This window comes from Mustela nigripes, chromosome 13 (genome assembly GCF_022355385.1).
Source record: "Mustela nigripes isolate SB6536 chromosome 13, MUSNIG.SB6536, whole genome shotgun sequence".
Classification (NCBI taxonomy): domain Eukaryota; kingdom Metazoa; phylum Chordata; class Mammalia; order Carnivora; family Mustelidae; genus Mustela; species Mustela nigripes.
Window position 1 is genome coordinate 43,207,626 of NC_081569.1, and position 144,179 is coordinate 43,351,804.

Genomic DNA, 144,179 nt, shown 5'->3' on the forward strand with positions numbered 1-144,179 from the left:
TCTCTCTAAAAATATTTAAATACACACACATATGTACAATAATAATCTCTGGAAAGATAGAGAAGAGTGCTAATAGTTGCTTTTGTCTTCAGGAAGGGAAACTAAATAAACCTTATATATTTGTATTGTGGCAAAATACACATAAAACTTAGTTTTTACCTACTTTAAAGTACAATTTTGTGGCACACAATTCTGTTGCACAACACTGGGAATGTATTCATTTTAAAAATTCACAGTGTTGTGCAACTATCAACATTATCTAGTTCCAAGTCAATCAGAGAAAGAATTATCATATGATCTCCCTGATATGAGGAAGTTGAGAGGCGACAATGGGGGGAGGGTTGTGGGGTAGGAAAGGAATAAATGAAACAAGATGGGATCGGGAGGGAGACAAACCATAAGAAACTCTTAATCTCACAAACAAACTGAGGGTTGCTGGGGATTGGAGGGGTAAGGATAGGGTGGTTGGGTTATGGACATTGGGGAGGGTATGTGCTATGCTGAGTTCCGTGAAGTGTGTAAACCTGGTGATTCACAGTCCTGTACCCCTGGGGCTAATAAGACATTATATATTAATAATTTTTTTAAAGATTTTATTTATTTATTCGACAGAGAGAGATCACAAGTAGGCAGAGAGGCAGGCAGAGAGAGAGAGGAGGAAGCGGGCTCCCTGCTGAGCAGAGAGCCCGATGTGGGACTCGATCCCAGGACCCTGAGATCATGACCTGAGCCAAAGGCAGCAGCTTAACCCACTGAGCCACACAGGCGCCCCTATATTAATAAATTTTTTAAAAATTATCTAGTTCCAGAACATTTTCATTGCCCAAAAAGAGATCCCATACTCATTAGCAGTCACTTGCATTCCACCTTCCCCAGACCCTGGCAACCACTAACTTACAGATAAGAAATCTCTATGGATTTGTCTATTCCCAATAGTTCATATAAATGGAATGGTATAATATGTGGCCCATGTATCTGGCTTCTTTCAGTTACCATAATGTTTTTAAGGTCATCCAAGTAGTAGCATGGATCTGTACTTCATTTCCTTTTATGGCTGAGTAATATTCCATTGTATGGATAAACCACATTTTGTTTATCTTTCATCAGTTGATGACATTTGGGTTGTTTATAGGGCCTGGCTATGGTAAATAGTGCTGCTTTAAACATTTGCATAAAAGTTTTTCTTTGAACACCTGTTTTCACTTTAGGGGAATACATACTGAGGAGTGGAATTGCTGGGTCATATGGTAATCACTGATAACTCTATAGTAACTTTCCAAAGTTATCCCATGTGCATATATTACCCAAACAAATACGGACCATTGTAATAAAAATAAGTGGAGACAAATATTTGGTTTGCTAGTCAGAGCTCAGCAACCCTGCAAAATCAGTACTGGATCAATAAATGGCCTCACATAGCCTGAAAGAAACTGAAGGGAAGGAAGTAAAATAGAATCCAATTTTAAACCATGACTCATAGAACCAGTAGATCTTCAGGCTACAAATGCTCCCCATCATTAACTATTCCAGTAGCACTGCCCTGGTGAGCGTGGGAAGGGATGTGAGCATGTTTTCTAAATCCATTTAAAAAAAAAAAAAATGGTTGAAGCGGTAATTAAGTTTGACTCGGACCGTGTGATTACGTTGGTTGGTCTGTTAGCAGCGTGTCCTCTCCGCGGGAGTCCTGGCTCTCTCCGCACCACCGACGTCCTCTAGGGGGCGATCATGGGAGAAGCCCGAGTCCCCTGCGTGGCTCAGAACGAGGCTCAGCGAGAATTCCTCCCGCAGAGCTTCTACGAAGGCACAAAGAGGTAACACTGTAACAAAGAATCCAGTGTGGGGAGGACACTCGGAAAACATAATTCTCAAGCCTTGTATCTTTATAAACAGGGAGACTGAGACCCAGAGCGGTTGCTGATGGTCACAGAGACTTTAAACACCAAGCCTGGAAAGCTCTGCTGTGCTCAGTGTCAAGCGTGGGGAGAGTGGCTTTTCAGGTCCCATAGAACTGAGTTCAGATCCCTCCTGCCAAACCCCTTTAGTCCCCCTCTAGTCCTCCTCTGCCCAGTTGTGGCCAGTTACTTAACCTTTCTGAGACTTTTTTCCCCCCATTATCTGTGTAATGGGAATAATAACACTTAGGTAATGATGAAAGGAAGAAATGGTATCATGTACCTTTAGGATCTTCCTTATGTTGGTGCATTGTCGGTTCTCAGCAACTGTCCTGTGAATGAGTATGTCCCTCCTCTAGCCCTCTAAAAAGCAATGGTTGCACTGCTGGAATAAATCTTTACTGCTGATATTTTAGGCAAGATCTTATGGGATTTCTCTCCCCCCTTTTTTTTCTTTTAAGATTTTATTCATTTATTTGAGAGAGAGAGAGCATGGATGGGGTGGGGAGGGTCAAAGGGAGAAGCAGGCTCTCTGCTGAGCGGGGATCCCGATGTGGGATTCATCCTGGAATTCCAGGATCATGACCTGATCCCAAGGTAGTCGCTCAACCAACTAAGCCACCTAGGTGCTCTCTGATGGGTTTCTTATATATAGAAAGCAGACCCTGGGCAGGGAATGAAAAGAGAGTTTGGGTGGGTAACACTACTCCAGTTGGGGGAAAGGCTACTTTATGGAGCCTCTTAGGCCAAAACCTCGGGGGCCTGCATTTCTGTCAGTCAGAGGTCCTTAGAGCTCCCAGGTCCACATTCTCTGCCAGAAAAGTGGGGATCCTAGTGAGGCAGACAGAGTCACATCCCTCTGGGCCCAGTGCCTGCCTCCCTTCCCCCAGCGCTCTGACAAAAGAACTGGTCTGGCTGTTTCAAGTACTACTAATCAAAGCATTTTATGAGAAGTGCTGTTTAATGCCCAGCTATCCAGTGATCATCAAACACACCAGAGTAATGTGATAAATTTTATTTTGATTGCATTATGGAATTGAGGTCATGTTTTCTCAGTCTTCATAATTTTTATAGCAGAAATTTTTTTACATGTTAGGTAGGAAGTTATAATTCTCACAATGGTTTTTTGGAGGAGAGAGGAAGCAGGACAGGGAAGGGATTAAAATATGCTTTTTTCCCCATTAAAAATATTCCTTCAGTATACAAAATACAGAAAATAGAGGAAAGAAAATCTCCCATATTTATAACATTCCATTGCTCTTAATACTTTTCATTGGGTTTTTAAAACATTTTTAAATGTCCTTTTTACAAAGTTATAATCATTGTAGCATTTCTGAATTTTAAAACTTGGCCTCCTCCATGCTTAGCAATGACATTCATTCATTCATTCATTCATTCATCAAGCATTCCCCAAATGCCTATTGGGGTATGAAAATGAATTAAGGGGGCCCCCTGGGTGGCTCAGTGGGTTAAAGCCTCTGCCTTCGGCTGAGGTCATGATCCCAGGGTCCTGGGATAGAGCCCCGCATCGGGCTCTCTGCTCAGCAGGGAACCTGCTTCCTTTTCTCTCTGCCTGCTTCTCTGTGATCGCCATCTGTCAAATAAATAAATAAATAAATAAATAAATAAATAAATCTTAAAAAAAAAAGAAAGAAAGAAAATGAATTAAGGTCCTTGCTAAGATATTGTTCCTTCTCCTGTCCGAATATTTTCAGCTTGTTTATGTATCTGCTAAGAGGTTCTATTCAGGCAGGTGGGGAAAGGACAGTGATGGATTAAAGGCAGAATGGGAGAATGTATGTGGTCACAGCAAGGTACAGCAAAGAGCCTGGTATGGCCAGAGACAGAGGCGCTCCAGGCAGTACTTGGTAAGTGAATGTCACCCCGCATGCAGTCCACACACTTTCCTTTAGTCCTTGTCATTCAAAGGGGCTCTGAAATTGCATCTCCTTCTGGCTCCTTTATTCCAGGTTAAAAAAAAAAAAAAAAAAACATGTTATCTGTGCAGATGTTATCCTCTTCAAATCGAAACCAGTTTTTAAAGATCTCCTTCCTCCCACTGTCCTCTATCCTCACCTTTCACTTAACTGAGAACTTGTCCATGACTTGGGGGTTTTCCTCCCAAGGAAAAGTATAGGTAAGTGTAGGCCACTTACATGGATCCCTTCTTAGTCTGGTTTCTCCAGTCTGGTTTCTTAAGTGTTCAGTTATAAATCTCTTGAATGAGTGAATGAATTTTCACTTGTCATCATACCCATGCCAGTTTCATTTATTTGTGGTGTGGTTTTTTTTTTTTTCTGAACCCACATGAGTTGCTGTCAGTTTTTCATTCACTCTGTTCCTTTCCCTGGGAGAAGTGCCAGGTACTACCTCCCAGGGGTGTCTCATTACTCACCAGCCTTCTTTGGACTTTAAGAGGCTGGAGATTTTTTTTTTTGTAACAGAAGTTGTATTTTTTTTTAATTAAAGATGTTATGTATTTATTTGACAGAGAGAGACACACCAAGAGGGGGAATACAGAGGGAGTGGGAGAGGGAGAAGCAGATTTCCCACCGAACGGGGAACCAGGGGCTTGATTCCAGGACCCTGGGATCATGACCTGAGCCAAAGGCAGATGGTTAATGACTGAGCCACCCTAGGCTGGAGATCTTTTAAGCAAGGAGGGAGAGAATGCCTGCTTGCCTGCCTCCTACCCAGCACTCAAAAGAGCAGGCTGAGCAAACTGACACTCTCATGCCTTGGACCTTCTTCAACTTCACCCCAAGATTCCATCTGAGTATGACTCTAGATTCCATCACCACATCACCCTATAGGAATGAGAAGCTACAAGTCAAGCAAGAAGTAAATCAGGGTTCCAATTTGAGATTAGAACAAGATTCACACTTTCTAGTCAAATCCAGATTTTCATACCACACCAAAAAGCCTTTATGGGACTATTATAGAGAAACAGGATAAGGATCCCGGGACTAGGGGTGAGGAGACCTGGGTTCTCCCTCTGGTGCTTTGCTATCGTACACAACATGGTCAGCAAGCTTAGACTCTGAAGGTATCGGTTTCTTATCTATAAAAGGGTGGGTTGGACTAGATGATCTCCAAAAGTCATTAGAGTGCCAAAAATCCCAGTCCAAGATCCTAACTCCAAAGGAAAGGCTACCACGTGGTATTCAAACCCTCCTACACTGAGTATTCTGTAAACTAGTGTCACTACCATGCCGGGTCCTGCAACACTGCCCCATTACAGGGACCTAGATTTCAGACAGGCTGGGAGAGATAGTGCACGGAAGGAAATAGATCAGCTTATTTGAGGGAGCTCGGCACTGAGAAGAGCTGATGGCCCTGCCCAAATTCTCAGGAGACTGACATGCTTCCGAACGCCCACTTCATGTGTCCTGAGAATGCTGCCAAACAGAGGCTACTACTCTCTTCCCACCCCACCCTTTCCAGCCTACACTATACCCTGCCCCCCATCACCCCTTCCAGGGTGCTTCTCCTGGAAACCAAGGTCAGATCGGAAGGTTGTTGGGTAAGTGTGTGTGTCTCCATGACAGGAGGGTCTCCCTGGTTCCTCAGAGTCTTGTCCTCCAGGGCCTCTGTTCCCCACACCCCAGTGCCAGAGACACACTGGTCAAATTCCTTTGAAAATGTTCTTTCTCCAGGCTCCAAGCTGTCACTCCTATTCTCCAGTTACCCAGGCTCACACGAGGGTGTGGAGATGGCTTTGGGAAGGGTCTCTTAGAGGGGCTCATGTACCATAAATGAGACTGGAGGGGCTGATTTCCTGGGCACTGTCTGACCTCTTTAGTTAGCAAGGGTGTAGCCCATCTCCTATGGGGCCTGGGCTCCCAGTTTGGGGCCACCCCCCTTTCCTCTGAATCCTTCAGTCCTTGCCATCCCCTGTGTAAAAACCCAGGTTGCATTGCAAGGAAGTGATCTTTGTCTCCCAGTGCAAATATGCTAGTAGCCTTCTCTCCAGATATCCACTCCATGGCAGAAGTAGGGCTTCAGATGTATGCAGAGGATGAAGTTAGTGATTTGTGTTTATGAGGAACCTACTTTACGAATGGCAAGAATTACATGTTCCTCATACATTAATCATTCCTCGCCTGTGGTGTCATCACTATTATAACCCCTGTTTTATAACTTTGGTCCTACAAGGTGCAAAAAGAGTAGGTCCAAAGTCACGTGGTTGTGAAGAGGTAGAGGGACATTCAAACTCAGTTCTGTCTGTTCCCAAAGCTAAAACTCTATGGTCAAGTTGCTGTACTCGTGGGTCAAACGTTTATTGAGATCCTACTATACGCAAAACCCTGGGGGCATGATGAATATGCAGATTAATGAGGAAGGGGTAGCTCTTGCCTTCCAGGGATGCAATTTCTTTTTCTTTTTTTTTTTGGTTTTCTTTATTTATTTGACAGAGATCACAAGTAGGCGGTAGAAGCAGGCAGGTGTGGTGGGAAGCAGGATCCCCACTGAGCAGAGAGCCCATGCGGGGCTAGATCCCAGAACCCTGGGATCATGACCTGAGCTGAAGGCAGAGTCTTTAACCCAGGAGCCCCTAGGGATGCAATTTCTAACTGTGAAGTGGTGTGATCATGAAAAATTCTATTCCAAAGCAGACTGACATAAGTGCTATCTCTAAGGTACAAGCAGTGTCCATGGGAACTGGATGAAAAGGAGAGATCCATTCACACTGTGTATGTGAGAGAAGGGGGGGATGGGAGAGGGGAAATGGGAAGAGGGGAGGGGGGAAGGGAAGAGGGAAGGAGAAGAAAAGGGAAGGAAAGGGAAAGAGAGAGAAAAAAATATAAGGTGGGTACTGGGAAGAATGTTTCTAGAAGACAGGCCTTCTGTTGTGCTCTAGTGGACCTTGTACAGGCTGGGGAGAAACGGGCACTTTCCACTTGCACTCGGGATTGCATTAGCAATCAGGGCCGCCCATGCAGAAGTGTGGAGAGAAGCAAGGCTGACAGGTGGGTCAGCACCAAGCTTAGGGGAGCCCTGATGCCAGGGAAGGGTCTGGCTTGCTTCTGGGAGCAGTGGGGAGCTGCTGAAAGCTTCTGATAGAGCATAGGCAAGAAGAGATGACCGAAGTTTGCAGTGAGAACTAGTTGTGGGGAGGCAGAGATGAGGTCTTTGTGGCTCCTCCCTTTGGCCACCGCCTGCTGCTAGACTGGGCACTCAGCGGGAGACATAAAGGGGTCAATTGCTTCCAGCAGTGGGAGCTCCCTATCTTAGCGGAAGCTGAGCATAAGACCCTACGGTCCTGTGGGAGAGACTGAGAGGAGGGAGTGGCCTGATTTGGGTTTGGGGGGTGACCACAGGAAACTCAGAGAGTTCTGAGGTAGGAGGAGATGGTGGATGGGCAGAGGGAATGGGAAAAGAAACATTCTGGAACATGGTGAAGAAGTCTTTTCAACTCAGCCAAAGCAAAATAACGGCCTACATCCTTTACAAATTCAAGCTCATTTCTGACTTCAAAAATCTTTTTTTAAGGAAGTGCAGATGAATTTTTCTCCTAAGTGCAATAAAAACTCCATGAAATTAAGAACCCAATTGCCCGGGTGTTGAATCCACTGGATTCTTTGATTGAATTATAAGAAAACAAGGTAAATGACCACAGACAAGTTACTATCAGGATGTCAGTCACGAAAACACCTACTATGGATACCACAAGCAGAATCAGCAATGCGAGCAGATGACTCAGCCTGGGACCCATTTGAAGGGTGTGGGGGAAGCAACCCCACCTAGAAGTTTGCTCCACCCTATTCATGTTTTCAGAGGCCTTCAGTTCTGAAGAACTTCTGGTGTCCTCCTCCATAAAGTAGAAAAGGGAAAATCACACATATGTTACAATTTAACTACATCCTCTGATTGCGAAATTCTTAACTTCATTAGAACTGATTGCGTGTGTGCATGTGCCTTTTTTTTTTTTTTTTTTTTTTTTTTTACCTACTTTAAGGAGTCCTTATCCAGCAGCCTACCATTGTAAAGACATTTGGTGGGGCGCCGGGGTCTTGAAAATGTTTATATTTTGAAGAGTTCCCTATTGACATGGAGAGGATGTAACATTTGAAGGCAGCAGAGTGAAAGTGGGAAGAGTCACGCTGAGGAGGCCACCTGCGTGGTTGTGAGACTCGGAGCAATTTTCTTAAGTCTCTCTGGGCCTGTTTCCTCACCTGTAAGATGTGGAGGAAGAGAAGAGTAGTACCCTTTAGGGTTGCCTTGAGGGTGAAATGAATCAATACACAGACGGATAGCATTCAGAAGGGGACTGGTGAGGCTCTGAAAGTGTCGATATATTATCACATTCAACTTCACAACGGTCTGGTGGACCCTGGGTCCTGGGATTGAGCCCCACAACAGGCTCCCTGCTCAGTGGGAAGCTTGCTTCTCCCTCCCCCACTCCCTCTACTTGTGCTCTCACGCTTGCGCGCGCTGTCTCTCTCTCTCTCTCTCTCTCTCTCTCTCTCTCGCTGTGTCTCTCTCTGTCAAATAAATAAATAAAATACAAAAGGAATAAATACAACTTTTTGATAACCAGTAGTACAAAACTCCAAAGAAATAAAACGGTGTACAGTGAAAAATGAATCGCTCTCCTTCCCTCCACTGCTCCCACCCGGCTCCCCTCCCCAGAGCCAACAGCTGTTACCAATTTCTTCTCTGTCCTCCCAGAGTAAGCATTAGACTGAGCTCACTGCTTAACACACACTGATTTACCAGAGTCACCTAATTCCCTGAGCGCCTCGCAGACACCAGGGACTGGATGCTGGGCTACTGCTGCCTTCAGAGGGCTCACTGGCTTGAGTCTAGAAGTTATTTGTGGAGGAGCCTGCTATACTGACTGCTTACTGACCGCTGTCTCCAGCGTTTTCCCCATCTCCTTTCCCAGTAGAACCAACATCTTGAGCACAGGAAAGGACACATGAAGGGAACACTTTTCTCCAACTTGGTTTACACAGATTTCAGCGAGCGAGCGAGGAGGCCTGCGGTGTTAGGAGCCAACCAGAGGACGCTCCAGGGTGCTGGGCAAACATGACACCTCTCTGGGAGCAGTTTCCTCCTCTGCGGAACTCCTGACCTTTCTAGCTCTCTAATCATTTTTCCCCAAAGGGCTCTTAAGAAGGGTCATTTTCTGTGAAGCCTCACTGCTGCTGGTCTCTGTTTCCAGCCTCAAAGTAGGAGCCACTCCACAGGTGACTAAGAATGGCCAAGAGGGCTCTAAGGCCTTTTCCCTACTTTCCCATCATTGTTCTTCAGATAATGATTTTAAATAGCCTTTCCCCCCAACCCCTGCTTCTGCCAATTTATAACCAGGTCGGCCACAGCAGAGCTTTCTAGACAATGTAATTATAAAATATGTTCATGACCTTTGATATGTAATTACATAAATGCAGAAGTTATGGGTGTTGGCAACTTCAGAAAAATGGTTCTGATCATAATACATGAAACCCTTTCTCCCTTTCCAAACATGAAGTATCTGGCCAAGGGAGATGGAGAATTAAATAGGGAAGTCACCATTTTTGAAGCAACTCTTATTATTCCCATTTTATAGAGGATCCAGAGAGGTTGAGCCACTGGCCTAAAGTGACACAGCAGGCCAGTGGCAGAAGTAGGACCCCAGTCTGGCCCCAAAGCCAGGTTCTTTCCAGTGTGTCAGGTACCCTACAGAAAGGCTGGGGACTATGTTCTGGATTTCGAGAATCTCATTTTCTGGTTAGCTGAATATTCTAGATAACTGGATTGTCAGGTCCAGTTAAGGTTAGGAAAGAAAAGGGGAAAGCAGAGAGGGAGGTTCTCCAAACCTAGGATTCTTTTCCGCATCAAAGTTCTACTTCTTAAAGTACATGAGCCTCTCCTTTTCAGTGGGTTGTAAGCTCCTCCTGGACACAGTCTCCCTTCATGACTAGGGTAAGGGGAGTCACATGTTTATTCTAATCCTTGCTTCTTTTTTCTAGGTATGTGCTGTGGTTTTAAGTTTGCATTTTCCATGTGACTAATGCAGTTCAACATCTTACGGGTGTTTAATAACTGTTAGTGCCTTTCTTTACTCTCTTATCTTTCTGCATCTTTGCACTCTTATCCTCTTTCCTAGGACCTAGCAAAGTGCAATCCCGAAAGCTGCCAGAGTCCTGGGGTCCCAGACATCTCTCTGTTGGCAGTTCTCTGTTTGGGGGAGTCAGCAGCCCTACACTGTCTTCTGCCTACTTCCCAGCCTCATGTTTCATCTTTCTTTCTCTTTCCACATGACTCTCCAGACAGACTGGCAGGGTCAGATCCTCTCCAAGTATCTGAGCATTTGCTCCCCCCACCACACCTTACCTGCTATCAGTCAAGGCTCAGGTCATATGTCCCTTCCTCCAGGAAGCCCTGCCTGATGATGCTTCCTCCCTCCCTCCACCAACAAGTTTGGGTTCTAGCCCCTTCTTTGTGGCTAAGCAACATCCTGTACTTCCCCTCCTAGTGCTTTTCATATTGTGTTGCAATTGCTTACTTGCTGGTCTGTTTCTCTTGCCCTGCCTCATCTCTTGCCCTTCCTCATACACTTTGTGTATCCCATGTGCCCTGAGCATCAGTATTTAGAGTGATATCTGTTGAATGGCCTGGCATGGATCCCTTTAAAAGAACAAAAATCTAACCTTCTGTGCCAACTATACTAGAGTCAATGATTTCAAGCCATCACCTTTCATCTTCCACTTCCACCTATTTAACAAGCCATCAAGAAAATGAACACTTATTGAAGATATACTGTATGCCAAGCACCAGGCCCTTTACATGTAAAACCATTTTCACAATTAGAAGGCTTAAAGCTCCTTGTCTAGACAGCACTTTGAAACTCAAAGCCTCTGATGCCCAGTCAGGCAGTGAACAAGCAAGAGGAAAGGAGTGATACCACAACTCTTTCCATCTTGATAGTGGCAAGAAGATGTTAGTAGAGGAGGACCCCATGTAGCACCAGGCTCTGAGTCCCTGTATCTTCAGAGCCTGGCATGGAGCAGGGGAACAGACAAGATTTGTTGAGCAAATGAATGAATAGTTAAAGAGAGAACATAGAAAGAAATGGACTGGACGCTGAAGAGACCCACATTTTTTTCCCGATCTGATCTAATACATTTCCCCCACTTCCTTCAGTGTTGATAAGCAAAACTGGACACTGAAGTATTTTTGTCTTGGGCAGCTGTCCACACTGCCGGTCAAGACTGATCCTCACAATTTCTGCTCAGAAGCCATTGACTAAAAATGGCTACACCTAGTCACAAGGGAAGCTGAGAAATTTCTAGTTGTGAACCCAGGAGGAAAAAAACAAAACAAAACAAAAGTCTGGGGTGAACAGCCAGCAGTCTCTGCCTCAAGATACAAGGATCATCCTGCCTCTGCCAGTGTCCCTGTGTGGCCATGAGCTATCACAGGATCACTGGAGGCTCATTTGGGAAAGGCCCTTAGGGAGCATCTAATTCAGCTCCCTGATTTTACAGATGGGAGACTAAGGCCTAGAAACAGAAGGAATCCCTTCACTGTCACAGTTGTTTGGTGTTAGGACCACACTGTTTTTGCTTAATCGTTCAGTGCTTTAGCCACAAAGTGGGTCTTTAAATGTTTAAAGAGAACCTTCTCATCACCTTCCTGAAAGTGCTGTGAAGTTCATATTTCCGTGACAAAAAAGAAAGCATTAAAAGCAATACAAATAAGGATGTTGGTGATGTAATGATTATTACAATGGTGCAAAATGATTCTTTCTTCAGTTACTCAGAAGGTTATTCTGTGTCCTGTGGTGCCTAAGAGACTTCTTTATTAGGAACTTCAGCTACTCCCCACATAATACTGCAAAATCCTTTAACAGAACAAGTGTATGAGGGGTGAAATTCTATCACCTTTGACAAAAGACTGAGTACTAATTGTATAAAATTGTGCACTTAATTCACCTTCTTTGAACTTTAGTTCTTTCATCATCAAACTGAAAATGACAATACCTACCTCTCAGGTTTGTTATGGGGATTAAAGAAGAAATGTAAACCACTTGCTATGGTATTTGGCACCTAGTTGGGACACAATAGATGTTAAGTTTCTGTTGTCACATAATTGCAATTCTTTCATGTAATGATATAATCACTCTCAAAAGGAACATTTTCAACATTTAATCAACAAATACAATCTTTTCTTAATAGTTGCAATTGCTGAACGAGGTGCCTAGTATCCACAGAGAAAAAAAAAAGCATCTGTTCCCAAGGGAGACTGAGCGGAAAGCATGAAGCTAACGGGACAGAATGGGTGGTGGAATTGGAGGCGGGGGCTTAAAAGTCTGCTTAGGTGAGTGATGGAGGACTTCCTTGAGGTTATGTGCTTCATGGGGAAGGAGTAGGAGTTGGTCAGGTAGAAGGCAAACAGGTAGGGAAGGACACAGAAGTGTAAGGAAGCACGTTTTCTATAATGAAGGAGCCATTTTCGATACTGCCGGAACAGTAAGTATTTATGTATGTATAAATAAATAAGCTTTAGCAAAGGAGGAGGGACAGGTGACTGTGACAGCAGGTGGGTTTTCGAGATTGATTTATCTTGCTAGAGATGGGGAGCCACTGAAGAATTTTGGGCAGGACGATAGAGCAAAAGGGGTAAATGGAAAGAAATGGGGGAATGAGGCTGCTGGGATCCCCCCATCCCACTCCCATCATTCAGTCATTCAAATAGTTACTGAGGACCTGCACGGTACCAGGCAGAATTCCAGGAGCTGGAAGTCACTCAGTGAGCAGGACTGGAAAGGTCTCTGTTCTAACTGCAGAAACTGATAGTAGATACACAAGTGAGCAAGCAAGGAAGTATCAGATTAGTGCTTCTTGGAAAATTAAACCAGGTGATAAAAGAGTCCCTGAGGCACTGTTCCTCCTCCCGCCTCGAATATTCACGGAGCCTTCTCTAGATCTAACTTTGGTTTCCCAAAGAGGCTTTGCTCCTGGGGTGGGGGTGGGGGGGAATCTCTAGGGTAAATAATTAACTCAGCTCTCTGGGTGCTTCCAGTTAGCCTGGCCTGCGTGGGGATAGTCAGACCTGTCTTCTCCAGGGCCTGGTCAGTTTGTAATCCTTGCTTCCGGACCCCCGATTCTGCTACAAGTATCATGTACAAGGCTAGGGGAAGGTCACACCAACCTTGAGACCTTTCCTGATCCTTGTTCCCATGGTAACGTATGACGTCCCCTCCCGGCAACACCCCCCCCCCCCCATACATATATATCTTTTAGAAGGAAACATTTGATAGCGTGGTCGAAATCATCTACTCCTCTCCTCTGAAAGGTGCAAACTTTGAAAACACAACCGCCGCTTCTGCCAGGAGCGCCCCGCATTCCCCGCCCAAGCCTTGGGGCGGGGGTGGGAGGGAGCTGGTGGGGAATCCTCTGGGCGGAGGTCCCTAGGGCGGGAGCTGGACCACTAGGGCTCTAAGCGTATCAGAGCTCCTCAGCGCGAAAGGGATGCGAGCCAAGAGCAAAAAACCAAACGTTGTAATATGTAGCGAAGAGATTAGGGACAGAGAAAGAGGATTTCCCAGTGTGCCCCCGTGGTCTTTCCCAAGTTTGACACATTTACTCACCAGGAAGGTTCCCCCCCCCCCAAAGTTTTTTTTGTTTTTGTTTTTTGTTTTTGTTTTGTTTTGTTTGAATTACGAAGAGTTTCAGAGACACAGGAAGGTTCTCTCTCTAGTTTTAGGGAAATCTAGAGAAAGCCCCAGGAGGGCCTTTCTGATTTTTGCCCAGCTTCTCTGGACTGTTTGATAGTCATAGTTCACCCTCTGGGGACTTTAGCAGTCAGTGATGACTAAATTAGGGCCCCTGCTCTGAGGAGTTTTTAATTCTGGTTGGGAGAAGAAGACGCTAAGGTAAATCATCTTCTCCTTCTTGTTCTTCTTCTTATCCTCCTCCTCCTCCTTCTCCTCCTCCTCCATCTTCTTTTAGCAGTTTACACCTCAGGTGCTTTTACATTCTTAACGCCCACGCCCGTTAAAATGATAAACTCAAAGCCCAAAGGAAATTTAGAGGTTACCTGAGGGTTGAAGGGGAGAGGCAAAGACCTGACATATACCCGCCACTTTCTATGTTCCTGCCCATGGTAGACATTGGTAATCGATCACTCATTCATTATTATCACTTATTTATTGGCCATCCTCCAAGTTCCACACGTTATGTCAGGAATACAGCAAGAAACCATATAGACTTGCTAGCCTTATGGACCTCCAAGGTGGGGAGAGACATTAAACAAATAATTACATGCATGGAAAGTGTTTTAAAAAGGCAGAGTGTGAGGGCAGACAAGGGCATCACATATCTGGAGGTAACCTGGGGGTGCAGTGGGGTCAGGAAAGGCCTCCCTGAGGAAGTGATGTATAAGCTGAGGTCTAGAGGGTAAGGAAACTGAGTCTCTCCAAGGGTGGAAAAAGAAGCATTACATGCTGTTTATGGAAGGCGACATGGGTCACCGCATGCTCCATGGCTAAATGAGAGGGTATGGATACTAAATGGGGGGATAGTTGTCTGGAGAGAACCAGAGGTTGGTTTAGCCAGGCCTTGGAAGAAGAACCAGAGAGGGCTGGAAGATCAGATTGAGCAAAGGTCTGATTTATTGTTTATCCACTCCCTTCCTAGTGTAGTATGCCCTCAGGGGCTAGTAAAAAAAAAAAAAAAAGACTTTATAAATTATTGGCTATCTACTAAGAAGTGGCAATTCTCCTGACTTCTCCCATGTTCCTTGTAAGCTAAGTATAATTTTTCCGGTTTTACAGATTAAAAAAAAAAAAAAAAAAAAAAAAGCCTGGGAAGGCTACAGACACTTGATGAAGTTGGCCATCAAGTAGGCAACAGAGCTAAGATTTGAGCGGCTGCACTTTCCACAACTCCTCACTGTCCTAAAATTTCCAGACGGGGGGTTGCTCTAAAAGCAATCAAATAAAAGCGACAGAGAGCTTTAATTTCAAAATATTACCGGGGGAAAGGGTGGGCAGAGATGCCTCAGGTGACTGAACATCAAGCCGCAGGGGAGAGTGTGGAAGAAAGCGAGGGGTGGCAGAGGGAGAGTGGGGAGGAGAGGGGGAGTCGGAAGGCTTGAGAAGTGCGTCCCTGGGCTCCTCCGTGACTGCGCTGCGGGGAGTTGCCCTGCTCTAACCACTACCCGGCCCGGTTAATCATTTCCTGACCTTCCTTCCCCCTTTCGCCCTGCCCGCAGGATTGCCACATCAGCCTCCCCCTTCCCTCTGCTCGCCTCCTGGCCCTGCAGCTCCCTCGCCAGGTTTTACAAGAAGCCCCAACTTCGAGGCAATATTGGTAATAGCCCCTGACGTCCTCAAGGCGGTTCCCCAGAGATCAAGGCTAGCTGGGGCGGGGTGGGGGGCGGTTATGCCTCCCCAAGCGGCCCCTTAAGGGTTGCACTGTCCCCTTTTCCATAAAGAGGCCAAAGAGCCGGGGATCCAGTCCCCGCACGGATTAACCAATTACAAACTCAGTTTCCCTCAGGCCAAAAAGAGTACGGCAACAGCAGCTGGCAGTGTGGTGCAAGGTTTAAATGAGATATTGTGTGTAAAGTGCTTGGTTAGAAGATAATAGTGGGTGTTTAACACAGGTTGAATCCCTTCCCTTTTTATCACCTGGTAATTCGGACTTCGCGTTCAGCAAACCTCGGCTCATAAATATCTCAGTTGAACCTCCACTGGTGAGTGAGGTCTGAAAAGTCCAACCACGTGCTCCACGTAACGCAGATGGTGAGTCACAGTGAAAAGATTTGATCCCAGATTCGTGGGCGCCCCCGAGGGCGTAGTACCCAGGTGGCTGGCTGAAGGCCACCTGTTTAGGACCTATAAGTGGGTGAGTATCGCACCTGGCGCAGGGAGCCTAACACTAAATCGGGACTGCTCTCGAACCGAGGCAACCCGCTGGGCCACCGGGAGTCGGTAACTTAACCTCTCTGAGCTTATGTTTCGTGTGTAAAATGGGACCTTTAGTGCCTGTTTGCCTGAGTGATTTTATTTTCTTTTTCACACTTTCATGAGTGGCTAGATTTTCTACCACAGTGTCGTCAGACCATCACAACACACGCAGGATCAGTCTTCTCTGAGAGCACTCCTTCCGCCACGGTAAATGCAGCGGACCTGCCCCGCGTGCCGGGGCTTGGCGCCCCACCCTTACCGGTGGGGTGGGGGGGTGGAGGGAGAAGCCGCGGTCGCCCAGTGCGGCGGAGTTGGGGTGTCATTCAGGAAAGCATCCTGAATCTCTCCGCCACCCGCCCGCACGCTCCGGGACCCCACCCGGCGGGAGTGGGCAGGGGCGGGGTCGGTCTGTGGGCGGGGCCTGTCTGTGGGCGGGGCGGGGCCGGCCTGGGAAGACGGAAGCCCTCCGCCTGGGGGTGGCGGTAGAACCCGGATCCCAGAATTCCACGTTCTTCGGAGCGGGGCTTCTGGAGACTGCGGGTGGGAAAACCCGGCGCCCGGAAGCCTTTGCTTTCTTTGACGCAAGGGCTCGGGACGCAGCCGCCGTCGGCCGAGCGCCCGGCGAGGAGCGACCCCAGACGGAGCCTTCCGAGCCCCTCCGCCCACACGTCTCCAGGTCCCCGAGCCTCGGTCTTCCTCGCCGCCCTACTCGTGACCATGGAGTGTCCGCACCTCAGCTCCAGCGTCTGCATCGCTCCGGACTCAGCCAAGTTCCCCAACGGCTCCCCGTCGTCCTGGTGTTGCAGCGGTGAGTGCGGCCCCGCGGCGGCCCTGCCGCGCACCCGAGGCCCCGGCCTCGCCGGGCCTGCCGTCTAGGGGCCGCGGGCGGGCGGCGCGCGGACCCGGGAAGGGGTGAGGGCGAGCCGGGCCCGGAGGCTGGGGAGGGTACGCGGTGAGGAGGGCTCCGGCGGGCGCGGCGGGTGGAGCGGCGGCGGCTCCTTTGTTTCCCGCGGCCCGACGGCCCGGCCGGCTGAGGAGAGGCCCGAGAGGGGCGGGAGCCAGCGGGGGCCACGAGCGCGTGGGGACAGCGGCGGGCGGGGATCCTGGCAGGCAGCTGGCCCCCCCGCCCCGCCCTTCTGGGGGGCTGTGCTCGGCCTGGGTGCGGGGCTATGGGGGCGGGTGTCCGGCCCCCACGGTGCGGCCGCACGTGTGGCGGGGCCCGGCTTGCGTCCCTCCTCGGACTGAGGAGAAAAGCGCCGCTCACCCGGCGCAGCTTTGTCTGGGCTGCGGGGCGCGCTGGGCCCCTTCGCCGCTTCCTCGGCCCCGCTTCCTTTCGTTTCCCTTCGCTTCCCGGCAGGCTCGGGCAACTCGATCCACGCCAGGTGGGAGCCCTCAGCCCCGAGAGGCGCTCGGAATTCGGAACTCGGGCGACGGAGGTCGGAATCTTTCATCAGCCTGGGAGGGTGAAGTTTGAAAACAGGCTGCAGGCTAAGAAGCTCTGGAGGCTGAGCCAGCAGCTGATTTGGAGGGACGGCTCGAGTTCCCGTTCAGATGTTTTGGGTTGTCTGAAATTGGGTTAGGATTCCCAGGTTCATGTGCTGAACAACAGCTCTTAGGTTTATGTAAAGCTTTTGCATTACTTCGGCATCTTAACTCCTTTGGCTGGGCTCTTTGGAAGCCCCAGTGCCCTCTTATTGTCTGCTCTAGCGACTTAGGATCGCACCAGCCACACTGCTTTGATTACTTCCTGGTAGGGCCCTGGTGCCGCCGCTGGAGTCTTTGTTTATTAGCTTTGAGATGATCAATGGTAGCTTGAGGTGTAGTGTAAAATTTGAATTGTGCATTTCAAAAACCTTAAGTTCATTTGAAGAAATAAAGGAAAAGAGCAATGGTACGATTTAGGTGTGTGACATTTTTCGTTGCGGTTTGGAGCTGGGGAGGTATTTTGGAGAATGCCTTAACACTTTTGACAGGTTACTTCTTAAATGGTGATTATGTCCTTGGAGAGAAACATCTGCAGCGCCACAGAGAAACAAGTATTCGTATTCTACGGTTAGGAATAGAAATAACTGCAGTTTTTTGGAGCTCTCAAAGGTTTGATGCTTTGCTTGGCTTTGTAAAGTCAGATTATCTTTTTCTGCGTGAAGCCTTTAAAGATTAACTGGTTAATTGGTTTTACAGTGCAGTATTGCAATTTTTTTTTATGAGGGTGCAGAAACCAGTATAAATTAGCTCTCACCTAAGAATTTATCTTCCACAGTGAATGCTGAGTATGGAAAAACAAATAAGGTGTATCAAATTGCTTTTCAAATTGATTGGGGGTGTCTTAGCTATAATTGTAGCTATCGCTATGGTGCTAAAACTGTAACTTTTAATTTTTTTTGCCCCAAGAGATTTAAAAAAAACAAATGACGGAAGTAAACACTAGGAAGAGCATATCTTGTGAAGAATGATGCTCTTGATCATCTGTATACTTCAGGGATACTAATGGGACAGCGCACTATTGGCTTTAGGTAAACTCACATCAGATTTAAAGATGGCCTCACTGGGCATAAGCATCTAAAAAAGGAAGAGAGTTTATGCAAGTGGCAGATATCCTGTTGTGAGTCAATCTTGCCTTTGTCAGTCAGGGAGTCCACTTGACTTGTGGAAAAGAGTGCAGAAAACTGAGTATCTCTTGAGGAACTTAAAGTAAAATGGAACATAACTAAGAGACTTTTGCTGATAGCAACAGCAAACTAGTATTTCTAGCGGTAAGGATTGGGTCGTTTCTCTCCCAGGAGAAGGATGGCGTCTTTGCATCTTACAACAAAGTTTTTTTCTGACATTGGTATACAAGGGGGGTTAGTCATGTGGTTGGATTTGTAGAACCAATAAAGCTCGTTTAACAACTTTATGTGGCTTTTTTTCTTCTGTCCATATTTTGTGAATTGAAACCATTTCATGTGGGCTCCCATTTTAACCTCTTGGCATCCATTCTTGATATAATCTCATATTGTATTGAGCTTGATCTTGTTCTTGCCTGCCTGTTTCAGTGATTAAATGATTAGTAAATTCGTGAGCTCTTAACTAATTCATCATCTTGGAGTAATATGTATTCTGGCATTTATTCCCTAACACTCTTGAATTTCTTTTCTTTTTTCCTTTCCTTTCTTTTCTTTCTTTCTTTCTTTCTTTTTTTTTTTCTTTCTTTTTTTTTTTTTTTTTTTTTTTGAGTAGTGGACCAAAAGGGTAGCCAGTGTGTTGAATAATGCTGTGACCGGGTATTGAGTCTGATTACGTTCTTATTAAGAAGGGAAGAAAAAAAATCCCTGTTTTGGCAATAGGACAATAAAAGTAATGCCCTTGCCTTGTTTTCTTTGGGAGCCTGCAATTATACCACGGTGAAACAGCCTTAAGGCAAACAAGCAAATTGCAAAAGGCCAACATCCTGGGCTCTCCTAGCTAGCAATACATCCTCGGACAAGTAGTTCTTTTTCTTTTGGGCATCAGTTTCTTATGTCATCTGTAAAAAAAAAAAAAAAAGAGTAATACTTCACATTTACTTCACAGGTTGCTGCTAAGATGAACAAAGTAATTTTTTTGTGAAGATGTTGGGAAACTCTTGTAACACTATGGAAGTAATAGGTGGCATTATAGGCCAGAACATTTTTATAAATAGGACTCCTCATACTTAAATATCTAAAGGCCCTTAAATAGGGCCTACGACAGACTGGCTTTATGCCGAATTATGCTTGCAAGGAGATATATTACTCAACAAGATTAGGGGGTGTAAGAAGTAATTATACTTCAGGATTGACTTGAGCTTCTTATCTATGGAAGGCACTGTGTGTTAGGTTATGTAATTGTGTATTGCAATGCTTCTCAAGATTTTTGTTCTCAGGACCCCTTTATACCTAAAACTTATTGAGAACTCAACCTTTGTATGGCTTATATCTACTGATATTTGCTGTACTAGAATTAAAACAAAATTTTTAAATGTATTTTATTAAATCATTTACAAATAACAGTAATTAATCTGTTACCTGTTAATGGAGATAGTGGTTTATAGAAAATCACTATACTTTTCAAAATAAAAATTTAATGAGGAGAGTGGCATTATTTTACATTTCTGTAACTGTTGTTTAGCTTTATAGGAAACAGCTGCATTTTCATATCTTCTTCTGCATTCAGTCTCTTGAGGTATCATACATCATGTAGACTCTGGAAAACTCCACTGCACCCTTGTGAGAGAATGAAGGTAAACAGTATAAGTAACATCTTAATATTATTCATGAAAATGTTTGACTACACATACCGCCCCCCACAGGGTTTTGGAAACTCTTAGGGGTCCTGGCCCACACTTTGAGAATCTACTAATATACATCTGTAATAGCAGTGAAGGATAACTGCAGTAATTAAAATAGCTTAAAAAAATTAGAGAAATCCTAAAGGCTAGCAACATGTATGTCTTTGCAGAGACAGAGTTTTAAAAATACATTAGCTGGGAACAGATCTAGCTCTGTTGGGGTCATCATCCCATCCTCTCAAAAAAGTTACAGTCTAGGGGCACCTGGGTGGCTCAGTGGGTTAAAGCCTCTGCCTTTGGCTCAGGTCATGATCCCAGGGTCCTGGGCTGTCTGCTTAGCAGGGAGCCTGCTTCCTCCCTCTCTCTGCCTGCCTCTCTGCCTACTTGTGATCTCTGTCTGTCAAATAAATAAATAAAATCTTAAAAAAAGATTTAAAAAAAAGTTACAGTCTAATCTCGTTGATGAGAGACAGGAAGCTAACAGGTTAGTAGATAAATCCATGTTGTGGTTTAAGGTAAATGTTGAAAATAGCAATTTCCTAATAAGGTAAAAACTGATTTATGTCTAATCTTTGCTAAAGGTATTCTCATTTTAAGTGAAAATTTTTAACTAAAAACTGGGATATTCTTTCAAGAGTTTTGTTATGTGCACATACCAGATGTTATTTTCAGAAGCTGGAGATTTGGGCATTTCTTATTTTTGTGGGTAGAAGGACTGAACCAGTGGTAAAATACAGGGGAAAGAACACAAATTGTTTAAAATGATGCCCTAAACACAACTGTTTTAAGAACTAAAGAAAGCCAAAGAATAAGCATTTGGACCTCGGGGGTTTGTGTGAAATAAAATAGCCGATTAAATTGGAGATATTTTAATAGCATAGGCATGAGAATTTTCCCTGATTAATTCTTCGAAGAGCTGAGAATGCCTCTTTAATTTTCCAGTAAACAGTTGCCCTCACATTGTTCTACCCAGGAAAAGTAAATATAAAAGAAGTAAGTTGGGGTGGATATTAGAGATAATCCTGCCTTTTTTTAAAATTTTGGACGCTCCATTTGGTAAGCTGAGGGGCTATTGATCCTTGCCAGTGGTAATAAATATGTAATTTGTAGTAAAGCTTGTGATAAAGGTGAGAAATTACCTTGATCCAGTAGTAGGTTATTTTGTATCATACTTCTCTCACAACGCTCCATCTAAAAAAGACTCTTGACCAGTAGATTACATTTTCTAAATAGGATCACTCATTTGTTCATCCTTAGGTCACATGCATTTACTGCTTTTTGGTAGCACTGTTTGAGATATTTATTAGGTGCTTAGCATGTAACAAGACACTCAGTAAATATTTGCTTACTGAATGAAGGAACTTTTCTTCCATTTAGATCATGGCTGGAATGGCCTTAAACTTCCATGCTGAAAATAAACACAAAGTGAACTTTCCCGTAGAATGCTTTCACCAGTCCTTTCTCCCAGTGTTTTCCTCGGTAACATAAACTTTGACTGGATTATGAGCAAGTGGCCTTCTGCAATGTTACCATAATGAAATTGAATTCTTTTGACATTCTTTGTTTATAGATGGGCTGGTGAACATTTTAGTGTACATGTGGGTGGGACAGTTAAAAATCAATGGACAGGTGATACTTTATCATATTAATTCTGGAGGTTAACATTTGAATTTTATATATGCTTTTCTGAAGAACTTAAACTTCATTGGTAAGAATTGTAAGCTTAAGTCAAATGTAATTGTTTTTCTAGTTTTACTGGCAGTGCTGCCCCTTCCCCCCAGAACCTTAAACCAGCCTCAGCAAAGTCTCTAAATAATTGGTGGTAGATGTGAAAGATCTAGAGTCTAGAATGTGCTCCATGTGTTTGTTTGAAGAGGCTGTAGTCTAGGCATTGAGCCTAACATTTTGCTGTTGTGAAGTTTTGACACACTGATCAGAAGTCATTTTCTAAATGGCATTCTTAAAAAATGGCATACAAAGAATATCCTTCATGTCCAAAGCAGAAGTAAGGATGGAATTGAGGGGAGTATGTGAACTCTTTGTTTAAGTTTCCCATTATTCATTTATTTTCAAAATAATTCCTTCTCATCATTATTTGCTTTTATAGGATTAGCCTTAGGCTTTTATAACATCCTACTTTTCCCCCAATTTATGCAGTTTCCTTCTTTACTGGAATTTAATAGATTCATTTTTGGATTGTTGAAACTAGATTTAGAAATATGTTTTATAGTATTTGTAGCTCAGTAAGCAGAATAGTGAGTAATTTAGCTTGTAGCTCAGTGAGTAATTTAAATTCCTGTTTTAAAATTTACTTGAGTACCTCTTCCATCAGGGAGTAATTTACATGTACATTTTCCCCTAACTTTGTTTTTTCTTTCTTTTGGAGCTTTTCTGTGTTTCTTGAGCTATTTTATATATTTTTCCTTCTTTGAAAAAAAGTGTTATTTCCCTTTGATTAGGCTACAGTTTCCCACCAACCTACGATGGATTTTGTGTTCAACCTAGGCCTTGGAATAGAGTTGGGTAGGTAGTTTATCAGTGCTTGAAGTGGAAAATGTATACAGCTTAATATATTTTAGTGTTTCATGTTTATTCATAGCTCCTTTAGACATTAGAGCAACTGCATTCTGGGTGTTTTAATAGAGCTTTCCTGGACAGATGGCTTAGAAGGCCGTACTTAGATTCTCAGCAGGGGCTAGTACTTTTTGGAGGGTATATTTGTCATGAAGCTTACCTTGATTGACAGTTTAGAATGGTGAGAATAGCATTAATATCAATAACAGCTTCTTCATCTTACCTAGAATTTTATTTGTGCCAGGACCTCTCAAGGTGCTCTGTGATTCATAAGTCTGATTTGAGAATGTAGATAAGGGTAGATATCTTTTAGATTGAAAGGAAATTTACCTAAAACTTGTTCATTGCCATTGTATCCTGAAATCTTTTGGGGTTTCAAATGATCTTTGACTTGAAAACTTGTATGTAGAGATCATCTTTTAACTGCTGTGAGTCTGCAGATTTTAGTATCTATAGTAATTCCAGATGTTTCCTCATCTATTAGTTTTACTGAGTAGGAGGAGAATGGAGAACAACATAAAGTAACTTCAAAGAAGTTTGCTAGCGTTTAATCCTGACTAATTTAATTAACTGCCCATCCTTGTAGTTTTTCCTGTTTTATGGATTGTGAAACTGAGACAAAGATTAAGAGAGTTGCTTAAGATGCTTGGGGGTATTAGAGATAGCCCAAAGCTTAGACTCAAATACCATTCAAACCATACTTTTAGCCTGCCTTTTAAAAAGCAGGGTCTTTATTTTGTCATCCGGTAACTTAGTGCTTAATAATCTAAAGGATTTAAAGTGTTTGGAAACATGTTTAAAATAATTCCTTTGAAGATTTTGACATGAAATACGTTTTAAATTCCACAATTTGAAAATAATTTTAAAATTCTGTATTTGATTAGTAGTTCCTCTCCCTGTTTATTGATTAAAGTAAAGGCAAGTTGGAACAAGATTGGTAATACGGTTGGAAGAAAACTGCTGTTTTTGAATTTCTTAACTTCATTACAGTTCACAGATCTAATTTTTTTTGTTGGCTGAAATTCATATTACTTTAGTTCAGATACAATAAACGAGCTTTCTCAATGTAGCTGTGTATAAAATGTGGTTAGCTTTTGGTTATTTTTTAAATGTGCTGCTGTTCTTGCCCCTTCTCATTTTTTTATTTTGTTTCTAGGAGAGGAGATTCTTCTTGGAGGTATTTTCTTGTGGGATGGGGAAGGGAGGGAATTCTTGAGATAGGGAATTTTTCTTTTGCTTCTGGTAGCTCAGAGGTTATTTGAATCTTTCTTTTTAGGCCAATGTGCTTTGCTGATTCCATTTAGTTATATTCTAAGATTTTCCAGTTGTATTTCTTGTAAAAGTTAATTATAGTCTTTAGAGTACAAAGTTTAAAACAGATTTCCCTTTCTTAAATACTGACAAGTATGTATGTGTGCAGATGAGCTTAGAGAGGCAATTTCACATTTTGAAAACTATTCTTGAAATTAAACTTGGACATTAAAAAATGAAGTTTGTAGTTATCCTAATGTTTGTGTGAGCTGAGTGCTTCATGATTAATAAATGCTAGGTGAGAATTGAGGGGTTATTTTTAAAGATTTATTTATTTATTTTGGAAGAGTGCAAGCAATCAAGCTTGGAGGGGGAGGGACAGAGGAAGAGGGTCTTAATCAGACTTTATGTTGCACTGAGCGGGGAGCCCCACTCAGGGATCCATCATATGACCCTGAGATCAGGACCTGAGTGGAAACCAAGAGTGGGCACTCAACTGACTGAGCCACCCAGGCGCTCTTGAGAGTTTATTTTTATGGTGAATAGCTCATGTGTTTGAAAAAATATAATCTACTGGATTTTACCTGAAGACTTTGTATTCTGCTTTAGGATTAAATAGCTCTATCAGTGGTCTGTTTTCTGTTTTGAGTAGACATTCAGTGCTCATATTTTTTCTTTGTTGTAGTTAACTTTAAGGTTAACTATAGAAATCTGCTTGCCTGCTCTATAGAAATCTGCTTGCCTGCTTATCCTTGACCCACCTTGAAGACTCTTAATGTTGTAATCGACTGTTCTTATACTCTCATCACCAGGAAGAGCCGGCTGGTGATTAACTATCATATTCCTGCAGGTTTAATTTAACTGACTGTAAGATGCTGCACTTACTGTTTTAGCTTCTTTAAATTTTTGTCCTTACTGACCATTTTAAAATAGTAGATTATTATCCATTCCTTTGTTTTGAGCATTTGTTGCACAATATTAAGATGGTAATATTTTAAGCAAAGTTTTTGAAGATCATACTGCTATTTCAAGGAAGCAATTTTTGCCGTAGAAGTTTCCCTGGGAATATTGATAGATAACATGTTAGAGAAATGCTCTCATATAATACTTTTTTTTGAAAAAAACTATTTAAAACTTAGAGTCTCTGGGACACTAGTACTTAGGTTATTGATTGAAGATTTTTAATTTTAGTTCCACACAGTAAAATGTCCTTTGATTTAATCAAGATTAACTTTAGATTACACCTGAATTATTTTGAATGTTAATTGTGAGATGCATTAACATTGGCCACATTGCTCTGTACCAGCTAAGGACTCAAGCTTCACCTTGTATGTGTGCAGTAGCTCCCAGATCTCAACATTCATGACATGAGAATTTAATTCTGAGAGCTTTATGTACTATATCAGTTTCATTTCAGTTATTTTAAATGCTTTGTAGTCTTTTCTGAAGCTCATTTAAAAACATTTTTAGGGGGCGCCTGGGAGGCTCAGTGGGGTAAAGCCTCTGCCTTGGGCTCAGGTCATAATCCCAGGGTCCTGGGATCCAGCCCCCTAATGGGGCTCTCTGCTCACAGGGGAGCCTGCTTCTCCCCCCGCCCCCACCTGCCTCTCTGCCTACTTGTGATCTCTGACAAATAAATAAATAAAATCTTTGAAAAAAAAAACAAACACTTTTAGGCTTTTGTGGTTTTTTTCTTCTTTGAACAATTAATAGATATTTGGGGGGAAATGTGGGTCAGATTTTAAATTTGTGTCTACTGATTGTAAAAAAAAATTAAAAATTACAACAACCTGGATGCCTGGGTGGCTCAATCAGTTAAGCCACTGTCTTTGGCTCGGGCCATGATCCCAGGGTCCTGGGATTGAGTCCCTCAGGGAGCCTGCTTCTCTCTCTGCCTCTGCCTGCCACTCTGCCTGCTTGTGTGTGCACACTCGCTCTCTCTCTCTCTCTCTCTCTCTGACAAATAAATAAATAAGAAAATCTTAAAAAAAAAAATCACAACAGCCATAAGAGTTTTCAGGTTCCTCTTTTCTTTTTTCTTTTTTTTTAAAGATTTTATTTATTTATTTGACAGAGAGAAATTACAAGTACACTGAGAGGCAGGCAGAGAGAGAGAGAAGGAAGCAGGCTCCCTGCTGAGCAGAGAGCCCGATGCGGGACTCGATCCCAGGACCCTGAGATCATGACCTGAGCCGAAGGCAGCGGCTTAACCCACTGAGCCACCCAGGTGCCCCTCCTCTTTTCTGTAATATTCGTTATCTAGCCTGTTAAGCAGAGATAAGTATGTGCCCGATTTATATTTTTTCTTTCCATTTCTTCATAAATAGTCACATTGACTTCAGGTCAATAAAGAGTTTCCTAGCACACCAGTAAATACAAGTGTGGTATTCTCGACCCCCATGGCTTTGTGCTTTCCTTTATTATATTATCACACAAAAAAGGGAGGAGAGTCATACAATGCAGACATTAAACCGATTGTTCTCTGAGTAAAGTCTTCGATAATGAGATGTTCCTAAACCTTTTATTTATTTATTTATGGGTGGGAATGCTTCATTCATATATATATACATATATATACATATATATATACATATATGTATATATATATGAATCTTACATTGCATATACTTACTATTGTTTTGCAATAATAGTTGTGTGGTATTTACATTTATGACCTATTATTTCTTTTGAAGGTGCTGCTACTGTTTAACCATATATTTGTTTATTCAGGCTGTTGGCAAAAGTACAGAATAGTGTCAGATCTTGCTATATTAAATAAATGGAAATACTGGATGTTAGAATTATTCTTAAGTGATCCATGGCTTTTGTTTTCATTTTGCATAATCTGCTTTATAGGGGAAGTTATTTTCAAAGCAATATAAAGTCTTGGTGATTTTTCTAGTTATTTGTGTTTGGTCTTCCAGGAGCAGAGTGGCCCATTTGACTCTGATTTGGTAATCTGCCTTGGCTTTAGTAGTTTTAAGCCTCCTCCTCACTACCCTTTCCCCTCATTTGGAGTTAGAGGCACAGTTCCAGTATTTAGTTGAAGGCTGGTAGAGTAGATATAGCATAGTAACTTCATTAGGTTTTTCACCAAAGTAGGTCTGAAGAAGTCAGATTCGTGATTACTGTTTTGGGGATTATGTAGTTTCACATACATTGCTTCCATATGTTGTTTTCATTTCATGTTGAAAAGTGATTTCAGAAATTTTAAAATGGAATAAAATGCTTGAGCCAATGAGGAGACCAGCCTTATGGATCAGAATTTGCCTCTATGTGGGAAGTCAGCAGGACCAGATGCTCTCTCTTTTCTAGCTCTGTAGGTAACTGGATCTGTTAATATATAGATGACACATTTTGGCCAGTTTTGAAATTACTGTAGTAAAGGACACATACCATTAGCCCTGCGAATTCTGCTTGTAGTACACAGGGAATTCAGTTGATGCCTAGCATACCTCAAAATGATAAAGTGCTATTGTAATTTTTATGCCAAGTGAGAGATTTAAAAAACACCTTTTTAAAGATTTTATTTATTTGTCAGAGAGAAAGATAGTGTGGGGGGGTGCTGGGGGTGGCAGGCAGAGGGAGAAGCAGGCTCCCTGCTGAGTGAGGACCCTGATGCGGGAATCAGTTTCAGGGCCCTGGAATCATGACCTAAGCCAAGGTGGATGCTTAATCTACTGAGCCACCCAGGTGTCCCTGAAAAATTTTAATTCCAATATGGTTAACATACAGTTTTATACTAGCGTCAGATAAACAATACAGTGATTCAGCACTTCGTCTATCACCCAGTGCCATGTAATAGATTTTAGGCATATTTTTTTTTTAAGATGAAAAAAATGGTGTGAGCAATTGCATGAATTGATAGGATTTTATCATTTTAAAGATTAATTCATGGGGTTCCTGGGTGACTCAGTGGGGTTAAGTGTCTGACTTCAGTTCAAGTCAAAATCCGGATCCTGGAGTGAGCCCTGCATCAGGCTCCCTGCTCAGCCAGAAGCCTGCTTCTTCTCCCTCTTCCTACCTCCTCACCCCTGCTTGTGCTCGCTCTCTCTCTCTCAAATAAATAAAAATCTTAAAAAAAAAAGATTAATTGATGTTTTCAAAAAGTAATACATAGACACAGTTAAGTGATCATATCAGAAAGTTTATTTTCTTTTTTTTAAAGATCATGACCTAAGCTGAAGGCAAATACTTAACTGACTAAGCCACCCTGGTGCGCCAGTATCAAAACGTTTAAAACACAGCAGCGATTTCCCACCCCTTCACCTTCAGTCGTACTGTCCACAACCACCCACGCTAAAGTCTATTTAGTTTTTCTCTCTTATGCAGGTAAATACCTGTATACTTTTTTTAAGGCTTAATTTAATGTATTTATTTGAGAGTGAGTGAGAGCAAGCAAGAGAGAGAGGATTTTTTTTTTTTAAGATTTTATTTATTTGTCAGAGAGAAACAGAGAGAGGGAGAGAGAGAGCAAGCGAGCATAGGCAGACAGAGTGGCAGGCAGAGGCAGAGGGAGAAGTAGGCTCCCTTCCCAGCAAGGAGCCCGATGTGGGACTCCATCCCAGGCGACTGGGATCATGACCTGAGCCGAAGGTAGCCGCTTAACCAACTGAGCCACCCAGCCGTCCCAAGAGAGAGAGCGTTAGTGGGAGGGTAGGGGCAGAGGGAGAGGGAGAAGCAGACTGCCTGCAGAGCAGGGAGCCCAGTTCAGGGTTCCCTCCTAGGATCCTGAGATCATGACCTGAGCCAAAGGTAGATGCTTAACTGACTGAGCCACCCAAGTGCCTCAATGTCTGTAAACTTCTAAGTAATACACTCTTATTTCTTTAAAATTTATCACTTTTAGGCTTTATCCCTTCACATCTTGCTGTGGTAAATGAGGACATTAATGTGTTTGTACCATCCTCCCTTCTCCCTTTTCCATTTCTTACTATAACTCTAATACAGGTTTTGGTTAACATAGAGATTACGTTTTCTTGAATTTTATTTTTTCTTGAGTTAATAATTACCTTTTTATTTTTAAATTTTTTTAAGATCTTATTTTTGAGTAATCTCTGCATTCAGTGTGGAGCTCAAACTCACAACCCTAGATATCCAGAATCGCATGCTTTACTAACTGAGCCAGTCAGGTGCCCCAATAATTGCCTTTTTAAAAAAGTTTACCTTCTACATATTTGCTCCTAAATATACTTATAAATCTGTTGTATGTCTATGAATATTATTTTCCAAGCACTTAAGTGTATAGACAATCTCTTAGTGCTGTTTTCCCCCCAACACCTCCTTTGCAGACTCCTCTTCCTCCAGTTTGAACTAATCGTTCTCTAGGCCTATTGGACAGTTTTTATCCTCTGATTCCCTTGCTGTTCTCTTGTATTCGATCTCTCATTTCTTGTATCTCATGTCTTTTTCTTTGTTGATTTATTAGCCTGTTTTGCTGTAGTACATCATCCCACTCCCTTCTAATAGGAGGCACATTTTTGACCCCATGCAAGTCTGACACTTCTATTCTAATTTTGCACTTGATTGCTTGACAACTATAGAATATTAGACAAGATTTTTCTCTTAGAGACATGAAAGTGTTGTTCCTTTGTTTTTAGGCTTCCAGTATTGCTGTTGAGAAACCTGATGCCATTCTAATTACTGTGCCTTCATATATATCATTTTATTATTTCTCTTGGAAGCTTTTAGGATATTCTTCTTATCCTTAGCTTTCTGAAATCTCAAAGTGATGTGTGTTGGCATGTGTAGTTTTTCTTCTATTGTGATGGGTACTCAAGGGGCTTTCAGTCTCTATGTTTGATACCACACTTATCTTTCCATACTATATCTCTTAATTTGTTCTTTTTTCTTTTTGGAACTCCTATTAATTGAATGTTAGGTGTCCTAGATAGAACTTGCAATTTTCTTATCTTTTTATTTCTTTGCCTTTTGGTTCTAGTTCTGAGATATTTCCTTGATTTTTTTTCCTCCTCACGCCTTCCATTGAATTTGGATATTTAATCATATTTTTAATTTTCAAGAACTTTTGCTTATTTTTCTGATCATTCTTCTTCCTATATCCCATTGCTATTGTTTTTGTAGTATTTTTTCCTATCACTCCAGGGTTTTACAGTTTGTTTGTTTTAAAGTTTTTCTGTGCTTCCTGCATTGTTTCTACTTCCTCTGGATTCCTCTTTTTCTTTTGTTTCATTTTGTTTTCAGTGTCTACACCCGATGTGGGGCTCAAACTCAATGACCCCGAGATCAAGAGTCCCATATTCTGCCAACTGAGCCAGCCAGGTGCCCCTTCCTCTTCTTTTTAAAATGATTCTCTCCAGGCTCCTGGGTGGCTTACTTGGTTAAGTGTCTGCCTTTGCCTCAGGTCATGATTCTGGAGTTCTGGGATTGAGTAGTCCTGTGTCATCAATTCTCTGCTCAGTGGGGAACAGCCTTCTCCCTCTGCCCTCATCCTGCTTGTGCCCACTCTCTCTCTCTTTCATATAAATAAATGAAATCTTAAAATAAAATTATTCTCTCATACTAGAGTTTTTTTCAAGGATTTGTTTTATCTTTTTCTGTCTTCATATGAGTGAGGCACCAAAAAGCTCTGTCCATGGGCTTCACTGTGAGATGGGAGAAAAGGCTGTCTTCTTCACTGGAGGTAACACTGAAGATGTCTGTATGATGTATGAGAACTTCTTTTTTTTTTTTTTTAAGATTTTATTTATTTGAGAGAGAGAGAGACAGTGAGAGAGAGCATGAGCAAGGAGAAGGTCAGAGGGAGAAGCAGACTCCCCATGGAGCTGGGAGCCTGATGCGGGACTCGATCCCGGGACTCCAGGATCATGACCTGAGCTGAAAGCAGTTGTCCAACCAACTGAGCCACCCAGGCGCCCTGTATGAGAACTTCTTTAGCTCTGTTGAGTTATTCAGTCTTCCCTCTAGGAGCTGTACTCCTGCCCACTGATGTTCTGACATCAGGGTATAGGAAATTCCATGATTCAGTTGTTCCTTACAGCCCTTAAATCCATTGTTTTCAGTCCTGTCCTTCCCCTTGCTGTCTGCTCTGCCCAGTGTCCCTAAGCCCAGAGTCACCTCCCACCTGCATTCTTCTCTGCTGGCAGTTAGGTTGTAACCTCCTTTGCACTACCAAGATTATTACTGCTCCTTTAACTTCTTCCTGGCTTCCAAAAACATGTTGAAATCTCGTGTGCTTTGATTGCCTCACATGTTCTCTTTATCCTTGTATCTGTTTAATTCCTTTATTGTCATTTTCATGGATGTTAGAAAGGAGAGGAGATAAGAGAGAAGTTGGTTTGCCATGTTTTATTTGAAGTCTCTTTTTTTTTTTTTTTTTTTTTTTTGAGAGAGAGAATTTGGGAGGGGGGATTGAGTTGGGTGAGGGGCAGAAGGAAATGGGGAGACAGAATCAATCTCAAGCAGGCTCCACACCCAGCCCCAAGCCTGACCTGGGGCTCAATTCCACTGCTTTGAGATCACTACCTAAGCCATTAATCAAGAGTCAGTGCTGAACTGACTGAGCCACCCAGGCACCCCTTAGTCTTTTTTTTTTTTTTTTTAAAGATCTATTTATTTATTTATTTATTTGACAGAGATTACAAGTAGACAGAGAGGCAGGCAGAGAGAGAGAGGAGGAAGCAGGTTCCCCGCTGAGCAGAGAGCCTGATGTGGGGCTCAATCCCAGGACCCTGGGATTATGACCTGAGCTGAAGGCAGAGGCTTTAACCCACTGAGCCACCCAGGCACCCCCTTAGTGTCTATTTTTAAATGAAATATTTTAAATCAGTTTTAGGGCAAGACATGTTGTCCTATAAAAAATGGTTCTAATTAGTTACATTCAGATAGTCAAATCCTTAAAACTGAAATTTTGCATTACTCTATTTGAGTAAAAGAGCAAACTCAGATTTACCTTCTCTTATGGACAGAGCAAAATAGTGTTGCTTTTATCAGAGTCAGCAGAAAGAGTAGGTAAACCAGAGGGTTTGAATCTGTTTAGGAAGCCAAATCACACGCCAGACTTTGGATATGTAAAAGAAATGCAGTTGTAAGGCCATTTGGACTACTGTAATTAATATGTTGTAATATTTTTACTGTATTAGTTCATTATCCATCAATTTAGTGGAGTTAATGCTGGGTTCATAAAACTGTTTGCCTCCACACATTGATAATTTAAACTTTCCTTTGTGTTTTGTTTTTTTAAAAAAAGTTTTTAATTAGAAATAAAGAATAAAACTTTTTTAATCTCAACTTTTTATTTTGATACAATTCCGTACTTAAAGAACCATTGCTAAGAACAGTACAAAGAACTCCCATCTACTCTTCTTTTCCGCAAGTTTTTATTTAAATTCCAGTTAGTTAACATTCAGTGTAATACTCGCTTCAGGTGTAGAATTTAGTGATTCATCATTTTTGTACTACAACCGGTGTTCATCACAAGTGCATTCCTTAATCCCCATCACTTATTTAACCCATCCCCCCACCAACCTCCCCTCTTGTCACCATCAGTTTATTCTCTATAGCTAAGAGTCTTTACCTAGATTGACCAGTTGTTAATATTTTGCCCCATTTTTGTTATCATTTATGTACACATCCTCACTTTATGTATTTTCTTCCTGAGTAATTTGCAGGTAAAGTACTCCTTTTCCATAAATACTTGTTTTTTTCCCCCAAGAACAAGGGGTTTCTTTTCAGTAAACATAGGATATTGATCAACGTCAGACATTTAATACTGATAGAGTAGTATTAGTTAATGCATGTTCCATATTCAGATTTTTCCAGTTGTCCCAATAGTGACCTTTATGTATTTCCTTTATAGCAGTTTCCCCTTTGTGTTACAGCTGCCGACCTCCACCAGATCTAATCCAGGATCATGCATTTCATTTTGTTGTCATAATGGTTTAGACTTCTTTAATCTGGAAGAGTTCCTTGGTTTTTCTCTTTCACATCATGGTATTCTTAAATTCATTTTTAAAATTTTTTTTAGAATTTATTTGAGAGAGAGACCAGGCACACACATGATCTGGAGGAGGGGCAGAGGGAGGGGGAGGGAAGCAGACTCCCTGCTGAGCCCTTCCTCGGGCTCCATCCTAGGACCCTGAGATCGTGACCTCAGCTGAAATCAGGAGTCCCACTTTAAACCAACTGAGCCACCCAGATGCCCCCGAGATTGTGGTATTTTTTAAAGAACACAGGCCAGTTATTTTTATAAAGCATACTTCATTTTGAGTTCTTCTGATGTTTCCTCATGATTTGATTCAGGTCATGCATTTTTTTTTTTTTTTTTTTTTTTTGGTAGGAATACTACAAAAGTAATGTTGTGTCTTCTCAGGGCATCATATTAAGAGGTTTATGAGGTTGGTTTGTCTCGTTTTTGGCGATGTTAACTTCAAATATTAAGGTAATATTTGCAAGGTTATTCCACTGTAAAGTTACTATTTTTCCCTTTGCTATTAGTAAGTATCTTGTGAGAGGTACTTTGAGATTTTGTGTATACATCCTGTTCCTCACCAGGCTTTCACCCAAAAACTTAACAACCATTGATGATTCTTTTTTTTTTTTTTTTTTGACAGAGAGAAATCACAAGTAAGCAGAGAGGCAGGCAGAGAGAGGAGGAAGCAGGCTCCCCGCGGAGCAGAGAGCCCGATGCGGGACTCGATCCCAGAACCCTGGGATCATGACCCGAGCCGAAGGCAGAGGTTTTAACCCACTGAGCCACCCAGGCGCCCACCATTGATGATTCTTTTTTTTTTTTTTTTTTTTTTTAAAGATTTTATTTATTTGACAGACAGAGATCACAAGTAGGCAGAGAGGCAGGCAGAGAGAGAGAGAGAGGAGGAAGCAGGCTTCCTGCTGAGCAGAGAGCCTGATGTGGGACTCGATCCCAGGACCCTGAGATCATGACCTGAGCCGAAGGCAGCGGCTTAACCCACTGAGCCACCCAGGTGCCCCCATTGATGATTCTTGACTGAATCACTTATTACTAGGATAGTTGCAAGCAGTTGAAATTTTTTTTAAGATGTTGAATTTTTAACTTGCATTTTTTCTAAATATATTAGTATTCTGTAAAGAAGAGCTTTCCTTTCCCTCCCACTTATTTGTTTATTCATTTATGGTATTAGTATGGACTCACAGATATTTATTTTATTCTTTGATATCATTATTATTTTGAGGCCCGAATTATCATAGCTTTGGCTGGTGCTCCGGAGTGACCTAAGCTGGAATTTGGACATGCCCCTATTGTCCTTTGAGCTCTTTCTTTTGGACACAAGATACTCCAGGCTCATCTTGTACTCAGCATACCCCAGCCTTGGAATCAGCCATTTTTCCAAGTATCCCTTATTCTGTTTAGTGGGGAATAATGTTTGCAAATTAAGATCTCTTAGCAGATAAGAGCTAAGAAATATAAATAAATACACATGTCTGTGTGTGTGTGTGTGTGAGAGAGAGAGAGAGATTATATTAATACTTATAATTCCAATTCAGCATCACAGGTCTGGTCTTGCCCCTTTTATTATTTGTAATGCTCTTCTCCTACATTGAAAATCTGGGTCCCATTATCCTCAGCATATGTACTCATTTGCTCTGTGCCATAATCAGAGAAAGTAATTCCAGAAATGCTAACCCATACCATTGTAAAGGAAACCTCCTTGAACTAGAGTTCAGTATTTGTTTAGGGTTCTTTTTGTCTATGTACTGACAATATGTAAAGTATTATGTTCAAAAGTCATTTGAATTACTTTCCCTCCATCTTTTAATACACTTATTTATTTGGCATATAGTTGGGTTCATTTGTGTTTGATTTCCATTTTGGATTTTTTTCCACCTCTTCCTTAATGATTCTTGTTTTCCTTTTTGAGTGCTTAAAACATTAGCATAGTTCCAGAAGCTAAAACTATACTGAGAAGTTTACTACCCATTCCTTTCACTCACTGCCACCCACTCTTGTAGACAATTATTCTGATTTATTCTTCCTATGTTCTTATCTTTCTCTCTAAAAAGGTAGCAGACTAATTATATATTTTTGGACTTTGCCTCTTTCATTTATCAGTGTATCCTGTATATCACTCTATGTTTGTATAAATTTTCCTTATTTTTTAATATCTTCATAGCACTCTATTTGTGAATGTGTCACAGTGAATTCAACCATTCTCCTATGTTTTGGATCCTTTATTTTAGGTTGTTTCCAGTATTTTACATTTACAAATAATGCTGCAACTAATAGCCTTGTACAAATGTATTTTTGTATTAGGAGTATCTACAGGAAAGATTGAAAGTTTTAACTTCTTAGTTGTATGAGCAATAATGTTTAAGTGTTTTTATAATAATACTTCAACCTATTTGCCTGCCTGCTCCTGTCTTCCCATCTGCTGTGGTCTTACAAATGTACTTAAGACTGTTGAAGGGAAATATTTTAATGTAATTATTTTTCTGTCTGGGAAACCTTGAAATCAGAGAGCTAGAAGTGGCCTTGAAAGCATTTTTAGTCAGTACATAGTAGCTAATAAGATATGTTCTGGGTCTATTTTCATTTTAACAACTGATTGCTCCTTATATATACTAATCAGTGCTGTTTTACCATCTGAGTACTCAGACTGAACTATTTTCTGGGACATCTTTCTTAATTTAATTCATGTTAGGTTCCTTCATGTTGTGCTGCTGACTGGCTGCTCCCTGCAGTCACAGAACTGCAGTAGGACAAGACAGTTATACACAGGGTAGAAATGGGGATATGGGCCATCTGTTTTCTCTGACAGATCTTAGAGCATTAGTCAATATTATAAGCTTAAGATCTTCAGAGGAATGGTAAATTGGATTCCCAGGAAATGCTGCTGGCTCTCTCAGGTGGTTGAGAACTTCCAGTTTGTTCTAATAAGTGGGCATCACGGCAGAAGGGAGACCTCCTCCTACATTGGTAGATAACCATGTAAAAGATCGGCTAGCACAACTTCTCGTCAGAGGGACCAGGAATGAATTATACATGCATTAAGATAAGGATTCCCTCAGCCCAAGGGTGGCTGTAGCCTCCAAGGGGATCCTACTTATGGTCCTGGGAAGCCTTTTGAATTTGTGTGCGTGTGCCATACAGATGTTATCATTTTCTGTGCATGTCTTGACATGGAAAAGGTTGGAAAAGTAGGCTAAGAGCCAAGGACATTGCTTCTTAAAGAGAATCTGGTAGTAAGGTGGATAAAGAGGAATTGAATTTTGAGCTACTGGTTAATAGAAATAAGCTGATTACCTTATATTTAATCTGATATGAGTTGAAATCATTCCTTTTTTCTTCTTTGCTAAAACAAGAATTAGAAATTTTTAAATGTTTGTTTACCTAAAGAAAATGAAAACTCCAATTCAGAAAAGATATATGCATCCTTATGTTTATTGTAGTGTTATTTATAATAGCCAAGATAAGGAAGGAACTCAAGTGTTGATCGACAGATGAATGGATAAAGAAGATGTGGGAGAGGGGTGCCAGGTTGGCGCAATCAGTTAAGCACCTGCCTTCGGCTCAGGTCATAATCTCAGCAGAGATTGAGCCCCACACCAGGCTTCCTGCTCAGCAGGGAGTCTGCTTCTCTCTCTCTCTCTCTCTCTCTCTCTCTCAAAAAAAAAAAAAAAAAAGAACTGGGAGACACACACACACACACACACATATACACACTGGAATATCACTCAACCATAAAAAAGAATGAGATCTTAGCATTTGCAACAACATAATGGACCTAGAGGGTATAATGCTAAGTGAAATAAATCAGAGAAAGACAAATACCATATGATTTCACTCATATGGAATCTAAAAAACAAAGCAGAAACAGACCTATAAACAGAGAACAGACAGGTGGTTGCCAGAAGGGAGGGGTGGAGAGACTGGCAAATTGGGTGAGCAGGAGTGGGAGGTACAGGTTCTAGTTATGGAATGTTTAAGTCATGGGAGTGAAAGGTACAGCATAGGGAATACACAGTGGTGTTGTAACAGTGTTGTACGATGGCAGATGGTAGCTACACTTGTGAGCATAGCATAAGGTATAGAGTTGTCCAATCACTGTTGTATACCTTAAAACTAATGTAACAAGACACGAAACTAATTGTGTGTCAACTGTACTTCAAAGTTAAAAAATATTTTAAATGACTTTGGTCTAGCACATTGTATTGGGTGTTGGTTTACTCAAGGTATGTTTTGCGTGGTTAGATTGGTAAATCAGGATTTATTTTTATTTTTATTAAATCAAGCCCGATGCGGGGCTTGATCCCAGGACCCTGGGACCATGACCCGAGCGAAGGCAGAGGCTTTAACCCACTGAGCCACCCAGGTGCCCTGGTAAATCAGGGTTTAATCTCTGTTATGAATACCTCTGAGTTCAGTATTTTTCAGTATGATTTTGATACTTAAGTTGTCTCTGTACTTAAATATTTTATCTGAGTAACATCTTCCTAAGTTGTCTAAACCTTTTTGCACATCTCTCAGAATGTACACCCGAACTGTATTTGCTTTCTAAATATATTTATTTTACATTAGGTGTATAAAGTTTAATGATTCTGACATGAAGGTGGTTTAGTAGTTCAGTCAAATTTTGAAATAAGCATATCAGGATTGAGTATTTTATCTGAGTCATTTGATGTTTTGAATGTAATTTAATTTTAGGTCAGATATAGGAGGAGTTTCTGAGTTTTAACTTTAATGTGACTTATGTATATGAAATTCTTCTAGGCAAAGGAATTGTTAGCTGAAGTTCCTTTTAGTGGGTGTAAACTAAGAGAAAAAATTTTTTGAGAATTAGTAGTCATGGTATATGTGGCCATACGTTAACTGTTAGATATAATTGCAGCAACCAGAATTGACCCCTGCCAACCATTTTATTCTTTCTAATGTGTTTTTAATGGAAAGGAACTGACCATCACTGGTGCTTTCTGTTTGTTAGGCCCTTTGCTGTGCACTGTATATCTTTTGTCTCATGAAATCATTAACACAGCCATGTGAGGTAGAGGTGGTATTTGCCCTGTATTACAGATGAGGAAGCTGGCTCTGGAACCAGCTCCTGTAGGTCATAGAATAAAACTGGTAGAGCGAGAAGGTAAATTTAAAATCGCTGGTCCTGAAGCCCATGCTTGCTTCATTATATCACATGACCTCTAACATGTTTATTTTGAGTCTGTATAGTAACAGTTACATCCTTATGAGGGTAACCTAGTCATTTGGTACATTTTTATGTTAAAGAAGGAAGATTTCTTGGGGTGCCTGGGTCACTCAGTCATTAAGCATCTGCCTTTGGCTCAGGTCATGATCCTGGGGTCCTATGATAGAGCCCTGCATTGGGCTCTCTGCTCAGCAGGAGGTCTGGTTTTCCTTCTCCCACTTCCCCTGCTTGTGTTCCCTCTTTCTCACAGTCTGTCAAATAAGTAAGTAAAATCTTTAAAAAAAAAAAAAAAGAGAGAGAGAGAGAGAGAGAAGGAAGATTTCTTTCGGCAAGAGTCAAGGGCAGGTGATGAAGGCCTCTGCCTAGTTCACCAGATGATCTGGAGTAGAATTCTGGTCATTGTGTCCTTCCCTCTCTTCCTCTTTCTGGGCTGTCTGTGCAACAGTTTTATGAGAACTTTAAGAGAAAAATGTGAGCACTTCCTTGGAAATCTTGGGATTCTGGTTATTAGCATGTGGGCTCTTGATTCCAACTACAGAGGCCTGGGATCAGACATTGCTGTGTGAGACAGGGATCAAGTCAGGCTGGCTCAGGAGTATGTCAGAACTCAGAGCAAAGACAGAATTGGAAACAGAAATGAAGTAGGATGTTCTCAATTCATAACTGTTCAGTTTTTCAAATCGAACCTTTAGTAAAATCTGAGGTTTCCCAGAATGCTTATTAGAGAACATAATCCAGAGAGGGAAAAGGTATGAAGGCTAGGCTTGGTAGCTTTAAAGGAGAGAAAAGGAATTCTTGCGGGTGCCAATGACACTTTCTTAAGGATCTTTATTCAGAATTTGGGGTTGCTATGGAAATAGTGGTTTTTTTGAGATTTTGAAGGTTGTTTTTATAATACAGGGCAACATTAGGAGTGCTAAAGAAATAATTAGGTTGCCTTATAGTAGTGACAGTACATCTGGATTTGAGTTATTAAAATATTAGAAGGAAAAAAAATATTGGAAGGATACAGAAAGATCCAGTCCCAAAGATGATGGCAACTTAGTTATGATAGGCCACTTTTTACTTTTACTTTTACTTTCTTACTTTCTTTTACTTTCTTACTACTTCTGTTGCAGAGGGATAGTCTAGCCCTTGCATAGTTTTGATTCTTATGGGTGGAACCTCTTGGAGGCTCCCATCCTCACTTCTGTTAAACAAGAGTGTTAATCATTTCAGTGAGTTTGGCAGGTGTGAATGATGGTTGCTCTATCACTGATACCCTTCTTTCTATAAGTGGTCTTCTGATTATCTACTGCTGTATAACAAACTATCCCACATCTTAGTAGCTTATAACAACCATTTTACTTTGCTTCTGATTTTGTGGATCATACCTCAGGAAGAACTTGGCTGGTGTTGCATCTGCTGGAGTACCTGGGGCTGGAGCGTCTTCTATCAAGATGGCTTAGTAACCTGCATGTCTGCTGCTTCTGTGCTCTCCCTTTCCCAGTCCTCCCATGCCATGGTGTCATATTCTCCAAGGTCTACCCATGTGGTTTGGGTTTCTCACAGTATGTTGGGTGATCAGACTCCTTAGATGGTGGCTAGCTTTTCCAAGAGTAAGCATTCCAAGTAATAGCGAAAGGAAGCTGCCAAATTCTTAAGGCCTAGTCCTGCAAATGAATACGGAGTCACTTCTGTCTTACTCAGTTGGTCAGGGCAACTACAGAGCCTGCCAAATTCAAAGAATGAGGACACAGATCTACTTCTTGATGGGAGTAGTGTCAAAAACTTTGTGGCTATCTTTAATCTGTTACAGGGCTGCTAAACAGAAAGGAGAGAATGATTTGAGAAATATTGAATTGTGACTTTACCAGAAAACAATTTACTTATTTAATGATTCAGAAAGACATTTATGGATTGCTAAGTCTTTTTTTTTTTTTAAGATTTTATTTATTTGAAAGAGATCACAAGTAGGCAGAGAGACAAGCAAAGGGAGAGGGGAAAGCAGGCTTCCTGCTGAGCAGAGAGCCCAGTGGAGGGGGGGGCTCAATCCCAGAACCTTGAGACCATGACCTGAGCCGAAGGCAGAGGCTTAACCCACTGAGCAACTCAGGTGCCCCTAAATCTTGAGTAAGAATGGAAGTGAGGCAGGAAAGAGCTGCCAGAAGGTGGAAAAGGTTTTAATGGGCAAAGTGGAAAGATGACCAAGAAAAGCTTTGCTTCATCATTGCCTTTCCTGCCTTGTCCCTAAACTCTTGGTTCTGTGATCCTGGCCTTGAGTCCCAACCTGCCATTTCTGTCCTCTTTGCATTTGGTGCTCATGCTTGGTCTCCTCCTCCTCCAGTATTTGGACCTCTGCTTAGTCTCCCAAAGTCTGCATTGGCTCACTCCTTTGGCCCTGAGCACCTCCTGTTGCTTTTTAAGAGAACTGTCCTATTTCTCTGTTCCTTGGGAACCCAATGCCCATTCCCAGAATGATCAGCACTGGAGGATGGGGGGGGGGGCGACAGATAATGAGTTTGGTTCCATTCAGACTGCTCTGGCACCTTTGGCAGTTGCTTAAGATAACTGGATTTCTTCTTTTCTGGACTATATTATGGCCCAGTTCCTGCTCTCTCTTTATCTGACTTTACCTACTTCTTTCCCCAGTAATTTCAGAAGATTCAAGTTGAAGATAGGAGAGACTTCAGGACTTTTAGCATGGAATAGGCTTGTGAGCATATGGTTCAGATAATATTTATGGTATAAAGAAGATTATGTGCCTTGCTCTTAAATTTCTAAAAATATCTCAGTTGGAGGGTTAGTTGGGTTAGTTCTAGAATATAATTCTACTTATGTTTACTGAAATATTCATAGAATTTTTATGATAATACTGCCCTATTCTCTAGTTTTAAGAGGAATAACACTTTTGCTATTGATGCTTTTGTGTAGTGTGTGTATACGTGTGCGTGTGTGTGTGTTTTGAAAAAGAGCTGCAAAAATTTTCTTTTCACTGATTATATTTTTACAAACCCATAGAGTTATAAAAATCTTGGACTTTGGTTTAACTTACCACTCGTGGTTAGTAGTTTAGAATAAGTCTATTTCATTAAGACAACTTTATAATACCAGTATCTTTAAATATAAGCCATTTAAATTTTTATTATAAAAGAAGGAATGTTTTCTGAAAAAAATCACTGTAGTGGAAAGTAGGTCCATGTGTCTCCAATCCCTCAACCCATTCCTTTTACATAACCATTAACAGTTACCATATATCCTTCCAGACTTTTAAAAAATTTTATATAGAGGCATATAATATACACACAGAAACACATAGTATAAAATCTTTTTAAAACAAAAATGACAACCTTCTGGACTTACTGCTTTACAGCAGTCCATGCCTTCAAACAGAGTTTGGTTTCTAGTTCTGTCACTTACTAACTTAGCAAGTTACATAACTTGTCTCTGCTTCAGTTTCTTTATCTGTAAAACAGGCCAAAGTATAGTGTATTCCTTACTGGATTTTAGAGGATTAAATGAAGTAATATTCTTGAAGTGGTTGCCATAGTGCCTGGCCCATAATATGTCTTGGATGAATATTAACTAGATAAAAGTGAACTTGCCTTTTTTTTTTTTTTAAAGATTTTACTTATTTATTTGACAGAGAGGAACACAGCAAGATGGGGAGCACAACCAGAGGGAGTGGGATAGGGAGAAGCAGGCTTCCCACTGAGCAGGCAGCCCGATGTGGGGCTCCATCACAGGACCCTTGGATCATGACCTAAGCTGAAGGCAGATGCTTAACCAACTGAACCACCCAGATGCCCCATGAACTTGCTTTAAAAAAACAAAACAAAACTATATTATTAATGTTTTCTTATGGCTTGGTAATAGTTTTAGAGTGTTGAGCTTTAAAAATTTTGTATGTGTTGAGGGAGTGGTGTTCTGAGTTTTACTGTCATAGCAGCATGTTTGTTCAGTGATTCCACACACTTTCCATCCCCACAGCTGTGATGAGTTGCTGCTACTGATGGGCAATGTGGTGGGAATGTGTTTGTCTCAAGTGGTTCAAGGCAGGAAAAAAAAAAGCTGAAAATCACTGGTTTAGAAAATTACACTACATTAGCAATTAATCCTTCTGTTAAGTGGAGAGTGGAGAGTGGAGTTGGAAGACGTTTGTCTGTAGGGGAGGATGACATTATTGTTTCATTTATTTTATCCCTTATGTTCTTTGACGAATTATATGATTAGAGGGGATATGCTTATTGCCTAGTCTTCATATTACAATGAAGAAATAGACCCAGAAGAGAAGTGATGTTCTCAGTTCTATAGCTAGTAGTGGTAGAGCCAGGACTAGAATCTTGGTCATCAGATCCTCACCTTTCTGAATTCTTAAGAAGATAAAGAGCCTCTCACTACCAGTTGAAGCAACAATTGCATAATGGATGCACTGTAAGTGGCTTGTGTGTCAGTGCTGTATGCTTGAACTATTTTGTGTGTAGAGGCACTGACTAAGTTGTGTCATAAGCATTGGTGCTTGATGTTTGGTAAGAAACAAAACTTTATAATTTCAAGAGAGAGGTGCCTGGGTGGCTCAGTCAGTTGAGAGTCCAACTCTTGGTTTTTGAGATCATGATCTCAGGGTCATGAGATCAAGCCTCTCATGGGACTCTGGAGTCTGCTTGAGATTCTCTCTCTCCCTCTGCTCCTCTTCCTGCTTGTGCATGTTTTCTCCCTCTCTTCCTCTCAAAAATAAATTAATTTATTAAAAAAAGAATTCCAGGAGAGATGTTGATAGGCTTTACATATCATATGTACTCTATATTGTTAGATTCTTAATGAATAATAAGGGGATTGAAGACTAGTGGTTAGGTGGAAAGTGTAGATGCTGTTTTCTCCTATGAACTCTTTGTCTTTTGAACGCAACGTGAAAACATCTGTGTGTAAATAGGCCCTGGTACACACAGATTCCCTAGTTTGCAGTCTTTCTTATCTCTTGATAAAAGGAGTATACTGCCATTCCTTTTAGAAAAATAGTAAGGAATAAAACCACTTTGGTCTGTAGATCATTTGGATACCTTCCCTCTACCTCTGTGCCCTGTCAATTCTCACTTCCTGGTTTCTAGGCGAGTTAAAGCTTTAGGGACTTTAGGAGGAATTCATGGCATTAGCATGATTTAGAGGCTGGTGCTCTTCCATCTCTCTCCCCTGCCCACCATATGTGTTACTGTCTCTACCTTCTCAAAGGTGGGCTCTAGTTCAGGAGAGGATCAAGACTCTCCTCTTCCTCCAAAAAGGCCCTGTTGCCAAATTGCAGACCTGGTGGCTGAGGTGAGAACAGGGCCAGAGGATGGTTCTAAGGCCATAGCAGAAGGAGGAGAGTAGAAGGAGCCTAGTTAGTACCAACTTCTGGGCTGAGATGCCTGAGCTTAGAAAAGGGACACTGAGTTTGTGGTTGGAAGAATCAAAGCAAATGGGAGAGATTGCTGGAAAAAAGAGTAACTTTGGCAACATATTCTAAGTAAAAGGCAAAACTCTGTTTATGAGATCCAGTGATCCTGTTGTGGCCAAGTGTAACAGTATGAGAAATACACTGCCCAGCTTTCTTGCTGTGACCATCACCTTGAAGTGTGATTAAGTCTAATAAAAAGAGCCCTAATAAGTTCTTAGACTTACCTTTTTTTTCTTTAAAGATTTTATTTATTTATTTGACAGAGAGAGAGAAGGAACACAACCAGGGGGAGTGGGAGAAGGAGAAGCAGGCTTCCCACTGAGCAGAAAGCCCAATGCAGGGCTCGATCTAGGACCCTGGGATTATGACCTGAGCTGAAGGCAGACGGTTAATGACTGAGCCACCCGGGTGCCCCTAGACTTATCTTTTTGAACTTCTCTAAGTTCCCATCCTTATAATTCTTTCTGTCAAGTTCTAACATTTAACATTAAAAAAAAAAAACACAAAAAAACCTTCAGCTTAATATTTTTATATTTTACCGGAAAGCTTAAAAACATTTTTATTGACCATGTGTGGTTTTAAAAAAAATACATATACACAGTTGACCCTTAATACAGGTTTGAACTATATGGGTCTACTTATATGTGGATTTTTTTCAATTAATATAGTGCAATACTGTAAATGTATTTTCTTTTCCTTAGGATTTTCCTAATATCTTCTTTTCTCTAGCTTACTATATTCTAAGAATGTGATATCTAATACATATAACATACAAAATATGTATCAGTGGACTATTTATGTTATCAGTAAATCTTCTGGTCAACAACAGGCTATTAGTAGTTGAGTTTTGGGGGAGTCAGAAGTTATATGTGGATTTTTAACTCTGCGGGGGTTGGGACTCCTAAACCCTCCATTGTTCCAGGGTCAGCTATACATTTTAGTTAGTTACGTTACAGTTCACATAGAGTTTTATAGAAGAGCCTGGAAACCTCTAATGCTGTTTCCATGGGAAATATGTTCATCCTACAGATAAACCTTTGAAACTCATCTTCGTATAAATTGAGACTACCTTTTATAAGAGAGTGCCCCTTAGGTGATAAAATGAATAATTTTAAGATTATTTATGATAGTCTTTTATTCATGTTATGTCCTGTTCTGTTCTTTTTTTTTTCTTTAAGATTTTATTTATTTATTTGACAGAGAGAGATCACAAGTAGGGAGAGAGGCAGGCAGAGAGAAGGAAACCGGCTCCCCACTGAGCAGAGAGCCGAGGTGGGGCTCGATCCCAGGACCCTGAGATCATGACCTGAGCCAAAGGCAGAGGCTTAACCCACTGAGCCACCCAGGCACCCTGCCCTGTTCTGTTCTTAACAATAATTGAATATTAACAATAACTGAATAAAGCCAATATTTTTCATCCTATTTTATATTGTTTTGAGTACATCAAAGGTTCTTAATTTGAATAAGGTGAATATTCCCCAATGCAGTACAATTAAGTGGCTTCAGAATGCCTCATTATACCCTATTCTATGTATCATATCCTATTCTATGTAGCTTTTTAGCTTTCACATGTCTTTCTGGTATTAAAAGTATTAAGCTCTCAGAAAGTACTGTCATTTAAATAGCCAAGACCAACTGTCCTATCACATATTTTTAACTTTCTTATTATAAATATTCATGATAGAAGAAGTCCGGTTTCTTAACTCAGAAAGGGAACTTTTGAGATTTACTAAAAGGCGCAGTCACTTGTTTGCATGTTTTTAAAAGTCAATACTTTTTCCCTTTTACTCTCTTTTTTCATGCCTGTCTAAAGTACCTGTTCATTTAACTACTTATTTTATTGAAGTAAAATTCATAAAACATAAAATTAACCATTTTCAAGTGGACAGTTCAGTGGCATTTAGTACATCTACAACCACCTCTGTCTAGTTGTAAGACACTTTCATCATCCCCAAATAAACCCTATACCTATCAAGCCATTATTCCCCAATTTTTTCTCCCCTCAACCTCACGGTGCCATTTTAAAATTTGAAATTGAGAAATTAAAAATTAATCAAACTTTTTGAGGCAACTGAGATATTATAAGACTAAATATAGAGTACACTGTTCTAAATTCAATAACATGCAGAAATGCATTTAATATACTGACAGTGGAGGGACTCCTAGGTGGCTCAGTTGATTGAACATCTGCCTTCAGCTCAGGTCATGATCTTGGGGTCGTGGGACTGAGCTTAGCATCTAGCTGCATTGGGCTCTCTGCTCAGTAGAGATTCTCTTCCCTCTTTCTCTGCCCCCCACTAGTGCTTGCTCTCTCTTTTTCCTCTATTTCAAATAAGTAAGTAAATAAAATCTTTTAAAAAATAATATATTGGTAGTGGAGAAATTAGATAATGAAATTGTATGTGGTATGTGTTGTATTTTTCTAACTATAAGGGGGAACAAAAGAACACTTGGTAGAAAACACACCAAAGTAGTAGTGATTTTGCTCTAGATTTTCTTTTTCTCATTTAAAGGAGGAAAAAAAATCTTCCTTAATTAAAATGAAAACAAACTCTAGATAGTTAAAAACTTGAACCTAAACTTACTATTGTAATGTAATTTTTTATTTCAGGTTAATATTAAACTTCAACAGCTTTTTTTTCCAGATTGAATTATGGCGTTCCTTAGAGAAAAAAAGATTTGTTGGAGAAACAAAACAATAATATTCTTTTCAGTCCTCCAAATTATCTCAAACTGTGAATACCTATTTCAAATAAAATGTGTTCTTATTTATTTACTTATTTATTTATTTTTAAAAAGATTTTATTTATTTATTTGACAGAGATCACAGTAGGCAGAGAGGCAGGAAGAGAGAGAGAGAGAGAGGAGGAAGCGGGCTCCCTGCTGAGCAGAGAGCCCGATGCGGGACTTGAGCCCAGGACCCGGAGATCATGACCTGAGCCGAAGGCAGCGGCCCAACCCACTGAGCCACCCAGGCGCCCTCTAATTTATTTTTTTAAATATACTTTATAGAACTTTCTTTTTAAACTATAAAACATTATATTTCTTTAAAACTTTTAATTCAATTCATTAATTTAGTTAATTAACATATAATGTATTACTGGTCTCAGAGGTAGAGGTCAGTGATTCATAATCTTTTATAATACCCAGTTCTCATTACATCACATGCCCTCCTTAATGTCCACCACCTGCAACCTTTAGTTTGTTTCCTATGATTAAGAGTCTCCTATGTTTTGTCTCCCTCTGTGATTTTGTCTTGTTTTATTTTTCCTTCCCTTCCTCTGTGCTCCTCTGTAAAAAAAATCACATTCTTGTTAGTATAAGTCAAATACCACAGGGGTGTACAAATAAAAAGCCAACAGTCTCCTCTCACATATGGTCTTTTCTTGTACCTGCTTATAATAATTGTTTTTAGCAGTTTGGAAGGTGTTCTTAGCCTTTCAGTCATGTAGCTTACATGCAAATATAATAAAACTGGACCCAATTGAGTAAAAAACTCAAATGCCTTCAGGATGACTCCGGCAGTTAATGTAAATGTGTGAATATACTAAGGACAGGTAGGACCCTGGCTTGCCAGAAGGGAATTTTACCATGCAATTTTCATATTCAAAAATAGTTAGAGGGGCGCCTGGGTGGCTCAGTGGGTTAAAGCCTCTGCCTTCGGCTCAGGTCATGATCCCAGGGTTCTGGGATGGAGCCCCATATTGGGCTCTCTGCTCGGCAGGGAGCCTGCTTCCCTCTCTCTCTCTCTCTCTGCCTGCCTCTCTGCCTACTTGTGACCTCTCTGTCAAAAAAAATTAAAAAAATAAAAAAAAATAGGGCCCTTCGCTGGCCAGACAGGCAGCATCTCTTGGGCTGTGTATCATTGTGCTTTCCTAGTTTTCCTTGCCCACCTCTTCCCTCCCAGACAAATACAGAATGAATGTATGTCAGAGATTTATTTAACTCATTAATGAGGAAACCAGCAGGATGTTAAAGCTGATTCTAAAAGCATATGAGGAATTGAGTGAATGCAGGTATTGAAGAAAGAACATTGAAATGAATAAACTCAATATAAAATTGGTTAATGACCTACTGGGTGGTAAAACCATTACCTTTGGAGGGTGCTGGAGAGATATTATCTCTACCAAATAAAAATCTGTAAAAAAAACCCAAAAACCTATTAACTTCATAGAATTTGGGTCCTAATCAAAGGTAAACAGATAAAACTATAATTAAATATATTTGGGAGGACCTATTAAACAATGTTTCATTATACATTAAAAGGGCTTACAGTTCTTGATGAACCTTATTTCCAATTTTGGTTAATTTTTCTTACAGGGAGAAAGGCCTGTAAGGCAAGAGCAGTATAGTAGGGACCAGAACTTGGAAGAGCTTGGTGTCTTAAACTAGGAAACTAGGAAATTTGAAATTTCAACAAGTGTTTATTGAGCACATACTACATGCCAGGTAGTGAATTTATTATACTCCTGAATTTATGGTTGTGTTGTGGTGCCTCTCCCATACCCCTCATATGTGGACTTGTGGTTCTTAGGGCGTTGTATTAGGTAGTCACTGGGGAAGCTACTTTTCCCAAAATACACATGTTCTTTGTCCTCTGTCCCGATCCCAATGTAGATATCTTGCCTGAGTAGAACATACATGTTTTGAAATAGCTTTTCAGGTGATTTTTATGTCCCTTCCCTTTTGAAAATCATTCCTATATTTATTGGGCTTTTTTTTTTTTAGGTTGAATGAGTAAACTGCAAGCAGAATTATAATCAATATTTTTTAAATTTTCATTCCTTTCTTATCTGCCTCATCCCTGTAATACTAAAACTAAAATAATTAATGTCTTGGTTATATCCTCAGCAAGAATTAAATGCAGTTGTCAAATTTAGAATTGTATTTCATGCAAGCAAGACGTAAATTTGGGAAGAACTGGATTTAGTTTTCCTAATTGTATCTTTAGGTTATGCCTCTCATTAAGTAAACTGAAAAAGTTGTCATTTATAATAGTATATAATCTGCCTGGCAAAGACGTGTGATTAAAAAATTCGACTTAAAAAAATGTTTTTAAGAGAAAATAGACTGTCATTAGCTTGTTGGAGACCATGGCAAAAAGAAATAAGTAATAAAAGAAAAAAGTGTGTATGTGTTTAACTTGTGGTTGAAGTATTTGAGTTGAGCCAACAATTAAAATGAGCAGCCGTTGTGGACATGCATTTCAGTTCTTTTAATATAACTTTAATTAGGCAGCCTTTCTGTGTAAATGCACTCACAAAACAGAGATTTGTGATTTCAGTACACCTAAGCAGCCATGGAATTTATAACTTAATCACAGGATATGATATTACAGATTAGGGGAGAAACTGGGAAGTAACATGATACAATTGGTATATTGTGTATTTTTCTTTTTATTAGTGTGCCGCTCCAACAAAAGCCCCTGGGTCTGTTTGACTTGTTCAAGTGTCCATTGTGGAAGGTAGGTGACATTACTTCACTACCCTACTTGCTTTTTTCAATTTGCCTTTAAGCTTTATGTCAAAGTTTTAGTGACTTGGATTTACTAGCACCATTGCTTAATTATTGTATGTAATTCTCTGAAAGTCTTCCCTTTCCCAATAGTTTGTTTGCTCAGTGTTACAACAGAGAAAAATCTAGGGGGAAAAACCTTTATATTGGTACTCAGAAGAATTAATTTTGATGATCAGATAATCTAGTAATATTTGATTGAAAAGATGAAATGAGGAAACTTTGAATTCTTTAAATAAAAGTTTACATTATGGTTGTTTGTTAAACTTTTTAATAGGGTAAATTTAAGCATATACAAAAGTATAGAGATAATATAATTGAACCCCATGATTTTCATCACCCAGCTTCAACAGTGATTAATACCTTGCCAAACTTGTTTCACCTATTACCTATACTGTACTGATTTCTGAATCAAATTCCAGATATCACATCATTCTTAAAACAAAACAACAGAATGTTTATAGATACAGGAATTCCCTGGAAAATGATCTTGTTAATAGAGTTCATTATCTATTGCTGCCTAAAATGTACCAAATGTTTCATTGTTCATTAAGACATTTTTGTTTTCAGGGCCTTAACATCTCCTACCCCCCAAATCTTGTTCAAGCCTGAGCATTTCCTCCCCTTTCTTGGCTTCAAAATGATGTTACATAAATACTTTAGTAACTTTTTTCTTCAAACTCAAACCCAAAAATCAACCTTTGCATTCTTTTTTCTTTTTTAAAAGATTTTGTTTATTTGACAGAGAGAGAGACAGGGAGAGAGGGAACACAAGGGAGGGGGAGTGGGAGAGGGAGAAGCAGGCTTCTCACTGAGCAGGGAGCCCAAGGCAGGGCTCCATCCCAGGACCCTGGGATCCTGACCTGAGCTGAAGGCAGCCGCTTAACGACTGAGCCACCCAGGAGCCCCTCAACCTTTGCATTCTTTCAGCTTGACAGCACGTTTATTTCTATTGCTCTTTTAACTTAGAAAATCCACTTCGAATTTACTTAGAAGTTAATAGCTTAGCAGCAAGAGAATAGGAAATCAAACTGTCACACACGCTGAAATCTACATTGTATTTGTTAGGACTATTTCCCCATTATTTTTAAACCCTCATTGCATGAATAAAGCATCTGTGTTCAGTTAACTTTTGATTTTTCACATTTTGAGTCATGGAATTGAGTATTTTTTTTCCATGTACACTTAAAAGTACCTTTGTAAAATGTTAACTGTATATCCTAATTGTGGCTGTTGTGGCTTTGAAATCTCTAGGATTTGGGGAACCTGAAAATACTTTGTACAGATAACATTTTTTTTTTTTTTAAAAGAAGACAAGTAGAAGCACTTAAATTCTGCATTTGAAGAGACAGATTCCTCTCCTAGATTTTGAGAGGTGAGAATTATAATGCAATAAAATTTATATAGTTCTGTTCTCTAGTTGTCTCATAGTGCTCTACGACCTAAATCTTGAAGGTCCTATGTTAACAAAAAGACCTTACAGACTCTCAAAAATTGGAGAGGTTAATGTTCTTAATAGCAAGGGGCAAATAGTTCTCTAAGTAGGTTTTGGAAAAATAAATTGAAAAATTTCTAGACTCTGCAGGTAGTCTGTTACCAATTGTAAGCAGTCTTAAGTTTAGAAATTCAGCATAGTTTCAGAGAAATATGATTAAGTAGATTAAACAGTGAGAGTAGCTTGTATTTGGATCTTCTTTTTACATAGCTGATTGATTAATTTTCTTTTTTCATGTGATCCTGGATGTTGATTGCCAGGGATTCTGATTTTTCAGTAATTGTAGACCAGTTTCCTGCAGAAAGTCTTAAGCTGAATATTCCTTCAATTTATCAGTAGCATATTTGGGTTGTATATTCCATCGGCCTTCACAACATCATCCCATTTATTTTTCAAATTCTTATGATTGTGGTTAGAAATCTGTGGCATATATATTGATGGTTTTCCTTTTTAGACCAAATTGTTCAGTTAAAATCTAAAATTAGATGAGGGAAATATTTATCCAGTTTATACATAATTGGTAACTTCTGAGTGGTATATTTGAATATTGGCCAAAACATTGCAGTAATATAATATTAATTATCAGCAATAATATAATATTAATATCAACAGTAATATACTTCTTGCTTACAATGCTTACAATAAACATCTAGTACATTGAGACTATAGTGTGGTGATTAAATGACCTCTATGTACTATGTACAGATGATCAGTTTTTGAAGACCTGAGAGTAGTGATGCCTTATGATTATATTGTTTAGTATTGCTTTTTCTTTGATTTTGAAGGTGCTCATTATAATTACTACTTTTGTTTCTCATGGCACAGTATGAATTATATAAGCATAGGAAATTGAGCTGATTAGATATGGAACCTACACAATGCCTTGGAGTTTACCTTTTAAATTATGTGTTGGGTGTTTCTTGACCTACATGTGCTTAATATGACCACTTCCTAAACAATTATATTGTACAAATTCTGAATAAATAGTAATTAAGCATATAAAGGAATACATGAGTAAAATAATTACCAACATCCATTCATTCATTTATGCATTCAGATCCATGAATTTCTTAATTTAATCAGCTAAGAACTCATGAAGTCTAAGTACTATTATCTCCATCTTACAGATGAGAAAATGTAAGTGCAAAGCTACTTTTGAACCCAGGCAGTGTAATTTTTGGGTTTATACTCTTAACCATTATTTTATTTTAAAATTGATTTTAGTTTACTTTTGTGGACAGAGGATCCATATACACATGGTTTTTCGTTATGTTTACTATAGTGAATAAAATGGGGAAAAATATGATCAAAATCTAAGTTGAGGTTAGTATTGCCTCTGATGCTTCCAGCTTTCCTAGGGCCGAGGCTGAGCCTGAAGTTTGTCTTCCCTATTTACCCCAGATGTTCTGCTTTCCCCAAGGTGAGTGTTGCTCCTGGTCTAATGAAGGTGCCTCATGACAAAACTTTAACTCTCTATGTTTATTTTGGTACCATTTGACCAACATTTGTTTTGACTGACTTTTCAATAAGGTTTTGCCGTCTGTAAATTTACTACTTTCTAGGAACTGGGAAGTTCTGTTTTATAAGGGTCTTCACAGTACTGGCCAGTTACAACATCATACAGTAATTAAGTGGAGGTTTAGAGGAACTTGGGTGTATGCCCTGTGCATTATTTCAGTTTCCTTCTGCTTTCTGTAATGTACTGATTTATTAAGTCTAGTTGGAAAGTGTTAGAAAATTGTTATGAATAGAGTCAACCTTTGATTATCTTTGTCCATGTAAAGAAATGGTTTATATAAGCTTAAGATGATTTGTACTTTGTATGTTTCTAAACAAATGTGTTTCCATATGAGTGGAGATAATTATTTAGGCAGTTGAATAAAATATCTAAAGCTATATTGATGAGAAAGAGAAGATTATGCCTGTTTCCTTATCTGACTTTCTCCTTTTATATTAAGCACAGCAGCCCAAGTGCAGTCTAAGAGTGATTTAGTTTTCAAATCTTGCCTTTGAGAATAACCTGAGTTGGTTAGCAGTCTGAGAAAATCTTAAAAAAAGGAAAAAAGCTATCAGCAAAGGGATTGATAAGTGATAATATCTGTGATATTGAAACTGATTTGCATAGATGAGCCTTTCCTTGCCTGGCCCTAATCTTCTGTATAATTAAAAGTCGACTGTCATGTTTGATTGCAAAAAAGCATATTTTAAGCACTCCACTTAATCACTAACTAATTGAATGCTCTTTATAGGACTGAATGCTCTTATAAGGAGGAATTCTTTCTCATTCTCATTTTATTATCATGTGTTAACTTCCAAAGCAATATGTAGATTAAAATAAAATTTTATTTGGTTTTTGTAAGGTATGTGAATGGCCATGCAAAAAAACATTATGAAGATGCACAAGTACCCTTAACTAATCATAAGAAATCAGAAAAGCAAGATAAACCTCAGCATACAGTATGTATGGATTGCAGTAGCTACAGTACATACTGGTAAGTATTAATATTTTCTGGAGATGATATTTCTTACTCAGTGTGTGCAAGTGTTTTTGCATTTTCCTCACTCTTTGTCCTCCCCTATCAATCTCTAAACCTTTTGCTACTGCCATTACCTCCTTTTAGTTTCGTTAGGATGCATAGGGCATTGGAGCCATCAGGAAAGCCTGTCCTTATTCATTCAGATTTTACTGGGCATTGTTCCCTTCAACTTCTGGGCCTCCTCTTTCCCACCCCTCTGTTCCCTGTTCATCCTGATAAGCTTCAGGGCAATGAAAAGTATTTCTTTGTGGTTCTTTATAATTATTTTTCTTTTCTTATTTTGTTTTTAATTGAAGAATAATAAGATAAACACTTGTGTTCAAAACAAAACAAAAGCCTAAGCCCATGTTTTTACTGTCCAGTTAACAATTTGTTATATAATCTTGAAAATGTAACTTCTTGGTTTAAAAAACTGTTTTGACAATCTCCCTTCTCCCAGCACAGATCCTCTGTTCTCCTCTGTAGATTAAGAATTTCATGTGTAGCTTTTCAGGCTTTTTTTTTTTTTTTTTAATTTAAAGTATCACATCCTTTAAAAGGAGATTGGAGGCCCTATTCTCTCTTTGTAATATAATATATGTCTGTTTTGTATAAATGACAATGAAATAAGCATTGATTTTTGTGACTACTTAGAACTAGATTATTTAGGTTATAGTAATGTTAAATAATTCATATTCATTTGCTATGCTTAGATGGTCAGTGTTTCTTGCAGTTTTAACTTCAGTGTGAAGCAAATTTTTTTCCTTGACTAGTAAATTGTGACAGATAATTCTTTACTTGCTTTAAAGCATTTACTCTCAATTAAAAAGGTTTTTGGCATTGAAGGGAAAAAAAGTCATTTAAAAGATCCCTTTGGAGATCCTTTTTGACCATCCAACCCTTAAATGTCATATGAAAGCAGTACGGGACAGGAATGGGGATTTAAAATCTAAAGATCACTTTTGATTTACACTCTACTGGAGTTTTATGCTAATCTTTTCTACATCATTCTTAGTTGATTGTTGTATTATAGAAAAATGTCCATCAAAAGGAAGAAAGAGTGCCTTCCTATTTTAAAATTTTTGCAAATTTAACATTATTACTTTGTGGCTTTTGAATGAAATACCTTAAGGTTTAGTCATTCAAACCACTACTCTTTCAGTGAGAGATGTGCAGACCTGGAAGAGAGAGAAGCTAGAGGTAGATTTTTTTTTTTTCAATAAAAATGAAAATCTTCCCAAGATTTTCACACACAGGCTAGTGCTCAGTTTGCTGTTATTTCCTCTTGTAAAATGCTACTTCCTATGAAAGGTAAGCATTAACCAGGCTGTTAAAGTGTTCTCATTAGTTTTTCCCTCTTTCCCTTAGGAAACTTACATACTAGAATGACAGAGCTACCTAACTGACAGAACCATATGTTTCTTTAAGACTTAACTTTTAGAGATCAGAATTTAAGATCATTCTTTAGGTATAATTCACAATCATTGTTGTAAGTCATGTCAGCCTGTATGTACCAGACGTTGAAAACATTCATTCTTGATTTTCAGTTAGCAGTTAGCAGTTAGCATTAGCAGTTAGCAATTGCTAAATGGGTAAGTTTGGAAATACAGTTAAATCTCTGTGTGCTATAACAAGTTTTCATTTGGGTTTTCTTCCAATTGGTAAGATTATGAGGAAATAGTAACTCTTTTAGGAAATTTTAAAACTTATCTTAATGGAGTAGAATATGTCTCTTTAAAACTATAGGTTACATACTTCAGTTCTTCATTTATAAGAATATACTTTTTGCATTTTGTAGGAGTACCTTTATTAACTAGGATTGGAATTTGATTTGTTTTATGTTGGTATAATATGCTAAAGTACTTGAGGTTTCATGGCTGAATTGTAATTAAATGGCAGATCTTGGACTTTGGGGAGTACATACCATGGTGGAGGCTTCTTGGGCAACTGCATCTTTTGTGTGAAGTTATATAGAGGGGCAAATGTTTGGGCACTCAGAGCTTCTGAAATGCAGGAAGGGAACTGCAGCTGGTCACATTACTGTGTCATATGTAGGTTTAAGAACAAAATGCCCAGGGAATCACCATGTAGCATTACACTGATGCCTTAAAAGAAATCTATGATAATTACAAATTAATAAAGGTGTAGTCTAAATTAACATTTTCCTCACACCTCAGCATGATAAAAAAAAAACCAAAATGAAAAAAGATTTCTTCTTCTGTATGAATTTGTGTGTGTTGTTTTCTAGTATGCTTCAGTAATTTCACTTAATTCAGTTTATCAAGTTTCCTTGCACATAAGTTTCTTATGGTTAGACTCAGTGATTTGCTTCAGAGGTAAAATATTGGTGCATTAGTTTTGACCTATTTGATTATTGTTATGCTTGTAGTCAAAATCTTTTGACTTCAGGTATTGTTAAAGCTCCTTTTCCACATGCTCTCTGCCCTAAAGAGGTTGAAACATGCTCTGAGGCTTATAGTTTATCCTTTTTTCCCCTTTCCAAGAGTCCCTGCCCTGTCCTATCTTAGCATATCCTTTGTGAAGTTACCACTGAACTTGTCCCCACTCTGAGCTTCACTTGTAGCTGGATGTAATCTCTCCTAAACTCATAGTTCTTAGGATACTTGTAATTTCCTGCTGAACATTAGGTTATTCGTAAATGTCCTTGTGGACTGCAGGAACCGTATGTCAGATGATATCTTCCATAGTACTCAATGTCTGGTGCAGAGTAGGCAATATATTTTATTGTTGGAAAGATTGTATTTTATGTATCTTCCAAAAATGGGGAAGGTTACACCAAATCTATAATACTTTTCCTCTGATCATCTTGGAGGACTGAGGAACCACAGACCATCTTTCTTGAAGAAGATGTAAATTGTAGCTTGTGTGAGCTATTTCACTTACCTCCCAAGAAGGACACTCTGCTGTAAAGCAGTTCCCTTCACTTCTCACATGAACAGGACATCTGGAAGAAGCACATATTAACCAAACAGAACAACATAAACTGGGTCACTGTTTCAAAAGAGGGAAAACAACACCAAAAGGAGTAATTCTGATTTGACACAAACCTACTTCTTTAGGAGCTAAGTCAGCTTGAGCTTAGAGGTAAGTGAAGATTTCTATAAAAATGAAAATCTCCCCAAGATGTTCACACAAGGGCTAGTGTTCACTTTTATTATGTGTTAAGTGATAATTCCTTTCCTCCCACCCCAGCTTCTCTCTCCAGTCAGTAAAAATGGAATTGTATATGGTATACATTACTGTATCAAAAATAAACTATGATTAAATTTAGGAACTTTTATTTGATTTCTTATGTAAATAGGCATTTGGAATTAACAGTTTTAAAATGCTGAACAGATAACTTTTGATATCTGACATAGTCTTGTCAACTCTGATCCTTATCAGTAGTAACCGAATTTCTGATAATGCAAAAATATTAAAGGAATATTAAAAGAAAATAAAACAAAATGAAAAAAAATTTTATATATTCTTAAAGATTATATTTATTTATTTGACACACAGAGAGAGATCACAGGTAGGCAGAGAGGCAGGCAGAGAGGGGGATGCAGGCTCCCTGCCCAGCAAAGAACTCAATGTGGGGCTTGATCCGAGGACCCTGAGATCATAAACTGAGCCAAAGGCAGAGGCTCAACCCACTGAGCCACCCAGGTGCCGCTAAAATGAAAAATATAAAACTAAACTACTAGGCAGGGTAATGTTTTAATCAAACAAGGAAACATGAGATGTGGATCAATTTGTTTAGAAAAAAGACTTATATTTCACATTTTTAAAAAACATATTTATTTTAGAGTGTGGTGGGTTGGGGGTTTGGGAGATAGAAAAGCAGAAGAAGAGGGAGAAGCTCAAGTAGATGAGCCCCATACGGTGTTCAGTCCTGAGACCCTGAGATCACAACCTGAGTTGAAACCAAGAGTCACATGCTTAACTGACTGCCATAAGGTGCCCCAGCATTTCAGATTTTAAACACCTCTAACAAATAACCAGTTTTGACTAAAACTAATAAAAATAAAGTTCTTATTTGTGGACTTAAATTGATTCCAAATTATTTTCAAGGGAAATTATGATTAAATATTGAAAAGGAGGGGAAAAAGGTAAAAAACAAGTGACGTGCTTGGGTGGCTCACTGGATTAAACATGGAGCTTTTGATTTCAGCTCAGGTTAGGGTCGTGAGTTTGAGCCTATGTTGGGCTCTGCAATGGGTTCTTTCTCCCCCCCGCCCTTGTTCACATGTGTGCACACATGCTTGTCCACTGTCTCAAAAAAAGAAAAAATAAAGTAGAAAGGGGAAAATCTTTAGACTATCTTTATAAACAATTTGGTATGAGTTTTCAGTGTTTTAAAGATTAGAGAACAGGAAGGGTTTTGTTTATTTAAATACAGTATTTTTGAAGTTTAAAAAGAACTTTTTCAATAGAGGTGGTTTGAAAACATGAAAGGCTCTTCCTTAATAAGCTAGTACTTGTCTGTTTTTAACAAAGGATATAGGTTTTCTCTGCAGGTGTTCTTCAAATTTCCCAAAATTGGCTTATTTGATGGCAATACATCAGAATTTAATAAAAGAGAATTTAAAATAAGCTTGCTGTGTAAGTTCTTTTGGGTTTTAACTTTCCTTGGTTTGAAAAGATGAAGTCACTAGAATACAAGCTTTTTTTTTTTTCCCCTGTGATCGTAGGTTTTGTAATAAAACTAGAGGTCAAATTTGCCTCCGAATGTCACAGTATTACAGGGGAATGAAAAGGAATTTAAAACGTAATGATGGCTCTGCCATTGCCCTTCTTGAAGGGTACTTTTTGTGTAAAAGTTTTCATTTTGTTTTGAGAGGATTTTGTTTATTAGTGTTATATACAGTTTACTGTTTAAAGATCACTTTGTAGGGATACCTGGGTGGCTCAGTTGGTTAAGCATCTGACTCTCGATCTCAACTGAGGTCTTGACCATGAGTTCAAGCCCTGTGTTGGGCTCCACGCTAGGCATGGATCCTACTTTAAAAAAAAAGGTTTTTTGGAGGTGCGTGGGTGGCTCAGTTGGTTAAGTGCCTACTTCTCCTTCTCCCTCTACTCCTCCCCTTGCTCGTACTCTCCCTCTCGTTCGCTCTCTCTGTCAAATAAATAAAATCTTTTTAAAAAGTTGTTTTTTTTAATACAAAAGATTTTTACCAAACAAGCCCTATAAGATAATAAAAGAACACAAATACCGGTGACAGGCTTTCCTACTCTGATCTCATTAAACACATGACAAGATAAAAATATTGGCTATTTAATGAAAACACAGACTAGGGGCACCTGGGTGGCTCAGTGAGTTAAGCCTCTGCCTTCAGCTCAGGTCATGATATCAGGGTCCTGGGACTGAGCCCCAAATTGGGCTCTGCTCAGCAGAGAGCCTGTTTCCCTCTCTCTCTCTGCCTGCCTCTCTGCCTACTTGTGATCTCTCTTTGTCAAATAAATAAATAAAATCTTAAAAAAAAAAACACAGACTAGTCAGATTTGATAACCTGGATAAAAAGCTGAAGCTATAAGAAATGAATTTATATCTATTATGATTAATGTCGTATCTCACCCTATGTGTATATTATACTTTGAGATATTTATTAAATCATAGTGTGAAGATGTCCTGAATAGGACATTTTCAAATAGTTTATGTCATCTCTAGCTTATTCTTTTAAGATGTTTCTTTTTTTTTAAATATTGTACACATTAATTTAGATTTACTTATGTATGAAGTCTTACATAGAAGCATGTATAAATATGTTGGGGGTAGTGGATGCTCAGTTCTTTGGTTTGCTTTTTAATCTGATTAGGTGCCTCATGAATCTAATTTGAAGATTTCTTCTTAATAGAGTAGTGTTTTATATTTTAGAATTGGGAGGGTTATGCAGTGCAGGGGAAAAAGTAGGAAACAAGTGTTTCTAAAATTCGAATTTAAAAAGAGTAAACCCATATTAAATTTTAGGATAAGAGAATGATTAAGTCATGCTGTATGTTTTCATTTTTGGAAAATGGGAAAGAAAGCACAGATGAGGATGACCAAGTGAGGAATTTTTCAACGATTTTATTTGAGAAAAAGAGCGTGCATGAACGCAGGCACACAAGCTTGAGCAGCGGAAAGAGCAGAGGGAAAGGGAGAGAATCCCAAGCCTACTCCATCCAGAGGGTAAAGCCCTCTGTCAGGCTTGATCTCACCACCCTGGGATCACCACCCCAGCAGAAACCAAGAGTAGGTCACTTAACTGACTGAGCCACCCAGGCATCCAAGTGAGAAGTGTTTTTGCCATTAAACAGGTGAATGGTGCCACATGGAAAATATTGAGGATGGATAAAGGAGTTGGTGTAAATAGGATGACAGCTTAAATCTGAATATAAAGCAGGTAATACAGAAGACAGAGAAGATAATATAAGTAAAGCTATATTGTGGAACCATCAAATACTATACCTTAATTTAGCTATAGATACCTATGGATCTGAATGTCACCATATAAGGGGGTAGAGTGAGGGAGATCACACACTGAAGGAAATAACTATAGAATAGGGGCACCTGGGTGGCTCAGTGGGTTAAGCCTCTTTTTCTTCAGCTCAGGTAATGATCTCAGGGTTCTGAGATTGAGTCCCGCATCAGGTTGTTTGCTCAGCGGAGAGCCTGCTTCGCCCCACCCCCCTGTCCCACCTGCCCCTCGCCTACTTGTGATCTCTGTCAAATAAATAAATCTTTAAAAAAAAATATGTAGAATAGAATGTTAGTTGAATTGGAGAAGAAAAAAGATGGGTTTGGGGGAAATTATAGACAGAAAAATAGAAAGGATTAGACATAATTAGATGTTAGAAATTAGAAATAGTGAAAATCTAAAAGTATATACATAAAGAATCAATGTAATCAAGGAATTGGATAATTTTATTTTGTTCTTTTTTTGAGTAAGCGCAATGTGAAATAAAGCTGTGATTTTATCCACTTTTTACCTCCCTGATTATATAGCAGTGTAAGTAACTTGTGTTTCTTATGAAAATTTATCTGCTACTTGAGGTATGTTCTTTCAGCACAAGGTGATAAATTAATTTTTCTTTTAACACCAGTGTACATGTATATTCCATACTGTATGCTTAATTTCTTTATTAACTATTAGCTTAATTTAAAGCTAAGATCGATTTGGCTCAAGTAATTTGGATTTAAGACTAATCTTCATATAGCCAAGATGATAGTGTGGTTTGTTTCAAGTAAAGAAAGATACCAATCCTCCTCCTACACCTTGCTTTTTTTATATCCTATTTCTTTGACATCACTAATATGTTGTCTGATATGATTTTGAGTGTTTTCTTTTGTCTTTAATGTTCAAATTACTTACCTTTTCTTAAACAGTTCTTTGTTTTCTTTCTCAAAAGAAAAGTGAACCTTTTCCTTATCCGATAAGTAGTCTATAGAAGTAGAGGTCATCTTTACTTGAAGAATCATCTAAAATCACTAAACAAAAACATTTTTTTAAAAAGATTTTGTTTATTTATTTGACAGAGAGTGTGCACAGGCAGGGGGAAGGGCAGGCAAAGGAGAAGGGAGAAGCAGGCTCCCCACAGAACAAGGAGCCTGACATGGGACTTGATTCAGGATGCTAGGATCATGACTAGGATCATGACCTGAGCCAAAGGCAGATGTTTAACCTACTGAGCTGCCAAAGCGCCCCTAAACAAAAACTTTAAGTATAAATTTAACAACCTAAAATTTTGTTGTATAATATAGGTAGTTCTTGACTTGTTTGTTAGACACGTGAAGTCCTATGTGAATGAGATGCTAAACCCTGGACCTCCTCTCCTAGCAAAGTACTAATCAGATTATCTGAACTCTGACTAGCTTCCTCCTATCACAGTTTCTCAGTGACAGCACTATAGAAAGAAGTCAAAGAGGAGTACAACTCTTTATAATATTATTTCAACTACATTTTGGGAAACAGGTGTATTTTCACCTTACAATGTTTAACCATATTTTATAATAACATTTATTTCAAAATGGGAAATCCATTCTCAGTTTCAGAGGACTAATCTATACTATAAGCTTTTGAAACCAAGCCTGTAAGTTAAATACTTTTTTGTACTAATCTTATTCTGACATAATCTTCTTGAAGGGAAAGAATAACTGTACCTTTTTCCCCAGGTATTATAGGTAAGTATAATTCTGACTGATTGGCTTCAACACAGTTGTAAACCAGAGAGAGATTTTTAGAAATTGTTTACTTTAAATCCTTCTGTTTACCTTGGGACTTTTTAATACCAGTATTAGAGGGATAATTTCCAGTTTGAAAACAGTGTCTCAGCTAAGACTAAGGCAACCAGACAACATTTAAACTCTCATTTATATTTGACTTTTCCTACTTATTTTCTTCTGACCTCTTGGCCAGGGAGGAAGAAGAAATCAAAAGGGATTGTAGAGAGCTAGAGAAGCCCATGCTGTGAGGCAGCTCTTGGTTACACAAAGGAAGGAAACTAAGATTTATTGATCTCTACCACATGCCAGGCAGTCTTAGAAGTTTTGGCCCATAGAAGTAGGTGCTTTCCTTTTAACGTCATTGTCATCATCATCATCATCGTCAAATAATATTTGCATAGCATGGTAAATTCAGAGTATAGAAATTAAAGTCTTAGAAATAGGTATTCTTCTTAATGACTGTAAGAGAACTTAAAATTGGCTCTTGAGAAATAGGGACAGTTGTGAAAACATTAATGAATTTTTTTAAACCAGTGAAAAATAACCCAGGCAAAACAAAATTGATTCCTTACAGCTCGGTAAAGTTAAATTTGTTATTCCTTTGTGATATTGGGTAATATTATAGAATATTAGAACAGGTAATGTCCTAGATACCCTTTATTTTTTTTATTTTTATTTTTTAAAGATTTTATTTATTTATTTTACAGACAGAGATCACAAGTAGGCAGAGAGGCAGGCCAGTGGGGCGGGGGAAGCAGGCTCCCAGCCAAGCAGGGAGCCCGATGTGGGGCTCGATCCCAGGACCCTGAGATCATGGCCTGAGCCCAAGGCAGAGGCTTTAACCTACTGAGCCACACAGGCGCCCCACTTAGATACCCTTTAGATTGCCACTGCTATCTAACAAAAATAATACATCGTTTAAGTAATTTTAAATTTTCTAATAGTCACATTAAAACAAAAAGAAACTGGTAATTGTATATTTTAACCCATCTATGCAAATACTATCATGTCAACATGTAATCAATATAAAATTATTAGAGGTTGTTTGTATTCTCTTTTTACATAAAACTTTCCATATCCAGTGTATATTATTACACTTATAGCACATCTCCATTCAGATACTAAACTTTCATTAGAAACGCTTGACTTCTGTGTAGATTCATAAACATTACAGTTAAAAAAGTAGATTCTAAAAACGATTAGAAGTTTTCCAGTGAATGAATGAAGTACCAAAAATACATTTTTCTTTAATATTTGCATCTGTATTGACAAAACTGACTAATCTTTTTTAGAACAACTGATTTGACTCTGAAGCAAAAGCGGTATCAGTTTCAAAATTACGTTTAAGTAAGTCTACTAACTCTTGTAACAACTCAATATTATTAACATTTAATTCAGAGGGGCACTATGTACACTGAAAATCTACTCTGTATCTGTATCAACAACATGGTCTTCAGTTTCCTCACAGACCTTACAGGCTATTTACATAATGCTATTACAATTAAAATTGTCTGCATATTTATTCATGTTGAAAAATGTGTAAAATCAGTATTGATTTATATTATTAAAAGTTTTAATTTTAACATACGTTCTTGTACCTGTCTAGCCAGGTTACAAATAAATGTTTCCTTTCCTTGGAGCTTTAAATTGAGCTCATTCATGTGCCTTGTGATATAGGAGAAAAAAATGTAATTCATACTCGGATGTTTTCTATTTGTTGAATATTGGCAGGTGTTCTTTCATTTCAAGAAAATCTTGAATTAGAGGGACAGAGGTGCCTAGCTGGCTCATTCGGTGGAGTGTGCAACTCTTGATCTTGGGGTCGTGAGTTTGAGGCCCACGTTGGATGTAGAGATTACTTAAAAATAAAATATTGGGGAAAAAAAAAGGAAAGAAAAAAAGAGGGGTGCCTTGGTGGCTCAGTTGGTTGAGCAGCTGACTCTTAATTTTGGCTCATGATTTTGGCTCAGGTCATGATCTCAGGATCCTGGGATCCAGCCCCATGTCAGGCTCAACGCTCGGGGGATTCTGCTCAAGGATTTTCTTTCTTCCTCTCCTCTTGCACTCTGGCACGTGCATTCTCTCTCTTTCTCTCAAATAAATCTTTTTAAAAAAATCTTGCATTAGAGTTAATAGTACAGTAAATCTTTGTAAAACTCTTTCATGACTCAAACTCAAGCAGTGAACGTTGGCAAAGAACTTTTCTAACAATATTAAAGATGGTTTAATTCATTATCATGAATTATTATGGTCATCAAATTCATTATCTTCTTTAAAAATTTTTTTTATCTTCTATTTTTTAATTTTCATAAGCTGGTAATGATTCATAGCAATTATACATATATACATATATATACACATATATACTGAACAATTTTAATAACTGCATCCATGATACAGTCTATTTCAGAACACAAATATTTTCAATATGTGTCACACAGTGAAATAAATATAATAATAAGGGAAGCCTAGTAAATCTGGATTTTAGATCTCACATAGCTGGCCCATTGTCTTTTTTTTTTTTAAGCTTTATTTTAGAGAGAGAGAGATGGAGAGAGTGAGTGCATGTACCTGCACAAGCAGGGGAGAGGGAGAAGCAGGTCCCCACTGAGCAGGGAGCTTGATATGAGGCTCAATCCCAAGACCCTGGGATCATGACCTGAGCCAAAGGCAGACGCTTAACTGAGGACAGATCCTCAACCAACTGATCCACCCAGGCTCCCCTGTTGTCTGTCTTGATAGAAACTTTTTCCTATCTAGCTGAAAGTGACATGTAAAAGATTAAAACCTATAGTATCTACAACTTGAGATTGATTAGATGTAGACATTTCTTTGTAAATTTAGAATTTGAGACACAACATATCTAGAATGTTAATTGGTCAGTATCTCTTGTGAAGCTCATTTATAGCTAAAAATAAAAGTACTTGCAATTTTTCAGATGTTGAATTGATCTTTAATATTATTAGAAAAGTCTTTTATTCACTGACACTCACTTGGTGGGTCAATTTAAGATCGTTCATGTTTTGTGAAATATCTTTTTTAATCTTTTCCTCAAATTTTAAAACCTAATTCCCTTAACTGAAATGATAATTACATTTTTTATCTTTCCATCTAAAAATGGTTCTTTTTCTTGAGCAAGAATCCCAGGCATTTTATAGTTTGCCAGAATTATAAGCTCAGATCCTTTAATAATCATGGAAACAATTTTTTTTTGTTTAATGTTTATTCAAATATCATTAGCTGCTTTATTTTTTTTACTCTTGAAAAGCAACTTCTTATTAAATGAATATGCATTTGCTGAAGATGACTCAATATTATCTTAGAACTTCTTTTATACAACTTACTCATTTTTCTCTGCTACAGAAAATCATATTGCCATCCTTTGTAAAATTTGTGATAAACCTTCTCCACTTGGTACTGCCTCATTAGTGTGCCTTCATTTGAAAGTTAAAATTTTTTCATAATTTTTGAGTTAGAAAAATAATTTGTGTTACAATTAAAATAAGCATTTCAGCTTAACTACCAGTTACTATTTACATAGTTATCACTGTAACTCTGCTGTCTGCATAAAATATTCAAGTAAACAGGGGTGCCTGGGTGGCTCAGTGGGTTAAGCCGCTGCCTTCGGTGGCTCAGTTGGTTGAGCAGCTGACTCTTAATTTTGAGCAGCTGACTCATGATCTTAGGGTCCTGGGGTTGAGTCCCGCATTGGGCTCTCTGCTCAGCAGGGAGCTTGCTTCCCTTCTTCTCTCTCTGCCTGCCTCTCGCCTGCTTGTGATCTCTGTCTGTCAAATAAATAAATAAAATCTTTGAAAAAAAAATATTCAAGTAAACACATTGTAGTGCTGCATTGTTGCATAGGAAAATAACCCATCTGTTGACACAAACTAGATTGGTGATACGCTTATGCTTATGTAATACTAGAAGTAACACGTGGATCCATCATGTACACCACAGTACATCTTAGGTGATATAATAATGAAAGCGAAATATAGCTTCGTCAAAACCATAAAATTGTGTTTAGTGGAAAAATATTTTTTATTGTTTTAGTTGTTAAGTGACATTTTGTATCAATCAGAATTTTTTTTTTAAAGTTAAAATTCAATTTTCTTAAGTGGCATCAGCTACATTAGCACAGCTCTAGAGTCTAGAGTAGCTTATTTACTTTAATGATGTAAGTTCAGAGAGATGAAGCAGCTAGATCCAGTTAATCCAGATTAGTTTAGAATGGAGCAAAACCATAAATAAATCTATATTCAATATATGAAAAATGTTACTTTAACAAATGTTTTATATCCTTGTCTAAATCCATATCACACCAAAAAGAATTACTTATTTATTTTTAATTTTTTTTTTTTTTTTTTAAGAAAGAGCAACAGGGCAGGGCAGAGGGAGAGGGAGAGAATCTCAAGCAGGCTCCACGCCCAGTGAGTAGCCGGAGGAGGGGCTTAATCCCACAATGCTCAGATTGTGACTTAAGCCAAAATCAGGAGTCAGACGCTTAACCAACTGAGCCACCCAGGTGCTCCAAAAAGAATTACTTTAATAAGAAAAAAAAAGTTACTTAATTTAATTGGAAACAGTTTGTTTAAACAAAGTAACAGCTTTTTTTGTGGAGGTTCAGGAGTTCACTTTTCAATTGTAAATATATGAAAGGTTATCTAAATTTCCCAGATGAACAGTAGCATTTAGCCTGGTTCTTGTTTTGAATACTGAGTCTTGTTTTATCTGTAATACGTGCATAAATTTATGCAAACATAAAATGAAAAGGAGGAAGAATAGCAGCATAATTTTACTCTCAGTGAATGCTTTAAGCTTCTTGGAGGAACCCAGTGCCTTAAATTTAAATTTACAGCGTAGACCTTACTCTCTTAACATTATGCTGAAAAGAAACAAGGAATTAAATCTTTTCACTAATTTAATATTTTACATTTTATAAAACTGATAATTACTCTCCTGCCATTGCAGGTACTTTGATCATAGGGAAATAGTCCAGGATGTAAAAGATAGCTTCTACTATTTGTGAAAATGTCAGGAAACTTGGAGAATACCTTAGAGACACTTGATTGACAATGTAGGTACTCAGTTAATGGGCGAGGGGTGTTAAGTAATTACATATATATTACGGTTTTAGGTAAAGTTTCAAAAGTATTCACTCGAAATTTTAACTTCTGTAAACAAAAGATTTTAGGAGGCATGCTTTTCCATGTAACTTTTTTTCCTCCCTGTTACTTTCCTCCATTTTCTTCTCATGTTTTAATAGACTGATTTCAGATATGTAAGAAATGTTTTTGGATTCTGCTAGAGATGACCTAATTTTTACTAAATGCTATGCATTCAAAGTTTTATTTACTCAGAATGGCAGCATTACTGTCATTATTCTTAGGTAGTTATAATAAGTAGTTTTATACAAAGCTGCTATTCAAAATAATATATTGGTACTAGTTTGTAAGTTGTTTTTGTTAAAATTGGCCTCATTCCAGGAAAAAAATTGAATGCTAATGTAGGTGAAGTTTATTACCCGTGAGTCCCTATATTTGCTTATTGACTTGCTAAAAAAACCACACACAATATCAGTTTTAAAGAACACCTTAAATATCTTTCTTCAGAGCAGTTATCAGATTCCTAAAAGATGTAGCCACTATTTTATACTTTCATTTTCTAACACCTCAGAATGAAGATTATTCTCAACTGTCTGAATTCAATTTATTTTAATTAAATTGCTTTAAATGTATTGCTTTATTTTTAGGGTTTTTTTTTCTCCCTTAAATTTAACTGTCCCTATTGGTTGATTACCTTTTCCCTGCTCTTCATTTAAATCTCTTCTCCCCCCAAATTCCCTATTATTTTGAGCTGGGACTATGACCTGAAAGCTTTAGGCTTAAGGCTATGTGAATCGACTTGGTGCTTTTTATTTTCCATGTATTATGCACCACTATAAAGAATGTAACACATGTAGCAGCTTATTTTGTTTTTGAAGGAGGAATTGAAGAGCTTTTGAGTAAAAACGTGAAAAGAAGCTAGTGCTCATTGCCTACGTGGCTTTTTAAAAAGGCTCTTAAGAAACATTCCATTGTGGATTCCAAGTCCTCTTTAAATTTACCACCGACAGTAACTGCCGCAAAGTCATGTGATCATCTTGGCAGTAGCCTGGCCTTTTAGTGATTTCATTACTGTGGTTTCCTCAAGCTCTTTGCACACATTGATTAATATTTTTCTTGCAGTTATCGCTGTGATGATTTTGTGGTTAATGACACCAAGCTGGGACTGGTACAGAAAGTCAGAGAACACTTACAGAACTTGGAAAAGTAAGTAATAGGCCTTGGGAAAGGAAGGGTATAGAATAGGGTTGAGGGATCTTTGCACATTCTTGGGTGGGAGTTTTGTTAATGAGTTCCATAACTTCGTCATGTTTTTAGTGTGATTGAAATATTAATAAAGTAAACTTTGGATATCTGAAACTTTGCCCATAGTTAATGGTCATAGCTTAACATTTATTTCATTTAATATTTATCATAAATCATAGCCAAGAATCCAAGAGCCTTTTTTTTTTTTTTTAATTTTTTTTTTTTTGTTACTGCCTACCAGTTTATAAGCTCTGGTCAGTTGATTTGCCAGGGAAATTTTGGAGGTGTAAGGAAAGGGAATGAAATGAAAGAAAATTATTATGGATTACTTCTGATACTAGAAAATCCTCGTCAGGCCTGTTTTATGACATTTTCTCAGAAGCACTAAAATTTATGCATTATTTTTAAGGGAAATTAGGTTTTATTTTTTTGTCCACTTTGCATCTATAGAATAGCACAGCATTCTAGTTTCTTCTTTTCCTCTTTTGTTAGGGGTTCTATGTGTGACTTGAAATTACAATAGATTGTAAAATGCCTTGTATCATGAAGAAATTAATGTACTTAAATGAATAGAATTTTTTTGCTATAGCCAGATAGGTTATTCAGATAAAACTCACTAAACCCAGAGCTGAAGCAGTAAAACAGAAATCCAAATAGTGATGCCTTTGAAGCTGCAGTGGATAGAGGCATGACCCTGGAATGACTGCTGACTCCAGTGAAATTTGTGTAAATCATGCCTGATTGTCAGGTGCCATCTAATTTATTTTGACAGTTGACGTTAAAAACTATTGTGAGAACATACCAAAAGTAGGAGTCCCTTAGCAAACTTTAAAGCAACAGAATGTTTTTAAATCCTATATTGAGAGGAAACAGCCTAAGTGCTTTGAATAAAACAGTATATCGTTTTCATTAACCAAAGTCTTTATGCATGTCTTGTTGACTAAATAGATTATAAACCTGATAAGGAAAGAAGGATGGATTTCTTTAAAATCTAAACTTGTTAAAACACTTCGAATTAAAGTACTTTTTGGCTTGTTATATTTTGGCTCCTCTCTTTTTCAAAGTGCTTCTTTCCTTGTAATCTGAAATAGAGCAGCAGAAGCCCTACCTAGGATTAGAGACACTACCATGTCAGTCCCAAATAAATGTATCAGAACTAAATCAAAGGGAAAAGAGGACATTCAAGAATGAGCATGCATTTATGCAGTTATCAAATCTTTTATTTCCACTGACCACTTTATCACGTAAAAGATGTCAGAGTTCCTTGTCTACACTTCTGTTGGGTCCCACTGAAAAGTCTTCCTTGCAGTCCTCCTAGGTTGAAAAGCATTTGTTGGGTTCATTTTTCTTCACATGTGGCCTTTAGTCTGTAGTGGAAACCACAGTTTCAAAACTGTGAATGTGTTTGTGTTTTATATATCTTTAGACTATTCTGCATATCCTGTAGAAGTGCACTGTACAAAAGAACTTTTTGAAGTGAAGAAAGTGTTGTATACTCTGCACTGTCCTATATGGTAGCCCCTAGTCTTATGCGGAGCACTTGAAAAGTGGCTAGCATAACCGAGAAACTGAATTTTTAATTTTATGTAAGTTGGGGTAATTTAAGTTTATATAAGTAAGTAGCTACCATATTAGACACTGTGGATCTGGTGAATTCTGCCATTTTGAGAATTGCTGAGGGTAAAATTTAATAACTTGTATTTTACAAAGCTGAATGCTTTGTTTATGTAGGTTAAAACTAAAAGTTAACTGTTAGGCTTATTGCTAATTAGCAATAATTGGTGTGTGTGTGTGTGTGTGTAGTGCTTGTGATTGAACCTCTTTACTTACAGAATTGTGAAGGAGTAATTTGACACTGTGATATATGGAATTGATATCTTCTTACCTTACAGTCACTGATACTCTTAGAGGGATATACCTACAGTTCGGAGGTGTTGCCTAAGAAGATTTTTAGTTTTGAACTGTCACTAGATCTGATGCTCCAAAGATACTAGAGTTCATGTGGAAATTAAATAATCCTGCATTTAGTTTGGACTACCCTGATACATTTTAGAAGATGGAAAAAAATAGGCAGACTTTAAAAGTCTGTGTTGTTCAAGTGTGGGCTTTAGTCTATAGTGGAAACTATAGTTTTAACAGTATTAACAGTAAAAAATGATTTTTACTTCTTTTAGATTAGGTCTCCTGACATAATTATTTTAAAATGACCCTCTGAAAGAATTATTTTCTGATAAAATTTAAGCTATATAACTCTTTCATCAAGAAAAATTTTGAGAAAAATTTTAATTCAGAATATCCATGTAATCAGAATTTTTTCAGAATATCCCTTGTAGCATAGCTGAATCAAATTAATTTATATGTATCTGTGTGCCTATAATGATTTTCCAGAAATTCAGATTATATCATAATCTGTTATGACAAATGAGCAAAACAGGATATCTGTATCAAAATTAAGAAAAAAGAAGCTTGGTACTTGAGACTTAATGTTAAATCTCAGAATACGTATCAGACAAGGGTTTTCCTTTTGATGTGAGGAATGGGGCTTCTCATTTTTGAAGCCTCACAGTCGATTAGGCAGGTAGTGCTAGTAGAGAGGGATTGTCTCACAGACTACACCTACCTGGCCAGCTTTTAGGGAAGTGCCTAGTGGTAGATGCTTGCAGCCCACCTTGCTAGAGGAGTAGTAGGGATTGCCAAGGAAAGTAGAACTTCTTACTTCAAATACTTGTGGGCCACAGTGGGCCTAACAGGTCACTTCCTGGCCTTCCTAGGCGCCAGGCAGGGCTCTATACCGCAGACACTTAGAACAGTGATGTTTAATTTTTAACCTGCTTTCTAATATGTTTGTGTTAATGTCTTTTTGACTATCTGTTTGTGTTTTAATAGCTCAGCTTTTACAGCTGACAGGCATAGGAAAAGAAAACTTTTGGAAAACTCATCACTAAACAGCAAGTTATTAAAAGTAAATGTAAGTAATTAAATATATACAAATGTAAATATTGGTTGCGATCCAACTCTAACATTAATGTTGCTCCTTATACACTTTCATAAATGTATGCCTTGGATTTGGGATATTTTACAAAATGTTTGCCACTGTATTAATGATTCTTGATGTGACTGAATATCCCAGTGAGTCCACCTGTCAGTGCCTTCCTTCCATTAGGATTACTCCTGTGCCCCTCAGCCTTAGCAAGTGTTCGTTCTTAAAGCCTAGTCATGTATCTTATTACTCTGTTTCTAAGGACCCCAAAGATCTTTGCTTTCTTCTGTTAAAGGTTCTAAGTGCAAACTCTATGGGTCTGAGGTTTTATAAATTTTATTTCTTAGGACTTCATTAATACAATTTCACCATGGAAGAATATGCTTCCTCATTCGGGTAACTATCTGTTACCAATGTATGACCCGTTAATAAATTAATAAAATTTAGAGATCACTAAATACTTTTAAATACATCAGTAATTTTGCCCTGCATCTGCCTTTCTGCTGTCATGCTAGTTAGGTTTAGACATGCACTTAATTAAAGTGTTAGGATTTTGTGAAAGAAAGAACTAAAGTACCCTGGCCATCTGAATTATGGGCAGAGATGCTTCGGGTTAGATTGGTGGATCTGCTTCACAGGGGTAGTATTCAGATGTTAAGGTGCATTTGTAGAGCTAATTAAAAAAAATCAAGTCTTGGTCTTTAAAGGAAATTCAGGTAGTTTTAAAAAGTTGATATCCCATTGCTAAGAATGCATGTATTGGTCATCTATGCATGGCATAGAGTTAAAGGTTTGGGGATGAATATTTCAGGTATATATATTTATATTTTTTCAATTTGTAGTATTTTTCTCTCTCTTTTTAAAAAATTAACATATAATGTATTATTTGCCCCAGGGGTATAGGCCTGTGAATCATCAGGCTTACACACTTGACAGCACTCACCATAGCACATACCATCCCCAATGTCCATAATCAATTTGTAGTATTTTTTTTAATTTGTAGTATTTTTAATAAAATCTCATGAAAACATTGTCTTAAACTTCATCTCTTTAAAGGTTCTTCCTGGTTTTCGAATTGTGTACTCCAAGGATTTCATTAATGCTGATTTCCTCATAAGCTTCCATGAGGTACTCCATGTAGGACAATCCCAGGATCAGAAACAGGCTTCTAAAAATATCTGGACACTTATATAGAAAGTAGAATGAGGGTTTGAAATATTAATTGGACAAAAAAGGACCAATTCCAAATTGGCTTGATGCTAGAGTTTCAAATATAGGTCTAAGCTTTGATGTCTGAAACACCCTTCTCTTGGTATTACTGATGGCCTTTTCTTGTCCCATTTTGCAGGGAAGCACTGCTGCCATCTGTGCCACAGGACTCCGGAATCTGGGGAACACATGTTTCATGAACGCCATCCTTCAGTCACTCAGGTACTGTTAACACCAGAGCTTAAGATGCTGGTGTTAGCTTCTAGTGAAATGGTTAGGAGAAAAGGCTCTGGGTTCACATTCTGTCTCTGCCACTAACTCCAGTCAGTTCCCTGTGCCTTAGTTTCCTTATTGGTAAAATTGGGGATAGTAGTTCTGCCTCAGGAAGATTAAATAATTTATAAAGGGTTTAGAACTGTGCCCAGCAGTAAATAATTGTTAGTTGTTACTGTTTATCCTCCTATTGCTTCTTGAATAAAAGAGCAGAGATCAGCAAACTTTTTCATTAAACGGGCCAAGACAGTAAGTATTTTAGTCTCCACTAAAGAGACTTAAAGAGTGGCTAAATACTTACCACTAAAGGTAGGTATTTGGCCACTCACAGTCTGTCTCCTATCTTTTCCTCCTCCCCTACCTTTTTAAAGAACTCTAAAAATGTAAGAGCTCAGTGGCCCAGGACCAGATATGGCCTGTGGGCTATAGTATACAGACCCCTGGACTGCAGGGGTTCAAAGAATTTAATCTGATCATTAGTTAAGTCTTAAATATGATCATAAGATCAGATGTTTAGAAGATCTTTAAAATGTAATAGAAGTAGTAAAACTAAAATACCCCAACAAGGCTGACCTCAGTTATATAGAAGAAATTATTTTGAAAGTCATGTACTTGTAGATTTTAATGTGGCATCAAAGGCCAGAATAAATTCTCTTCCCAAGGCCACCTTGCAAATAAGGAGTAGAAGTCATACTTGATCCCTCCTTGAAGGTACTATCTCTTGATTTATCTAGTCTTGTTCAAATAAGAAATTCAAGTCACTACTGAATTCCCTTATCACTCTGTACTTTGTATCTAAACAATATGGTTGGTTTCATGGTTTATTTTTATTTGAGGAAATTATTGAATACCTGGAAACAGGCATTATTTATTTATTTAAGTTATCTCTACACCCAGTGTGGGGCTTGAACTCACAACCTTCAGATTAAGAGTCATATGCTTTTCCAATGGAGCCAGTTGGGTGTCCAAAGAATTCAGGATTTTTTGAAAAAATTTTGCTTTAAGCTCTTTGATTATTTCTACAAAGTCATCTGTTAATACTATTTTCTTAGAGTAAATGAGGAAACTCAAAGCAATTTCTTGAGAAATTGAAATATCTCAAAAAATTCACATGTCGGTTTTATAGAAGTTTCTTTACAGTCCTAGTAAAGTCTTTTTTTTTTCTTCTTCTCTTTTTTTTTCTTAATAATTTTCTTCCCTTCCTTTTAAAATAGTAACATTGAGCAGTTTTGCTGTTATTTCAAAGAACTGCCTGCTGTGGAGTTAAGGAATGGGAAAACAGCAGGAAGGCGAACATACCACACCAGGAGCCAAGGGGATAACAATGTGTGAGTTCTAAGAATATATCCTTTCTGGCTTTGAGCTACAAAACAAGTGACTCTTACTGGTGATTTCCATTGCATTCTGTGAGTTAATAGGCATAGCATTTTAAAACACTCTTCTTCTAAAACCTGGGTTTAACTGTCTAGCTGACAATCTTAATAGTTGTTGCAATTCTTTTATTTCTATTTACCTAAGAGGAGGATAAATTTAGCTCTCTACATATTAAGTCTTTGTGGATTTGAGCTCTAACATTGACATCTGGATATGAAACACAGTTTTAGATGTAGATCAGCATGAATATCATTAGTCTTTGTGAATTGACACTTGTCTTATACTGTTAGATAAATCTGTTTTGGATAATAAAATTAATTTGTAGTCATCAAATTGTGGGGCAATGCAGCCAATTTAGTTGATATGGAGAGGGAAAAATTGACAGATGATTATTGAGAACGAATATGTATGCAAATTCATTGCAGCTGTGCTCCATTTGATGTTCAGAAGATCTATATTATGATTGTAATGGGCAGATATTTTTCATATTTTAACATTATTGAAGTAAGGCTCTGATTTATAATTTGTGTGTCTTTTTTTTTTTTTTTTTTTTAAAAGAGTGCATACATAGGGCACCTGGGTGGCTCAGTGGGTTAAGCCTGAGCTCAGGTCATGCATGGCCTCAGTGTCCTGGGATCAAGCCCTGCATCGGGCTTTCTGCTCAGCAGGGAGCCTGCTTCCCCCTCTCCCTCTGCCTGCCTCTCTGCCTACATGTGATCTCTCTCTCTGTCAAATAAATAAATAAAATCTTTAAAAAAAAGCGAGAGAGAGCACACATATACACATGCTGGGGTGGGGAGGGGCAGAGGGAAGGCAGCTATGCTTACCACTATACCACCAACGCAGACGGGAGGGGCGGAGGGAAAGAGAGGATCCTAAGTAGGCTTTAGGCCCAGCACAGAGCCCAACATGGGGCTCAATTTCATGACCCTGAGATCATGACCTGAGCTGAAACCAAGAGTCAGATGCTTAACTGACTAGCCACCCAAGTGCCCCTAATTTGTATATATTTTAATGTAATGTTCTTTCTGCCTGCCCATTCCTGCTCCCATTCATCCCATCCCCACACATTCTAAAAAGCCATTTTACAATCTGACATTGTTCTGCCTAAATGACTGAGGGAGATTAGGATAGAACATGTCAGAATAGTGTGCATTATGGATAGAGCCAAAGCATCAGGGAACTTTAAAGCCAGACACGGGATGGAATCCTACCATGACAGTTGATATCTTAAGAGCTTGCTTTAGTAGCAGCATATAGGATGAACTGGAAAATGCCTGCTTTCAAGAAGACTTCACACTTCATAGTAGTTGGGTTGGAGGAGATGGCAGTGAAATAAGGAAGAAAAAAATGCATTTTCACAAAAGTTAAGAGGAGAATTAGTAGTACTTGATGCATTAGTGTTATTTAGGGTTTAGTTACAAACTGTAGAAATTGGCTCTGGCCATTGTAGGCAGAAAAAGAGCTTAATGAAGGTCTGTTGGTAAGCTATTACTGGATAGGTAGAAAATCAGGTCTGGAATCCAGACATCCAGGACCATCACCGCAATCATCCCGTGGAACTCTATCCCATAAGGATATCACTGCTTCTGTAACATCATTGTCCCATAACAACACACTGCCCAGTGTGTGACACCAAAGTTCCTATTACCAGCACTGTTGGAGTTGGATGCTGGGTGAATGCTGCTGTTACTGCTGCCCCTGCACTCCATATGATCTTTGTCACCAGTAAGGATTTTGCACTACCCCAGCTTTGTATCACTAACTTCAGCTTCAAATAGGCAGAATTCAGGCTGTACATCTGAGTCTTGGCTGAAGGGAGTTGTAAACTTTCATAATGGGAGGCAGTCTCTTACCAAGACTTTTAAGGTGAGGAATTCCTCAAATACAGAGCGTCCAGGAAGTAAAAAATACGATTTGTATCTCAGGGACATATTGAGTGACAGAGGTCGAGCAAGAAGTTACTGAGATTCTCTGAGATATCAATCAGATATCCATGAGTATGGTAGTTGTATTGACAGATACAGATATTAAAGTTGTTTGGACATGTTTCAGTTTAACTAGTTATTGGGAGTGTTTCATTCTAGCTACATGCATAGAAAAACAAAATTAATAGTGACTTAAACATCCATTGTTTATTTTCTCATGTAAAAGCTAGAGATTATCTATCTAGGGCTGTTTGCCACAATCATCAGCCTCCTTCTAGCTTTCTATTCCACCAACCCTAGTGTAGGGCGCCTATGCACATAGTTCAGGGTGGTGCTGGAGTACCACCATTTCGTCCTTCGAGCTAGAAGGACTACTCTTTCTCTTTAAGGAATTTCTCAGAAGTTGAACACACTCAGAGTTTTTTATTCCAGGAGTTCTTGTGCCAAGCAAAAATTGGAAGTTCTGTTCCTATAAGAGAAGAGGAGAGAATGGGTATTGTAGGATAGTAGAGAAGAGTATAGAGAGCAACTTCAGTGCACATTGAGTTTGAAGTGACAAGAGGACATCCAGGAGAAAATTCCTCTTGGAAACTGGAGAAACCTGATGAAAAGTGGGCATGAGAAAACCTAGCTTTCAGATTTGGATTTGGAGTCCTGGTGTGGAGTTGAGTGTTGAACCTTTGTGGCCAGATGAACGGTCTCAGGCAGAGATGAACAGATGGTCACACACTGAGGTCTGGGAAGTGTTCCTTATGAGGGGCAAGATGGAAAACTGCAGGAAAAGGAGAAAGAGATTCTGTTTTAACTTTTTAAAAAATGTACGTTTTAAAGTAATTTGGTTTGTAACTTCTCTATTGCTATATTGTTTAAGTATGGCATTACTTTAGGACAAAATTCACCATATGGTTAAAAACTAGTTTTGTCTGTAATTACTGCAGTTTATGTGGGGTTTTGAGAAGCTCTTACTAAACTGTCAGAATTAGTTTAGGAGAAACCAAACTATTTATGTTTTCATTTTTTATTATGAATTGTAGACAATTGGACATTATGCATTGAAACAGTAGCCTCTGACTAATGGGGGTTTCATCCCTTCCTCTTTTCCAGGTCTTTGGTGGAAGAGTTTAGAAAGACACTTTGTGCTTTATGGCAAGGTAGCCAGACTGCATTTAGCCCAGAGTCCTTATTTTATGTTGTTTGGAAGATTATGCCAAATTTTAGGTAAGTATTACTTAATGAAAGATACTTAAAACATTAATATTAGGGGCACCTGGGTGGCTCAGTGGGTTAAGCCACTGCCTTCGGCTCAGGTCATGATCTCGGGGTCCTGGGATTGAGTCCTGCATCGGGCTCTCTGCTCAGCAGGGAGCCTGCTTCCCTCTCTCTGCCTGCCTCTCTGTCTACCTGTGATCTTTCTCTGTCGAATAAATAAATAAAATCTTTAAAAAAAATTAATATTAGTCTTTTCTTGGTTCCTGGAACAATTTCCTATGAAGTTGGTGGTATTCTAACTAATAAAGACTGGTTTTATTTTATTTTTTCATTTTTATATTTTTAGAGCCCTGGGTGGGGTGGGGGAGGAGGATTTGGGAGAGGGGCAGAGAGAGAATCTTTAGCAGGTTCCATGCCCAGCGCAGAGCCTGATCCCATGACCCTAAGATCATGACTTTAGCTGAAATCAAGAGTCGGACGCTTAACCAACTCAGTCACCCAGATGCCCCTTTTGTTTTGTTTTTAAAAGAATAACAGCAGTTGGATCATTTGACTAGACAAATGTGTGTGTTTAAATAATATATAGACATTAAAAATGTCTAACAAACGGTGGGATATTTTGTTCTAAAAACGAAGAGTTCGTAAATAACTTAATAACTTACGTGCCCTTGTAAATAATTTAGGAAAACATGCTGGATAAAATTCCATTAACTCTTTCAAAATCTTAGGAAGATTCATTACCATCATACACCATCTTATTTCAACTAAAAAAAAAATCCATTTGTAATCTGCAGAAATCTGTGGTCTTAAATTCACTGTTCTGGGTTGGGTTTTGAAGTCAAGTCCATTGGGATTCAGTTTGCAAAAGGTAGCTGGGCCACATCCCAATGTGGCTGTAAGAGTCATGTATTTTCCTTGGTCTGTCTCTAGCATCACTTGAGGAGGGAAACAGCCTTGCTGTCAGAGGAATCTGCCTCTTATCCTAGGTTAGTCCTCTCGGTAGGGATGCTGGTAACAGCAGATTTGAGGCACTGCAGGTGTTTGACAATAGCCTTTGCCACCGTCTGCTGATTTTGTCCTTCTGAAGCAGGTCTGTACTCTTGCTAGTCAGGAGTTTGGCACCTAGTGTACATCGCTTTCCTTCTGAAAAAAATAAAAATAAAAACACCCAGCATGCTGTTATGTAGTAAGACTTAGTAGTTTATCTTCCTCTATTGCCTAATAGTGGTTTAGATATATTAGTAGTATAGAAGAGTGTTTAAAAGATAATAACCTCAAAGAGCTGGCATTTGTTGCCTTACTCCAGAATTCTAGCCTTGAGGATCTGATATGATTGCCTGTTGTTACCCCTGGTCTTTGTTTTGAAGAAAACTTCTTTTATATATTGTGACATTTAAATCTCCTCTCAGAAGAGACTAATTTTGTAAGAATTTTGAAGTTTCTCGACTCCAAAATAGGAAAGGAGGAAATGACTGCTAAGTTACCACTAACCAGGTTTGGGACTTAATATAACATTTCTAATATAGTCTCCCAGTTAGACTCTTGATAGGGACATAGTCTTTGTGTTTTGTTATTATATAAAATTGGTTTCTATTTAGTGAATGCCTAAGCACTTTAGGCCTTTTATATCTGATCTTCAGGAAAAACAAACAAACAAAAAAACTCCCACAAAATTCCGGTCAAGAAAGGAAGTTTTAGCTCCATTTTTTTAAATTAATTTTTTTATAAACATATAATGTATTATTAGCCCCAGGGGTACAGGTTTGTGAATCGCCAGGTTTACATACTTCACAGCATTCACCATAACCATGCCTTCCCCAATGTCCATAACCCCACCCCGCTCTCCTTAGCCCCCTCCCCCCAGCCACCCTCAGTTTATTTTGTGACATTGAGAGTCTCTTATGATGGTCTCCCTCCCGAGCCCATCTTGTTTTATTTATTTTTTTTCCTACCCCCCAAACCCCTGACTGTTGCATCTCCACTTCCTCATATCAGGGAGATCATATGATAGTTGTCTTTATCTCTGATTGACTTATTTCACTCAGCATAATAATACCCTCTAGTTCCATCCACATTGTTGCAAATGGCAAGATTTCATTTCTTTTGATGGCTGCATAGTATTCCATTGTATATATACCACATCTTCTTTATCCATTCATCTGTTGATGACATCTAGGTTCTTTCCATAATTTGGCTATTGTGGACATGGCTGCTATAAACATTCAGGTGCATGTTCCCCTTCGGATCACTACATTTGTATCTTTAGGGTAAGTACCCAGTAGTGCAATTGCTGGGTCGTAAGGTATTAGCTCCATTTTAAAAAAGACAAAACTGGGGCGCCTGGGTGGCTCAGTGGGTTAAGCCTCTGCCTTTGGCTCAGGTCATGATCCCAGGGTCCTGGGATTGAGTCCCGCATCAGGCTCTGTGCTCAGCAGGGAGCCTGCTTCCTCCTCGCTCTCTGATCTATGTCTGTCAAATAAATAAATTAAAAAAAAAAAAAGACAAAACTGAGACAGAGGAGGAAGAACTTGTTCAATTTTACACATCTAGTAGGTGTTAGGGTTAGAGTTAGAACTCAAGTCTTTGTGGAATTGGTAAAGGTTAGATGTGTCAGCAGTCATTTGTCTACACGCCTGAGTGAAGCCTACCAACTAACTTCACACTGTTCTGCTTGGTTCCCATGGTGACTCAGGTCCTTTATTCTTAAGTGAGAGTTTAGAAATTGTATGAAACTTTTATTCAGTAAAATTCTGCTTTTCCTCAAAATCTGCCCACATCTCTGCCTTTTATATAAAGTATCTATAGCCCAGCTGTGAGCATGATTTAATTGTTCGCTGCTTAATTTTGCACATTCTGTATCCTTAGCAATGAAAGGAAAAGACTCTTGGAGAAGGTGACCAAGTTGAGTTTGTGCAGTGATTCCTAATTCACATGAACTCTTAGATTCCTTAGTGACTGATGGGAGTAGAATGCCTATGTATTCTTAGCAGGGCTTTTTCAGTTTCACAGTAATTGAAGTCATTCCCCATTTTCTTGTAATTGATGAATAATTTGCTCTTGGTTAGATCAGGCTTTATCCTTGATATAATTTCAAGATCTAAAGTGTAAGGTCACTGCACAATCCCCAGGGGCAAGGCCAGGAGATGTGGGGCTTTCTTCCAAAACTGTTTTTCTTATTAAGTATGCAGGGTAAAGTTCCTGTAACATGGCCTGTGTGGAAGTGCCAGGAATCTTGAACTACGTTTCTGTTATATTTATGACCACAAAATAAAATTTTAAGAGAGGTTAGGAAGCTCATTTTCCTTGATTAACCTATGATAAGTTCTAGGGAGTTTGATCCCTTGGAATGATCTAGAAGGACTCTGAAATACATACATGCATGTGAAAGTAGGAACAACTTTTATCCATTAAATAATGAAAAAAAAAATATATATATACTGTAAGTGTAAACAACAGCTTTGGATATAGAAACAACCAAAACTATTTTTTCTTTCTTCCTACTCAAACCAAAAGCCAGTTGCCCAGTGGCAAACTTTTACCAAAGTTTGACCTTTCCAACATACATATCTACTTACCACACTTCTTATGGCATCCTAGTATGCCCTGCTTTTTCTGTCTCTTTCCTTTTCAGAAAAGTAACTTAAAGTTTATGGTGGTTTTTTTTTTTTTAAAGATGTTATTTATTTGAGAGAGAGAGCATGCACTAGCAAGCAGAGGGGCAGAGGGGGAGGGGCAGAATGAGAGGGAGAGAATCTCAAGCAGACTATATGCTACACTCACTTGGAGCCCTTTGTGGGGCCTGATACCAGGACCATGAGATCATGGCCTGAGCTGAAACCAACACTTGGACATTAACTGACCAAGCCACCTAGATCCCACTAAGTTTATGTTTTTTAAATAGGTAAAATACAGGTGGTTGAGAATTTCAAAAGGTAAAGAAAGGATATATAATGAAAGTTTTTTCTTTTACTTTATTACCCAGCCATTCATTTTGCTTTCTAGGAGCAGCTATATGTACTAGATTTTTGTGTATCCTTTTGTCGATATTCTATGTGTGTTTGTGTGTGTGTGTATAATCTTTAACATAAATGGTAGCATATTCATACTTTTTTTCTTACTTAGAGGTAATTCATGCTGGTATCTAAATAACTTCTCCTTTCATTTTATGGCTGCACAATGTTATACTTTATAGTTGTATCGTAATTTATGTATAGTCCCCTATCAGTGGTTATCTAGGTTGTTTCTTACCTTTTGCTGTTCCAGACAGTGCTGCAGTAGATAGTATCATACATGTGGATGCAAGGGTCTCAGCAGTTGCTGGATCAAAACATACTTGCTTTGGGGTGCCTGGTTGGATCAGTTGGTAGAGCATGAGACTCTTGATTTTAGGGTAGTAAGTTTGAGCCCCATGGTGGGCATAGAGATTACTTTAAAAAAAATTTGCTTTTAGTTTTAATAGTCTTTTCTGCTAGACTTTTTTTATTCTGTGCCTTCCTTAACATGATTTTATCTTTTTATCTCTGTATCTTTGTCATGTTTGTCCTATAGTATTTGCCCTGACCTCTGTCTCCTTCTTTAAGGTCCAGCTTAATGCTAACTGTCTAGGAAAATCTCTTGATAATTCAAATTGCGTCATGGTATTTATTCCCTTACTTCTCATATCATTTATATGCTATTTCTACTTTCACATAAACTTGCTTTAATATATTTGCCTTAACTTCCAAGGGAGTTTTCTTTAGTTTTGTACTTATCAGTTCTTGTTGTAATTAATGTTTAAAAACAATGGATGAATAAATTACTAAAAACTTTTTTCTATTAGCTATTCTGGTAGATCTTTGGGGACAACAAATGGGTCTCTGCATGTGAGATATTAAAAATAATCTTTCCAGGTATACTGTTGATATTTTATAATTAAGCAGTATTCTGTCTAGGAATTTAGCTTTTGTACATTTTTTGTGTGTTTGTAAGCAAAAAGAGCTATTTTAATCATTTTCTTTTTCTGGTGTTCTTGTCTTGGAGAAACTCAGCCATGATTGATGTCACAAAATGTAGAATAGCAACTAAATTTGATTGATTTGGGTTATATACAATTTGGACAAAACAACAACTCAGAATTCTTCTATGAATATTAAAGATTTTTTTTTTAAGATTTTATTTATTTGACAGAGAGAGACACAGTGAGAGAGGGAACACATGCAGGGGGAGTGGTAAAGGGGAGAAGCAGACTTCCTGCCAAGCAGGGAGCCCAATGTGGGGCTCGATCCCAGGACCCTGGGATCATGACCCAAGCCGAAGGCAGGCGCCCAATGACTGAGCCATTCAGGAGTCCCATATTTTTTTTCTTCTTAAAGATATTTAAAAATAAGAACAGAGCCTAAAATTACAGTGTACCCTAGGTATTTTAGAAGTTTATTCTAGAATGATAAAATTTTATTCTGTATAGGCATATCCTGTTTCTGATTGGTCCTTCCAACTTACACATTATGTACCGGTACTGCCAGAATGCAGAGAATAGTCAGTAATGAACAGGTGTATATGTCCCAGTTAGGTGTGTTGGCATCATACAAGTACTTGTGTGTGCCTGAATTCTGTGGTATCTGTTTCATTATTTGGAATGTCTGCTTTTCACACTTAAGTAGAGGAACCAAGTAATGTTTTCTTTCATCATTCTTCATTGGGGCAGTTCTTTGTTAATAAGATTTGGGTAAATATAGCTTGTCGCCTTATGCCAAAAACTGTGAATAAACACCCTGTATTTCTTCTGCACATTGTGTTTCAGCAGTGTCCCTCTTTCTTGGCCCCTTCATTCAGAAGGGGTGCTTCGTGATCTTTTGGGCTTTTATATTTGCATTGTGCTTTCCAACCATTATTCATCACAGCATCTTTAGGACCCAGAGTTTCTCTAAGCATTAAGAAGGAGGTAATCTTTACCTAAGGTTGTAAACAAGTTAAGATAAGGAACAGTATTAACATTGGAGCCACTGTTATTTCTCTGTCTTCTTTTCTATCTTATTTCCAGTCTGTTGCAGAAATACCAGTTGGTTCTTTATAAATCCATTTCCTTACTGTTTCACCAGCACTTGTTTGGGTGATATCACTGAGATAATTTGTATATAAAACATAAACATTGAACCTAAATATGAGGAGTGTTTCCTTCTATATGATTACTAAGAGAGACCTAAGTTAACTACCAACGAAATTTTGAAGCTCCGGATTGTATAATTGGGAGGTAATTGAAAAGATCATTGAAACTTGTTGAATTTAACTTACTTAATAGTATTTTTTAAAAGATTTTCAGAGAAATCAGTGAAGCTATTGTTTGTTTAAAAATAGAGATGTAAATGTCTGTCTAGATAGAGTTGGAAAAATTTATAGTCTTAGAAGAAGCTGACTTTGTGTGGGGTTTTTTTTTTTTTTGGTAAAGATCACAAATTGAAACAGAAACTTCTTATACCCTTATAAAACAGCTGAGTGTTTCATGATTTCATTTATGTTAAAAAAAATACATATTTCTAATGGTAAAGGAAACATTAGAAAGTAATGTGTTTTGATACAAGAAAAGAGAATCAAAAGAATTATGGTGTGGTTGGAAACATTCATGAATGCAATTAGGCAGTTTGATTTTTTGCGGATATTGAACCAGCCTTGCAGCCCAGGAATAAATCCCTCTTGGTTATGGTGAATAATCCTTTCAATGTACTGTTGGATCCTATTAGCTAGTATTTTGGTGAGAATTTTTGCATCCATGTTCATCAGTGATATTGGTCTGTAATTCTCCTTTTTGATCGGGTCTTTGGTTTTGGGATCAAGATAATATTGGCCTTATAAAATGAGTTTGGAAGTTTTTCTTCCATTTCTCTTTTTTGGAACAGTTGCAGAAGAATTAGTATTAATTCTTCTTTAAATGTTTGGTAGAATTCCCCTGGGAAGCCATCTGGCCCTGGGCTGTAGTTTGCCGGGAGATTTTCGATTACTGTTTTAATTCTCTTGCAGGTCATGGGTCTGTTAAGGTTTTCTTTTTCTTCCTTTTTCAGTTTTGGTAGTTTATATGTATCTAGGAATGCATCCATTTCTTCAAGATTGTCTAGATTGTTGACATAGAGTTGTTCATAATATGTTCTTAAAATTGTTTATATTTCTTTGGTGTTAGTTGTGATCTTTCCTCTATCATTCATGATTTTATTTAGTTGGGTCCTTTCTCTTTTCTTTTTAATAAGTCTGGCCAGGGGTTTATCAGTCTTACTAATTCTTTCAAAGAACCAGCTTCTAGTTTTGTTGATCTGTTCTTCTGTTCTTTTGGTTTCTATTTAATTGATTTGTAGGCAGATTGTTTTTAAAAAAGGGATGGTCATAAAAAGGGCTGGTCATGTGTTTACTGAAAGTTCAAATCAGCATAACTACAAAGTACTGGTTTCATGATCCATTTTAGAAAAATGATTCGATACTAATTTATTTTGGTGAGAGAATGAAACCATTTTTATATGTGATAGAATTTCAAATATGACCTAAGATACCTAAGATGCCTTTTACCTTTGAGTCATAAAAAAATGGATGTTATAAGGAAAAAGTTTAAAGCACCTCTGTAGTTGTTTTATTTTTAAGTACCTCTTGTGGATATGTAAAGGAGCTAACAACTTTGAAAACTTTTGACTGAATTTTAACATTTTTTAAAAAAGGAGTCTTAGAAGAACTACTTAAACATATATTGAGACTCAGTTGTTAAATAGTTCAGAAAAAGTTATAGTGAAATGCTGAAGTGACTTCTGACTTAAGTTCCATTGGTTAGGTAGATGCTTTTCATAATTTATGATTTCCACAAGAAATTTTAGGGAAAGGAGAGAAATGTATATGGAGGGAACTCTGGTTGAAAGACACCTATGGAACCATTGCCTGGAAGAGTGGTGGAAGTTTTGACTCAAGACCAAGGCAGAAAAACTTGTGATTTGAGAGATAAAGGGAACTTTACATGTTGGCAGAATATAGGCAGAAATCTTTTCTATTTGTAGTTTTATAAAGTACTTTATGTATATCATTGCTTGATTTATTTTATCTACATAAACCTCTGTAACTTTTAAGTGTACCAACTTCATCTTCTGTCAGCCTTCATTACTGTTCACTTGTCATGGTCTATATGGGTGGTTTAGTCAGTTAAGTGTCTTGATTGCAGTTCAGGTCATGGTCTCAGAATCTTGAGAATGAGCCCCAAGTTGGGCTCTGCACTGGGCATGGAGCCCGCTTAAGAGTCTCTCTCCCTCTTCTCCTTCTCCCCTCCTCCCTTGGTGCTCTCTCAAAAAAAAAAAAAAAAAAAATCCGTATCATTTTCTTTCTGAATTCAGTATAAGAAATAACCTAAGAATATATTGCTGCTTTATTCAAGTTTTAGGCTAGAGCAGAAGTGTATATGAGTCAATGCATTTTTTAAAGTATTTATATGAAAAATGTCTTAAATCAGGGATTAGGATCCAAGTAGAAACTGTTTAGAAAGTTTTTCTTCCTTTCAGCCAGTGTTAAAAAATCAATATTTTTCAGTTTAAAAAATAGTTTTAAATTCCTTATCTCTTATATTGGTGGTTTATAAGACCAAGGTTTCTGGTGAAGGAAAGATGTGACATTTTAACATTTGAGCATCTTCTGGAGAGGCCATGTGAGATAGCGGGAAAACCAGAGTCCATCCCATCTCTATTACTCTCTTGTTGTAGGACTTAGGCACGTCACACACCCTTTCTCTTGCTCCTCAGTTCTCTTCATCTGTAAAGTTAGTTCAGTTGAGATTAGCTCTCATATTCTGTGTTTTCAGACTTCTTTTAGTAGACTTTTTCCTTGTAGAGAAATTTGAGAAATTTTCCTTGAGGAGAAGTAAACCCTGACACAAGTGGGGATGAATGACGAGGGAGTCCACTGTGCTCTGAGTGTAGGGCTGTAGCCCTTTGTAGCACTTTGCCTTTCTGCATGTTTGGCTGGGCATGTGGAGCTTCCCCAGTGACAGCCTGCTTCTTTTTGCTTTAAGGGGCTATCAGCAACAGGATGCCCATGAATTCATGCGCTACCTTTTGGACCACCTGCACTTGGAACTCCAGGGCGGTTTCAACGGTGTTTCCCGCTCAGCAATTCTACAGGAGAATTCTGCTCTATCTGCAAGTAACAAATGTTGCATGTAAGATGTAGTTTCCTTCTTTTTTTTTTTTTTTATTTTTTTTTAGGAGGACCTCAGACGTTTCTGTTTGTGTTATTGTTTATTAGATTTATCATGGAAGGTGGAGAGTTTCCCTGGACTTTGGCTGAAACTTTTGTGCACTTGAATTTTATAACCAAGTGGACTAGCACATAACTCCTACTTCCAACCAGAGACCTCTTGTACTTGCCTCTTGGTATAGTCCTGATAGTTTTTGGTACAGATCTTTTTAAAGGTTGAAAAAAAAAAAAAAAGCCAACAGAAAACATTTTGTCAGTTTAGCACTTGAAAATTCCCTGCCAAATATATCAAATGATACTTGGAAGACTTAATTTTCAGTACTAAAATAATTATATTTCTTCACTAGAAACAAAGGCTTAAGGGCGCCTGGGTGGCTCAGTGGGTTAAGCCGCTGCCTTCGGCTCAGGTCATGATCTCAGGGTCCTGGGATCGAGTCCCGCATCGGGATCTCTGCTCAGCAGGGAACCTGCTTCCTCCTCTCTCTCTCTCTGCCTGCCTCTCTGCCTACTTGTGATCTCCCTCTGTCAAATAAATAAATAAAATCTTTAAAAAAAAAAAAAAAAAAGAAACAAAGGCTTAAAAATATTTTAAATGTGTATTTTTCTAAAATATATCTGTACTTTAATGAAATTGAGGCATTTGTAAGTTCTCAGAATTTTTCTTGCCTCTCACTAGGAAACAAACATTTTAGTATATGTGCTGCTGAAGCGAGCACCAAAACAAACATTTTAGATTGCTTTCCTAGGTACTAATACCCCCAAAATATACATTGAGATGAGAAAGCTTATTTTGCTTGAGGTTAGGATGATTTACTGTTATTTCAGTCTAATTTTGTTTAATTGTAGTCTCCTTTTGTTCAAATTTTTTGAAAAGCTTTGTTTTGACCTGTGCAGGAAAGGGATTTACAAGACAAACTCCCCAAAGACAGAAAGAAAAGAGTAAGTAATATATAGGGATCACCGTATTGTATTGCCTTGCAGTTCATAAATCTGATTTAGTGTTCAGTTAGGGTCCTTTTAATGACAGAGCAGCCTCATAGCTCATCTGGTTGTATCAGAGAAGGGCAACTGTTTGAATTGCTATACCTTTCAAAATGTTTGGCTTTCTAGGTCCTGATAACTATGGTTCCAATCAGAATCCAGTATAGAAGGGGAGGGATCTGTGACCTGGTAGAATTGTTCTTGTTGCTAGCACCAAGTTAAAAGTAGTATTAAGTGAAAAATTCTGCTTTGTACTTTATGATGACCTTTTGTATACTGAGAATATTGAACCGGGCTCTATCAGGGATAGTCTGTGTGAGGTAAGAGGGTATATGTCTGTATTATTTTATTTGATGCCCAAGGCACCCTCATGGAGTCACATTGTGTAATAGTCCTAGGATGATCTTCTAGTAGCTAATGAGTTTTCAGTATTAACCCATGTCTGGTTATATTTTAAAGAGTAGTAATTTTAGGTTCCACTAATGAGATAGGAACAGAAAGAAAACAATTTTCACTACAGGATCCAAGGATCATATTTGCTAAAACTACAAAAAAGGTCTCCTATGCAATACCCGTGTTTACCTGTGTAAACACAGCCAATGCTCCCAAAGGTGGGGATGGTAGTAATAAATGACAGATCTGTTCTTCATAATACATAGAAAATCATTGCAGTTAATACAAAAGACCCTAGCAAGCATAAAAATCTGTCTGAGTAACTAATGTTTAAACATTCTCGGCATACAGTTATAATGAGAAAGCAGTTTTGAAATCAATTATGAATTTTGTTTTCAATCATTGTATACCTAACTTAATGCCATACACATCAGATAGCCAAGACTCGATGAGTATCCCTTTCTCAGAGGAAGAAATTATAAAGGAATAACTACATTGAGTCTAAATGTACTGCTTTTTCCATTGTAATTAAGGTCAGTATTATAAGTGAACATCAGTATGAAAGGATCATGGTCCCTTGATTCCAGTAGTTTTTTTGGTGTGCCGTTTGTTTATGACCTAGATCTTAAACATAAAATGGCTGTTATATTAGATAGTTCCAGTGTATCTTCCCTTTTTAATTTACTATAGCTGTATATTTTATGAACAGATTTAAAAAAAGATGAAGCTGCAGTATATTTCTTTGGCCAGTAAAGAGTAGAAGACCTTTCATGGAAAAGGAAGCAAACTTTTAAAATAATATAATTGCTCGAGTAGCTTTTGTCTGTCTCATTGTGGCAGTAGGTTTAATTTGGAGCACCTCAGAAAGTAAAGTTCAGTGTATTAGGAGTGTTATTGTTTGCAAGTGAGGGAAACGACCTCAGATTGCTATATGCAAAGAAGAGCATTTTCTGACAAGTAACTGCATGCATAAGTGCACAAAGGTCAATACATGTTTGCTGTAGGACTATTAATGATAGCAAACAACTGAAACAACCTGGAGAACCATTAATATTATATTGGTTAAATTAAGAAAAGGAACATAGTGTTAAGAGCTGAGTGACCCTCGCCCAAATTGGACCTCAGCTTCCTGGTCTGTTTTATGGGGATAATGATATCTGCTTCTTAGCTTTGTTTTGAGGATTAACTGATTTAATACATGGAAAGTACTTTGAATGGAGTTCGGCATAGAGTAAGTGCTGTAATAAGCATTTGCTAATCGTGCTTTCATGGTACACTTTCTTGGTGGTTCTTGCATCCGGTCTGTGTTTGTATTGTGGCATACCAATCTGCTGTCAAAAAGAGTGAGGTATGTGTTCAAGAGATGTACTTCGGGGGAAAAAAAAAAAAAAAAGCAGGTGTGGATCTAATTATTATCCTAATAAAAAAGCCTTGAAATAATTTAAGGGCTTTGTTTTTGGTAAACACCTGTCTGAAAGTACTATACATATTTCATCTTCACGCCAGGCCTCTGAGGGGTTTGAATTAGTGGGATGGAAAGTGGGGCTGTGGGAGGCTAAGTGGCTTAAACCTTTTATTTGGTATATACCTCTATATAGCTTTAAAGTTTTTGTATTATTTCATAATTTAAATAAATAAGTGATATACATATCCCCCCCCCCCAAAGAAGTATACCAGCTGTTATACATATTTTAGTTTTACTGAGATGTTTTCCTGTGTGGTGTTTTTCTTTAGAAATGGAGCATCTACAGTTGTCACAGCTATATTCGGAGGTATTCTCCAAAATGAGGTTAACTGCCTCATATGTGGGACAGAATCTAGAAAGTTTGATCCATTCCTAGGTAAGACATATTGTATTAAAACTTTAATGTTTCCTTTGAAAACTTAAGACAGTACAAGATAAATGTAAAAATACATCAATTTTTGAAATTCTTTTCTAAGTGTGGTATATCCCTTTAATAGCTGTTTTCCTATTTCTTTTTAAGACCTTTCATTAGATATTCCAAGTCAGTTCAGAAATAAGCGCTCAAAGAATCAAGAAAATGGACCAGTTTGTTCATTACGAGGTAAAGATACTTTAATGTTGTAGAATTCTTTTTTCCTCTGAAATAGCTGTGAAAAGACTCAAACTCCATCCATCTGTGTTATGTTATTAATTGCTTGAATGAGTTTGTGTTATAATTTAACAGAAGTCAAACCTGAATGTCTCCTCCTATCAGAAAGAAAGAAAAAAAAATGGGTGCCAGAGATATTAAGGCAAGCATAAGATATTTCTCTCCTTTTTCTTTAATACTGATTTTAAAATTGAGAGTCTGTAACAAGCTGCTTCTGAATTAATGAAATAGAATGTATTCTGTGGATGTCCCACTAATATCCATAGAAGGAAAGAACACTTAGCTAATGTTACTCTTTTCTATGATTAATAGTTTTAGAAATCTGCTGATAAGCCTGAGGCTCTGCTTTTAATTGAAGACTGTGAGATTTGGAACAATTTTTTTCTCTGATTAGTGTTAACTGTTTTCATCAAGGCCAGAAGATCGATCTTTGACTAATCCTTAAAGTGACTTACTGTTCTTGGCCATAAAAAGAAACTAGGATAGGGGCGCCTGGGTGGCTCAGTGGGTTAAGCTGCTGCCTTCAGCTCGGGTCATGATCTCAGGGTCCTGGGATCGAGTCCCACATCGGCCTCTCTGCTCAGCAGGGAGCCTGCTTCTCTCTCTCTCTGCCTGCCTCTCTGCCTACTTGTGATCTCTATCTGTCAAATAAATAAAATCTTTAAAAAAAAAAAAAAAAGAAACTAGGATAGAATAAAGAAAGAGGGCCTAGTCTGTGTTCTGTCATTGAGTAACTCTACACTGAAGGCAAATAACATAATCCCTACGCTGAATTGTCTGTTGACTAAAAGTAATTTTTTCCTCAACTGCTTTAGATTTTTTTTAAATCCTTATGACAATATTCTCTATATATATGAGAGAGAACACACACACACACACCCCCAGTCTTTTCCTACAAAAGATTCTCATTGGTTGAAAACTGCACTGTCCATTATGGTGAAGTCACAGATGGTTGGTAAAATGTAAATTAAAATTAAAAATGCAGTTACTTGGGGCACCTGGGTAGCTCAGTGGTTTAGGCCTCTGCCTTCAGCTCGGGTCATGGTCTCAGGGTCCTGGGATTGAGCCCCACATCGGGCTCTCTGCTCAGCGGGGAGCCTGCTTCCCCCTCTCTCTCTCTGCCTGCCTCTCTGCCTACTTGTGATCTCTCTCTGTCTATCAAATAAATAAATAAAAATCTTTAAAAAAAATGCAGTTACTTAGTTGCACTAACCATATTTTAGGTGATCAGTAACTGTGTGTGGCCAGTGGTGTTGTATTGGACACCACAGATGGAGAACATTTCCATTATTGCAGAAAGTTCTATTGGGCAGTACTGCTGTAGAATCAAATTATTCTACTGCCTATTGCTCATTCTCAAAAAATGTGCTAGTAAAAATACAACTGTTGGGGGAGGGACGGGCAGAATTCTGTGTCACAGGTGCATTTGGCAGCATTGGGCTTGTTACAAGAGGAGCAGCAGAGGTCTTGCTTGTAGCCTTGTTGCTCAGGTAGTTTCTTGAACTCCCTCAGGGGGTAGCTGTCAAATACACTGGACTACTATAAGACAGGAGAGTAACTCCGTATATGAAACATTTTGTAGATGCTTTTAGTTGTTCCCTACCTTTGCAACAGTGTTGATGGTCTCTTTTGAACAGGAGCACAGAAGAAACTTAAGGAAGCTCCATCCACTCATCTTCCCTCTAAAATAGATGGTTTTGAAATACAGGTTTTGAAAATATCACAATATACTTGGTATCAAATCTCAGATTATTTTCTCTTTATATTGATGACTTGAGATTACAAACTAACAATCATAAAGCAGACATTTGATCATTTAGAGAGGAAAGCAGTGAGGAAAGGAATTAGCCTCAAACTCTATAATCTAAACTAGATAGAGCTTCATTTTATAATTTCTTCAAACATTGCTTAACATAACTATGTGGATATGTATTTGAACAATATTTCCTAAATAAAACTAAGTCCAGATGATCTTTGGAAGACCCAGAGACACTGGTTGCTTCAGGGTTCTTTCTTCCTTCTGTACGGTGTTCCCCTTCATCCTGCATTGGTCACGTAGTATGGTTCTTATTGTACCCTGTAGTGTTTTACTTATTACCTATGCCAGAATGTTTTAATACTGAGAAACCTTACTTTCTTGAGATTGTCCAGGAGGAGATTGTATGACATAGCTTAAGTGGTTGATTAGTACTACAAACGAGTGGCAAATGGCATTTGCCTTGCTTCCCAAGTAGTATTTTTCTTGGCATAGACTCACTGAAATTTGATGGGATTGGGATTTAGCTTCAGGGGGCCCAGACCATCCTGAAGGGTTTCGGGTTTGGCTGAAAACAGATTTCCTGTATTCTCAGCTGGCTTTCCTTTCAGTTTTCAGACTCGATTTTTATTTTGTTAAAGAGCTGACTGTTGGCTTAAAGAACTAGATGGTAGAGTCATTCTTTCTGTTTAACACTGTTACCAATTAAGGGTACTACTTTTTTTTGGACATGGAGCGTCCAGTTGATGTGGATTTCTTTACTAAACAGTTGGAGTCAGGATTACATTTTACATGCTTTTATATGCTTTAACGCGAGGATTACTTGTGTCCTTTTTGGAATGTTAATTGACAGGCTTAGTTTTCATTTAGAAAGGAAAGGTGATGGTGAGAAAGATCCTTGGAATTTGAAATTATTTAACTAAAAACGTGCAAATTATGAGAGGCTAAAATAATCCGTTCTAAAATCTGACAAAAAAGGAAAGATTATTATAGATGAAATATTAACTAATAGAATCTAATACTGTAATAAAATAACATACAGAGATCAAGTAGGATTTCTTCCAGCCATGCAGGACTGCTATATCCAGAAAGAACAATTTTCTCTGGCTGACAAAGTTCTTCTAGCTGGACTAAGAACCAAGTTGACATGAGACAGATGAGGAGGAGAGTATCAGATTTAATTTTATATGTATGGGGAATCCACACAGACATAATATTTTGAAGACCAACAACATGAGGCTTCTGTGAGCTGAGAGATTAGGAGTCTGGGGACACAAAGGGGAGAAAGACCATTAGCAGGAAGGTGAGAGGAAATGTTTGGAGAATAAAGTTTCTCCTCTTAGGTAAGTTTCTTTGGTAAAGAAGAATCTCTTGTTAATAGTCACTTCTTGGTACAGGCTCTCCCTTGCAATGTTAATTTAGGCAGTTGAGGGGAAGGTAAAGCTTTTCCTGAATTTGCTGGGTTTGTTTGCTTTTAACTCAAAATAATGTTCATGCCAAAGTGGCCCATCTTGGGGTGTCCTGCCATGGGCCCCTGCAGTTTTCTCCTCTGAAACTTCCCTAAAATTTCACACATTAAAATTGAGCTGGTCGATTGATTGTTCAGTTTTAATGAACCAGTCCTGTCAATAGGTCAGTTCAAACTTGTTTTGGGAGGCAGTGATGCAGGTTAGGCCTAAGGTTCAAGCAGTCAGGTATTACATAAGAGGCATTTCTGTGGAAACAAAAACAGTGGTTAACTGATTGGATCAAATTATAAACCAGTTTCTGAATTTTGAGGGTAGTCAGTCAAGAAGATTTTTAGATGTTAAGCTTGAGTGCAGTGGTTTGTAGTTTGAATGTCTGATGATCTTTTTGAGTGGCCCACAGCAGCAGGCATGAAGATTGCCTATATGTGAGCTGTTGGGATGATCTCTCTGAAGTTTATATAAATTTAGTTTGTAGGGCTTCAGGGAAAAGGGCAGTTTTAGTTCTCAGATGAATCCAATGTAGAAGATTGGAAGAAAAATTAAAAATGTTACTTAGGAGAATTATAGTCAAGCACTGGAGGAAATGAGAAGAAATGAATATCTAGTCCAGGTTCTAATGAACAGTATTGCAATCTAATATTTACTCAGATATGTTATTGAAACCTGTTTTCTCTATAATCACCCTTTTATAGATAGCCAAATTAATACTAATTTGTTTGCAAAATAATTCTAGTTTCAAAAGAACTTGGCCTGATCATTTATATGAATGTGACAAAGAATAGCAGTTGATTAGGTAGATTCTTGAAAAAGTTTCCAGCAGGTTTTAAAGATTGAAGTTTTAACATCCTCTTGAGGCCAGAAGCCAAGCCCGATACTTGCCATCAGAACGTCTTCAATTCCTACAGATTTGGGTGAATTCCTCTCTGCTCGAGGTCCTCAAACTATCGCTGGGTTCCTGTACTTGCCAGGGAGTGCCAACCTTTACTTACCTGGTAAGGCTGCTGGGAACTTTGTAAGCAGGGTACCAGACTGGTACTTCTGGGGGCTTTACTGGCTTCTTAAAGTCAACCCTAGTTCCTTAAAGCTGTCTGGTCATTTAAAGCTATCTGGTCATATCTCAGTTTACATCTCTCTCTCAAATAGGACATTCCAGTCAAAGCCTTGGTTATATAACAAATGTTTCCAATTGTGTCCTGTTACAGGGAGAACAGAATTCTATTGAACTTATGCAAATAAATATAAGAATACTTAGAGTTTCTGAGTTCTGGAGAGTTCAGGTAGGGAAAAAGATAAATGTTTCAATTTGTTCACAAAGGTATATTCTATTAAATTGTCATAAAGAGCTAAAAAGGATAAATTTTTCAGTTCCATATTATTGTTTTGCTTGAATCCAGTTCTTCCACTAGTTCAGAAATTCTTACCAGTTTTATGGTAAGAATTCAGGTTACCAGAAACCTGTATTCAAAGTTCTTTTTATGAGTCTCACTGAAGATAAGGCACATTTGCAATACCATCAGAGCAAAATAGTAACTGTATTAGAGTTCACTGTGATTCAGTGAACAAAGAAATTTGGTTATTTCTGTGACTCTCGACACATAACAACATACTAGGACATCAGGTTTCTAGGAGTTTTATACAATTTTAGAACACTTACCCTATCTACATAAATATAATCTAAGAGGGTTTCGTATCACTTATTTGACAATGAAATATTCTAAGGCCTATCTGGAACACCTCAGACTGTGGTCAAAAGACTTCATTTTAGGATTTGATTTTAGTTTGAACATTTGCTTAATAGGATCATAGGGTACTATGAAATGATATTTAATTATCTAACCAAAAGGATAATAAAAGATTTCAAAAGAATAAAAGGCAAAAATATAGAACCTTACATAGTTGTGAGCAAAACTTGATAAATTATTTTGGCAAAATATAGAATCCTTGATTTCTAAGCAGATAACTTTAAAGGAAAAAAATATTTGTTCACAGTTTTTTATTAAAAGTAGATTTGTAACTTGTCCTTTTAACAAAAAAAAATTTCAACTTTGCAGTATATTTTTGATATTAAAACTTACTAAATTTATCCTAATCTTAGCCAGTACTGATCACACATAAAACCCCTTTCCAAATACTCCTTTTACATAAACTTTATGGAACGAACTTTTTTACATTCTTTAAAAAGTTTCACTTTAGGACAGAATTACTGTCTTTCCCTTAACAAAAAGTGTATTTCTGTTTCTCATATCTTTTTCTACCAAAAACACATTTCCTTGCATATGGAATTGTTTTCCTTATTATTTCTGGTATTCTTAATTATATTTATTAGAATTCTTAACTCTTAGAAACCTTAATTTCTAGTGAAAACTAAGTAGTAAGCAATTTTGAACTGCTATACCAGTATTTAGAATAGCAAATTTGTGAAAACATTTCATAATTTTAAGAATGTGCTTTTTCATAGTACAGTTTTTCAATAAAGCACAAACCAGGTTTACTACAAAGGTCCATATTTATTTAGTTTCTCTGTAATAAGACACAAGTAAATTAACCTATTGACATCTATTTTCTGAACCTATATTCAGTACCTAATGTCTTATTATTTTACTTTATCTGGAAATGACTTAGATATCTCAATAAATTTAACTCACTTAACTTAGTAAAAAATTTTAAACTGTCAGGTTACCAAGGACTTTGGAAGCTATTTAAAAGTTGACCTACAAACCTTTTTTGCAGGGGTGGGAGGAGAATCTTGAACAGGCTGTAACACAGCCCAGCACAGAGTGCAACCTGAGATCATGACCTGAGTAGAAATCTAGAGTTGGATGCCTAACCAACTGAGCCCCCAGGCACCCCTGCCTACAAACCCTTTTGTCTTATTTACATCTATTTAATTAGCTTGTTCTTAGGTTTAGATTACCCACAGAAATTTCATTAAGCATTAGACAAAAATCAATCATTAAGTTTTTTTTTCTGATAAATTTGCAGAGGTGAACTTACTTGGCTTTCCATAAACACAGGTAGAATAACAGTCATATATTTAATGCTGGTAACTCTCAAGAGATTTTTTTCCTAATTAAACCAACAACCTAAAATTAGCTTTAATACTGAATATTTTCCCAGATTACATGATTTTGGAAAACATTTGGGTTAGTTTCTATCTTTCTGAGTTTTGGAATTCCCATTACTTATAAGTGCTTGACTTGAAACCAACTAAAAAGAACTCTTTTACAAATTAATTTTGGTGATACCATCTGGAGGTAAAGAAAATATGTCGCATTTATAACATGTGGGCATACACAGACAAGATGCAAACAAAATATTGCAGCTTTTTTTGGGAGGACATTAAAGGCCCAATTTCTAAATACCTCTTATTTTTTGATGAAAAACTTCTCTAAAGTTTGTATTTCAAATACTGGCTCTTGGGGAGATGGAAATAGAAAACTCACATCACAAAGGAACAGAGAAAGAATCCCAGGTTTTCTCCAATTTGGAAATCTGGAGCAAATTTGCCTGTTACCAGAGGTGTGGAGTCTGGGCACAAGAGGCATTTTAGAAAGGCCTCTTTCCCCCATTTTTTCTTCAATCTCAGGCAGTTGTGGGCTGTGTTTATATTTTAAAAACATGGTAAAATTTATCATTTCAAGAAACTGAGGAAGAATGCCAAAAAGTTCTTTTTCAGTTTCAGGGCAACTGCTCTTTAAAGTTTCTTTATTTTTTTTTTGAGTGCAGGACAATTTTGTCTTAATATCCTCATCTTTTATAATAGCTACAAACATTTTAAGGGGAATAGGCGAGAGTTAGGGATTGGTAAAGAGGGGTGGGCTAAAGAGGGGTGGGCTTGTTTCTAGAGTTGCATTTCTAGTTTTGTACAGATTGGTAAAGCAGTTGTTTCTAATTCCCCAAGAACTGGATAAAAACTAAACTCTGTTTTTTTTGTATTAGGGAGATTTTTTTTTTTTTTTTTTTTGACAGAGAGAAATTACAAGTAAGCAGAGAGGCAGGCAGAGAGAGGAGGAAGCAGGCTCCCCGCTGAGCAGAGAGCCCGATGCGGGACTCGATCCCAGGACCCTGAGATCATGACCTGAGCCGAAGGCAGCGGCTTAACCCACTGAGCCACCCAGGCGCCCAGGGAGATTTTTTAAAACTAAAATAGTAAGCAAAATAAAGCATTTTAACAAAGCCGCCTTTTTTTTCTTTTTTTTTTTTTTAATTATTTGACAGAGAGAGAGATCACAAGTAGGCAGAGAGCCCGATGCAGGGGCTCGATCCCAGGACCCTGAGATCATGACCCGAGCCGAAGGCAGAGGCTTAACCCCCTGAGCCACCCAGGTGCCCCAACAAAGCCTTCTAGTAGCATACGGAATTCAGCCTTGGCTTCTGTTAGCCCCTGCAGGTTGACCTTTCACATATCATTTGTGGGAGGACCTAGGAGACATTTTGGTCCCAATTTCTCTATGAAGGGAAGGTAGTTGAATAATCATCAGTCTTTCTCATCTTTTCAAAATAGGGGCAAAAGGGTTTTATAATTTAAAAGATCTTCTTTTTCAGTGGAGAAGGGGGTGGCTAAGGTATGTCTGCAATGTACATTGCATAGGAATGCCTGAAGCTGGCAGAGCCTGCTTACAGAGCCCTAGAAGGTAGGAGCAAAGTGAGCCTTATTGCCAGTCTCAGGTGCTTTTGTTAAATTCATTTCCTGGCTTTCAGCTTTTATGTGAGCAACCCATATACTTTGAACATAAAATCCCTATAAATCTCGTAGGGAAGGGGGAGTTAAATGGATGATTTCTTTTTTAAGTTTTTTTTTTTTTAAAGATTTTACTTATTTGGGCACCTGGGTGGCTCAATGGGTTAAGCCTCTGCCTTTGGCTCAGGTCATGATCTCAGGGTCCTGGGATTGAGCTGTGCATCGGGCTCTCCATTCAGCAAGGAGCCTGCTTCCCCCCTCTCGGCCTACTTGTGATCTCTCTCAAATAAATAAGTAAAAATCTTTTTTTAAAAAAAGATTTTTACTTATTTATTTGAGAAAGAGGGAAAGTGTGAGCATGCATGACCTGGGGGAAGGGCAGAAGGAGAAGCAGACTCTCTGCTAAGCAGGAAGTCAGACATGGGGCTCAATCCCTGGACCCTGGGATCATGACCTGAGCTGAAGGCAGAACAAATGAGAGGCCAGATTTTAAGGGGATTTTACTTTGGAGATGGACATTTATTTTTTAGTCTTTTGTCCATCTTGTCAACGGAGTCCCTAAGGCATGCTGTTATACTAAGACAGTTGAGAGTTCTCTATACAGTATATTTTTCTTTTCAATATAAGCAATTTAAAGACCATTGATGAATAATCTGTTAATAACAACTCCAACCAATAAGCCTTTTAATGGCTAAACCAAAGATGCAGAAGGCATCTAAAGAGGGTATAGATGATAGCCTACATGATCTAAAAGTTAGTTTCAGAACGCAAAGGGCTTCATTGTGTAAGCAGGAAGGATGGTGAAAATGGGGTCTCTAGTCTCCCATGAAAACACAAGGGATGTGCTACAGGACTGGGGACTCTGTGTTGTTTAGCAGTGTACCTTGTTGCAAGGAAGTTTGCTTGAGTTTAGTAGGTGAACTAGTGTCAATCTAACCTGTTCTGTGACCAACTTAGCTTTCATGAGAGTCTTCTTGGGCTGGTGAGGATTCTAATAGCTTTTCTACCAAGTTATGGGTTTTAGCTTCTAAGATGTCCCTTAGCAACAGTCTTAAAACACAAGCTAAAAAAAAAACCAACCAAACTCAAAAACTATCTCTGGGAAGAAATGAATCTTCCAAAAGAGTGCTCTACCAAATTTAACCAGAGACAATTTAAATAATTTAATAACTAACCCCAAGGAACTAGGTTCCACAAATATTTTGCCCTGCTAATTTTAAATGTAGCAAGAAGGAAAAAGGACTATCACCACTCCTACTCTGTCAGACTCTACAGATAGAGATTCTGGGAGATTGACAGGGTAAGAAATCTTACCTTCTGTTGGCTGTATGTCAGATGTCCCAAGGACCTCAGTTGCAGTTATGTCTAGCATGTTAAAGTATCCTGCTGACTATGTCGACTGTTGAAGAGGAAGAATTTCCTCTGCCCTTCATGGTCCTTCTTGCTGGACAAAGAACCACATTAATTCAAGATAGAAAATCAGATTTAATTTTGTATGTACAGGGACTCCACATGGACATGAAATTCCAAAGACAGGCAACATGAGGCTTCTGTGAGCCAAGGAGAGGAATAGGGGTCTGAGGACACAAAGGGGAGAAAGCAGAAAGGTGAGAGGTGGTGTTTGGAAAACAAACATTGTCCTGTTATTTAGGCAGAGAAGTTTCTTAGGTAAAGAGGAATCTTTTCCTGGTATAAGCAGGCAGTCAAGGAGGGGGAGGACATAAGAGCTTCTCCTGAACCTGCTGGGTTTTGTTTGCTTTAACTCAAAATAATATTCATGTCAAAGTGGCCCATCTTGGGGCCCTGCAGATGTAGTACTAGAAAATATAATTTAATGGAGGAAGATAAAAGTCGTTTTGATAAAATTTCAAATCCATTTCTGATTAAAAGGAGGAGGAAAAAAACCCTTTTATTAACTTACTAAGATTATCTATCAGAAGCTATCAGTGATCATCATAGTTAACGGTGAAGCACTAATGATTTTCCATTACAGTGTGGAAGCAGTCAGGAGTCCTGTTGCTGAGATACAAGGCATTCATTAGACAAAGAGAGCGGCACTGGGCAGGAGATCTGCTTTTCTAAAAGCTCTTGATTTAAAACAAATACAAGTATTATTTTGATAAGTTCTAAACTTGGAGCTAAAAAGTTTAGTAAGGCAGCCAAATAGGCAAAAAAAAAAAAAAAAAAAAGCTTTGCTGCACATAGTAAAAGATCCTATTCACAGTAGCAGTAAAATCTTACAAATACTTATGAATAAAATAATTGAGAAATATATAAGACCTAGATGAAGAAAATTATAAAACTTTATGCTAGAACAGATAAAAGTTTGAATAGAGCCATGTCATATATTTGGATAGGGAGACCAATGCAGTAGAGATGTCAGTTTTCCCCCAGATTACCCCCTAAATTTATTCTAATTTGCTCAAAAGTTCCTCTGTAAGAATTTTTTTAAAAGACTATTTGAGAGATTATTAAATCAATCAGATTAATCATTAAAATTAAATTAAATGTTTATTAATTATAATTATTAAATCAATCAGATTAATTATTAAAATTAAATTAAATGTTTATTAATTGTAGTTATTATATATTATTTATTATAATTAAATATAAATAATAATTAAAATTAAATGATTGAATTAATTAAATAATATCAAATAAAAGATTATTTGAGGGGGGTGGGGAGAGCGCCCGTGCATGTGCACATGAATGGAGAGGGGTGGATAGAGAGGGAGAAGCAGACTTCCCACTGAGAGCAGAGTGTCCATTGGTTGGGGGGCCTTGATCCCAGACTCTAGGATCATGACCTGAGCTGAAGGCAGAACCCACTGAGCCACCCAGGAGCCCCTGCAGAAAGAAATTCTTAAGAGAAGCTTAAAAAGTTTTTTAAATAAAAATGAGGAAGCAGGATAGAGATAAGGTAAGAAATGTCCCATATGTACTAATTTAGCATGTACTGGTGCAGAAAGGTGTCTATGGGAATTTATTACATTCCAAAGAAAAAATTTCAAATCAGTGGATAGAACTATTAGTCAATTAATACTGAAAATGAAAATTTGGGAAAACATTAATTTCATCCCTAACTCCCATCTTTTCTGAAATTTGGTTTCAAGATTTAATATGAAAAATAAAACCATAGGACCCTATAGGCCAACGTTTTTTTGATCTTATATGGGCGATCTTTCACCAAGACCAGAACTCAGAAAGGAAAAAATTCATAAATTTAACTGCATAATTAAGGTTACAGTAGGTAAGTAGAGGACATATGAAAAAGAATACTTGGTAAAGTATATAAATAGGAAGAAATGGAAACAATTAAACACTTATATTCAGGAAAGTATAGGTAAAGCAGAATTGGTCAAAATGACAAAGATAGGTAATATCCATGGTTCGTGTAGGTTTTTGAGAGTGGGCACTCTCACATATTGGTGTTAGTATAAATTTGTAGTTTGGGAGGACAGTGATCACTTTTAATGAGCATTTCCTTAGACATAGTAATTTTACTTGTGAATGTGGACAATAACACCTTTAAAAGATGTTCATTAAAGCATTCTTTGTTATTGCAGAGATCAGAAATAATTTATATGCCTGCTAGTAGGGCACTGGTTTAATAAATAATACTGTGTAGTAATTAAGAAAGATAAAGTTGATCAATAGCCAGGCCACAGAAAGATAGCTTACAAAATACTGTGGAGCAAAACACTATCCATGGAACTATGTCTATAGAATGATTCCATCTGTGTAAAATAAACATTCATATGTGCATTAAAGTCTTGAGCAGCATACTCTCTCTGTTCTCAGTGATTTCTTAGGGGTAGGGATTCAAGAAGAAAGTCAACTGTGATTTCCTTTTTCCTGCTCTTTTATGTTGTTTGAATTTTTTAACCTATTGTGTCACCTTTATAATTACATATTTGCTTTGGGGGAGTAAAACAAAATGTGGGTTAACTTATATATACTTCCCAATTACTGCTTTGCCAAATTAAACTTATATAGTGCATAAAAGGGATCTAATAACATCAACAAACCAGTTTTATTCCCTGCTCTCCTTAAGGATGTATTTAACAGTTTATATAATGTGGAAGACTGACACTTGTGAAATATATGCCCCGAAACCCTTGAGAATCTTAGGAGTTTCAAAATCCATCATGGCAATTTTTTTTTTCCTTATGAAAGGCAGTAAAGTACAAATGAAAAAGTTTAAGCAGCTTCCTCAGATGGGAGGTGTAAAGGTAAGTGGAGAACAACAAAGCTTTGCGAGATGGGAATGCTGGGTAGCTAGTAGACGGTTTCACTAGCTGTGTGATTCACTTCCGCATAGGAGCTTTGGAAACGCAGTTTGTTTAATGCTGCTGCAAAAGGTTAACCTGTAATACGTTTCAGGGTCATTCATGGCAAGAGTCAAATCTGTCAAGGAAAGGCTGTACCTAGGCAGTCTTCCTCTTTAGGAAATAACTGTGTACATGTATGTTTCAATAATAAAAATTGAAGGACATAAAGTCTGTGTATTCATTGTAACATTTAGGGAAAATTCAAATAGTACCAAGAGGAAAATAAACGTGCCTTCTAAGTCTACCATCTTGCAATACCATAGTTAAGGGCTTTTTTTTTTTTTTTCTTTTTTTAAGTAGGCTCCTCCCCCAGCATGGAGCCCCAACTCAGGGTTTGAACCAGGACCCTGAGATAAAGACCTGAGCTGAGATCAAGAATCGGCTGCTTAACTGACTGAGCAATCCAGGTGTCCCAAGGATATTTTTCTTTGAAAACCGATTTAAAAGTTTTTTTTTTTAAAAGGCAGCCGTTGGAAATTTAGAATTATTCTGGGTTGTGGGACTGTTTTAACCCATCGAAGTTTCATTACAAATAGGCATTAGTTTTATAGAGAGCTAAAAAGCAGCTTTTAAAATCCATATGGAGTTAACTATGTGGGTAGTTCTCTACTAATCCAACTAGGGTTGATAATGTTGCTTCTTTATTAAAACTCTTAGGGGCTGCCCATGGACACAGTCTTTTGAGCTTCTGATACAGCTGTGACAATGAGGCTGCCTCACTGAGGGTGCAGCAGCAGATGTGGGCCCCTGAGAGTCCATTGCAACAACAGAGAGAGAGAGATGGAAGAATACAAGATTGCTCTTAGAGGCAGTTGGGGCCACCATTTTGAAAATTGAATGTTTGAAAAACTAGGGTCAGCTTGTATGGCTTGGTTATGAATTGTCTAATGAGCCTTTCATATCTTCTGTTGTATGTTGGATTATCACATGACCTTACAGGAAAAGGAGAGAATTGCATTATCTTATGCATAAATCAGTTTGGGATCACTTGGTGGTCACCCTATAAGCCTCTCAAAGAATCATGGAGCAAAAGCTGCCGTTCTGTGCCCCCAAAGCTGTGGAAGAGGCTGATTGCAAGCAGCTAGGCTGAATGTGGGTCCTGCTCTACAGTGAGTCCAGTGTTGCCTAAGACAAGCATCTCAATGGTATGGAGACCAAACTCTGAGCAGTGCATCAAGAGTCAGCAAAAGTGGGTCATTGCAGCTACGTTGGCTGAACATAGTTGCAGCTTACCCACGATAGTAGGTCACATGTAGCCCACATAGAGGGCTTCCCTGGAGTGCCCGGTTCTGGTGACCTGGGAGAGATGCTGTGCTGCAGAGCACCACAGACCTCTTCTACCCAAGACCACCAATTTCAAGACCAGGAGATGTAGCTGACCTACCTAGTAGATAGAAAGAGTTACAAAACATAAATAGAGAGGGGTATGTCCTAAATGAATGAACAAGACAAAATTATGGTAGAGGAGCTAAATAAAATGGTAATAAGCAGTATACCTAATAACAAATTGAAAGTAATGGTCATAAAGATACTCACTGGACTTAAGAAAAGAGTGGATGGACTCAGGTTAAAGATAGAAAACAGAAAAACCAGAGAGAGCTGAAGAATTCAATAACTGACATAAAAATACACTAGAGGGCGCCTGTGTGGCTCAGACAGTTAGCTGCCTTTGGCTCAGATCATGATCTCAAAGTCCTGGGATAGAGACCCTGCTCAGCAAGGAGTCGGCTTCTCCCTCCCCTCTAACCCTCTCCCCCATCCCCATGCTTGCTCTCCTCTCTCTCTCTCAAAAAAAAAAAAAAAAAAAAAATTAAAAAAAATGCACTAGAGGGAATCAACAGCAGATTAGAGGAGCCAGAAGAACAGATCAGTGATCTGGAAGAGAGGGTAGTGGAAAGCAACCAGTCTAAATAGGAAAGAAAAAGGGACCTCAGTGACATCAAGCATACTAACATCACATTATAGAGAAGATAGAGAATGAAGCAGAAAACTTACTTGAAGAAATAGCTAAAAACTTCCTGATCTGGGAAGAGAAACAGATATCCAGGTCCAGGAAGTAGAAAGCTCCTAACAAGATAAACCCAAGTTGGTCCACACCAAGACACATAATAATTAAAATAGCAAGCTGTAACAATAGAGAATTTTAAAAGTAGAAATGGCAGGGGCGCCTGGGTGGCTCAGTGGGTTAAAGCCTCTGCCTTTAGCTCAGGTCATGATCTCAGGGTCCTGGGATCGAGCCCCGCATCGGGCTCTCTGCTCAGCAGGGAGCCTGCCTCCCCCTCCTCTCTCTGCCTGCCTCTCTGCCTACTTGTGATTTCTGTCTGTCAAAAAAAAAAAAAAAAAAAAAAAAAACCCTTTAAAAAAAAAAAGTAGAAATGGCAAAGAATATACAGTTATATGAGGGAAACCCCGTAAGGCTATCAGCTGATCTTTCAGCAGAAACTGTAGGGCAGAAGAAAATGGCAAGATACATTCAAAGTGCTTAAAGGAAGAGCGTTTGGGTGGCTCAGTCATTAGGCAGCTGCCTTCACTCCCAGGTTTTGGTCCTGGGGTCCTGGGATTGAGCCCTGCATGGGGCTCCCTGCTCAGTGGGGAGCCTTCTTCTCCCTCTCCCACTCCACTCCCTCTGCTGTGTTCTCTCACTGTCTCTGTTAAATAAATAAACAAAATCTTAAAATAAAAACAAAGGGGAAAAAAACCCCCTACAAACTAAGAATACTCTCCAGCAAGGTAATCATTCTGAATAGAAAGTTTCCCAAACCAAAGTTAAAGGAGTTCATCACCATAAAACCAGCCTTATAGGATATGTTAAAGGGAATTAAGTAGAAAGAGAAGGCCATAACTAGAAGAAAATTATGAATGAAAAAAATTTTACAGTACAAATATAGAATAAAGGTAGTAGATTAATCACTAATGGAGGTTAAAATGCCAAAGTAGCAAAATAGCTCTTATCCACAAAAATTTAAAAAATAAATAATATAAAATAATATAAATATAAAAAATAATTAATAATATAAATAAATAAATAAAATTTTATTAAAAATAATAAATAATATAAAAATAAATCAATAAAAATTTTTTATCCCCCCAGGGATAAAAAAGATGCAAAATATATATACATAAAATATAGAGGGGGTAAAAATGTAGTTTTAGAATGTTGTTTGAATTTAAGGGACCATCAACTTAATACATACTGATAAACACATAAGATGTTGTACATGAGTCCAATCGTAGCCACAAATTAAAAACTAAAGAGGAAGGAATCCAAGCCTCACACTAAAGAAAGCCACCAAGCTACAAGGGAAAAGAGTAAGAGAACAAGAAAGGAACAGAGTACTATAAAAACAACCAGAAAATCATTCACAAAATGGCAGTAAGTACATGCTTATTTTAAATGTAAATGGACTAAATGCTCTGATCAAAAAATATAAGGTGATGGAATGGATAGAAAAAAAAAAGATCCAACTATGTGGAACCTGCAAGAGAGTCACTTTAAACCTAAAGACACAGACTGAAAGTGACGGGATGCAAAAACATATACCATAAAATCCCAAGCAAAAGAACCCTCAAAGAACAAAAACAACTGAGGTAGCAGTACTTCTATCAGACAAAATAGACTTTTAAAGACAGACTGTAGCAAGAGACAAAGAAGGGCACTACATAAAGGGAACCAGTGCCACAAGAGGATAAAACAGTTGTAAATATTTGTGTACCCCAAATAGCATCTAAATATGTAAAGCAAATATTAAAAGACATAAAATGAGAAATTGACAGTAACACAGTAATAGTGGGGATTTGACACCCCACCTTACGTCAATAGCTAAGTCAGACAGAAAATCAATAAAGAAACAGTGGCTTTAAATGACACATTGGACCAGACAGACCTAACATACATACAGAACCTCTCCCCCTAAAAAACAGCAGAATGCTCATCCTTTTCAAGTGCACATAGAACATTCTCCAGGATAGATCAGGTAAGGCCACAAAACAAGTCCATTAAAATTGTATCAAGTGGGGCGCCTGGGTGGCTCAGTTGGTTAAGCATCTGCCTTCAGCTCAGGTCACAATTTGGGGTCCTGGGATCGAGCCCCCCCCCCCCCGCACCGGTCAGGGTCCCTGCTTCTCCCACTGCTCTCCCCTGCTTGTGCTCTGTCTCAAATAAATAAAACCATTTTAAAAAATTAGTATCTTTTCTGCACACAATGATATGAAACTACAAATTCATTACAAGAAAAACTCTGGAGAAAACAGATGAAGACTAAATGACATGCCACTAAATAACGCTTTGATCAATGAAGAAATAAAAAAATAACGTGGAGCCATGTGAAAATTAAAACACAAAGCCAAAATCTTTGGGACTCAGCAAAAGTAGCTCTAAGAGGGAAGTTAAGAGGGATACAGGCACACCCCAAGAAACGAGAAGTATCAACCTAACTTTTTAATCTAAAAGAACTTGAAAAAGAACAAATAAAGCCCAGAACTAGTAGAAGGAAGGAAATTTTTAAAATTGTAAAAGATCAATGAAACTAAGAGCTTGTTCTTTGAAAAGATAAAATTGATAAACCTTTAGCCAGACTCATCAAGAAAAAGAAAGGACTCGGGTAAAAATCAGGAATGAAGGACTAAAATAACAACTGATACTACAGAAATACAAAGGAGTTTAAGAAAATATTGTGAAAAATTATATGTAACAAATTGAGGAATGTAGAAGAAAGGGGTAAATTCCTGGAAACATAATCTTCCAAAACTGAACCAGGAAGAAATAGAAGATTTGAACAGACCAATTACTAGTAATGAAATTGAATTAGTAATTAAAAAAAAAAAAAAACAACAACAAAGGTCCATGACCAGATGACTTCACAGGTGAATTCTATCAAACATTTAAAGAAGAGTTAATACCTGTTTTTCTCAAACTATCCCAAAAAATAAAATAGGAAGGAAATTCATTGTATAAGGCCAGCATTACCCTGATAACAAAACCAGACAAAGACACTACAAAAAACAAAAAAACAAAAACCAAATGACAGGCCAGTATCTCTGATGAACAGATCTACAAAAATATTCAACGAAGTAGTAGCAAACTGAATTCAAGAATACATTTTAGCACGCCTGGGTAGCTCAGTTAAGTGTCTGCCTTTGGCTCAGATCATGATCCCAGGGTACTGGGATTGAGTGCTGCATCAGGCCCCTTGCTTAGCGGGAAGCCTGCTGCTTCCCCTGCCTGTGCTTGCTCGCTGACAAAATCTTTAAATAAAAAAATTCATTTAAAAAAAGTTGTTCACACACACACACACCACCACCACCACCACAATTAAGTGGGATTTATTCCAGGGATGCAAAAGTGTTTTGCTGTTCACAAAATCAATGTGATATATCACATTAACAAGAGAAAGGATTAAAAAACATATGATCATCTCAATGGGTACAGGAAAAGCTTTAACAAAATACAACATCCACTCAAGATAAAAACCCACAGCTAACATCATACGTAATAGTGAAAAATTGAGCACCTTTCCTCTACTATCCGGAAGAAGACAAGGATGATCACCATTTTAATTCAACATAGTACTGGAAGTCCTAATGGCAGCAATCAGAAAAAAAAAAAAAAAAGGCATCCAGATTGGTAAGGAATAAGTAAAATTGTCACTATTTGTAGATGATATGATAGCATATATAGAATGCCCTAAAGATGCCACCAAAAAAACTAGTAACAAAGTGGCAGAAAGAAAACAATCCTATTTACTGTTGCAGCAAAAAGAATAAAATAAGTAGGAATAAATTTAATCCAGGATGGTGAAAGATCTGTACTCTGAACATTTTAAGATACTCTCAAAATAAGTAGAACAGGACACAAAGAAGTAGAAAGATACAGCGTGCTGATGGGTTGAAGATAATTGTTAAAATGTCATACTAGCCAAAGCACTCTACAGATTCAGTCTCTCTCAGAATACCAATGATGTTTTTCACAGAAGTAGAACAATCCTAAAATTTGTATGAAAGCATAAAAGATTGCCAAAGCAATCATGAGAAAAGAACAAAGCAGAGGTATCACAATCCCAGATTTTGAGATACAGTACAAAGCTATACTAATCAAAACAAAAACAGACATACAGGTCGTGGAACAGGATAGAGAATCCAGAAATAAATCCACCCTATCTGGTCAATTAATCAACAACAAAGGAGGCAAGAATATAGACTGAAGAAAAGACAGTCTTTTCAGTAAATAGTATTGGAAAAATTGGACATCTACTTGCAAAAGAATGAAATTGGACCACTTTTTAAAAAAGATACTATTTATTTATTTGTCAGAGAGCACAAGCAAGGGAGCAGCAGACAAAGCAGGCAGAGGGAAAAGCCGGCTCCCTGCTAAGCACGGAGCCTGATGTGGGACTCGATCCCAGGACTCTGGGATCATGACCCGAGCCTTGAATGCAGACGTTTAACTGACTGAGCCACCCAGGCATCCCTGGACCACTTTATTATACTATACACAAAAACAAACTCAAAATGGATTAAAGACCTAAAATGTAAGACCTGAAACCATAAAACTCCTGAAAGAAAATGCAGACAATAATCTCTTGGACATCACCCTTTGAAACATATTTATGAATAGGTCTCCTCAAGCAGGAAGCAAAAGCAAAAATACACTATTAGGACTACACCAATAAGAAAAAAGCTGCTGTACAGCAAAGGAAACCATCAAGAAGGCAACTGAACGAGAGGAGGTATTTGCAAATGATATATCCCATAAGGGGTTAATATCCAAACTATATAAAAAATGTATAGAACTTGATACCAAATAATCTGATTTAAAAATAGTCAGAGGACTCGAATAGAAGTAGAAATACCATATGATCCACTAATTCCCTGACTGGGTATTTACTCAAAAAAAATGAAAACATTGATTTGAAAGATATATGCACCCCTGTGTTTATTGCAGCATTATTTATAATAGCCAAGATACGGAAGCAACCCAAGTATCCGTCGATATAAGAAAGAATTAAGAAGATGGGATAGATATATACAATGTGTATTACCTAGTTACAAAGAAGTATGAGATCTTACGAGATGGGCAAGCATGGATGGATTTAGCGTTACGCTAAGTGAAATAAGTCAGAGAAAGACAAATACCATATAATTTTACATAGAAGTAGAATCTAAAAAAACAAACAAAACAGGATTCTGATTAAACTGGTGGTTACCATAGGGGAGGTGCATAGGGAGATGGGTGAAATAGATAAAAGGGATTAAGAGGCATAAATTTCCTGTTACAAGGTAAGTCATGGAGATGAAAAATATGGCATAGGGAATATAGTCAATAACATTGTAATACTATTGTATTACAGTTACAGGGGGATTTTAGTGCCCCACTTACATCACTGGTTAGATCATCCAGGCAGAAAATCAATAAGGAAATGTGGCCTTAAATGATACATTAGATCAGATGGACTTAACAGATATGTACAGAACATTTCATCTGAAAGTGAAAGAATGTACATTCTTCTCAAGTGCACATGGATCATTCTTCAGGGTAGATCATTTGTTAGGCCACAAAAGACATCTTAGTCCTTTTAAGAAGACTGAAAATATATCAGGCAGTTTTTCTGACCACAGTGGTATGAAACTAGACATCAACTATGAGAAGAAAACTGGAAAATCCACAAACAGGTGGAGATTAAATGACATGCTACTGAACAACCAGTGGGTAAAGGAGAAATCAAAAGAGATTTTAAAAAATGCCTTGTGAAAATGAAACTGGAAACACAATGTACCAAAACTTAAGGGATACAGCAAAACACTTCTAGGAGGAAAGTTCATAGCAATAAATACCTGTTTTGAGAAACAAGGAAAATCTTGAATAAACTTAACTTTACACCTTTAAGAATGAGAAAAAGAACAAAGCCAAAAGTTAGGAGAAGGAAGAAAATAAAGATTGGAGTGGAAATAAATGAGACTAAAAAGACGATAGTAAAGATCAACAAAATAGCTTGTCCTTTTAAAAGATAAAAATCAATAAACCTTGAACCATTCTCATTGAAACAAAGACAGGACTCAAAATCAGAAAGGAAAGTGGAGACATTACAACTGATAACCATAGAAATACAAAGGATCTTGAGAGATTGCTGTGAACAGTTACACACCAAGAAATTGGACCTAGCAGAAATGGATAAATTCCTAGAAACATACAACCTACCAAGACTGAATTATGAAGAAACAGAAAATATGAACAGATGGATTACTAGTAAGGAGATTGAATCTGTAATTGAGAATCTTCCAACAAACAGATGTCTGGGACTATACGACTTCAGTGATGAATTCTATCAAACATGCAAAGAATTCATAACTGTCCTTCTCAGACTCTTCCAAAAAAGAGGAGGAAAGAAGACTTTTGTTTTATTTATTTTTTTTTTAAAGATTTTATTTATTTATTTGACAGATCACAAGTAGGCAGAGAAGTGGGCAGAGAGAGGAGCAAGCAGGCTCCCCGCTGAGCAGAGAGCCCGATGTGGGGCTCGATCCCAGGACCCTGGGGTCATGACCTGAGCTGAAAGCAGAGGCTTTAATCCACTGAGCCACCCAGGTGCCCCACTTTTTTTTTTTTTTTTTAAGATTTTTATTTATTTGACAGAGATCACAAGTAGGCAGAGAGGCAGGCAGAGAGAGAGGAAGGGAAGCAGGCTCCCTGCTGAGCAGAGAGCCCCACTTTTAAAGTCATTTTACAAGGCCATTTTACAGTTGCCCTGATACCAAACTAGACAAGGGGACCATAACAAAAGCAAATTACAGGCTGATATTCCAGATTAACATGGATGCAGAAATCCTCAATAAAATATTAGCAAAGCAAATTCAACAGTATTGTTGACCCTTCAACAACATGGGTTTGAACTATATATGACCACTTATATGTGAATTGTTTCGATTAATACAGTACAGTATTATATGTATTTTCTCTTGCGTTTTTTCCCAGGATTTTATTTGTTTTAGGGAGAACAAGTGTGCAAGTAAGGGGAAGGAGAGGGAGAGAGAATCTCAAGCACACTCCACACTGAGCACAGAACCCAGAGTAGGGCTCGAACCCATGACACTGAGATCATGACGTGAGCTGAAACCAAGAGTTGGATACTTAACTGACTGAGCCACCCACGCACCCCTTCCTTGTGACTTTTTAAAATAACATTTTTCTCGATCTTACTTTAATACAGGAGTACAGTATATAATACATATAAAATACAAAATGTGTGTTAATTGACTTACCAGTAAGATTCTGGGTCAACAGTAGGCTGTCATTAGTTAAATTTTGAGGTATTCAAAAAATATACATGAATTTTCAACTGCACAGGGGGTTGGTGCCCTGAACCCCCCCCCCCCACGTTATTCAAGGGTCAAGTGTACCTTAAGGGATCATATACCATAATCAAGCAGGATTTATTCCAGGGATGCAGGGATCGTTCAGCATTTATAAATCAGTGTTAATCACCACATTAACAAAATCAGGGATAAAAATTACATAATTATCTCAGTAGATGCATAAAAAGCATTTGACAAAATTCAACACCCATTTAATATTATTTTTACAGAGAGCACGAGGAAGGGTGGGGGGGAGAGGCAGAGAGAAAGAGAGAGAATCTCAAGCAGGTTCCACACCTAGCAGCGCATGAGGCCCAGAGTCATGACCCTGATATCATGACCTGAGCTGAAATCAAGAGTTGGATGCTTAACTGACTGAGCAATCCAGGTGCCCCAACACCCATTTGTGTTAAAAACTCAAAGTGGGTATAGAGGGTGCGTTCCTCAACATAGCAAAGCCCATATATGACAAGCCCGTAGTTAACATCATACTCAATGGTGAAAAGCTGAAAGCTTTTCCTCAGAGATAAGGAATAAAACAGGGTTGTCCACCCTGTTTGCTACTACTTTTTGTTTGTTACTACTTTTATTCTATAAGGTATTGAAATTCCTCACCAGAGCAACTAGGCAAGATAAAAAAAAAAAAAAAAAGTCATCCAGATTGGAAAGGAAGAAATAAAACTCAGTATTTACAGATGACATGTTATATATAGAAACCCTTAAGAGTACACCAAAAAAAGTGTATTCAGTAAAGTTGCCGGATCAAAATCAAAATACAAAAATCCACTGCATTTTTATACACTAATAGTGAACTGTCAGAGAAATTAAAGTAATCCCTTTTAGAATTGCATCAAAAGAATACCCCGGAATAAATTTAACTGAATAAATTTACACTGAAAACTGTAAGACAGTGAAGAAAGAAATTAAAGATGACACAAATAAATGGAAAGATATATACCATGCCCATAGATTGGAAGAATTAATGTTGCTATTCACACTACCCTGAGCATTCTACAGATTCAGTTCAGTCCCTATCAAAATTTCCTGTCAAATTAAAAATCCCTTTCAAAATCCTAAGATTTGTATGGAATCACAAAAGGCCCCGAATAGGCAAAGAAATCTTGGAAAAGAAGAACAAAATCAGAGGCTTCACATGCCTTGATTTGGAACTAAATTACAAAGCCACAGTATTCACAACAGTATGGTTTTGGTGTAGAAACAAAAATCACTGGAACAGATGAGAAAGCCCAGAAATAAACCCATATATATATGGTCAGTTTACAACAAAGGAGCCAAGAATATACAAGGGGAAAGGATAATAAATGATGCTGGGAAAACTGGACAGCAAATGCAATGGAATGAAAGTGGACTACTTTCTTAAACCATACACAAAAATTAACTCAAAATGGACTGAAGACTGGAACCTAGGGCCTGAAACCATGAAGGTCCTAGAAGAAAACGTAGGTAGTAAACTCCTTGACATAGGTCTTGTCAGTGGCTTTTTGACTCTGTCTCCAAGGCAACAAAAGCAAAATTAAATACAAGGGATTACTTCTAACCAAAAAACTTCTGTACAGCAGAAGGAATACAATGAGAAGGCAACCTACTGAATGGGAAAAAATATTTGCAAATAATACTTGTTAAGGGTTTAATGTCCAGAATACATAAAGAAATCATACAACTCAATAGCAAAAACAAAAAACAACAATCAGTTCCATTTAAAAAAAAAAAGGGAGAAGATCCTAATAAACCTTTTTTCAAAGATGAGATAGAGCTGACAGGTACATGAAAAGATGCTCTATATCACTCATAAGGGAAATGCAAATCAAACCACAGTGAGCTATCACTTCACAACTGTTACAATGGCTGTTACCAAAAGTATAAGAAATTATAAGTGTTAGGGAGAATGTGGAGAAAATGGAAACCTCGTGCACTGTTGGTTAGAATGTAAATTGGTGCAACCACTGTGGAAAACAGAGCTACCCTATGACCCAGCAATTGCACTACTGGGTATTTACATGAAAGATACAAATAAATGTAGTGATCCAATGCAGGTGCCCCCCCAATGTTTATAGCAGCAATGTCCACAATAGCTAGACTATGTAAAGAGCCCAGATGTCCATCAACAGATGAATGGATAAAGAAGATGTGATACATATATACCATGGAATATTATGCAGCCATCAAATGAAATCTTGCCATTTGCAATGACAGGGATGGAACTGGAGGGTATTATGCTAAGTGAAATAAGTCAATCAGAGAAAGACCATTATCATATGATCTCACTGACGTGGAATTTAAGAAAACAGGATCTCAGGGGAAGAGAGGTGAAAAAATAAGATGAAACCAAAGAGGGAGACAAACCATGAGAGACTCTTAATCATAGGAAACAAACTGAGGGTTGGTGGAAGGGAAGGGGGTGGAGGGATGGAATAACTGGGTGATGGACATTAAGTGATGTAATGAGCACTGGATATTAGATAAACTAAGGACTCACAGGTCTGTACCTATGAAACCAGTAATACATGTTATAACTAATTGAATTTCAGTAAAAAATGTTTAAAAATTAAAAAAATTAAAGTAGAACTACCATATGATCCAACTGTTCCACTTCTGGGTATTTTTCTGAAGAAAATGAAAATAACTAACTTGAAAAGAAACATGATCCCTGTGTTCATGGAACATTATTTACAATAATCAAGATAATGGATCAATGGATAGAGACAATAGGTTTATAGAATGGAATATTATTCAGCCATAAAGAATGAAATCTTGCCATTTAGAACAAAATAGAATTTGAGGGCATTATGCTGAGTCAGAGAAAGATAAATACCATATGATCTCATTTGTATGTGGAATCTAAAAAAAACAAAAACAAAATCAAAAACAAACCCCAAGCCAATCCAAATTCATAGATACAGAAAAGAAGTGTGGGATCACAAGTGGGCGAAATATGTGAAAGAGGTTAAAAAGTAGAAACTTGAGGTTATAAACAAGTCATGCGGATGTGACTATAGTTGGTGACTGTAGTTAATACTGTACTGTATATTTAAAAGTTGCTGAGAGAATAAATCAAAAGTCCTCATCACAGGGAAAAATGTTTAATGGATGTTTAGACTTACTGTGGTGATCACATCACAACAGATACAAATACTGAATCATTATGTTGTACAGCTGAAATTAATATGTGCCAATTATACCAAAAAAACAAAACAAAACCAAAACACAAACCCAACTCCACAAAGAATGCATGGGGAATATACATTGCCCCACATTGGCCTGTGCCACCAGTCTCTTTCTTATCCTCTCTCATGGAAGCCAGAGCAGAGTATGACCTGAAAATTCTTGAGTACAGAGACAGTGTTGCTTTTCCTGGTAGAGCTAGGTTTAGTGCTTGCTACCCAACTTTTCAAACTAAACATACTGTTCAGATATGTATACATGCATGCAAAAGGACACTTACCACAAAATTCAAGATAATGTCTATTCCTAGAGGGAAAGATGGGGTCTGTTACTGGGAAAATACAGGAAACTCCTAACAGGGCTCCCGCACCTGGCTGCTCAGGTTGCTCACTGCATAACTCTAGGGGATGCCATTCACATAAAGTCTATTTCCTCAAGTACTGGTGAGAATCCATTTCTTTACATGAGTGCTGGGTACATAGGCATTCATATTTGTTCAAAATTATATATTATTTCTCTACAGAACAATACATACCTTATTGCTTGCAACAGGATTTGGCAAACTTTTTTTCTACAAAGGGCCAGGTAGTAAATACTTGAGGCATTATTACACATAAGGTCCAACTATTGAGCTCTGCTGTTGTAGTGTAAAAGCAGCCACAGATGATATATAAATCAGTGGGTGTGGGGCGTGTCTGTGTTCCAGGAAAACTTTATTTACAAAACTAGGTGGCTGGATTAGGTTTGGGGCCACAGTTTAACAAACCCCAGATTACACGATTAAACCTTTAAAAATGTGATCTATGGTTTGTCCAGGGGACTGAGGGTGGAGCCTGGAACAAAGGATTCACTGAAGGTATCATAGGAAGGTTGGTAATGGAGCCTCCTGTAGTCTGTGTTTATTTTTTTTAATAAGTTATAACTGTGAAAATGTTCGATCTAAGCCTGACTTTTTTATGAACTTGGGGGCTTTGTCCTCTATAAGATATTGAGAGCAGACTGCTGCTCAAACGTTGATTTCATTAAGGAAACCATTTTCAACAAAAGTATCCAAACTGTTTCTTCATTAATAGCACCAAACCTAGCAATACCACCTGTCATTAACTGATCGTTACCAGATGTCAGACATGATGCCAGGCATTTGACACACATCTGTTTTCCTCACAGCAGTGCTTCAAAATACGTTCTTTTTGTTTTTTGGGGTTTTTTTGTTCTGTTTTTTTGGTCTCCATTTTGCAACTGAGAAAGGCTAACTTTTCCTAGGTCACAGAGTTAATAACTCTGAGATTCAAGCCAGAGTTGTCCAGCTTCAAAGTCCACAGTCTGTTTTCTACAGCATAGTATTGCATCTGTAGAAGGCATCCTGTTTTAATGCTGCCCAAATCAATTTGGTTTTAGATTGTCTTCGCAGTTTTACTGACTTAGAAGAACTTGATGAGACAGAGTTATATATGTGCCACAAATGCAAAAAGAAACAAAAATCCACTAAAAAGTTTTGGATTCAAAAACTACCCAAGGTAAGTACTGAGTTTCAAATTATAAGGCAGTTTTGAAGGGGAAAATGTTTATGATTGATGAGAAGATAAATCATTTTTATAACTTTAGCCCATGTCATCTGTTCTTATTGGTCTCTCGAGTTGCTAGTGAAAGGTAAGTCAGTCCTTTGAGAATGCATAATTAATGTGTCCTGATCACAGTTTCCAACGAGTGAGTGGAGGGGTGGTTTCCCACACCATGACTGTGCCACAGTGGGGGTCCTACAATTTCCCACAACTCTCACACTGTCTACCTGAAGACAGCGATCAGATCCCACAGGGTCAGGTCTCAGTCCCCCAAGACTGCCTCTGCTTCAGAAGCCAGTCACAAGCCCAGCTTACTACTTAATGCTTCTGACCCACAGGCTCCAGGTATGTATGAGGAGATGCGTCAGGTGGAGTCCTGAACAGAGAAGCTTCCGTCCTTGTGGAGTTTGAGGCCCGGCATTGGCCTCCAACTGTTCTGGTTCCCCGTCTGGAATCTCTCTAGATCCTCCTTTTGGATTTTTATGACAGTTTTTATTACACAGGCATGACTGATTAACTCACTGGCTGTTGGCAGTTCCAGCGCCTCTCCCTCTCTAGAGTTTGGGGGGTAGGAGGAGAGACTGAAAGTTCCAACTCTGTAATCACAGCCTTGGGTCCCCTGCAACCAGCCCCCATCCTTAGGTGCAGTCAGAAAAGTCATCTCATTAACATAACAAAGACACCTTTATGGCTAGCACTTAGGAAATTCTAAGGGTTTCCGAGCTCTCTGTTAGGAAAGGGAGGTCAGGACCTATTTTTATATGTATATATATATATATATATATATATATATATATATATATATAAAGTTTTTACTTTAATTTCAGTTCACTAATATGCAGTGTAATATTAGTTATCAGGTGTTATATTATAAGTCACAACATCACAATAAGGTATGTAGAAGAAAATACTATGAGGGTTCAAAAGATAAACCGATAGGCCACCTAAAATTTCATCAAGAGACATTAGTACCAAGTATTTAATTTTATTGAAATGTTAATTGTTTATAATCTTTGTCTGATGTATCTCTCATCCAGGTGCTATGCTTACATTTGAAACGATTTCATTGGACTGCATATTTAAGAAACAAAGTTGATACCTATGTAGAATTTCCCCTGAGAGGCCTGGACATGAAATGCTACTTGCTAGAGGTAAGATCAGTTATCTTTGTTAGATGGTGAAAAGATGACTTTTCAGGAAAATCAAGTCTTCACATTGAGGTAGGACATAGGATGTCATTAACCACTGCTCCTAACTCAGTCCTGGGTTGTCTCCTCCCTTGTTCTGTAGCCTGAGAACAGTGGCCCAGAGCACTGCCTGTACGACCTTGCCGCTGTGGTGGTTCACCATGGTTCCGGGTAAGTGTGTCAGTGGCTTCTCATGCTTGGAAAAAAGCATGGTGAAGACCAGCAGTCTTGCACCATACTTGATAATTCTCCCTCAACTCCCTAAAAAATGAATTCAAATACATTAAAGTAGGTGAAGTTGAATTTTCTTTCAATTATGGTGTGAAGGAATATTCTTGAAAGGATGTTGTGAAGGAAGAAGGCACATGAAAACAAAATGGAGAAGGATTCATTTGATCTCTGCATGCAGAACCCAAGCTATTTGTCCACAAAATCCTGAGTAGTCTTTACTCCAGGGTTTTTTATTTCCTTTGCCAGGTGACATTTAAATTGGGGAAAAATGGGAAATTATTTGGAACTTACTTCATGTCATTTATTTTAAAGATTCATTTTTTATTTTACTGAAATTTTCCCTAAAAATTTTATTAGTTTATACCTTCTCATTTCTTGAGATTCATTATTTTACCTTCAAATGTGGACAAACCCCTATCCATGTTGAAATCCGTTTTCCCTCAGAACTTTGTAGATGTTGCTCCCTTGACTTCATCATTCATGGTTACCAGTCAATTCTCATCCCTTTGTAGGCAGCATTTTTTCCTCATTGGAAGGTTATAGGATTCCTGTCTTTGGATTTAGGAAATTGAACTAAATGTATTCCTGGCATGGTAGTTGATAGGAATACTCTTCATCAGTGTCTGCAGCACATGGAATTAGTATTTGTCCTACTCCCTTCTCTACTTTTTCTTCTGGAAGAAAAAGTACAGCATGTACAGCAGCTCCCATCTGTACGAAAACATTTTAAGACTCCCGGTGGATGCCTGAAACAGCAGACAGTACCAAACCCTGTACAGAGTCTATTTTTTCTTATGCATATGTATCTGTGATACTTTAATTTATAAAAAATTATAATTTAATATTAATTTTAATTGTGAGAGTGTTAGCTTCTGTTGACCTTTTGATGAGATGTTATAAGGACGATCAGCTTCCGGACCATGGCTGACTGTGGGTAACTAAACTGGAAAGCAAAGCCAAGAATGTGGGGGACCTCCTATATAGTAAACTTTCTGGTTCTTTCACACATTTTAACCACCGTTTAATGATTTCCATCTCTGTGTTTCTGAAGACTGCTATGGCCTGTTTTTCCAAACCACCAATTTGGATTTAATCTATATCCAAATTGAAGATAAGCTCCTCTGTGAAATGTTTAATAGTGTGGCAATCCCATTTTTCTGATAACTTCCTTTCATAAGAGGAACAATCTTGTTTTATGGTTGCAGTATCTTTTTGAAACCATTGATATTAGAATTTTTAAAGCTCTTTGGTTTTCTACATTAAATTTTTTAGTCATTAATTGCTTTACTTGTTCTTCCCATAGCTTCTCTTTCATACTATCCACATTCCCCTCCCCCAGGCTTTTGATGATTTTTGGCTGTTCATTGAGTCATAATAAATGATGAGAGTGATCATTATTGGTAAATGGTAAGGGTTTTTTTTTAGCACTTGTGGGGTGTCTGTTTACTTAAGGCTCCTCTCCTGCTGGGAGGACTGACTCTAGGGCTCCCTGGGTGAGTGCAAAAGCACTTGCAGGGGCACTGGGTGGCTTGGTTGAGCGACTGCCTTCAGATCAGGTCATGATCCTGGAGTCCCAGGATCAAGTCCCACATCCAGCTCCCTGCTCAGTGGGGGGTCTGCTTCTCCCTCTGACCCTCCCCCCTTCTCATGCTCTCTTTCTCTTGAGTAGATAATTAAAAAAGAAAAAGAAAGAAAGAAAGAAAAGTGCTTGTGGGCCACAGTACAGGGAGGGCGCTTCCGTGGAGCAGATTACTTTCTCAAGCTCAGGTTTTTTCCAAGGCTCTGATGGAAGTCTGTTCTTCATTGGTCCCCGTTTCCCTGCGCCTTGACCTATGCTTGTTAGGGCAAGAGTGCTTAGCTCTTTGGTTCCTCTGTTAACCCAGTGCCAGAGGAACACTGCTCTATGTGTTATAGAAAATCTTCAGTTTCTGGTCATTCGATGGCACTCTTTCCTAAATTTCTAGTGTCGGTATATTCCTGGTCATTTCAGTGTATTTTGAGGAACATAAACACCTGAGCTGATTTCAGTCAGCCATCTTAAACCACCAGTCTCTAGGGTATATTCTGTTACAGTACTTCTCATTTATTATGTATCTAACAAATTATAGGATTGCTCAGATCCTTTTGTTATTTCTGTAGCCCTTTTCTTTCATTTTTTTACTTTCCCTTCCAGGGTCGGTTCTGGACATTACACAGCCTATGCAACTCATGAAGGTCGCTGGTTTCATTTCAATGACAGTACTGTAACACTGACTGATGAAGACACCGTTGTGAAAGCAAAGGCCTACATCCTTTTCTATGTGGAACGCCAGGCCAAAGCTGGATCAGATAAACTTTAATACCTCCTTTAAATCATTGTTTTTGTCAAATATACCGGACAAACATTTCCAATTTTCCATAAATACTTGATCCAAGATTTGATTTCATTATGCACTTTTCAATTTCCTATTTTGGGGTTAGTTTTATTTTGTCAATGGTAGTGACGTATTGAACATGGGCACCAACTAATTTGTTTTTTTTTTTTTAGTTCTACCAGAAAACCTCAGCAGATATTTTGATTTGCTGCTTTAGTTGTAATAATTCAGTTTTTTATGTAGTTTCAAGAACTTAGTTCTATTTGACTTTTTTATATTAATGTTTTCGGTTCTCACTTTGAGGCACATTTACATCAATGCTTTGTTACATTCACATGCTGAAAGCAAGATGTGTTCCTGATTGGGAAGAGCAACAGAACACCTGCTGCCTTTCACAGCTGTGATGGAAATCAGGTTGATGGGAGAACCGGGATCATGTGTACACAGAACTTGTGGCCCACGGGATTTCAGTGACTGCTCCGTAATCGTTCCTTTTGATTGTACAAGAGAACTGGGAGGGCATCATTAAGCAGGTCAGGTAATTGCTGCTCTTGGTAGCTCTCAAGGTTGCTGTTTATCAGCACTAACTAAATAAATTTGTTGGTTCAGTTGTACCTGTACTGCAAATTTAAGAATTACTCCTTTTGAGTTTGTTTTGTTCTGGAATATCTTTTGCGTGTGTATTTGTGTTCATGGAGATAGGAGTACAGAAAAGTCCAAAGAAGACCAAACACATTCAGTGTTTAAAAATCTCAGACTCCGCTACACAGTGTAGATATTATCCAGTGAGAGGAAACCATAGCTTCTGTTTGCCTTTTGAACCAGCATCTAGTTCCCCCACTGGCTATTGTGCTGGGAATAACTGCTTGTCCACTTTTGTCTTATTTCTTGCTTGGCCATCGGAGGTCAAGATGCTGACCTCCAGAGTAGATTCTGACCTTCACCTACATTTTAGGTACCACTATGGGGTCTGCTCCTACAGAAGGAGATTTGAGTCTTTGCTCCTTTGGTCTTTAACAACCTTCACTGGCCTAACCTGATAGCAGAGCAAACTGAAAATATTCTCACTTTGAATAGTTTCTATTCTTGAGTTTAGTAGTCTTTGTTTTAAAATTGTTTTTGAGAAAAATAGGTACAAGCACTATTAAGATTGAACCCAAGTTGAAATTTGGAACCAGAATTACATCTAAGGAAGATAACTGATTCTGCAAGGGGTCTAAGCCAATCTCTTGGGGGGTAGCGGTGGGGGGCAGTACTTGGCAGGTTGTGGAGAGCAAGTGCGCACTCCCTGAAGGGCTCTAGCATGGGACCGTGCACTGCTGTCAGCACATCTCTTGTTCCAGTCACTAGTTTCTTCTCTGTTCTCTCCAAGTTGCTATGAGGGGCAGAATGTCTTTCATATTAAGCCAGCTAGCTGAAATTTTTGGTAATCTTGTTTCTTCTATTAGAAGAAAAATAAACCCAAGTTTTTTGGTTTTTTTTTTTTTTTTTTTTAAGTGCATAAATAATCTGATAGCTGTCCTCCTGGGTCAGATACTTGAAGTTGCAGGAGCAGGTGTGGCTCCTTTTCCATTTTAATATTTGCTAGATAAATCCTGTCTTTTTCTCAGGGCAGAAATCAGCAGTCGAACACTTTACTAACCACAGTTACGGCTCAATTTGTACTATCTGGTACGGCGGTCACTAGTCACCTGTGGTTAAGTTTTAATTAAAATGAAGTTTAAAACCCAGTTCTTCAGTCATACTAGCTACATTTCAAGGGCTCAGCAGCCACATGTGGCAGAGGATGTCTAGGCTCAGGTGGTACCATCAGCGTGTAGGGCTCCTGGACCGCACTGGTCTGCATTTCCACTCCAGAGAAGCAAGCTTTGCTGTCATGTTTAGGTCTTACAACTTAAACACGAAGTCCAGAAGATAATTAAGAGGGAAACATGTGTTTAAATTAGTTTACAATGCTAAATTATATGAGGTTGAACCATTAGAGATTGTGATATTTAACCTTTTGATCTAAAAGTGAAAGTTCTACATAATTGGACCTAATACAGCAACAACACATTAACACCACATACTGTTGAACTTAGAATGTGCCTCTTCCTTGATCTGTTCAGTATCTCCTGTGAATACAGCCTCTTTTGTGTAGAAGGCGTACAGCTGGGACTCCGAACATTTGTACTTCCCTTGTTTCTCTGAGTGGGCAGCTCAGAGGACTTCAGCAATGTAGCCTTGGGCAGTGTTGATATTGGTGGAGAAAAATGGTCTTTTTATACCAAAGGGAACTTCCCGACAGCCAGACTACTTTGATGGGGAAAGTGGTCCTCAGACCGGCAGCACTGCTGGCTTAAGAGTTGGACACATCTCCTCTTTGAATTTCTGGAGTTTTTATTGCTTGATTTCACTTAAGCAGAAATGTTTGAATGACATTATGAAGGCTCCTTTGGAAAAGTGATTGGATCCATTGGAATTGTGCATTTGAACACCAGTGATGTAAATGTGCCTATTTGTATTTAAAAAATTCAACTGTGTAGCCTTATCACACCTAATTTAAAAAGCTGATCTTCGAGTGCTCTTCAGGGCTTGTCCCTGGGGCCATGCTGGCTCTGCGTGGGGGGCTTCTGGCGCAGAGACCACAGCCGGGGCAGTGCCTCGCTCTGGCAACTGGCTCCCTGGAACAAGAAAACTTCCTCAGAAGTCCTCCCACACAGGTGGGTGATGGAAACAGTCTGTGGCAACACAAATCTCTCTCCATGGTGGAGAAACCTTTGCTTATCCACTGTATTCTACTCAGTGTCTAGTGATGACATATGTAATAGAATTAAACCAGTAAAGTGTACAGGCCCTGGTTAAGTGTTAAATGTGTATCTCACCCGGGGAACTTACTCAGCGGCGTGGTTTCTGGGGTTGGGGACAGATTTGTTTCTAAAAGCCAAACCTCTCATTGGTTGAGTGTACATAACTTTATTTAGATACACTTCTCCCACCGCAGCCCCAGCATCCCCTCCGTTCCCTCCCACACCCTGTTGTTGCCGTGGCCTCTCCACTTGGGCCCTGGAAGGGCTCAGGAGCAGCTGTGCTACAACTGGGGCAAGGGTCCCGGGAGACCCGGGCGCAGCCACAGGAATGTGCCCACGGTGCAGGAAGAGGCTGGCACCCTCGGGTGGGGGGGTGCCGTGGTGCTAGGTCCCAGCCTTGCCCACTGGGGTAACCCCGCCCTTGGTCCCAGCGACGGGCTCCGGACCCTCGCCGGCCAGTGCTGCCTGGGTCTCCGGTGAGCATCCGCCGTGGAAGCCCAGTTTGTACGACGCGAGAAGATTATCGGTGCAAGCGACTGACCGCATTTACCTTGTAATCACAGCCCTTTTCTGCTTCACCAACCTGAACTCTTTTATGGATGAAAGTATCATTAAAGTTCTGGTCTCTTTCCTCTTGACTGTTATTTCTCAACTCCTTTCAGGGGAGCCAAGTAAGTGATGGGGTCCTTGCTCAGGGGACGAGCCTGGGCAGTCAGCCGCACTAAGTCCTCCCTCTACCAGGGCCTCGGGTGTACAGGCTGGGATGAGGCGACCCGGAGGGGCAGGTGGTGGCCAGAAGGGTGCCCTAGCGCCTATGCCGAGGTCCTGGTCAGGTGACTGGGGCACTCCAGAGGCCAGGGAGATCATCCTGTCACTCTCCTCCAACATGAGGCCGGCTTAACTCCTGCAGAGCTAGACTGCACCTGAGGGATCAGCTTTGGGGCTCTGTGCAAAGGCTATCGGCCCCCTTTTTTTTTTAAAGATCTTTTTTATTTGACAGAAGTCACAAGTAAGCAGAAAGGCAGGCAGAGATGGAGGGGGAAGCAGGCCCCCGCTGAGCAGAGAGCCCGATGTGGGGCCCGATCCCAGGACCCTGAGATCATGACCTGAGCTGAAGGCAGAGGCTTAACCCTCTGAGCCACCCAGGTGCCCCAATAGGTCACCTTTTAAAATCAGACATGCAGTAAGTGCCACCGGTAAAAAATAAAGATTCTGCTTTTCAGTAAGTTGCTATATACGACCTGTCCCCATTGTCCCCTACAAAGAGGAAAAAACAAGAACCTCTGCCAACACCGGTCATTTTCCTGTGGTACGTATTTGCCTGCTCCTCTGTCTTTGCAAACAGGCAGACGGTTTTGCCTCCACGTCCCACACCTCGCTGAGGCCAGTCAGAGGCCCTGGGGCTGCTGTGGCTCGGGGCAAAAGGGCTAAGTGTTGTCAGCGCCACCCTGGCGTCCCAACCCTGCGCTCCCCCACCCCCTGGGCAGCTGCACTCAGGCCCTGCCCCCTGGTGCTGGTCCAGCCGCGCTGTGCGACTCTCACAAAAGCTGCCACGCCGCAGGGACGGCCCGGTGGCCAACCTTTTAAGAGGTTGAGAGAACTGCCCATTTCCAGAGGTCAGCACACTGAAGAGTACTGGTTTGGACAGGATTGGGGAGGAAAAGTGGAGATAATAAGGCTTTCTATTAAAATCCATCTGAGCTGCTGCAGTGTCCCTTCTGACTGAGTAAGCCAGGGAGAAGCGTCCGTTGTCTCTTGAGCCATTAAAATGGTCATCTGCGGTATGAGCAGTAGCTAGTTACCCCTTCCCTAAGAACTGCTTCCTTTAGCTGTTTCTTGGCATATGTTGTTTTTAAGAAAAGTCACTCCTTCCCCTTGGCATTGCTGGGGTAACCAAGCACCCAGGACACCGAAGTCTGGTGTCTCAGAGGGAGTTGGCCAGAATGGCCGCTCTTGCCTTAGCTGCCTTGTGCTTTGAAAGGCATAGCCGCACTGGGACGACCAAGCCTTAGTGCCAGAAGAGGGTCCAAAACAGCTGCTTTGAGGCCTTACTCCACACAACTGGACACAAAGTATTCCCTTCCAATTCCAACCAAACAGGAGAATGAACAAAGGTCACCACTTAGGTGGTGTTCCCTACTTCACTGCAACAGAGACAGCGCAGCCTTTCCGGTCAGCATCCCCTGAACGAACCAACAAACCAGCACACACAGCTGGTAGTTCACAGCAGCACAATTATAGGAGGGTCTATAGTGGGATGGGAGGGAAGCAGTATTAGAAAACCGATCCACCATCCACGCAGTGAGAAATGTTACTTCAGGAAAGGAGAACTTAACAGAGATAAGACATCCAGCCGGCCTGCCCAGGCTACGGTCCCTCCCAGTGAGCAGACTGAAGGCTTCTACCAAGAGGGCAGTGTCTGGCTGGCTTAAGAGAAAGCTGAGACTAAAACACTTTAACCTAAAACTGTTTCGAGTAGTTTTGTACTAAGAGTGCTCTCATTCATGCTGCCATTTCTGGAAATATAAATGAGCTACAGCAGGGCAAGTAACTGGGAAAATGTTAAGATGTAAAGCCAAGTAAACTTAAGCTTAAAATGTCACGCACATACACACAGAAGAACCTCGGAGAGCTAAGCTACTTAAGATCAATCTTTGTGCAACGACTCAGGGTAAAAACAGAGCCAGCTGGGACGCCCAGGGAATCCCTGTGCTTGGTGGAGGGCGGCGGGGCCTGAAGGTGGTTGGGCCCAGCCTGCAAACCATCACCACTGAGCAAAGTCACAGGGAATGGGGCTTACCCAGGGCTTCAACTTACAGCTTCGAACACAAAACTGGCACTCTTCGCTCCTATAGACAACTCCGACTAGGAGTGGAGCAGAAGACTCACACGATCCACTAGAGAATGGGAACAGGTCCAATTTATAACCAAGGTCCCTCCCAGTGAGCAGACTGCAGGCCCAGACAGGTGGTCGGGCCAGCCACCTTCAACGAAAATGCCTTGGGAAAAGCCAAAAGAGTGCTCTGCTAAGCACCACTGTCAACTCAAAGAAAAGAACTCCCTTTTAAGGAAGCTATTTAGCTTCAAGAGGCTGCTTTTCTGCCAGGATTTTCACTTCCTCTGAACCTAAGCCGAAGCACAGACTGCTGCACGTATGTCTGGATCCTGCCCCCACCTCCCGCCGGGCTCTCAGAGCTTCAGCACCAGTTGTTAGCCAAAAATAAACACCATTCCTCAACCATATATGTCCACCAGCCCAGAGCCCGGGAGGAGGAGGAGGTAGGTCAGGTCCCCGGGCTCCCGCCACACTCAGCGTGTTCCCTGCCCACCATGCACATCACCCAGCTCAACCGGGAGTGCCTGCTGCACCTCTTCTCCTTCCTGGACAAGGACAGCAGGAAGAGCCTGGCCAGGACCTGCCCCCAGCTCCAGGACGTGTTTGAGGACCCTGCACTCTGGCCTCTGCTGCACTTTCGTTCCCTCATGGAACTCAAGAAGGACAACTTCCTCCTGAGCCCGGCCCTCAGGAGCCTGTCCATCTGCTGGTACTCGAGCCGCGTACAAGTGTGCAGCATTGAAGATTGGCTCAAGAGCGCCTTCCAGAGGAGCATCTGCAGCCGCCACGAGAGCCTGGTCAATGATTTCCTCTTCCAGGTGTGCGACAGGTAGGCCACCTCCTGAGCAGCGCTGGCTTTGCAGAGTCTGGCTCCTACAGCTCTAGGAAGCTTGGCGGGGGCGGGGTGGTGGTGGGGGGAGCAAATTACAAGACCAAGATCCCTCCATACTGGGAAGCCTCAAACTAGGCCCAAGGCAGACAGTCCCGGCCTGTCCCCAGCACAGTCCCGAGAGAAGGCATACAGTCACAGGCGGGGAGTCTTTCTCCTCTTAGCCTCCCAGATCCTGGAGCTGCTTCTGCTGCCAATGGAAGACTGGGCTTCAGCTGTCACTGTCCTTCGGGCAGCTGTCCTCCCTAGCAGCCATTAAGAGCTCAGAGGGTCCAGCTGAGCATAGATTTTCAAGGTCAGGCCCTGGGAAAGGTTCCTAGATTCAGCAATCAGCTTACCCCTCCTCTCTTCCCCTAGCAAACAAACTCCAGGACTTGTGGAACACAGCTAAGGAAGGACAACTAGGGTGCGCTGGGTTAGCTGCACCAAGCCAGACTCCAGGAGAAGTGGTGGTGATATTTAAGAATGGTTTCGTCATTAGAATATTACTAATCTCAACATACCCGTAAGGGAGGGTGTTTTAGCCTATTTTTTTCAAATGAGCAAATCAAAGTTTTGAGAGATCATGTGATTTACCCAGTCTAGGACTGCCAGATTTTAGAAAATAGAAACTCAAGACATCCAGTTAAATTTGAATTTTGAACAGACAATTTTTTGGCCTAAGTGTGTCCCAAATACATCCTGTGTTTGATCGGTCAGCTCTACCACGGGTAGAGAGGCTGAGCCACAGGGACCCCCATGGTCCCGGCCTCCTGCCTAGGACAGCCCATGAAGGCAGACTTCTGCTGCCAGCCTCTCAGAGAGCCTCAACTGACCACTCCTGTCCTGCCTTTGAAGAAAAGCACCTCTTGATTACTAACAAACCAGGTCCAGTCAGCTTGCTGCCACCTTGGTTTAATAGCTGCTGTTTGCTGGCAGTGAGACAGGCATGGAAGGAAACAGAGTGGTGGCCTGCCTTTTTTTTTTTTTTAAAAGGCAGTCAGAAGAAAACAAGATGGACTTGGTTGGGCCCTGCCTGGATGAGGCCATTCTGATGGGTTTAACAAGGCCCCTGAATCAGACTGGAGTGATCTAGGTGGGAGGGGCAGCCTGCTCTGAAGTTGTTCTATTATTCCTGCTGCAAGAGAATTTAATTTCCCACATCAGCAAGTGTGGAGTGGTCCTCTCATGTCACCATCTGGGTGCAGCAAGGGCCCGAGTGTCACAAAAAGAACAAAGCGCTTGGTGGTAAGGGTTCTGTGCCAAGTCTCCCAGTTCTACTACTGTCCAACTATGGGACCCAGACCAAATATTTAAATCTGACCTAATTTCTTCATCTGTAAAATAGGATGAATCACCTATCTCACAGACTAAGAGGATTAAATGACACAGTAGCACTGGCCCACAGTAGGTACTGATAACATCCATGAAATCTGGTTCTTTTAGCCATCAGCTCTTGACGGCAGGACAGGAGACAGCAAAGGATGGCAGGGAAGGAGTCGGCTCTTTCTCTGGCTTGTTCTACATCAGGGATTATTCTAAAGGTTCTTAGAACAAAAAGGGACCACTCAACATCAAAGGCCTAATCGTCATAACCACCCTAGAGCTAACAATTTCTCCCACTTGATAAATGAGGACTAGCACAGTCCAGACATTTGTCCTGGGTCACAGAGCAAATAAGGCACAGGCCGGTCACCTGAGCCCTCCGAGCCAGTTTCTTCATTCATAAAACAAAGTGCAAAGGATTTGATATGAAGACTGAAGACACCATATGAACTTAAGAACTGGGAAGATGGGATGGGCTGTGTGAAAGGTACCCCTTCCCCCAGCACGAAAGAGCTGGGCTAGCCCAGGCAGGTGCAGTCAAGGGGTTAAGGAGGAAGCTGACGGCTCCCTCTGGCTACAGAGAACCAAGGGCCCTGCCCACAAGACAGGCCCCTCTTGACCGCAAGCAATCTCATCCGGTGTGCTCCCAGGAAAAGTGAGTTACAGTTGCCTACAGAAGGTCCTGTCCAGGCTCTTTACACCCCAAATTTTGACCTTCACTACAACCCCACTGGTAGGCATCATTCCCTCCCTGCTGTGCACCCATACACTCACATCAGGAAACTAAAGCTCAGGGAGTGACTTAGCCGAGGTCACACCAAAATAAGCCAAATTCAACTTTGCGCAAGATCTTTTTACAAGTAGCCTGACTGTACCCATCTCAGACCCGGTTCTAGCTACTGTCTACTTGACCTCTTCTAGGCTGGCATCCCAGACGGCAAGAACTGTCCCAGTTAACTGAGCAGAGAAACACAGAGCTCTAGAACCCAGAGCCAGGCATACTCAGAGCTGTGCCCTGACCCCAGCCTCGAGGGACTGTCCCTAAGCCACCCCATAAGAAACCCTTGCTCCCATCTGACTGACCATCCTGCCAGGAGCTTCAGGGCCTCAGCTTGAAGCCAGCCTGGAGTGGTCACCACGCATCTTTTCCCGCACCCCCACCCCGCAAAGCAACAGGCCCGGAGAGAACCAAGAACACCTAGAGTTGTCCTCCCGGACCCTGCACCCCATCTGCCCACAGCAGGACCAGTGGCGGCTCAGGAAGCTAAAAGCCCACGCAGATTGAGGTCTGGTGGAGAGGCAGAAAGAGTAGGGGAAAGGGGACAGAAACCCCGGTTCAGATCCAGGCCGCGTCATCGCAGGCAAGTTTCTTCAGCTGGTTAAGTCCGTTTCACTTCGTTGCCCACTGTAAACGGAGTCGTGCCACGAGTCCCAGGGCAGTTAGGGAGCTCCCGGACCCCGGAGCTCCAGGGCGGGGCGGATGCCAACCGTACCCGCCATCGGCCCCCACCGCGGGCCACCGCGATCTCTCCGCAGGTGCCCCAACCTGGCGTCCGTCACGCTTTCAGGCTGCGGCCACGTCACCGACGACTGCCTGGCGCGCCTCCTGCGCTGCTGCCCGCGCCTGCGCGCGCTGCGCCTGGAGAACTGCGCGCGCGTCACCAACCTAACGCTGGCTGCCGTGGCGACGCACGGGCGCGCGCTGCAGACGCTGCACGTGGACTTCTGCCGCAACGTGAGCGCGGCCGGCCTGCACCGCTTGCGCGCCGCGTGCCCGCGCCTGGCGCTGCGTGCCGAGCACAGCGCAGCCATGATCCCCGACCAGCGCCCCAGCGCGTCGGGCATGGCTCTTCGCAAGCTGCTGCCGCGCTAGGCTGACCATGTCGGGACAGGACACCCGGGCAAGGGCCCCGAGCAGAAAGAGCGACCTGGTTTCCAACCCCTAGCCCCAGCACTTCTCAGACTGTCGCCACATCGCTGAACCTCAGTTTCCCTGTCTGCAAAATGGGGACGTTGATGCCTACCTCACATTACGGTTTTACGCACAGGAGTGCGAGAGTAACCGGATGCTGGGAAAACACTCGGGTAGCCCTCACTAAACACCAGCATCTGTCCCGACGCCCTTCCGCCCCGGGCCTATCGCCACTCGAAGTCCACAGCAGGCGAGGGGCTCACAGCGTCCCCCGCGACTGTGACCGCTGTCTGTGGCCCAAGTAACCGCCATGCGTAGGCGTGGCCACCCGGTAGGGCGCGGGCGCAGGCGCCGTGGGGGCAGAAGGGGGGCGGGGGAGGCGACTCCGGCTGCTGGTCGCGTGCCGCACGCTCAGCCTGCGGCCGCGGGTGTTCCCCCGCTGTACCGGTGGGCGGGAGGAGGGGGAAAGCCGGGGTTCACGGCCGGAGACAGCCGCCGAGCCCGCCACCGCAGCCTTGCCATCCGCGCCTTGGCTTGGCGCCCGAGCCAGCCCGTACACGATTCTAGGAAATTCGCTGTTGGATGTGATTCTTAACATAAACCCCATAGTTCTAATTTTCTACCGTTCTCGTATCACAAAGGCAGAAGAAAACAATTGAAAAACCCGAAGTAAAGATTAGAAAACAAAAGCAGCAGCCTGGTTAAGTCCTTTGATAATGAAACCGCGAGAAGCGCAAAGTTAGATTTTTACCTGCTGGATTTGCTCAACGTGGGCACATTCCAGGACTTCAATTTCGGAGCTTTAGTCACTGATGTCCCACCGATAGTCACCAAAGTATAGGCTCCCGGCCACCCAGCAGAACTTCCGGTCCCAGGTACTCGGTGAAAACTTAAGAAGGGAAAGCAGGGAGCGTAGCGGGATGGTGGGATGGTGGGCCGTGGGCCGTGCTCCAGCTCCAGCCCCAGCCCCAGCTCCGCCCATCGCCAGCTGGGACCCTTAAGTCACCTGAGACAGGTGTTTCTTGTCTGGGAAAAGGGATCTGGATCCTACTCACCGGTTGCCCAATACTGGGAAGCCAGCAAGGAAAAAAAAAAAAATTCTCCAATTTCGTGGTAGGAGAAGAGACAGCAAATTATTGGTATATGGGGATGGCGGGGGTTGGGGGTTGGTGCAGGAAGCACCAGGTAAGGGGCTAACTGGCAATTGCCGGTGAAGGTTTGGGGAGGGGAAAGGAACCTAAAAGGGGTTAATCAGTGTGCCTCACCACATGAAGTGAGGGAGGGAGCTGAGCGGCATCTGGCAGGAAAACAGTCCAGGTGCAGGGAATAATAGCTCATGCAAAGGCTCCAAGCAGGAGCATGGTGAGTTAGGGGAGGCCAGGAGATCAGTATGGCTGGAGCAGGGTTAGTGAGGAGGAAAGGGGAGCAGGAAATATCAGAGAACTAGGCATGTGGGTGGCTGCCAGGGGAAGGCCAGAGGAGCTGAAATTTCTCCAGGCAGAATCTGTGGGGGCGGGGGGGGGGGGCAAGCAGCAGCCCAACCCACCCCAACCCCTCCAGGGCCTGTTGGAGGCTTCACTTGTGGCCCTGGACCCTTTTGTTGGGCCAGTGCTCGGCCCAGAAGCAGGTGGGTGTTGGCACTGAGGCCTGGCCTGGCATAATCCCTTCTCATCCCTGTGTGGGGAGAGCCAGCCCCCTCAGGCCACCAGCTGCAGTGGAATGGGAGGACACCCACTTTCTCTGGGTGATTTTCCAGTTTACCCACCATAGTTCTGGACTCAGGAAAGAGGCCTTGCAGGAATTTTATTTTTGCCCCTACTAGTACTGCAAACAATGTTGGAAGAAAGCTTAGGCTTCCAGGGGGATAAATATTTATTTAAAACAGCATCACTTAAACCCCAGGGCTTTGCTTTCATTATTTCTGATAAGTCTGAATTCCCAGCAGATCCTGTTTGCCCTGAGTTGATGGTATAGTCTGGGGGACAACAGAACCCTAGTTTCTGACTCTCCTCTGATTGAGAGCCAGTCAGTCCTCTCCAAACCTCAGCTTTTAAATCCGTGTATTGGGATTGCTGGAGAATCTTGCTTACAGGGTTCTTTTAAGGATTAACAATGTCGTGTTTCTAAAGCCTTAGTCATTGCAAGTTCTGCTCAAATAGGGTAACCTGAGACCCCTTTCCCTTTCCTCATGGAAGCTCTTTTTTATAAATGAGGGCTAACTTCCCTGGTGAAGCCTCTGGCTTCCAGTAACCCCCCACATACGGAGGCTCTAGCTATCACAGACCTAAAGCGGCGCTGATAGCCCACCCAGCACTGTTTCTAGAGCTTGAATCCAGCCCCGCTCCCTCCGGGGTGCTTTGGGTCCCTGAGCCAAGGGCCATCCAAGGTACACCCAGAAGGCGGGCCCTGATGAGACCCAGGGCTCTCCACTCCACCTTCTGACAGGTGCTGTTCACATCACTGGGCACCGAGCAGAGCCCTGGACAGAACACAGAGCCCATGCTCGAAGTCTTCTCTCGGATCCGAGGAGATCAAGGGGTGTCCCGTGCTTCATGAATCCATTGACTCATTCATCTGGGTTTGAAGGGAGTGTTGAGTGCTCTGCAGCTCTGCCATCCATCACTTCTGACGGGTTATGACCTCTCACATCCTTAGTTTATCACTAAAACAGGACCTCTCTGTAACACTCTGGTAAGATGATGTATAAATATGCAGTGACTGAAAGGCTGGGGTAAGGAAAAGGGGTCCACACATCCATGGGGGCCTAGAAAAGCCAAGTGCCTGGCAGAACCCACAGGCCTAAGTACTGGGAAGAAGCAAGCTGGGTCCGTATGGGGGTGATCCAGGTACACTCAATGGAGGACTGATCCCAGCTCCCACAGGGTCTAACTGTGGGTGGGGTGTTCCTTTCCGCAGGCACAGTGCAGTAAAGGCAGAGTCAGAAAGTCTGAGGCCTGGGGAAGCCAGGGCAGATGGGAGTCTGTGTTCCAAAGCCACTGGCGAATGGCTTGGACGTTACTCTGTCCTCGCAGCCTCTATTCAGTCTATGAACTTTCCCAGCTCCCGAATGCTCCTTTCACTCTCTGTCTGGCCAAGGCAGCCAGTGGCCACAGAGAGGAAGGGCTGGGAGCAGGTGCGGAACCTCAGCACCAGGGCGGGACAGTGCTCCCAGGTGGAAGGCGGACAGCAGGCACCACACTGCGCTGGGGAGCCTGCGCAAGAAGCTCTGTACCACAAGCTCCCAGGTCAGGGGCTCTGGGTCACTACTTGGGAGGCAGAGCCTGCTGGGGGGACACGGTGCCATAAGGCTTGTCTTACAGGGACACACTGGCCCGTTTCTTTTCAGGCTGAATATTTGGAGGGGCACTAAGTTCCCTTGGGACTACTGTTGTCAGCAGGCGGGTGGACAGGAAGCCAGGGCTCCTAGCTCTAGCCTGTACACGCCCCTGATCCAGCACTTGCCCTCTCCTGACCTCAGATTCATGGTCTGAAAGAGGAGAGGTCACCTGACACCTTGGCTCTAGGGTTCCTCTAGCTCTAGGATTCCATGCCTAACATGCTTTTTGCTAAAACTAAATGCACCAGATACGCGTTTCATCTGACTGGCAGTGCTGGGCAAAGGCCACAAAACAGGGAGGCCCAGAACAAAGCTGTTCCTTTTTTTTTTTAAGGTGGGGGGGGGGGTCCAAGTTTTCTTGGAGTTCTTTGAGGGTCATAAACATTGCAAGTATTTAACTGAATGATCCAGCAAACAAAAAAACTGCCCAAACCTCCACAGAGGGGCTGAAAATGAACCAGGGAAAATAAACACCTGTGCCAGGCCCGTCGTTTGAGTGGGCTGCCAGGCTGACCCCGGCCCTGAAGCACACGGGAAGCAGCAGCCTGTGGTGGGAACTGGCTGTAGACCAAGACGCATGGCTCAAACGCCTTGCTCTCTTCCTGTTCCCGCTCCCAGCAGCCACCATCTTCACAGCTACTTTCACGATGGCCCTTTCTTCCAGAACCACACACTCACTCTGACACGCCTGACAACAGGCACATTGGCCAGGGCCCTCAAGTCCCAGGTTCAAGCACCAAGAGTGTGACCCCTCCCCAACCCCCGAACAACTCTGCACCAACCACCATTCAAGGCTACGAAAGCCACACACTGGTTCTATTAATTCGCACATTCACTCACTTGTTCTCGTGGTTGCCCATTTGTACATGCTGAATGCCTACCTGCAACGGTGGTCCCTGCTGCACCCCTGTGCCCTCCTGCAGAGACATGCTACTGTCAACCGCCCTCCTCCTGAAGCCCACCACTGGCTCGTCACGCGCAGCGCTGGAATCCCGCTCCTCTGGTTAGCCTCCTCGTGGCCCAGTGGGGCTGCACCCCATACTAGGTATCCTGGGGCCACTCAGGACAGGCTCTCACTATCCAGTTACACTCTAAACCCAGCTGCAGAGGAGGAGGAAGGGGTCACTGAGGGGTGGGGCACGGGGCTGATGCAAGGGCCCTGGGGTGAGGGAACGAAGTAGGACACCCAGGATGACAGAATAAATGAAAGGAGGGGCCTCCCGCTCCCAGCTCCCACTCGAGCTGCTCTGTCATCTCGAGACAAGCACAGCTCACTCTCAGTGTGAAGGAGTGCTTCTGATGGGCCAAACGCCATCAGTGAGACTAGCTCGAAAGCTCATTCCTTCTTAGTCAGAAACTCCACTGGAGTTAAGAAAAGCAGCCCACGCTCTGGTTCCTGAATTGGCTTTATTTCTCTGCATAAGGAACCCTGCACAGGCAATTCAAATTAAAACAAAATAAATATATGAATATTCATGTAAAACTGTCCTTTCTAATGAACAATTATACACAATGTACAATTTCATGTTCACTGGGTGGGTTTACAAAATGTACCATTCCCAACTAAAAATGCACCAAAATGGTTCCATGCAAACTTATCAAAAGTGACCAAAAATATGGAGGGAAAAACCTGACTGAGAGCACTTCGTCTTTTTTTTTTGTACAATCACAGAAAAATAAAAACATCTAATTTCTTTGTTACATTTAGAGAAACTAAATGTGGCCACTGTTTATAATGTCGGTTTATGTTCCTAAACATCTATGTAGTTACCATAAAAGTGTGTCCACATGAAACTGGAAGTGAGCATTGCTGAGCAGTGGGGGGCGGCGGCCCCCGCGGTCAATAGTCGGTGTCTGAGCCCTCGGCATTGTCCACGTTCCGCGAGAGCATGTAGTTGTCCATGTCGATGGAGCGGCAGTTGTTGATGGCGTAGCGCAGGCGCTCGGCCATGACCAGCTGGCTCGAGTAGGGGGGCAGCCGCAGCTGGAAGAAGCAGGTCTGTGAGGTAGGCAGACTGTCGTAAGGCTGTGGAGAGAGAGCCAGAGCTGTGACAGCAGCATCGGGGGTCCCAGGGTTGGGGGGGACCCGTAAGTTACTACTGTCCCCAAATCAGGAGGAGCACTTCTCCCAGCCTTCCAGATGGGCTCCACGGACCCGAGTGCAGGGCCGCCTTGAGGGGAAGGAGACACTGGTGGAAGGAACGTGGGCTCTGGTGTCCCCAGCCATGGAGGCTTCTGGTGACCATGCTTCCTTCCTCTCCTCACCACCCCCATGGCCCCATCTGCAAAGTGCGAGCAAGCTCTGGTGGGAGAACAGGCTTTGCACAGGGCCTGCCACGGGACCGCCAATGGATCTCACTCCCTTTCACCAGGAGGGTGCGGACCCGGAGCTGCTGCATGGAGCCCCCAACTGCCAGCAAAACGGAAAGAACACCTGGAAGGGCACCCCTGCATGCCTCCACCCTTCCCCTGTCCCTCCTAGCGGGCCTTCTGCATCCTTCGCCTACCCTGGCTGCCACACACAGCTCACACAAGGAAGGAGCAGTGAATTCAATCCTAGTCTGTCCATTAAATGCACAGTCATGCAGTCATTTAAAATGATAATCATGATGACTCGCAGCAGAACAGAAAAGCGTGGGTGCCTGGGTGGCTCAGGGCATTAAGCTTCTGCCTTCGACTCAGGTCATGATCTCAGGGTCCTGGGATCGAGCCCCCATCGGGCTCTCTGCTCAGCAGGAAGCCTGCTTCCCTCCCCACCCCTGCCTGCTTCTCTGCCTACTTGTGACCTCTGTCTGTCAAATAAATAAACTAAATCTTAAAAAAAAAAAAAAAAAGAAAGAAAGGAACAGAAAAGTGCTCGGGACAGACTGAGCTAAACACAGCACACAAACTCAGGTATCCACAGAGGTGGCAGGTGGAAGGGCAGCTGCCGCAGCAGAGGGCATATGCTCTCTGGTCTTCCCTGAAAACTCCATGAACTCCCACACTCTGTACCGACAGAAAGGATAGTACATTTTTATATCTGAAGATAGGTTTTAAAAAGGGACTTGCCCTTTTTTTTCCTCTCAACTCCTTGAACCAGCCCTCCCCCCTTCCTCCTTGGAGCCCTACACCTGGTTAGCACATTCCAGAGAGGTGGGAGATGGAGGGCCTGGAGGGCCTAGAAGCCTCTCTGGGTCGGAGCCAGTGAGGACACAAAAAGCTCAAATGTAGGAAAACCATAACCAGCAAAGACACTGAAGGGCAATGTGAACAGGTGCCTCTGATTTGGAAGGAGGAGCAATGGTCTAAAAGTCACAAGGGAGAGACCCACTGTGGTCAGTTTTCTGCGGCTGAAAAACCTCAGGCAGGGGATTAGGGGTGGATTAACTCCTGGGATGGCAGGGGTAGCCTGGGACAGACAGAAGGCAAGGATTTTTTCCAGAGCTGAATAGAAGCAAACCATTGCCTCCACCCACCTCTCTCTGAAGCAACAAAACAGATTTACAACTGATAGTTTCTGGCAAGTCATGTAGAAAATTTATGGAAAGGCTCTTTTCATAGCCCTTCCTGTGCGTGGCCTCTCCAGCAAGTCTAGCCCAGGAGTGGAGCCCAGGCGGGCAGCTTCAGGAGGCAGCGGGGGAGGGATGGCTCTGGCTGCAGCAACCTCCAGGAATAGCTACTGGAAAAACACCAGAAAGGCAGACACTGAAACTGGCAGGAAGGGTCCTTGTGCGAAGAGGAACTACTTTTCTTACTGTTTCCAGAATAAACATGATGGGCCCTGCTCAGAGGACTGTCCAGCTCTTGGGCGGTTGGGGAAGGAAAGAGATAGAACACAAACACTTCTAACTTAATGCTGAGTTCAAGGGATGTACCACGTGTCCTGGAAGTGGACGTTAGGAGATCTAAGCCTGCCCTCTGAAATGGTCAGGGGCAGCAGGAAAGCATCCATGAGGGCTTCCTGGAGGAGATGACATTGCTGTTGGGCCTCAAGGATGAGTATGCACTTGCCAGACACAGATGGGAAGGAGTGTGAAGGAGAACTTACTAAAGCAGAGGGAAGAGCCTACACAAAGGCACAGAAGTTTAGAAACAGTGTGGTGTGTTGGGAAAAAAAGGTAAGCAGTCTGTTCTGGCCAGGATACGGTATGTGTTAAGAGGTGCTATAGCAAAGCTGCGGCAGAGGCCAGACCATGGAGACATTTAAGGCCACTGAAGCAGTTGGCATTTATTCTGAAATCAATGCAGGGGGCCCTCTCCTGGTCTGAAAGGAGAGTGACATGGTCAGATGGGTGCATGAGAAAGAGGACTCTGGCAGCAGTGTGCATTTCAGGTTCTAAGCTCTTTTATTCCTCAGCCATCTGTCAACATGGCAGCTGGGCTGGGGCTCTGCAGCTGGAGCTTTTCATCAGGCTGCAAAGAAGCCGCCCTGCCTGCACAAGCAGCCACGGGGCACACGCACCATGTTCAAGCTTAGGGTCTTCGTGGAAGCACACCAGACCACATCTGAGTGCACAAGTCACACGAAAAGGCATAGGAAGTAAGAGGCAGAGGCAGAGGCAGCAGGACAAGCCCTCTGGTAAGCTGAGCTTTCATGCAGGAAGCTGCTGGAGGATTTCCTCAAAGGTTGCTGGTGGTAGGGCTTTTTTTCACTCAAGTTACATTACGTTTCTGAACAAGCTTTTCTGCTTGATTTTCTTTCAATTAGGAAACCTCAAACACTAAGCCTGAACTGGCAGGCCTACCCGAGGGTCACTGTGCGGCTTTTCTAGCTGGCGAGCAGCGCGGAAGCAGTGGGAGACAGGACGGGGAGGGATGGCAGCACAGCTTACTTACCCGATCGACCTTCATGATCTGAAACCTCTGAGAGATGTCCGCAGTGTTGGCCGGGAGGCGAGACCTTCCAGACACGAATCTCATGAAGAGCACGCGCTCCTCGTTGGAGAAGTCCTCCAGTGTGCGCCAGAACCACTGCACCAGCTGATGCTGCTCGTCCACCTCCCGGTAGCGCACCACCTTCTTCAGGACCTCCACGGAGATCTCGGGCATCCCACACACCATCTGCTCCAGCTGCTTGGCCGTGAGGAGTGACAGCAGTGGCACCGGAACGATCCAGGACATCCCTTCTCGGACGGCCGCCACCTGCTCCCAGGAGAGCTGTGCATCAGACACGCGTCTGCAGACGGGGCACCTCCCACCTGCTCCTCCGCCCCCCAAACCCTCGACCTGTCCCCCGGACCCAAGGCGCACATGGCCCACTCCCCCGGCCGCCAACCCTCTGTCCGAGCTCCTCCCTGCCTGTGGGACTTCTACACTCCTTCCGGTCCCAGGTCAAGTCAATTGAGGAGCTTGCCTTCTGCCCCCCACAAAACTCAGCCCGCCGCCCTAAGCGCCCCCAACCCTGGTGCCAACTGCACTCACTCCTACCCCTCAGCACGCATGGCTGTGCAGTTACATTGGGCCCTGAGGGCTACTCTGTCTCTCGTTAGGGTAAGACGCTCCTAGAGGATGTGTCTACCTTCTACTGTTTCTTGCACTCATATTTTTCTTTGGAAGAGTGATATCCTTCTGGTAAAACTTATTTGTGCTCATTGTAAAAAAAAAAAAAAGAAGTAGTTAGAAAAGTACAAAGAAGAAAATTAAACTAGCAAGGCCTTCTGGAAGCAGGCAGTAGGAAGGACAGAACATTTCATTAGGAGACTTCGGGGTCTGAATCCCAGCTCCGTCTCTTTTACTTTAATTTTCTCATCTGAGAAATGAGGAAAACAACTGCTGCTCACACGACTATGATGAGAATTCTCGATGCATGTCTGTGTGCCCTACTGCTGCTGTTCACTCCCAGCACGGTGCGGAGAGCAGGTCAGCTGCGGAGTGCTGAGGGGGGCTGGAGGGGCTACCCACAACAGTCTGTTTCAAAAACACCCCAAGGTCGCACAGCAACGCACACCCTACACACAGACTCATTCACTGCTGTCAAGATTTGTTCATAAACACTTCCTCACTCTTGGCCAACTCAGAACCACCAGTGATAATTAGCAAAAGGAAAAACCCGGAGGACCCAAGCAGGAGCCACACCTTGGGGAAGGCCCTGGGGCTGGGACTGGTACAAAGACGTCCCACCCAGGGCTCGGGAACAAGACTGGCAGCGAGGACCGTCTGTATGGGTATTAAAAGGAAGACCCCAGCCAAAGTTTGCCCAAAAACAAGCTGTCGTGCCTGGTAGAATACAAACCAAAAGCTGTCTAGAAAAAAATGAGGCTGAGGTATGGGGCTGGCTGCTTGGCGGGGAACAAATTGGGACAGCTATGGGAAGAACACTGGGTTGTAAGAGAAGAGGAAGACGTGAAAGAGGAAAAAGGCCTCCTTGCTGAGAAAGGAACAAAGCAACGGGCTGAGCAGAGCATGACTGGCAGAGAGTGGAGGGGCAATCTGACCCAGAAGAGCCTAGACCCCACAGTTAAACCTGGTTTGGGACCCTGACTTCGCCTTGGGCACATCACTTCACTTCTCTGCCTCAGTACTTTCATCTGTGAAATGTGACAGTAATCCTTTTCTCACAGAGTAACTACAGGAAACACTGCACACGAGGCAGCCTGGACCCACACCTGGCATGCAGAAGGTATTCAATGTATTTTTAGCCAAATACTCACTGGGGATTAAAATTCTGAAGAACTGGAGCCAAAAACCTAAGCCCCGGCTGTGTGAACAGCATGCCCACAAAACCTGCCCTCACTAAGGGATAACAGTTTTCTGACTGGACTTGGTCCAAAGCCAGAGTCAAAGAAGGAACCAGAAGGGAAAGGCACAGAACATACACACTTCAACAGCCTTCGAGCCTCAGTCTAGCTCTCAAGAAGACCCTAGCACATTCTGCATATAAAGTACTATAAAGTGGCTTTTAAGGACTGTATAGCCAAAACCCCATTTTTGGACAAAATGTTCATTTCTTTGGTCACTCACCACATTCTCATCATTTATTATTAAATGCTTACTACAATGTCAGCACATAACAAGAATATTTAGGAGATACACACACACACACACACACTATATTTATGTAATATATGCAGCACACATGTATGTAACATATATACTAGAATGCATTCTTCACTCAAAGTCTTACAAGCTAATTGAAGAAACAAGATCCAAACTCTGTGGTCTAGTTCTTAGACCACAACATAGAAGTATTATGGTATCTTGAGAAATTTCTAAGTAACAAAAAAGATTTCTACCGGCTATGGACCTGGAGGAAAGCTGGTCTGTGGAGGAGAGGCATTTCCAGCTGGGGCCTGACGGGACTGCAGCAGGAGTTGGGAAAGAGGCACTCACATGGGATCGCAAGACCAGTGGGAGGGGTTTATTCACATGGGCCCTGACTGACCCAAGTAGAGTGGGAGACCCTGGGTTGGGGACAATAAGAGATGAAGACAAACAAAATGAAGGCTGAGTGAGAAGGCAGGTGTAAAGGCCTGGGTGACAGCCTGGCCTCAATCCAACCAGTGACCAATTTAGAGCTGTCCTAAGGCTTTGAGTAAGGAGACAGGAAACCCGGAGGTAAGGCCTGAAAAGTCTCTGAACAGGGGCTGAAAGGCAGATACAAATTAACTGACATGGTAGTTCATATACCCCAATTCAGCAGTAACCAGTAAGCTCTTGTTTGAAGACAACTGTAAACATTCATATGCATGTCCCAACGTTTCAGCTCACCTGTCGGTCCATCTCATGAAGTCGATATTCAATGGCCCTCTCCACATACTCCTTCCTGTTGGAAAATGTCAGTGGGATACTATTTCCACCAGGAATTATGGGAACCATCTTGCCATCAGCACTCTGGCCAACAAAAGAATCAAGAGGAATCATCTAAGAAGAGGAAAAAAAAATATTTTTACTAAAAAAATACCGTACATTACACACAAATATAGCAAAACAGTAACAACATTAAGACTTCTAGGGACAGGGTGGAGCAGCTGGTTAAGCATCTGACTCTTGGTTTTAGCTCTGGTCTTGAGCTCAGGGCCACAGGATCAAGCCCAGCATCAGGCTCCACCCTGAGTGCCAAGTCTGCATGGGATTCTCTTTCTCCCTCTCCTAGCCCTGCTGCTGGTGTTTGCTCTCCATCTCCCCGTCTAGCTCTCATATAAATAAATAAATCTTAAAAAAAAAAAAAAAAGAATTTTAAGGATTAAAAATGAGGAATCGAGGTAGCTGATCATGCCACTTGGTCAGAAGGGAATGTGCTGACCCATCTGGCTATAGTTAACCATTTCTTTGTCCTCAAACCAGGTTCGATGAACTCTGGTCGCCCCAGGCCTCCCTCTCCAACTGGGTTCCCTTGCTTGTCCATTCTAGCAGGCAGAGAGTAGACCAAAGAGGAAGAAGCGGAAGCTGGGTGCTGGTGCCAACTCTGCCCATGAGCGGCTTTTGAACCTTTGTGGGTGAGCTACTAGGGCTCACAGCAAGGTGAGTCAAACAGCAAGGTGAAGACCAGATCTGAGTTTCCCACAGCAAAATTCTGGTCAATACCAGCAGAACACGGACTGGCCAAGATTCACCTCATGGAAACTGTCCTCGGTAATCCCACTGTCTTCAATGTGAAGAATGCTGTTGAGGGTCTGCACGTAGAGCAGATCCACCTCCTCCAGGTCTTCCAGGGTGAGTGGGACACAGCACAGCTGCTTCCACACCAGAGGGGCCAAGTGGAGGTCCAGAGGCTTCTTTGTGCGAATGGCAACCCCCATTAAAATGCCCAAGAACTTAAACTGCATTAAATGTTCATCAAGGCAGGCGGAGGGGTTAAAAAGAAACCTGCAAAATTAAAGGAAATTCTTCAAATAAAACTGACCTCATTTCTATTGGAAATAAGTTATCAGACAGCTACAGCATTAATCCAGACCTGTGCTGTTCAATGCGATAGTCATTTGCCATATGTGGCTACTCAAATTAATTAAATAAAATTTAATGGAGTTCTCCAGCAACTCTAACCACATTCTGAGTGCCCAACAGCCACATGTACCTGGTAGCTACTCTTTTGGACAGCACAGGAACCATATTTTTAATTATTTTCAGAAGAGCTGTGAAAGAGCAACTGAATGGTCCTTTTGTCCCTGAGTTACCTGCTTCAGGACGCCCTATTTCCTAAAATCATTTCATTTTATCATTTACAAGTCCATGAAGCAGGATCCAAAATTTAAGGCTTGGGAAATTTAGGCATAACACAGAACTGCTAATACTAAGTGCTGTGATTTGACAGCGTATCAAATCTTCCTGATGAGTTCTGATGCAGAAAATTCTTTGTGGGGAGGCCACGTGGGCCTTCAGAAACAGAAAATAAGTCAGTTTTCCTTATCAAGTCTGGATTTCCCCTACCCCTCAATATTATCATTGAGTTGGTTCCATAATAGAGTCATGATAGAAGCGCTTCAGTTTCCTTATCTGTGAAAAGGGAGTAATAATAGTTCCCACTCCTTTGGGTTCTAATGAGGATTCAATGGGATAATATGTAAGAGCACTTCGAGCAGGGCCTGGCCCCCAGTAAGCACTCAATAAGTGAGCTATCATTATTATTGTAGATAGTCAAAAGGCACTCGATGACTGCCTCACCTATCCCGATTGTAGCCCACTTCTGCAGTGGCATTGGGAGAGGGTATAAGAAGGTCAACAATACCAGTTTCAAGTTCCTGTAAAAGAAAGAACAGTTTTTTGAGAAATGACAATCAAATGCATCAAGAGAACAACTAATTACATTAAAGATCATACTGAAAAGAGATTATTTTGAGGAATTTATAATGTTATGTGACAACCAGCCAACCAGCTGTCTCTATAATTTTTGTGGTTTTAACTTAAAATGAAATTACAAACATTCCCCCCATGGAGAAAATATCCTGTAGTTTGCAGAACTGAGATAAGAAAGTCAATCCAGGGCAGGAGCTGGGGTATCTCTGAGCAGGGTACAGTGATATTCAATAGCAAACAGACCCAGCGAATATTAGCTAAAAGTTGTTTTAGTCACAGAATTTATCAGAAAAATTCTGCTACTAGGCAAAGAGGGAAGGGTCACAGTTGACCTGGAAGCAAACTTGCCACTTCAGATATCAAAATAAGAGCTCGTCCAAACTCTTAGTATTTGTTTTTCTAATTCCACTAGAGCCTGACAGTTCTACTTCATTCTAAAAGCACCAGAATTAATCAGGGCACATGGGTGGTCCTGGATTTGTCCATTACATAAATGTAAATATGTGTCATTACTATTTCTTCTGCCTGCATTAGAGCAGGACTGTGAGTCACTAGTAGAGTCAGGCACTGACATTTACTCAGTAAGGTATCTTCACACAGATGCCTCAAACCCTTGCTGTAATTCACTTATTTATCATTAACAGCATGATTTTTACGTAAGGCTCACAAATGCACCCTTGCGACATTCATAAGAACGTATGAGACAGTAGGCACTGGAAATGGTAGGACAGCCACCATCTGAACAAATGACTCAGCAAGGGGATACCGCGTGAATATACCTGGCACATCTCTGTGATCGTGTCATCAAACACTCCCCCAGCGTCATCAGCCCCTTCTCCAACCAGCTTCACCTTCCACGCTCGTGAGGGCAGACGGAGGTCTGATGCATTCAGTTTAACAACTTGTCTTGCTATTTGGACAAAGATGGGCTTACACTTCCGCCCTCTTCAAAAAGAAAGGGAAAGCAGAATGAAACACAACTCTAACTTCCCCCCAAACTACCACTTCCCCCCAAACTTCCCATCGGGGATGAACACACTAGTTTAATAATAGCTGAGCAGCGGGCTAGGCCCACTGTGGCCACACTGGGAACTAGGTAAGCACCGTTACTCTCTTAGTTTACAACCCAGGAAGCGGGAGCTCACAGATTAGTCAGGAATCACATTCATCTAAAAAAGTGCTGGCTAGCTAGTGAAACATACACACATATGCTAACCTGGTTGATATCCTCTTTACAGTAATTTGAGGTCCATAGTTTTTGCCTTGAACCATGGTTTTTCCTATGGAGCGCACCATCGGGAGGGTATAGACTCTTGGGGCTAACAGAGGCCGAAGCTGTCCCTGTACGATGCCCCATGTGCCAGCATTATAATGAGATGTACTGCTCTGTAACAGAGAGAGAGAGCTTATCACAGATGGTACAATTCAAGGCTTCCTAGAAAGAACACTTTTCACTTTCAGAACATAATTTTTTGGTTTAAAAGCATAAACCTGGATAGCAGTAACTATTGATAGTTTTTAAAAAATATGTTTTTCTGATAAAATATACAATGATTATTTTCTAAAACTTGGAAAATACAGAAAAGGACACACACACGTGTACACACTGAATCCCCGCAACCTCCACAGTCACTCTCATCGGTCTCCCTCCAGCTCTCTTCTACGTGTGCGGAGAGACACTCCTCCCATTATTGACAACACACTGTTTATGTGATACTCTGCTGCTTTTCTCACTTAACTCTTTATCACCAACATTTCTCCTGCTAATTTACAAACGGTTTTTTTTAACCTTCTGTTCAGTGCTGCACAGTATTCTGCTGCCTGGCTGATTACCTGTTTCTAACAATGATCTGTCAAATCTCTCACATGTCCTGTGATGGGTTACCCAAGGATTTCTAACAGTTTTACAACCAAAACACATTTTGGCAGGCATGCTGACACATTACACAAGCAAACACAGCCAGCTTGCTTTCTTCCTAAATTACTAGACTGTTCTATAAAGACAGTCAATCAGCTGCATTTACTTTCTCCCCCAGTGGGACCCAGAAAGCTCATCTGTGAGGCGATCAGGAAGTCTCTGCAATGTGTCAGACTCATTTACAGAGTCACTG

The 144,179-nt window shown here is 40.3% G+C and overlaps 3 protein-coding genes across 6 annotated transcripts in view; 2 read left to right on the top strand and 1 right to left on the bottom strand.

Moving 5' to 3' along the window:
- The first annotated feature begins 15,782 nt into the window (after nucleotides 1-15,782).
- USP3 (ubiquitin specific peptidase 3) lies at nucleotides 15,783-119,906 on the top strand. Of its 4 annotated transcripts, XM_059372221.1 has the most exons (17): nucleotides 16,539-16,600; nucleotides 47,774-47,902; nucleotides 48,857-48,917; nucleotides 52,823-52,954; nucleotides 67,409-67,492; nucleotides 70,418-70,499; nucleotides 71,860-71,942; nucleotides 73,208-73,321; nucleotides 76,400-76,513; nucleotides 85,512-85,658; nucleotides 86,591-86,635; nucleotides 88,805-88,911; nucleotides 89,056-89,136; nucleotides 115,351-115,469; nucleotides 116,552-116,665; nucleotides 116,805-116,872; nucleotides 119,106-119,906. In XM_059372221.1, the coding sequence occupies exons 2-17, from the start codon at nucleotides 47,896-47,898 to the stop codon at nucleotides 119,269-119,271; spliced, it is 1,524 nt and encodes a 507-aa protein (XP_059228204.1). In that variant the 5' UTR covers nucleotides 16,539-16,600; nucleotides 47,774-47,895; the 3' UTR covers nucleotides 119,272-119,906. The 4 variants fall into 4 exon arrangements, with proteins under 4 accessions (XP_059228202.1, XP_059228203.1, XP_059228204.1 ...); XM_059372219.1 differs by lacking the exon at nucleotides 47,774-47,902 and having other exon boundaries at nucleotides 15,783-16,600; XM_059372222.1 differs by lacking the exons at nucleotides 16,539-16,600; nucleotides 47,774-47,902 and adding an exon at nucleotides 50,278-50,342 and having other exon boundaries at nucleotides 48,888-48,917.
- Nucleotides 119,907-124,456: 4,550 nt separating this feature from the next.
- Nucleotides 124,457-128,979, top strand: FBXL22 (F-box and leucine rich repeat protein 22). Its single transcript, XM_059372223.1, has 2 exons — nucleotides 124,457-125,740; nucleotides 128,642-128,979. Exons 1-2 carry the CDS (start codon nucleotides 125,406-125,408, stop codon nucleotides 128,976-128,978), a joined length of 672 nt encoding a protein of 223 aa, XP_059228206.1. The 5' UTR covers nucleotides 124,457-125,405; the 3' UTR covers nucleotide 128,979.
- Nucleotides 128,980-133,742: 4,763 nt separating this feature from the next.
- The window catches only part of HERC1 (HECT and RLD domain containing E3 ubiquitin protein ligase family member 1), a 187,286-nt gene continuing 176,849 nt past the window's right edge, over nucleotides 133,743-144,179 (bottom strand). Inside the window, exons 72-78 of the mRNA XM_059372224.1 lie at nucleotides 143,285-143,454; nucleotides 142,848-143,013; nucleotides 141,937-142,013; nucleotides 140,889-141,141; nucleotides 140,044-140,196; nucleotides 137,173-137,478; nucleotides 133,743-134,380 (exon numbers count right to left, since the gene is read on the bottom strand). Coding sequence (XP_059228207.1) covers nucleotides 134,195-134,380; nucleotides 137,173-137,478; nucleotides 140,044-140,196; nucleotides 140,889-141,141; nucleotides 141,937-142,013; nucleotides 142,848-143,013; nucleotides 143,285-143,454 — 1,311 coding nt within the window. The 3' untranslated portion in view covers nucleotides 133,743-134,194. The remainder of the gene's footprint in view (nucleotides 134,381-137,172; nucleotides 137,479-140,043; nucleotides 140,197-140,888; nucleotides 141,142-141,936; nucleotides 142,014-142,847; nucleotides 143,014-143,284; nucleotides 143,455-144,179) is intronic.

Excerpts from the sequence above, each read along its gene's own strand:
- USP3 (XM_059372219.1), top strand. The coding sequence starts at position 16,510 with ATGGAGTGTCCGCACCTCAGCTCCAGCGTCTGCATCGCTCCGGACTCA. Across the intron at positions 89,137-115,350 it reads ACCAGTTTGTTCATTACGAG|ATTGTCTTCGCAGTTTTACT; the intron begins GTAAAGATACTT and ends ATTTGGTTTTAG. Across the intron at positions 116,873-119,105 it reads GTGGTTCACCATGGTTCCGG|GGTCGGTTCTGGACATTACA; the intron begins GTAAGTGTGTCA and ends TTTCCCTTCCAG.
- FBXL22 (XM_059372223.1), top strand. The coding sequence starts at position 125,406 with ATGCACATCACCCAGCTCAACCGGGAGTGCCTGCTGCACCTCTTCTCC. Across the intron at positions 125,741-128,641 it reads CTCTTCCAGGTGTGCGACAG|GTGCCCCAACCTGGCGTCCG; the intron begins GTAGGCCACCTC and ends ATCTCTCCGCAG.